Consider the following 138,343-nt stretch of genomic DNA (forward strand, 5'->3'; position numbering starts at 1 on the left):
GGCCTAGGGGAAGGAAGGAATGGGGAATGACTGCCGTTGGGTATGGATCTCTGCAATTAGTGGTGATGGTTGCATAATTTTGTGATTTTACTTAAAAACCACTGAACTGTACATTTATTTATTTATTTACTTACTTATTTATTTAATAATCTCTACACTCAACATGGGGCTCAAAGCCATGACCCTGAGATCAAGAGTTGCAGGCTCTTCCAACTGAGCCAGCCAAGTGCCCTTGAGTTGTACATTTTAAAGGATGAGTTTCGTGGCATATGAATTTTATATATATATATATGATGGGTGGAAGAGTGACCACTGAGGGTACTGCAACCCCACACCCCTGGAGGTTCATGAAGACTTTCCAGGGGGTACAGAGCATGAACAATTTCTACATCCCCAACTTTTATATGTGCACTGTTTCCTAAAATTAATCTGCCCGATAATCTGCCTTTTATTTCTTCTCTTTGACAATAATGTTTCTCTCACCTTTAAAGGAAAGATATACATCTCACCTGTCCTGAATATTACTGCAAGAATATTGCCCTGGGAACAAAAATGTCTGGAGTGCCAACTTATGATCCCCTATGAGATAAAATTGGTGGGATTTGGATGATTTCTTGCCTGTAAGGGATGAGGGAAAGGAAGGTGTCAAAGATGACTCCTGGGTGACCCTTAAAAACTCATCTGTGGGCATCTGCTTCTGAGCTGGGAGCACCAGAAGGGGGAGAACATGTTTGGGGGAGAGATAAGGAGTTACATTTTGGATCTCATTTCTCAGAGTCCTGTGGCCTGTATTAAATATCAGCTACTCTCCGTCCACCTTGGAAGCATAGGCACATACAGAAATCAAGATTCTAGCTAGACTAGAATGTTAGAACTGACAGAGACCTTGAACCTTATGCATCCTGACCACTCATCCCCTTAGGGCATTTTACAGATGATCAAATTGCTGCCAAGGGAGAATAAAGATTTGCCCAAGGCCTCAGCATCTCAGGGTTCCAAGGGGTCTTTTTTTTTTTATTATTTTAAATTCAATTTTCCAACATACAGTATAACACCCAGTGCTCATCCCATCGGTTGCCCTCCTCATTGCCCGTCTCCCAGTCACCCCAACCCCCTGCCTACCTCCCCTTCCACAACCCTTTGTTTCCCAGAGTTAAAAGTGTCTTATAGTTTGTCTCCCTCTCTAATTAAAAAAAAAAAAAAAAAAACTTTTTAAATTTTATTTATTTATTTGACAGAGAGGGAGAGAGTGAATATGAGAGAGAGAGAGAGGGAGAGAGAATCTGAAGCAGTCTCCACACTAAGCACAGAGCCCACAACTTCGAGATCATGACCTGAGCCAAAACCAAGAGTTGACACTTAACTGACACAGCCATCCAGGTGTCCCATCCAAATGGTTTTAAAGGTATTAAATCCCGCCTCCCCAATGTCACAGCCAGAAGTTAGCGTTCAACCCTTCTAACTCTTGGCACAGTGCTCCTCAGTCTCATTCTGAGGTAGCACACTTGTCTCTCAGCAGCAGGCAAGAGAGGTATAAAACCCTTCTGTTTCCTGCTCAAATCATCCTCATTTGCCTTCTGGCATCTGACAGAAGACAGTAGAGAGGAAAAATAGAGTAAGAGTGGCTCTCTCCGGCAGCCCCTGTGGCGCAGCGGTTTGGCGCCGCCTGCAGCCGGGGGTTTGATCCTGGGGACCGTGGATGGAGTCCCACGTCGGGCTCCCTGCGTGGAGCCTGCTTCTCCCTCTGCCTGTGTCTCTGCCCCCCCACCCCCTCTCTCTGTGTCTCTATGAATGGATCAATAAAATCTTAAAAAAAAAAAAAAAGAGTGGTTCTCTCAGTGTCTTCCCAGACCAGCATCATCAGCATCTCCTGGGAATGTGCTAGAAATGCAAAATCTTGAGCCTCAACCCAGGCATTTTGGATCAAAAACTCTGGGGGAGCGTCCTAGCAAACTGCTTTAACAAGTGCTCTAGATGATTATGATAGAAACTAAAGTTCAAGAAACATTCAATTCAATTAACAATTCAAGTAACAAATTAATTCCTCATTAGAAAGACCTTCAGGGGGATCCCTGGGTGGCGCAGCGGTTTGGCGCCTGCCTTTGGCCCAGGGCGCGATCCTGGAGACACGGGATCGAATCCCACATCAGGCTCCCGGTGCATGGAGCCTGCTTCTCCCTCTGCCTGTGTCTCTACCTCTCTCTCTTTCTCTCTGTATGACTATCATAAATAAATAAAATTTAAAAAAAAAAAAAAAAAAAAAAAAAAGAAAGACCTTCAGGGAGGATCCCTGGATGGCTCAGCAGTTTAGTGTCTGCCTTCAGCCCAGGGTGTGGTCCTGGAGCCCAGGGATCTGAGTCCCACGTCGGGCTCCCCACATGGAGCCTGCTTCTCTGCTTCTCCCTATGCCTCTCTCTCTCTCTCTCTCTCTCTCTCTCATGAATAAATAAATAAAATCTTAAAAAAAAAAAAAAAAAGACCCTCGGTTCCCATTTTTATCCCTTTTTATCCTCAGGAGAAATTCTAGTCCTCTCCAAGGCTGTGAGGCGGTGGAATGAGCTCTGGGCTCAGATTTAGCTCTTTCATGGCTGACTTGTGGGGTTTCCTATCTCTGAGCCTGTGTTCTCCCATCTATGAAATGAGATAGTAACCCCTTCTATCAGCTCCAGGTTATTGTTATGAGGATTAAATGTGAGGCCGGCTGATAAACTGCTTTTTAAAAAAACTGTCTGCTCTGACTTTGCGAGGAGGATTGCTAGAGTACGTATCTGGATTGCAACTTTGAGCTCTGAAAACATCCCTTTGATGGTGCTTAGCTCTACACAGAGAGTAGCCAGCCACCAACCAGGGTGGACTTTTCCTAATAGATGATGCTTACTGGGAACTTCTGCCCCGAATCTTGGGTTCTGAGTGGTTGGAATGTACCTCATACTCAGGAGTAGCCAGTTGAAATTTCCATCATACTCAGCGTTTGTTTTCCCCTTAATTAAATTTTTTAAAAAGATTTTATTTATTTATTCATTAAGAGACACAGAAAGAGAGGCAGAGACACAGACAGAGGGAGAAGCAGGCTCCCTGCAGGGAGCCTGATGTGAGACTGGATCCCAGGACCCTGGGATCATGACCTAAACCAAAGGCAGATGCTCAACCACTGAGCCACCCAGGTACCCCATCCCCTTTATTAAACTGTTTTTTTTAAATATATTTTCAAATTTTTAAATTGGAGTTCAATTTGCCAACATAGAGCATAACACCCAGCGCTCATCCCATCAAGTGCCCCCCTTAGTGCCCATCACCCAGTCGCCCCCACCCCCTGCCCACCTCCCTTTCCACCACCCCTTGTTTGTTTCCCAGAGTTAGGAGTCTCTCATGTTCTGTCTCCCTCTCTTATAGTTCCCACTCATTTTTTTGTTGTGCCCAAGATTGCGAATCTGAGAAACCACCAAGGAGCTGACACCGATGCAAGCGCAGGAGGGTTTATTAGCAAGCTGAGCTTGGGTCCAAGTATACCCGACACAGCGGAGCAGGGACTTGGACCCTGAAGTGGGTTACAGCTGGGTTTTTTATAGGCTGGTCTAGGGGATTTTCAGAAGGAATGGAAGAATTTCTCAAGTTCTGTTTACATTTTGATATGGTGCTTTCAAGAGCATTGAGCTCTGTTCTCATTCTAATATGGGACTTTCTACCACGGGGGTGGACTCTGTTGTCTTTCTGATATGGGATTCCCTGCGAGGACATTGAGGACATTCTGCAGTTTTTCCTATAAAGTTCAGCTCTTATTCACAGGGGCCTAAGATGGCTGTACTTGTGCTAATGCTAAACTTGAGATGGAATGGCCTTGATTTTTCTCAGCCTCCACATTTTTCTCCATTCCCTTTTGTTCCCTTTCACTATTTTTTAAATTCCCCAAATGAATGAGACCATATAATGACTGTCCTTCTCTGATTGACTTATTTCACTCAGCATAATACCCTCCTGTTCCATCCACATTGAAGCAAATGGTGGGTATTTGTCGTTTCTAATGGCTGAGTAATCCTTTATTAAATTGTTTTTTTTTTTAAATTTTTATTTATTAATGATAGTCACACACACAGAGAGAGAGAGAGGCAGAGATACAAGCAGAGGGAGAAGCAGGCTCCATGCACCGGGAGCCCGACGTGGGATTCGATCTCGGGTCTCCAGGATCGCGCCCTGGGCCAAAGGCAGGCGCTAAACCGCTGCGCCACCCAGGGATCCCTTTTATTAAATTGTTAAGGAGAAATTTGTTTATTTTTAAATGGAAGTCTTTTTCATTATCCAATAAAGTTATACAAAAGATGAAGACCTTTAGAATGGTCCCCTCTCTTAAAGATTGAGGGCACTGAAAATTAAAAATAAGAGGAAATCCTGCCTCTGAAATCAGTGAGTTGTCCTGAAATTCCAAATCCTTTGCTTTTGTTTTTTCCCATTTAACTTTCTCAAGCCACTTTTATTTTATTTTATTTTATTTTTTCAAACCACTTCTAAAATTAGAAGGAATCTGAGCAATCAAGTCCATTTTTATTTTTATTTATTTATTTTTAATAATAAATTTTTTTTTATTGGTGTTCAATTTGCCAACATACAGAATAACACCCAGTGCTCATCCCATCAAGTGCCTCCCTCAGTGGCCGTCACCCATTCACCCCCACCCCCCGCCCTCCTCCCCTTCCACCATCCCTAGTTCGTTTCCCAGAGTTAGGAGTCTTCCATGTTCTGTCTCCCTTTCTGATATTTCCTACCCATTTCTTCTCCCTTCCCTTCTATTCCCTTTCACTATTATTTATATTCCCCAAATGAATGAGACCATATAATGTCTGTCCTTCTCCGATTGTCAAGTCCATTTTTAAGCTAATCATGGAACTCCTGTTTATCCATCCCCAACATCGTGTCAATTGGCCTCTTTTTTTCACATCCCTTTGCCTCTGGCTCTAATTTCTAAAGCAAAATGGAATACATTGATATTCTCAAATATCAATAATAATAATAGCAGCTATCATTCAAGAACATGAAGAAATCTTCCCTATTTGGTAAACAATGGACTTTCTGGATAAATAAATAGATACTCACAAGCCTTGATTGTACTTAGATTAAGACAAAAGGCCACAAACTCAAAGCAGGAATTTTGAAGGGTACAAGTGTTTTTGAGAGGGCAAAACACTGTATTAACCATTAACTTCTGTTTACACAGAGAAAAAAATAGCACACAACTATATACCATTTGTCTTTGAATCTAAGTTAAAGCTATACTTAATCTTTCCTCAAAAAGTTGAGTTTCTATGTTTATCAAAAGGAGCAGAGCTTCCCAATAATATCAAAAGGTTTATTTTAATAGTTTCAAGGAATCTCTATTTGTGACCTTGAGATGATGAGTTGACATCAGAAACTATATTAGTTAGAATGTTTGTTATAGAAAATGATATTTATTCACTTAAAGTTATAAACTATTTGCCAAAGAAGGCCAATTTACCAAACTCAAGATAATCATCAAACTGATGGTACGTAACTAATGATCTAGTTCTCATTAACTCAACAAGAATAAAAGACTGTAGGAATTTTTTTTTTAAATTAGGAACATCAGTTAAAGTCATTCCTCATTGTAAAAAATGATTTTACTTGTAAAATAAATAAGTGCCTCCAAATGATTATCTTTCAAATCTTATTTACTTTTATAATAGATAATACAGCCTCATGGTTAAAAAATCAAAAGACACAGGGGGTACCTGGCCGGGTCAGTTGGAAGAGTGTTGCTACTCTTGATTTCAGGATTGTGAGTTCAAGCCCTATGTTGGATCTATAGATTATTTAAATAAATAAATAAATAAATTTTAAAAAGCCTGAAAAAATCAAAAGTCACAAAATTTTCTATTATGAATAGGCTTTTTCCTCCTACCTGTCTCTTGCCATCCAGTTGTCCTTTCCAGCAGCAATAGGACAATTGATAGTATCACTTTCTTTTAAATTCTTCCAGGGATATTCTCTGCGTATATAAGTAATGATGTATATATCTTACTACCATCACTTCTTACCGGAATGATAGTATGCAATATACATTAAGACTACACTTTCACTTAGCTATAGAGCTTGAAAGCAATTTTATATCATTACATAAAGAACTTGTTCTTTGTGGTAACAGAGTATGTGCTGTAGGAATACATTGTTATTTAACAGTTTATCAATAAACAATTAAGTTTTTTTTCAATCTTTTGTTATAAACAGAGCTTGTTAGAAGTGGAATTTCTGAGTCAAAGGGAATGGCCATTTAAAAATTTGATAGGGGCACCTGGGTGGCTCAGTCAGTTGAGCATCAGACTCTTGGTTTTTGGCTCAGACCTGTACCTCAGGGTCCTGGGATGGAGTACCTGGTAGGGCTCAGCAGGGAGTCTGCTTGAAGATTCTCTCTGTCTGCCTCTCTGCCCATTCCATCACATACTCTCTTGCTATTTCTCAAATAAATAAATCTTAAACAAATAAAAAATAAAGTTTGATAAATACCTCCCTCAAATTGTCTTCCATAGAAGTTGTTCCAATTTACACTCCCACAAACAAAATAGAAGAGTATGTATCAAGCTGCCCTTGCCACTACCGTCTTATCAGTTTTGTATATCTTTGCCAATCTGATAGATGAAAAACAGCATTTCAAACAAATTCTAATTTGCATTTCTCAAAAAATTTGCATTTATTTTATTACAAGTAAGAGTGAACATTTAAGAGCCCTTTCTATTTCTTTTTCTTTTCTTTAATTTATTTTTATTTTTATTTATTTATGATAGGCACACAGTGAGAGAGAGAGAGAGGCAGAGACATAGGCAGAGGGAGAAGCAGGCTCTATGCACCGGGAGCCTGATGTGGGATTCGATCCCGAGTCTCCAGGATCGCGCCCTGGGCCAAAGGCCCACTCCACTACCACCGGCTCTCCTGGTAAGGTGACTCCTAGATCAGACATAGAGACTAAATCATGACTGGTCAAAGCGAATATTAGTAGTCTTATTCCCTTTGCTATTTCTTGGCTTACTTATGGCCTATAGGACTTGAGGGGAAGTCTATTGGGTGACTACTATGTATATTAGAAATCTATTAGACTTGTAAGGGTGGATGTGTGGTTGGTTGTTGGATATCTAAGTCTGAAATTCAGAACAGAGGTCTGGCTGGAATGGACGTGTAATTTTGGGGATTAGCCCTACATAGATCATATTTAAAGTAATATGATGGTATAAAATAATCAAGGAGTGAGGGCAGCCCGGGTGGCTCAGCGGTTTAGCACCGCCTTCAGCCCAGGGCCTGATCCTGGAGACCTGGGATCGAGTCCCACATGGGGCTCCCTGCATGGAGTCTGCTTCTCCCTCTGCCTGTGTCTCTATCTCTCTCTCTCTGTGTCTATGAATAAATAAATAAAATCTTTAAAAAAAATAATCAAGGAGTGAGTATAAATGAAAAGATAAAATATCAAAGTATTGACTGGGCCGGGATCCCTGGGTGGCTCAGCGGTTTGGCGCCTGCCTTTGGCCCAGGGCGCGATCCTGGAGACTCGGGATCGAATCCCACGTGGGGTTCCCGGTGCATGGAGCCTGCTTCTCCCTCTGCCTGTGTCTCTGCCTCTCTCTCTCTCTCTCTCTCTCTCTGTGACTATCATAAATAAATAAAAATTAAAAAACAAAAACAAAAAAACCCCAAAGTATTGACTGGGGCAGTGTTTAGGAGGTCAGAGAAATGTGGAGAAGCCAGGAACAGCCAGTGAGATAGAAGATCCAGGGCAGTGGAGTGCCATGATAGCCAAGGAGGAAGAAAACTGTTTCTAGTGCTCATGGTAGGTTAAGTAAGAGTGAAAATTGATGTTAAAAATTATGTCACTGGTGGCCTTGATAAGAACGTTTCAGTGGAGTGGTAGAGGATAGGCCCATAGAATATAGGAGAAAGGAAATCAAGACATTGAGCAGCACAGCACAGGCTACCTTTATGAGATTTTGGTGTAAAGAAGGGCAGAGAAATGAGGCAGGCTGGAGAATCAGAACTGGGTCAAGAGAGGTTTTTTTGTTTTTATTTTTTTGATATGGAAGAAATGAGTCTGTGTTGGTATGTCAATGGGAAAGAAAAACAAAATTATGATGTAGAAGATAGGATGAATTCCTGGATAGATGTCTTTAAAGAAATGAAACCATGTGGGACTCGGCATTATGCTACTGAATGTATGATCTATGGACTAGAGATGGTCTGTGGACAGCTTGTTACCAATTCACAGTAGAAACAGAATAAATATTTATAAGGTTTTAGAGCAATTTAACAGAAAAATTTTGTCTATGGAATTTAATAACAAAAAGTCTGACATAGAGTTATCAAATTCATAGATACAGAAAGTAGAATGGTGGCTGTCAGGGGCTGGATGAGGAGAGAATAAGGGGTTATTGTTTAATGGGTACAGAGTTTCAGTTTTGCAAGATGAAAATAGTTCTGGAGCTGGATGGTGTTTGGTGGTGGCTTAACAATGTGAATGTACTTAATTAATGCCATTGAACTGTACAGTTAAAAATGGTGAATATGGTAAAAAAAAATCTGGGCTTGCATTCTGTATGTCTCTTTTCATTTTTTATTTTATTTTATTTTTATTTATTTTTAAAAGATTTTTATTTATTTATTCATGAGAACATAGAGGGATAGGCAGAGACTCAGGCAGAGGTGTGGAGGCCGAGAAAAATCAAGGCCATTCCATCTCAAGTTTAGCATAAGTACAGCCATCTTAGGCCCCTGTGAATAAGAGCTGAACTTTATAGGAAAAACTGCAGAATGTCCTCAATGTCCTTGCAGGGAATCCCATATCAGAAAGACAACAGAGTCCACCCCCGTGGTAGAAAGTCCCATATTAGAATGAGAACAGAGCTCAAAGCCCTTGAAAGCCCCATATCAGAATGTAAACAGAACTTGAGAAATTCCTCCATTCTTTCTGAAAATCCCCTAGACCAGCCTATAAAAAACCCAGCTGTAACCCACTTCGGGGTCCAAGTCCCTGCTCCGCTGTGTCGGGTATACTTGGACCCAAGCTCAGCTTGCTAATAAACCCTCCTGCGCTTGCATCGGTGTCAGCTCCTTGGTAGTTTCTCGGATTCGCAATCTTGGGCACAACAGAGGGAGAAGCAGGCTCCACGCACGGAGCCCGATGTGGGACTCGTCCAGGGTCTCCAGGATCCCGCCCTGGGCCGAAGGCGGCGCTAAACCGCTGAACCACCAGGGCTGCCCTGTATGTCTCTTTTTAAATTTAAGTTGCTTTAGTCATTAATTTTTATTGCATTTTATAAAAATGAGGTTTGAGATCAGAGAAAAAAAGTCTTTTAGTACAGGTAATTTGAGAAGAACTAAGAGTTTGACCTCAATTAAAAGCGAAATGGCTCATGCCTACTAAGGAAAGGAAGGCAGAACCCAGGAGTAGAACTACAGGCAGAGCAGGAGAGGTAGGCTGGAAGTCCTGGTGGCTGGCTGGTGGGGAACTTGTGGATGTTCTCTCTTTTTTTGTGGGCGGCTTCGTTTTCTCAGTGAATTAGTAACAAAATTACCAGTTAAGTGAGGATGAGGGAGGAAGGTTTGAAAAGAGATATGAGATAGTCATCTAGTAGGGTGGGACGGTGTGTAGAACTGGAGAAATGTAGCTAAGCATCGGAGGACTATTTGAGGATAACAGATTATCAGATTTAAAGAGAGCCGAGTCAGTATGATTCTGGATTCCCCCCCCCACCGTCCTTGGGTTTTGCTGCACGTTTAGGCTTAGTTTCACCAGGTGAGCACAAGGAAAGGAGAGCAGGATTGGAGGAAGAAAGGCTAATACCTAGGAATTATTTTCCTGATGGACGACAGAAATTTTTTTTTTTAAGGTTTTATTTATATACTCGTGAGAGACATAGACCGGCAGAAGCAGGCTCCCGACGCGGGACTCGATCCCGGGTCTCCAGGACCACGCCCTGGGCTGCAGGCGGCGCTACCCCGCTGCGCCACCTGGGCTGCCCTGGACGAGCATCTAAACCCAAGGACCTTCAAGGACGGACGTGAGAGCTTTAGAACCGCGAGGAGTAGTGAAACGGTAGTAGGATCGGTGGGTTTTGAGTCTTGGAGGAGTCGAGGGAGGTTTGGATTGGGGTATTAAAGAGGAAAGCTAGGAACGAAGGGGGCTGTGATGGGAGGGGCGAAGGACTAACGCTGAGGTTACGCAGGGGCCGCAGCCGTAGGTGACGAGCGCCAGGCTGAGAGCAGGGCACCGAGAGGCTGAGGACGGGTGGTCCCTGGTGGCGAGGAACCTGAAGTGTGAAGGCGCTTCAAGGATTATCTGAGAACGGAAATCTCCAAAAGTCCTGACAATGGTAACGAAAGACAATGAACCGGAAACGCAAGGGGCTATAGGTTACTTAAACGAGTGAGTGCTCCAATCTCCTGTTATGACGTAATGTCTAAGGCTATAATTTTTAGAGGGAAGCTAGGATTCGAGGGGCTGCGGCTCCTTTAAGGGCCTGGCAAGGGGCAGAACCCAGAGGTCAGGCGCGCGGTCGGGACTCCGCGGAGTGTGCGCAGTGAGGGCGGAGGCGGGGCCAAGCGCCGGCTGGCCAGTGGGGGCGGGGCCTCGCGGGGGCGGAGTCTGCGCTCGGGCTCGGGCTGCGGCTGCGGCTGCTGCACTTCCAGCTTCTGAGGGAAGGAGGCCGAGGCCTGGGCCGAGCCCGGAGCCGCCGCCGCCGCCCGGAGCCTCCTGGAGCCCCCGCGCCGGCTCAGCCTGGGGGCGGGCTCGGGTCCGGCCCGCCGCCGCGCCCAGGACGGAGGCTGCGTGCCCGAGGACCAGGCCGGCGCAGCCATGGTGAGGGAGCGCGGCCTGCCGAGCCGCCGCCGCCCCCGCCCCGCGGCCTGCGGCCTGCGCGTCGCTGCCCGGGGGCCGCCTCGGCCGGCGCTTACCTCAGCCCTGCCCCCCGCGGCGCCCCGCTGGTCCTCCCGCGCTCGGGCCTGCCGGGGTGCGTGCGCGCCCCCGCCCAGCGCTCCCCGGTGACAGCCGCGCTCGTGTCCCGGTGCCGCCCCTCCTCGTCCTTTAACCTGACCTTCCGTTTCTCCCCTACCGTCTTGCGGCTTCGCCTGTTTTGGGCTCTGTCCCTGCGGTCCTCCCTCCCGCCTTCGCTGGTGCTCCCTGCCCGGCTCCCGTCCCTCGGTGTTCGCCCCGCGGCCTCCCGCGGCCCCGGGGTCCGGGCGGGAGCTACTCGAGCGCGGCTGCCTCCCAGGAACTGAGGGGCGGGCACGTAGACAGTCGTCGGCTTTCTTGTTCCTCTGCGGTTTTGTCGAGGGGCAGGGGCAGGGGCACCGGCACCGGCACCGGCACCGGCACCGGCAGGGCCTGGACGCTTACCGCCCAGGGTCGTGGCTGAGGAGCGAGGCGGGGTGGCGGCCGCGTCCGTCCCGTGACCTTTTGAGATAGCTGCTAGCCTTTGAGGAATAATCAAACATGTTTTGAAATGTTTTAATGTAGAGGTACAGGTCGGGAAATTCAAAAATGTTTTATTTTCAGGCTTAATTATTACTCAGAACAAACGGTTTGTTTTTGTTGGGAGGCCGACCAGGGTATCTGAAGACTGAAAAGCAGGCTGGCGGCCCGATTGTGACAGTGTCTGCGATACCTTCCGACACCTGGTTTGTCTTGCTCTCTCTGCCTTTAGTTGACAGACACTTCGAATATTTGCAAATGTTTTCCTCCCAGTTTCAAAGTAAGTGGAGGCTTCGGTTGGTTTTTTTATGGAGTTGGGTTGCACATGATTTGCTGTACATGTGATAAATACATCGCTCTGTCAGAGTCAGCAATCTAAATTTTGGTCTCTGGCCCAGTACGATTATTCTAATCAAAACCAAGCCCTGGTAATTGTGTTCTAGGAGGTTAGTCAATTTTTGTTTTTACCTCATTAATTTTTAGGAAAGTGGCTTATTATAAAATCATTTAATCTGTGAGCTTTCCCTGACTGACTGCGTTCTTAGGTTCTTCTGTGCCTGTCTCCCCGACAGCCCTTCACTAACAATCCAGCACACTGTCCCTGTGGTAACCTGCTTCTCCCTCTGAAATGTGGGTTTCTCCAGGCAGCCGTTGTGCCTTTTTATTCCTGATACACCCAGTGCCAGGCCATACACGTGCTTGAATGATTCGTGATCTGTTTTCCTATCTGACAAGTATGGTCTTAAACTGAAATTTGAGACAACTAGGGGACTACATAGAAAGACTGAATTGGAGAATTTTATTTTTGGTGCAAAAAATAAGTTTAGTAAGATGTGATCATCTCTTTAGAATAAAGTAAATTGTCCTGCCTCAGATACCAAATTTCTAGGTTTTTGGAAGCATTGGCCTTTCCACTGAGAATGAATGTATGAGTACTGAGGGAGAAGATTTAAACTGTTTTTGAGTATTTAGGATCCAAAAGTGTCATTTGACCTGGGCCTGAAATAGAAATGATTTGTATAGATCATTCTGGGAAGGCAAAGAATGCTTTGTTGTGAATGTGAGTAGAAAGTAATTATGATGTATTATAGGTAGCAGATTACCTTTATTTAGCATGGAGAGATGAGGAAATGAGGATGTATAGTAGAAAATTTGACCAAAAAGATACATTAGGCATGACTATAATTTCAACTTTGCCTGCAACTAACTTGATTTTCTTTACTTGTTAAAACATACACATGCAGAATAAGAGTATATGTCTGGGAGAAGTGAAGAGAATGCATAATATTAGCTTATTATGAACTGAGAATTAGCGGTAGAGGCTACTCTTTTTTATTTCCTTGTGCAATATATGTAATAAGTGCTCAGTAAATAGAGGTAAACATTATTATAAAGCTTTGTATTTTATATTTTTCAAAATTTTCATTATTGTGTTTTGAGTAGGTAAGATAGGTAAGATATCTAAAACAAGGGTTCTCAGACTTTAACATAAATCAGAACCAGCTGGAGGGCTTGTACTACCACTTCCTGAGTTTGATTTATTAGGTTGGAATAGGGCCTGATAGTTTGCATTTCTAATGTTATGCTGATGTTCCTGTTCCGTGACCAACACTTTGAGGAACACAGGCTTAAGATGTAGTTCACACTTTTTATTCTTATTTATTAAAAATTGAAAAATTAAAAAAAATTAACAATCCCAGTATAACTTTCACCTCCCCAAAAACTTTACTAATATAGCCTACTGTTGACTAGAAACCTTACTAATAACATAGTCAATTAATACATATGTTGTATGTATTATAAACTGTATCCTTGTAAGATAGAGAAAAAATGTTACTAAGGAAATCATAAGGAAGAGCAAATACATTTACAGGACCATATTGTTAAAAACTCTGTGTATAAGCGGACATAGTTCGGACCCGTGCTGTTTAAGGGTCAAAGGTATGAGAGTGGCAACTCTTTTAGGTAGTATGATTAGGCTAATATTTATTGAACAAGATTGTATATATATAGGCCCTGTTTTAAGTGCTTTATTTTCTGTCATTTAACCCTCATAGGAACCCAGTGAGAAAAATACTACCTCTGTGAAGATAGAGACCATGTTTGTTTGGCTCACCATTGTATCTTTAATACTTCTGGGCACCTGGGTGGCTCAGTGGTTGAGCATCTGCTTTCGGCTCCGGTCATGGTCTCGGGGTCCTGGGATCGGGTCCCACATTGTGCTCCTTGTGGGGAGCCTGCTTCTCCCTCTGCCTGTGTCTCTGCTTCTCTCTGTGTCTCTCATGAATAAATAAATAAAATCTTAAAAGAAAAACACATAGTGCCTGGTACATTATATGTGCTCAATAAATATTTGCTAAGTGAATGAATGACTTTGGGGATGATCAGAAAGTCATGGAGGCATTGTTGAGAAAGGAACATTTGAATTGGGGGTTTTAACAAGCGGGGTTTAAGTTTGGCTAAGAGTTTGGGAAGGAAGGTTATTCTTGGCAAAGAGACCAGCTTAAGCATAAAAACTGGGACCAGAACAGGCATGATGTATTCTGGGAAATGGATGGCTCTAGTATTGAGGGGACGGGAGAAGATGAGACTAGCTGAGCTTTGGCTAGGGTCAGATCATGGAGGACCTTAAGTCATAGGTTTAGGAGTTTTGGCCTCACTGTAAAGACTCAAAGTATCTTGGAAGGTTTTCTTGTCTGAAGGAATATAATAAGAGATTTTGAAGGTTATTACTCTAAATCAATATGAAACATGGTTTGGGGTGGGAAGAGCTTTACACTACTCCAGGTGAAAATAAGTGTGTGAACTTTCACCCTAGGCTTGTTATGGTGGTGATTTGTTTCTCAATTTTTATTTATTTATTTATTTATTTATTTATTTATTATTTATTTATTTTATTCATGAGAGATGCAGAGAGAGAGGCAGAGACATAGGCAGAGGGAGAAGCAGGCTTCCTACGGGGACCCTGATGCTGGACTCGACCCCGGGATCATGCCCTGAGCCAAAGGTAGACGCTCAACCATTGAGCCACCCAGGTGTCCCTGGTGGTGGTGATTTAAATGGAGGAAGGAGAATATAAGGAAAAAAAAATATGAAGTTAGAGTGGTGCTAAAGTACACCACTTTTTGGCTAAGTGAATCTTCCATAGAGGTATTATTACGGAGTTGTAGAAGAAGCACAGAATCACTAATAGCTTTTGCAGTTTTGCTCACTGGGCCTCAGTTTTCTTTTCTTTTTATTTTTTTTAAAAAGATATTTATTTATTTACTTATGAGAGACACACAGAGAGGGCAGAGACACAGAGGGAGAAGCAGGCTCCATTCAGGGAGCCCGATGTGGACTCGATTCCAGATCCTGGGATCATGCCCTGAGCGGAAAGCAGATGCCTCCGGATCCTGAGATCACACCCTGAGCGAAAAGCAGATGTACCTAACCGCTGAGTCATCCAGGCATTCCCTCAGTTTTCATATATGTTGCTATTAGGGATTTATGCGAATACTAAAGAAAATTTACTATACAAAGTCTTTTATTTACAAACAGGTCTCCCAAAGGTCATATATTAGGTCATGTAAAAAGAATCAGCACTTCAAAAACTTACTTGTTTTTTTAAAATATATTTTCTCTGGTATAAGGAGTAATTTTAAGTAAAATATACTTTACTTTTAAATTACTTATGTAGTTCACTTAATAGTGTATTGAACAAAATATAAAACAAATTTCAGCCTTTTTCTATTTAACAAGACACATTAATGTAAGATAAAGCATTATTTGTCATAGTTTAAAATGAGTATATATTACCATGTAGATTGAATTTAGCTATGTTTATGGCATTAAAATAGATAACTGACTTTAACAAATGTGAATTTCTCGCATTTTTATACTTAAAACATCAAAAGTTTTTTTTTAAAATTATTCTGTTTTATTTCTGTATGACAAAAGGAGTAGTTTTAGGCTGCTACTTGTAGGCCTGTCTCCACAAATAAAATATTGGAAGAATAGACCGTTCATTTTCAATAAATGAAAGGTCAAATTGGGGACTCCTGGGTGGCTCAGCGGTTGAGCAGATGCCTTTGGCTCAGGGTGTGATCCTGGAGTCCCAGGACTGAGTCTCACAGCAGGTTCCCTGCATTGAGCCTGTTTTTCCCTCTGCCTATGTCCCTGCCTCTCTCTGTGTGTCTCATGAATAAATAAATAAAATCTCTCTCTCTCTTTTTTTTTTTTAATTTTTATTTATTTATGATAGTCACAGAGAGAGAGAGAGAGGCAGAGACACAGGCAGAGGGAGAAGCAGGCTCCATGCACCGGGAGCCCGACGTGGGATTCGATCCCGGGTCTCCAGGATCGCGCCCCGGGCCAAAGGCAGGCGCCAAACCGCTGCGCCACCCAGGGATCCCCTCTCTCTTTTTTTAAAGTCAAATTGGATGTAACTATCACTGCATTTCTTAGTTTTGTTTTTTTTTTTTATTTCATTTTTAAGTCTTTGTTTTAATCCAGTTAATTAACAGTTTTAGGTGTACAATATAGTAATGGCAACAGTTTCTGTACATCACCTGGTACTCATCATAAGTGCACTCCTTAATTTCCATCACCTATTTAATCTGTACGCCGATCCTCTCCCCTCTGGTAACTATCAGATTGTTCTCTATAATTAAAAGTCTGTTTTTTGTTTTGACTGTCTCTTTGTTTTGTTTTGTTTCTAAAATTTTACATGAGTGAAATCATTTGGTGTTTGTCTTTGACTTATTTCATTTAGCATTATACTTTGTAGCTCTATCCATGGCATTGCAAATGGCAAGATTATCTTTTTTTTTAATGACTGAATAGTATTCCATTATGTATGTATGTGTGTATATATACACAATGCATATATCACATCTTTTTTTTTTTTTTAAGATTTTATTCATGAGAAATACAGAGAGAGAGAGGCAGAGACACAGGCAGAGGGAGAAGCAGGCTCCCCAAAGGGAGCCTGTTGTGGGACTCAATCCCAGGACCCCGGGATCATGCTTGAGCCAGAGGCAGATGCTCAATCACTGAGCCACACAGGCATCCCTATGACATCTTTATCCATTCACCAATTGATGGACACTTGGGCTGCTTCCATGTCTTGGCTATTGTAAATAATGCTGCTGTAAACATAGGGGTGCATGTATCCATTTGAAGTAATGTTTTTGTGTTCTTTGGGTAAATACCCAGTAGTGTGATAGCTAGATAACATGATAGTTCTGTTTTTAACTTTTAAAATGATACTGCACTCTTAATTTTAACAACATTGAAAGTTGTGTATATTTCAAAATTTTATTGTGTAGAGAGCATACTTGGTATGTGTGTGGTATTGTGCACTCTACCATACTAAGGAGCCTGCAGTTTGAGTCCTAGTTTATAGAGGCCTTATAGGATTGCTAGGGCCACACAGGTTGTACTGCACAACTCAGGTGGCAACCATATATGTGGACAACAGTGGGTCTACAAAGATCTGTATCCTGTGTTCTTGGCAGTGTCTAGCACATGGTAGGGGCTCAGCAAATAGTTGTAAAATGATTGTTTTGCATAGTATACTAGGACTCTTATCTAATCTTTTAATCTAATGACCTAATCATTTTATGAAAAAAGTCTTTGCATTTTCTGCTCTGTAACACTGAGCACACATTATGAGTTTTTTGTGCCCTTAAATTTAGCTTACACTGTTCCCCCCACACACACACTGTTTCTTTTGTCAAGAATGCTGTCTCCCTTTTTTGACTCTTTGACTATTAAACCTTCAGAATCCCTTTAAGGCCTATCTTCTTTGCAAAGCCTTTGGTTACCTCCAAGCAGCCGTGGGTTGCTCCTTTTTATATGCTTCTCCTGTACTTCCTATTGTTTGTTAAGGAAAGTGGCTATCTCTTCAGATTGTGAGCTCTTTGAGGACAAGGACAGTACTGTGTTTTTTTTAACTTCATGTTTTAAGCACTTAGCATAATGCCTGAGAAGTAGATAAATATTTGTTTAGTAAAAGAGTGTGTGCACTTTGTAGAGAATAGCATAAGGTAATGTTAACTGAGATGTGAATTATGAAAGAGAGAGAAAAAGGTGAATACTCTTGTGCAGATCCCCTTAGGGAATAAAGAGGTTTGGTGGGCAAGAAATTTTGGATCAGATAGTTTCTCTTACTAGTCCAAGTGGTACTTTCGATCTGGGATATATGTATGTTTCTGTCTAGAAGAGTTAAGGAGGAAGAGTTGGGGAGGAAGCCAAATGATTTTGAGATGAATTGCTAAGCAATGTTTTTGTATAAACACTTTCAAATTATTATTATTATTATTATTTTTTTTTTTTTAAAGATTTTGTTTATTTATTCATGAGAGACAGAGAGAGGCAGAGACACAGGCAGAGGGAGAAGCAGGCTCCACGCAGGGAGCCCGATGCGGGACTCCAGGATCACGCCCTGGGCTGAAGGCGGCACTAAACCGCTGAGCCCCGGGCTGCCCACTTTCTAATTATTTGTCTAATTTGTGGAGATGTCCTTCCAGAGAATAGAATATTTAAACACAGATAGTAAAGAATCAGTTACTCGTAAATCTAGAGGGGTAGTTAATTATTTAGACATTTTGTTAGCTCTGTATAAAGATCTTCTGTTTTTTAACTCTCTAGTTCTCCCTTGTACAGACATTTTTCTTAGCTCTCTAGGATCTTAATACCTGTGCAATGTAGGATTCTCCTTTGCTAGGGACATTTTTAAAGTCTGAATATTCTTGGTTATATAATATCAGTTTTTCTTTTTGCATAGAACTTCTAACCTTTGGCAAGTCATTTCACTCTCTATGCTTCCATATAAAAATCTCTAAAATGAAAAAATTGTACTAAATTTCTTCTCTATAATCTCTTACACCTCTTCAAAAAATATGGCAAGATTCTAGCAAGATAAAGGTAAGTTATTATAGTAGATACATTCTATTATCTATGATACTGTGGGAGCAGGGTACTTGAGCTCTGATCTCCATGCATATATATTACCTAACTTTTTACACCAAAAAATTTTTATGTTAATATTTGCATAGTACTTTAGCATTTTAAAGGCATTTTCATATGCATATCCCACTTATTCTTCATTACCATTTTGTGAAGTAATCAAGATAGAAGTTTAGCACCAGTTTTACAGATAAGAAAACTGAGAAGTTAATTTATTTTCTTAAGATCACACAGCTAGTAAGTAGCAGAGCCAGAATTGACTGCAAGCCCAGTTCTTTCCATTATTAACCTGGCTTCTCTGTTTACCGTATTGTATTTCAAAACTCATGCTAGCAGTTAAGAGAAAAATAATGCTGAAGTATCTCTGAGTTTACCATTCCTGTGATCTGCTCATATACTTAGTGATTACTGACCTGAATTTTTATTTTGTTTCTTAGATTGTTTTATTACATGAGTTAAGGTGGAAGGGAAGGGAATTTATTTACCTTTCCAGGCCTTGATCTAAAAAGATAGAACTGTAGCTCCTTGCCCTTTAGCACATAGCTGCTTGTCACACTGGCCAGACCTTGAAGTGATACATGTAAGAAGCTTGCCTTACGTGCATTTTTATCAGCATCTAGGGATCTTTTATGAGTAGTTAATGGTTTTTAAAAAAGAAAAATAAGTCCCCACAGTCCATGCCAAATAGTTTGATATATCTGTACCTTTGAACACAATATATCTGTGCCTTTGGTATTACTTTCTTGAACTTCTTCCTTATTTGTATACTGGTTGTGTTTGGGGAAGGAGAAGATAAAGGATTTAGATCGTATCTAAGGTTATCTTAGATGTTCATTGCTAGAAGTCTGAGGTGGTTGAATCATTAGTAGAAAATACAAAAACAAAACAAAACAAAACGCCTCCTCTCCCCCGGCCCCCAGCCCCAAACCAATAAACTAACAAGAGATTTCCCATGGACTACTACTAAAATGAGGAGTTAAAGATTGTCCAATACCTGAAGTTTCTTATACCCATGAACTCATGACACTTGTCTGTCTTTCATTCCCACGCTTTAATTTCAGGGCTAGACTTAGGACTTAATATTTCTCGATGGACACACAATCTTTTTTTATCTAGGGGAAAAAGTATTTTAAATATACTTATCAATAAATTTGTGCTTGACTGTTCATTTGTTCATTCAATAAACATTGAGTGCCCACTATGTTGTAGGCATTATTTTAGGCTCTGGGAATACATCAGTGAACAAAACACAGCTTTGTTCTATAGACTTTATATTCTATAATAATAGGTAGTATTTACTGAGTAGTTAATTTATCCCTGTTCTCAGTGTCTTGCACTTAGAATTTATTTAATTCTGACAATAATCCTATGATGTAAATACTGTTAATGTCTGCATTTTACAGATCGTAAAACTGAGGTGCAGGGAGATTAGGTACTTTCCCTGAGATTATATCATTTTGTAAGTAATAGAATTGGCACTTTAAACTAGGAAGGCTGATTCCCATACCATCACTTTTCAGAACAATATTACACAATCCTCCAGATAAATGTCGATAAACTGTTTTTAATCATAAAAGTATCAAGTTTGTAATCTTTGTATTCACTGGTTTCTGGCTCAGTCTTAAGAAAAAAAATCATCCAGGTATACAAAAAAAAAACAAAACAAAACACTATTGGAGCTTTGTCTTCTCTTGGAGGATTTGTCAGGTTTAAGAACATTTCAAGTAGGAGATGAGATTTTGAGCCTGTTTCACATGAATTAGAACTGAGACAACTACAAAAAGCCAGGATCCCAAAAGGTAAACTAAAAAATGTCTGTTTGTTGGTATAGGGAGACAAAATAGCTTATTTGTCTTGATATGGACTCTGGATGCGAAAACTCTCTTGAGAATTTATAACCATGAACCTGCTGTCCTATGTGTCTGAAATTTAAATTTATATTACTTATGTGAGATGGTTGCTAATAGGAAAGGAGTGCTTACTGGGTACTCTGTCAGGCATTGTGTTACAGGTTTTTTTTAAAAATATTTTTTTTAATTTTTATTTATTTATGATAGTCACACAGAGAGAGAGAGAGAGGCAGAGACATAGGCAGAGGGAGAAGCAGGCTCCATGCACTGGGAGCCCGACGTGGGATTCGATCCCGGGTCTCCAGGATCGCGCCCTGGGCCAAAGGCAGGTGCCAAACCGCTGCACCACCCAGGGATCCCCGTGTTACAGGTTTTAAACACACTTTCTCACCTCATCCTGATAATAGCGTCATGAGATAAGTACCAATATTATCCCTATTCTACCAAGGACAGAACTGAGGATCAGGAAACCTAGATAATTTGTAGTGTAACACCACCTAGAATTCAAATCTAGGTCTATTCTTCCTACTAACTACAATGCCTCTGGAAAAGGGACTTCAGAAAGTCCCAAAGTGCCTCAGCTTCCTTATCTGTAAAGTGAAATTTGTAATATTTCTCCTTTCATTTCATAAGATTATTGTATCATATGAAATAAAGGATGTGAGCTTGCTCTGTTTACTGTAAGACATTGTTACCAGTATCATCCATAAGCTATTTTTTTCTTATTATTAACCAAAAGAGAGACCTCAATATTCAGGGATCCTGAATCCCACAAGGTTTGTCCTGAGGAGACCATTTTAATACTTTTAATACCAGATATTTCCTGAAGTAGTGTCAATAGGAGAAATAAAATGAGTTTGAAACATGTTACAATCTAGTAATTTACTAATTCATTCAAGAAATAATTTATTGGATGCATTTTATTGGGCTTCAGTTCCAAGGATAGAAGATGCCTGATCTCTTTCATTTTTTTGTAATACTAGCAGCAGTGGAAGCCCCAGTCCCTTCCAACAGACTGTGGAATAGTCTGTTGTGATATATGGACAATTCCCAGTGTCCTCCCCCTCCCGCTTGGTAGAAATAGATGAGCCATTGCTTAGAGTATTGAAATGCTGCTTTACCATGACCCTGGCAATATAGTAATTGATAAAACTTTAAAAATTATGAAACAACCTACAAAATAGATAACTAAGTCATGGGGAAATGACTAAAAATGTCTTTAGCTGAGTGTTGTATAGATGACTAAATACTTCAAAGAAAGAGAATATAAAAAAGAAAAAAATTAAGAATGATTAAAAGAAAGCCACGAGGAGCACCTGGGTGGCTCAGCCAGTTACGCATCTCCCTTCAGCTCAGATCCTGATCCCAGGGTCTTGGGATGGAGCCCCACCTTGGGCTCTCTGTTGAGTGGGGAGTCTGCTTCTCTCTTTCCTTCTCTGGCTCCCCCTGCTTGTGCTCTCTTTTTCCTCTCAAATAAATAAATAAGATATATATTTTTAATTAATAATAAAAAAAAGAAAGCCATGAGAAGGTTTAAGAAGAGCTAATGAGGGTCAATATGAGATTCTTCAAAGACAGACCAGACCCTGTGGCCTCCAGAATCTCTCAGTAATGAGGTTTCTCTTTTGATTAATTACAAACAAAAGACACTTTATGGATGTCCCTGGTAAGAATGTCTTAGAGTAAACAAAGCATATTCAAATCCTTCATTTTATTTGATAAAATAACTTAGGAAGTGAAGGGGAAAATATTACAAATGTCATTTTACAGAAAAAGGAAGCTGAGGCACAAAATGAAATGACTTTTACAGAGGCATTGTAGTTAGTAGAAGGAATACGGGACCTAGGATTTTAATGAATAATAGATAAGGAAGAGATCCTTTTAGTTGGGGAGGTATGGAGCTGGGTTCTGAAGAAATGGAAAGCCATCCAAAAAGATATACTGCTATAAGTGCATGCATGTCATTACTGAAGAGACGGAGAGAGAGAGAGTTGATATCTCAGTAAGACATTTCCTTGCTGTTAGAAAGTAGTCAAGTAGAAAAGCTGGTTTGAGGAGCTATTCTTTTTTTGCCCTGTCTTCATTATCCCATACCCCTAACTGTACCCTGTTCTTATAATCAGTGTTTCAAAAGCAGGGAATCTGCTTATCAGGTACTTCATTTATTCACATACTCACTAGACACTGATCTTTTGCTCTGTGCCAGAGTAGGGGATGCAAAAATGGATAAGGTACGAGTCTTAATCCCAGTCCTTTTTAGTATATAGAGCATTAAACTCCTTCTGATAGATGATGAACTGTTCTAAAAATCCTTTCTACCTTCTAGGGGCTGGTAAATGATGTAGTCCCTCAAACATTAATTTTTATATACTAAGGGTTCCATACTAGAGAACTACTTAGTAAGTTACTAAGAATTACTACAATTTAGTAATCATAAAGCTAAAGTTAGCAGATTAAGAGTTTATTGAAGACTCCAGTCTTTTTTTTAAATATTTTATTTATTTATTCATGAGAGACACAGAGAGAGAGAGAGGCAGAGACACAGGCAGAGGGAGAAGCAGGCCCTATGCAGGGAGCCCGATGTGGGATTCGATCCTCAGTCTCCAGGATCATGCCCTCGGCTGAAGGTGGCGCCAAACCGCTGAGCCACCGGGGCTGCCCAAGACTCCAGTCTTTTATGAAGAAGTTTGACACTTGCAACTGTTGCAAAGGTCCTACTGTAGATGTATGAATGTAGCTTATTGGAATTCCTGTAGTTTCTTAGAGCTTTGTAGTAAGTACATCAAGTACTTACTACTTACATGTAGTAAGTACTACATGTACTTACATGTAGTAAGTACATCTTCAGTTGGTAGTTTTTTTTTATGGTTGCTAGTTTTGTATCTTAATTATGAATATTAATTTAAGTTTATTATTGGTATCACTTGTGTTTTGTTTGGTTAATCTAGTGTGTGGTAATGTATATTTGCATTAATAATATTTTTGAGGGCAGCCTGGGTGGCTCAGTGGTTTAGCACCGCCTTCAGCCCAGGGCCTGATCCTGGAGACCCTGGGATTGAGTCCCACGTCAGGCTCCCTGTGTGGAGCTTGCTTCTCCCTCTGCCTGTGTCTCTGCCTCTCTCTCTCTCTCTGTGTCTCTCATGAGTAAATAAATAAAATTTTTATATATTCAAAAAGCCATATGAAACATTTATGTAAGTCATGAAACATAGAATATAACAAATATTTAAAAACCTGCCATCCCATCTCAAGAAGTAAAACATGACCTCTGCTATCTCCTCTATGCCACATGCCCTTACCCTCAAGGTACCTTTTTTTTTTTTTTTTTACTTTATTATTCTTTATTTATTTTTGGGTTCTTAAGTCATACTTTTTTTTTTATTGGAGTTCAGTTTGCCAACATATAGCATAACACCCAGCGCTCATCCCACCAAGTGCCCCGCTGAGTGCCCGTCACCCAGTCACCCCAACCCTCTGCCCACCTCCCTTTCTATGACCTCAAGGTATTTTCTATCCTTTTTTATTTCATATCTTTCCCTTGCTCTTCTTTATAGATATACCACAACATATTTAGTTCAGAGGTAGCTTTCTAATCTTCTGAAATGATTTTCAGACAATATAATTTCCTATACTTGTGTAGATGTTTAATTGAAATCCTGCTACATATAATTTTTATTTGGCTTAATAATATTTTACTCTTAGCATTTTGCTGTGTCATTGAAAATTATCAGAAACATACATATTGCTGTGTAGTATTATATAGAATTGATATACCATGATTTGCTTACCATTTCCTCCTATTTAGGTATTTGTATGTATGGATTTTTTTGTCAGAAAAAGTGATCTATCCCTTTGTGTAAATACTGTTGTTAATATCTCATTTGTTTTTAGGTAAATTCTTAGATGAAGAAGTATTGGAGTATGGGTGTTTTTAATATTATTATTAATATATTCATATCCAGAAAAATTGTGCCAGTTTACACTCTGAACAGTAGTGTTTGAGAGGGCCATTCTGGGCTAATTCATTATGTCAAGGTTATATCCTGTTCCAGATAACACCACATTAACTAAAAAAAAAAAAAATTAAAGGGATGCCTGGGTGGCTCAGCAGTTTGAGCATCCGCCTTTGGCTCAGGGCATGACCTGCAGTCCTGGGATCGAGTCCCACATCGGGCTCCCTGCATGGAGCCTGCTTCTCCCTCTGCCTGTGCCTCTGCCTTTCTGTGTCTCTTGTGAATAGATAAATAAACTCTTTTAAAAAATTTTAAGAAGAGCTGTGCTGTTTCATACTGGAATTGTTGTTTTTCCTATTTGCCGTAGGGTATTTTTTTTTTAGCCATTGTTCAGGAACCATGTCATTCTGCCTGCTGTACTTGGGATAGTTAATTACAGGGCTTAGTTACCTCAAGAGATCACTCTTCCTGAGAATTTATCTATTCTTACCATTCAGCTGTCACCACTAGGGGATGCTATTTAAATCTGCACATTCAGCTTAGTTCTTTCACCAGAGCATTAGTTCCTTTTCTGTATTTGCCTGAGCAGACAGGACTCTCTCCATGACTACAACAAATTTCCTTTGAAGAAATAATCCTTTGCTTCGTCTTTTTACCAGTTTTGTCAGTGAGATTATAGGAGTATTAATCACCATTTCTTTAAATTTTTATTTTCTAACTTTTCATTTTGACAATTTCAGACATAAAAAATGGCAAAAATAATGCAAAGAATTCTCACGTAGCAATCACCAAAATTGCTTAAAATGTGTAGTATTTTATCCCATTTGCTTTATCTTGCTCGTCTGCTACACACACACTTTTTTCTCCCTGGTTAACTTCTACTTTAAATCTTGGAGTTGTTGTTATTATTATTATTATTTATTATTTTATCTGTGCTTCCCCTCTTCCACCTCCCTTGCTCCCTCACTAGAGCGTGCTGTATGAGATGAGAAGAAGAGTGTAATGTTTGGGATTAAATAACTTGATTCAAGGCTTAATTCTTTCACGTTCTGACTTGATGAGTTTGGGTCTGTTACTCTTTCTGAGCTCTGGTGTCCTCCTGTACAAAATGATGTCCACTACACCATGTTGTGAGGGCTGAGACAATATGTGTCAAAAGTATGCTGTATGAGTGTTGGTCAGTCCTTCAAAGAACATTCGCCTGTTGAGCTAGGCATTGTGCTAGGTACGGGGGTTCAGAAATGCTCACCTCGTGTTAATTCTTCCCGCAAATTATTTTTCACCGTTGATTTATTTTTCCATTTTCATTGCATCGACCCTAATCCACAGCATCATCACCTCATGTCTGAGCCATTGTTAACAACCAATGGGTCCCAATTGTTTTTTGGAATTTATATCAGTGCCGAACTAATAATTGCTCTGAGAGATGGTATGGTATAGTGGAAAACGTATGGACTTCATTATCAACAGATCTGGGTTGTGTCTTGGCCCGCTTTTTTTCTTTTTTTCTAAAGATTTTATTTATTTGAGAAAGCACAAGTGAGAGGGGTGTGGGTGGGGGAAGGCAGAAGGAGTAGAAGCAGACTCCTTGCTGAGCAGGAAGCCTGATATGGGGCTGGATCCCAGGACCCCTAGATCATGGCCTGAGCCCAAGGCAGACGCTTAAATGACTGAGCCACCCAGGCTGCCCTAGGTTCCTTGAACTTGAAGAACATCATGGTCTAGTGGGGGAGACATGCAGTCATAAAAAACAGTGGTTAACATGGGATTGTAAAAGAAACCTAAATTTGGAGTCAGATATAAATGGAAGCTTATGTAGTGATTTATTAAAGCACAAATAACTCTACAATCAGATTGCCTGGTGTCATCCTGGCTCTGGCATTTCTTAGCTGTATCAATGTAGGTAAATTAACCCCTCAAAACCTCAGTGTCCTCATCTTTGTAGAATGGGGATACTGATAGAATTTAACTTAGAATTTTTATGAAAAGTAAATGAAATTATGAAAAAAATTACGTAAAGCAGTTAACATAGTTTATAGCATATAGCATATATTAAAAGGTAATATGAGCTCAATAATTATGATTATGATATGATAGCATAGAGGTTAAAAGCTTAAAAATATAGACTGTTGTCTCATTCTTGATTGGGAGTCCCAGTTTAGCAATCTCTTGGCCATGTGAATAAAAGGAAGATATTTAACCTAAACCTCAGTTTCCTCATTTTTAAAATGCTTCTTGTAATGGTGCTTGGTTCATAGCATGTAGAAATGGAAAGAACTGAGGTATCTAACAAACTCTGAACCAGAACCTAAGGCTTAGTATTTTATGAAAAATAGCTATTCTCATTTTTATCCTTGCTCTGCTATCTGCTGGCTGTTTTATCTTTGACATGTACATTAATTTTTCTGAGCCTACCTTGTTCCACACAAATTTCTTTTGAAGATTGCAAACATATATAAAGCTAGATTAGTGCCTAGTACCACACAGCTTTCATTCAGTACCTAATAGCTATTATGTGAAATTTGAAATTTGTCAGGTGCTGAAAGTAAAATTCTGCCTTGGAAACCAACAGAACTAGTAATGTTTGACTGAATTTTGAAGGTCATGTGAGATTTTGTCACATAAAAGTACTAATCTAAAAAAAGGCTTAGTGGTGTCAAAGTGCCTGTTACATTGCTTAAGGAACCATGTTAAGTAGTGGGTTGCATTAAGTAACAGTTTAGTGTACCAATAAGAGCTGTGTGTTAAAGACCTGGGTTAGGCTGGATTGAGTAAAATGCATTATTACAGTTAATTAAAAAGAACTTTTACTTAATGATCCAAATGAAGTCAGACTTGACCTCCTTCCTCTGTCTTTTGCTATTTTACTAGGAGCAGTATTTGTATTCTGGCTGGAGTGTACCTAGTTGGTAAAGAGGAAAATCTCCCTGAGCAGAAATTTCTGAGAGATGAATTATTTAGACACTGAATTCCAGCTTCTGTTTTGTCCTTTCTTTTTTAGTCTTCCTATGCTGCTATTTGTTTAAAAATAAAGTAGGAGGGGATCCCTGGGTGGCTAAGCGGTTTAGCGCCTGCCTTCGGCCCAGGGCGTGATCCTGGAGTCCTGGGATCGAATCCCGCGTCGGGCTCCCGGCATGAAGCCTGCTTCTCCTTCTGCCTGTGTCTCTACCTCTCTCTCTGTCTATTGTGAATGAATGAATGAATGAATGAATGAATAAATAAATAAATCTTTAAAAAATAAAAATAAAGTAGGAGTGCACTGATCTCTCAATACTCTGTGTTAGCTTAAATTACTAGGATTTGGGGAATCATGGCAGTTTAGGTTTTTGGAGTAGGTCTCAGATAAGTACAGTTCTGGTTCTGTCACTGGCTTGATACATAACCTCTCTGTTCTTCATCTTTAAATGGAAGTGATTATCCTTGTTTATATCACAGGCCTGCTTTGAGTATCAAGTGAGATACTATATTCAAAACTGGTGTATAAAGTTGAATAGGTAGTATAGTGTGGTAGATAAGGGCATAGGCTCTGGAGCCACATTTCCTGGGTCTCAGTTCTGGCTCTGCAAGCTGTGTATTTCCAGACACACTGCCATTATTCTAAGTTCTCTGGTTCCTGCTTTATCTCATTTAATCCTTACAAAAACTTCATGAGATAGGTATTATGCTTATCAGTCTCCTAAGTGAGAAAACTGAGGAATGAAAGGTTGGGTAATGTGTATAGTGCCACAGTTAGCAAGTGGAAACTTAGGATGTGCACTCTAGCTCCAAAACCCAGGTTATTAACTCTTAGGCAGATGCACTTCCCAACAGAAGAGTAGCTAAATAGAAAATTCTTTGGCTGGGGATCCCTGGGTGGCTGCGGTTTGGCGCCTGCCTTTGGCCCAGGGCGCGATTCTGGAGTCCTGGGATTGAGTCCCTCGTCAGGCTCCTGGCATGGAGCCTGCTTCTCATTCTTCCTGTGTCTCTGCCTCTCTCTCTCTCTCTCTCTCTCTCTCTCATGAATAAATAAATCTTAAAAAAAAAAAGAAAGAAAATTCTTTGGCTTATCAATAGGAATTAAGGTAAAGTGGAGTTTCCTTGGAAACGGAAAATTTGTGGGGTCCAAAATCTCCTTGTTGAACACATTTTACTAATTGGTAAAGAATGATTACTTAAATATTTTAAGTGTTCATATATTACTTCCTGGGTTTATTTTGCTAAGTGTCTTGCAAAAAAATATGTTCTCAAAAGGTTTATATATCTTCCCTCTGATGGTTTCACAACTTGCATTTATTTTCTCTTCTGCAAACTAAATAGATTATTTTGGAATTTATGAACTGAGGTGAAAGTGTAGCTTGCTTCATCTGGCTGATGAATTTTAAATATTTAGGAAGATGGTACATGAAAATAGAAAAAAGCAGGAAGAACTCATAGTTAAAACTCAGGAAAAAAGAAATTCCGTATGAATTTTAGGATCAGCTTGTTAACTTCTGTGAAAAAAAAAAAAGCTGGGTTTTGATAGGTATTGTGTTGAAACTGTAGACCAATTAACAATAGTCTTCTAATCTATGAATATGTCTTTCTATTTATTTAGGTCTTTATTTTTAAAATTCTATACTTCTTTTGTTAAAATTATTTCTAAATATTTTATTTTTTGATGCTATTGTAATGGAATTTTTTTTAAAAAGGTTTTATTTATTTGAGAGAAAGAGGGTGAGATAGCATGACGTGTGGGAGAGGCAGAGGGAGAGGGAGAAGCAGACTCCCCACTGAGCAGGGATCTAGTTGCAGGGCTCAATTTCAGGACTCTGGGATCATGACCTGAGCTGAAGGCAGACCCTTAACTGACTGAGTGACCCAGGCGTCCCTGGAATTGTTTTCATAATTTCACTTTCAGATTGTTCAGTATAAGTGTATAGACATAATTGATATTATATATTGTAAATAAAATAGATCTTGGGGATCCTGGGTGGCGCAGCGGTTTGGCGCCTGCCTTTGGCCCAGGGCGCGATCCTGGAGACCCGGGATCGAATCCCACATCGGGCTCCCGGTGCATGGAGCCTGCTTCTCCCTCTGCCTGTGTCTCTGCCTCTCTCTCTCTGTGACTATCATAAGTAAATAAAAATAAAAAATAAAAAAAAAAATAGATCTTATATCCTACAACCTTGCTGAACCTTTTTTTTTAAGTTCTGATAGTTTTTGTTGTCAATTCCTTGGGATTTTCTTAATACTTTTCAATGATATTATTTATTTATTTATTTGAGAGAGAGAGACTGCAGGAGTGGAGGGAGAGAGGGAGAGGGAAGAGCAGGGAGCTTGATATGGGGCTCCATCCCAGGACCCTGGGATCATGATCTGAGCTAAAGGGAGACACTTAACCAACTGAGTCACCCAGACACCCCTCCTTAGGATTTTCTTTCTTTGTATTTTTTAATTCTTTAAAAATACTTTATTTGGTAGAGAGAGGGAGAGAAAGCACAAAGAGAGAGAGTGGCAGAGGGAGAGGGAGAAGCCAACTCCCCACTGAGCAGGGAGCCCATTGCAGGGCTCCATCCCAGGACCCTGAGATCACGACCTTGACCCCAAAGCAGATGAATCACCCAAGTGCTCATGGGATTTTCTTTTTATTTTAAAATTTTTTGGGGGGATTTTCTTTATACGAAATTATATCACCTACAAATAGAAATGGTTTTACTTCTTCTTTCTAATCTCTATGCTTTTTATTTCTTTTTCTTGCTTAATTCTAGGACCTTCAGTACAGTGTTGAATAGAAGTGGTGAAAGCCCCTATCTTTGTCTTATTCTTGATTTTAATGGGGAAATATTCAGACATTTAAAATTAAGTATGATAGTAACTGGGTTTTCCATTGATGATCTTTTTTTTTATAATAAATTTATTTCTTATTGGTGTTCAATTTGCCAACATACAGAATAACACCCAGTTCTCATCCCGTCAAGTGCCCTCCTCAGTGCCCGTCACCCATTCACCCCACCTCCCACCCTCCTCCCCTTCCACCACCCCTAGTTCGTTTCCCAGAGTTAGGAGTCTCTGTCTCCCTTTCTGATATTTCCCACACATTTCTTCTCCCTTCCCTTCTGTTCCCTTTCACTATTATTTATATTCCCCAAATGAATGAGAACATGTAATGTTTGTCCTTCTCCGATTGACTTATTTCACTCAGCATAATACCCTCCAGTTCCATCCACATCGAAGCAAATGGTGGGGATTTGTCATTTCTAATGGCTGAGTAATATTCCATTGTATACATAAACCACATCTTTATCCATTCATCTTTCGATGGACACCGAGGCTCCTTCCACAGTTTGGCTATTGTGGCCATTGCTGCTATAAACATCGGGGTGCAGGTGTCCTGGCGTTTCATTGCATCTGTATCTTTGGGGTAAATCCCCAACAGTGCAATTGCTGGGTCGTAGGGCAGGTCTATTTTGAACTCTTTGAGGAACCTCCACACAGTTTTCCAGAGTGGCTGTACCAGTTCACATTCCACCAACAGTGTAGGAGGGTTCCCTTTTCTCCACATCCTCTCCAACATTTGTTGTTTCCTGCCTTGTTAATTTTCCCCATTCTCACTGGTGTGCGGTGGTATCTCATTGTGGTTTTGATTTATATTTCCCTGATGGCAAGTGATGCAGAGCATTTTCTCATGTGCGTGTTGGCCATGTCTATGTCTTCCTGTGTGAGATTTCTGTTCATGTCTTTTGCCCTTTTCATGTTAGGATTGTTTGTTTCTTTGGTGTTGAGTTTAATAAGTTCTTTATAGATCTTGGATACTAGCCCTTTATCTGATATGTCATTTGCAAATATCTTCTCCCATTCTGTAGGTTGTCTTTTAGTATTGATTATCTTTATCAGGTTAAGGAAGTTCTTTTTTTCATGTTGAGGAAGTTCTGTAAACTATTTTTTATACCTTCCTGTTATGAATACTTTTCTGTGTGATTAGTATATCTTTGAACTATAATTTTTAATGACTTCCATTAAAATATCACATGTATAATTAATGTGATTAAGATGCCTGGGTGGCTCAGTGGTTGAGCGTCTGCCTTTGGCTCAGGTCGTGATCCTGGGGTCCTGGGATCGAGTCCCATATCAGGCTCCTCACAGGGAGTCTGCTTTTCCCTCTGCTTATGTCTCTGCCTCTCTCTCTGTGTCTCATGAATGAATGAATGAATGAATGAATAATATATATATATATATATGTATATATATTAGAAGAGTTGTGCTCCTGAGTCAGCTTTTAATTTGAAGCTATATACTTTTATCAGTAGGTACAGAATGCTGAGAAAGATGTTACTTTTCTCAGCCAGTTTTTAAAAAAATTTTTTTTATTGGAGTTCAATTTGCCAACATATAGCATAACACCCAGTGCTCATCCTGCCAAGTGCCCCCCCCCCCCAGTGCCCATCACCCCCCATCCACGTCCCCTTTCAAAACCCCGTGTTCATTTCCCAGATTTAGGTGTCTCTCATGTTTTGTCACCCTCACTGATATTTTCACTCATTTTCTCTCCTTTCCCTTTATTCCCTTTCACTAGTTTTTAGATTTCCCAAATGAATGAGACCATATAATGTTTGTCCTTGTCTGATCGACTTATTTCACTCAGCATAGTACCCTCCAGGTCCCTCCATGTTGAAGCAAATGGTGGGTATTTGTCGTTTCTAATGTCAGCCAGGTTTCAATTAAAACTTTAAAAATGAAGATAATACTTGACTACTTTTTAAGATAGGGTTGAAAGAATAAATATTCGAAAATTCATGTAAGATACTCAGTACAATCATATGGAAAGCATCTAATGAGTGATAGCTACTATAATTATATTATTATTATTATTATTATTATTAACATATAGAGTATTTATTTCTGTAGTTAAAACCCTTACTCTTAAATCTTTGTGCTTGTTTGATTAGCTCTTTATTCTTCAAACTGGAATAACTGGGTTAACCTTTCTCTATTTTGAGGATGTTAACACCTATAGCAAATTCTTTTACCCAATAAATTCATTCAGTTTGGGATGGTGATTTTGTGGGAGATCAAGTTTCAAAGTAAATTTGGTCTAGATTTTGGAAGGACTCAGGCATCGTCTAACAGTCTAAGAATGTTATCTTTTGTCTTCAGGCCCATGGAAGTCTGTGGAAGGTTTGAGCAGGGGAGGGTAGTAATTTGGGAAGATTAATCTGCTATACCTCTGAGGTCTTCCCTGACCATCCTTGACTGATTAGGGCACCCTGCTTGTACTTACATACTACCTATTACTTTCTCTAATATAGTATGTAATATAATACTTATAAATGTTATGTAAATACTTGTTTAAATGTTTCTTTTCTTTTTGAGGACATGGGTCACCTGTTATATTCTCACTGCCTAACATAGTATCTAACATATGGTAGACACTGAGTAAGAATATTTGTTGAATAAGTAAATGAATGTTTTATTCTCTACTTTTCTGGAAACTAACTTGTTGGCTTTTGTGTTCCCTTTATGTTTTTTCCTGGGCTCCAAGGAGGAGGCATCTCCCTATTCCTTACTTGATATCTGCTTGAATTTCCTGACTACTCACCTTGAGAAGTTCTGTTCAGCAAGACAGGATGGAACATTGTGTCTGCAGGAACCTGGAGTATTCCCACAGGAAGTGGCTGATCGACTGCTTCAGACCATGGCTTTTCATGGTAACAAATAAAATAAGCAGAGTAAACCAGAATTATGTGCTGTTAATTGGCATTGGATTTTGAAGTGCTGCTGTGGCCATTTAATTATTTTCTTAGAAAAGGACAGATGAGCCTAATTCCAGGAAAAGGAATGCATTTGTTGTTGTGTGTCCTGCTACTTACTATGTAATTTGAAATAAGCATTTTTCTTTTCTAATCTAGGAACATTTCTTTCTTTCCTTTTCTTTTCTTTTCTTTTTTTCTTTTCTTTTCTTTCTTTTCTTTTCTTTTCTTTTCTTTTCTTTCTTTTTTCTTTTCTTTCTTTCTTTCTTTCTTTCTTTCTTTCTTTCTTTCTTTCTTTCTTTCTTTCTTTCTTTCTTTCTTTCTTTCTTGACTTTTCTCATGGCAAAAATAACTTCTCTTTCAAAATATCCGTTTAGAAGTTTGCTAGTATAAAATACTTTACATCCTCATCTGGCAGTGGGAAATATAAGTAAATACTATTATGGGAAAACTAATTTCTGCTTTTGACCTTTTAATTGGGAAAGCATAGTTTTAATTCAGTACTTCTGTTTTCAAAAACAAAGGATGCCTGGGTGGCTCAGTGGTTGAGCATCTGCCTTTGGCTCAGGTGGTGATCCTGGGGTCCTAGGATTGAGTCCCACATCCGACTCCCTGTGAGGAGCCTGCTTCTCTCCCTATCTCTGTCTCTCTCTCCATGTGTCTCATGAATAAATAAATAAATAAATCTTTTAAAGATTTATTAAACAAAACAAAACAAAAACAAATTTGGAAAATAAATTGGAAAACTCTTACTGTGAAATTCTGTTTATGTATATTGAGGATTTTTATTATTTCTGATTAAGTTTTAAGTTAAAAGAGATAATGCCATTTTTTAAAAGATTTTATTTATTTATTCATGGGAGACACACAGAGAGAGTCAGACACAGGCAGAGGGAGAAGCAGGCTCTGCGGGGAGCCTGATGCAGGACTTGATCCCAGGACCCCAGGATCACGACCTGAGCCAAAGGCAGACATTCAACCACTGAGCCACCGAGGCATCCTGAGATAATGTCTTTTTTATTTCTGGTTTATAAACTCTATACTCTCTTAACTAATAAAATTAGTTCACAGCTATAAAATGGAATGAAAATGTGGCAATAATAATAACTGTCATTTACTGATTGCCTGTTACATGCCAGGCATTTTATGTTTTCCTTGAATTTTCTCAAAAATCCTATAAAATAGCATTTTTATCCTACTTATATACAGATGAGGAAACTAATTCAGAAAGTAACTGAAAGGTCATAATGCTAATAAATGTTAGAGGCCTAGTTCAAATAAGTTAAAGTATGTGTGATTCCAAATCTTTGCTGTTTTCACTGCCACACAATTTTCGTACATGCCCATTAGAGCTATCCCTGTTTCTAGATGCCAGATAATGCTGTATACTTTCACTTTTGCTGTGACTATATATACATATAAAGTATGAATCCAAGGAAAGGTGGGAGAAGTAAGGCTGTAGAGACATTTTGGAATAATTTTGGAAAGAAGACATTTGTACTCCGTGATTTTAACTAAATTGCTCAAGTCTGTAGTCTTTAAATTCTTTCAGCCTGCCAAAGAAACTGGGTTAATTTCAATAGGTGCTATATATGGTAAGATTAAAAGTCCCTTACAAAGCTGCACAACAATTTTAAGAGATTATGCCACTGCTTTAATTTCTTTCTGGTCTCAATTTAATGACTGTGCTTAACATAATAATTTTAAATATATATACATGTAGAGATGTTAATCTTATAAGTAAAAAAAATAAGTGTTAACTAAAGTCTAACTTTACCGGATTCTTTTTGAAATATAATTATTGAGAGCTAATAATAGTAGCCAACATTTATTGAATACTTATTATTTACTAGCACTGTGGCAAATGGTTTATATGAGTAAAATAATGGAAGTAGTTTTTAACTAAGTGTAACTAAATAATTATCCTCCAGGGTGGTGTCCTGGAGGGACTATATGCATAATTATAATGTGTTTTCTACCTCTTTCAAGCTGCCTTCAGATAAGGAAACTGAAGGTCAGAAATACCTCTTTCAAGCTGCCTTCAGATAAGGAAACTGAGAGTCAGAAATAAGTGGCTGCCCCCAGTTGTATCATACCAATGTGATTTCCTGCCTTATTCACCAAAAAGTGTTCTGAGTTATTTAATCTCTTTGCAAAAGAAGCAAGAGTAGGTACTTCTCACCTGAAACTTACATAATATTGTATGCCAACTATACTTCAGTAGTAAAAATAAAAATTAAAAAAGCAATTTGTGAAAAAATAAAGCCTTATGGTAACTCTTACATAACAAGTTTGAAATTCAATTTAGGAATTTGTCAGATGTAGATTAAGATAGGTAATAATTGGGATCCCTGGGTGGCCCAGGACGTGATCTTGGGGAGCCGGGATCGAATCCCACGTCAGGCTCCCGGTGCATGGAGCCTGCCTCTCCCTCTGCCTGTGTCTCTGCCTCTCTCACTCTCCCTCTCTCTCTGTGACTATCATAAATAAATAAAAATTATAAAAAAAAAAATTAAGATAGGTAATAATTAAAATATAAAAAATTGAAAAAAGTAGAGATACTACTGACATATGCAAAAGAACATATTGCCAATTCTTGTCACAATTTTAAAAGTTGTTTCACCAGTTTTTTTTTGTATTTGAAAATTTTCATAATAAAATGGAAAAAAGGTCTATGATTACTTTTAAAATTTATAATATATTTTTTCTAATAATTTTAGAAAATCTTAACTTATTTACATTCAAGATTTTTTTCTTATTTGCCCAATTCAAAGGAGTAATGATATTGGTAGCAGTTTTTTTTTTTTTTTTTTTTTTTAATTTTTTTTTATTTATTTTTGATAGTCACAGAGAGAGAGAGAGGCAGAGACATAGGCAGAGGGAGAAGCAGGCTCCATGCACCGGGAGCCCGACGTGGGATTCGATCCCGGGTCTCCAGGATCGCGCCCTGGGCCAAAGGCAGGCGCTAAACCGCTGCGCCACCCAGGGATCCCTTGGTAGCAGTTTTTATTAAAATAAGCCCAATGCTAAAGAGTTTTACTTATAAGATCTTTGATTCTCATGTCACAATCATTGCTTATTCTGTGTCACGGTGCTAAAAGTTCTCCAGGAAATGTGTAAGAGCTAGGAATCAGAATAAGATTTTTGCCATCTAATGATAATGCCTCTGTGTTATATTGTATACCTAACCTAAATTGATACACCTTGATGTGTTTAGCCTTCTGTTTTGGGATTAAATTGAAAAGAGTAATACTTTTTGGAGGAAAAAAAGAGTAATATCTTTTGAAATATTATGGATTGCCTCCTTGAATAGTCAACTAGATTTTCTAGGTAACTGAGGGCTTATACTCCCGAAGTAGTACCCTACTTCTCTGGAGGTCACATTGCTGGTCATCTCTGCTGTTTATAGCCTAAACCAGAAACAAATAAAAAATACTTTGGGGCAAAATCCTTATATATAGGCTTCTGTACTTCACTCCTTGAAAGAAGCTCTTGAGGGGCCCTCATTTAGAGCATATTATTAAATGAGAGTGCTGAGAAAGATGGCAGAATAGGAGGATCCTAAAGCTCACCTCATCCTACAGATAATCTAGTAACACCCATATCAGTGTAGATAACCTAGAGCATATTCTTAGGTGTACATGGTTCTAATTACCTTGGTTTTTTAACCATAACAAATTAAGAAACAATAATCTAAAGGGCACAGGCTGCTGACTAACAGCCCAACTAGATAATATGACAGTAATGGAAGATTTAGCTTAAATACATTGTAGCAAGTACAATTATTGGACTTGGAAAAAAGATAAGTGATTCTTCAGTATGTTTATTTTTGAAAGAAGGGAAAGATAATCTAGAAAGATTTCCTTGAGATATAATAATGACATTTGTGTAGTGTTTTCACTTTGCAAGATGATTTTTATATGTATTGTCTTATTTAATCTTCACAGCAGTCCCTGTGAGAGAAATTCGAAACCTAGCATAGGTGCATGGCACACAGTAAAGAATCTTATCTTTTACAGATAAGGAGTCTTAGCCTTGTGGAATAATTTATCTACTGAGAAATAGGAAATAAATGTTGGAACCAGGGCTTAACATTGGACTGATTCTATATCTCATGCTCTTTTAAAAGATTTTTGCTCTTTTAATCCTAGTACTCTTAAATGTAGAAACTTAAACTTAGTTACTAGAAAAATTTACTTAATGTAGATTGACCCTGAGAAGCCAGGAGTAACCTATTATTTTACTACATGTATGTGTATGATATCAGACTTGAGAACAAAGTTTGTAAGATTCTGTGATAGTCACTATAAGATTAAAATCAGTCTTAATTAACTGAGGAATCTATAAAGTTTCATCCTTAAAAGACAAAACTAACATTAAAAATATGTGTAAATATATTTTGTGGTGTAAACAGGAAAACGTTGATCCTTACTCAGGGTCTGTTTCCATTTTTGGTTTGTACAAGGCTTCTTCAAAATCCTTAATGTATGTGTGGAAGGAGTTACTAGTGAGTTCAGAAGAGGCCCAATAGAAATAAAATGTATGGGAAGGAAGTTCCAGAGAAGAAAATTATTAAACACCTGTTGTGTGCTAGGCACTATGTTAGGTATTGAGTGTATAATACTGAACACAGGAATCTTGCTCTTGTGGATCATACATAGTTCAGTGGGACTTCTTTCTTAACTATAGCTAAGGAGCAAATAAATATTAATGGAATTACAACTTGTGATGAGTTCTCTGAGAGAAAAGAACATAGTTCTCTCATGGAGAATAAAGAGAAGGTGTCTACTTTAGATTGCATGGTCAGAGCAGCTTCTCCAGGGAGGTGATAACTAGGCTGAGACCTGTGTGGTGAAGAGGCAGGTTAATAATAAAAGATAGGGCCTCACAGCACTGCCCAGGAGGTTTTGATTTTTCCCTGATCAGCTAGCAACTCAGTATTTCTAACAGTTGTTTCATATGTTCTTTGCTCTTCATAGACTTTCTGTCATTTACTCTAAGCAAGAAAATTTAAGCCATCAGATGGAATTGCCTTAACTCCATGTCAGCATGCCTTCAGATTTTCCTCAGAGTGATTATTTATTTATTTATTTATTTATTTTTATTTTTTATTTTTTTAAATAAATTTTTATTTATTTATGATAGTCACACACACACACAGAGAGAGAGAGAGAGAGAGAGAGAGAGAGAGAGGCAGAGACACAGGCAGAGGGAGAAGCAGGCTCCATGCAGGGAGCCCGATGTGGGATTCGATCCCGGGTCTCCAGGATCGCGCCCTGGGCCAAAGGCAGGCGCCAAACCGCTGCGCCACCCAGGGATCCCCAGAGTGATTTTTTAAATTCAACTTTGTATTATGTATTTGTTTCTAAGGCTTTATTTATTTATATTTTTGTTTTTAATTTTTTTGTATATTTTTTATTGGAGTTTGATTCGCCAACATAAAATACCCATTGCTCGTCCCGTCAAGTGCCCTCCTCAGTGCCTGTCACCCAGTCACCCCATCCCCCCCCATTTCCCCTTCCACTACCCCTTGTTTCCCAGATTCCCCATATAAATGAAAACATATAATGTTTGTCCTTCTCCTATTGACTTACTTCACTCAGCATAATACCCTCCAGTTCTATCCATATTGAAACAAATGGTGGGTATTCATCTCTTCTAATGGCTGAGTAATATTGCATTGTATACATAGACCACATCTTCTTTATCCATTCATCTGTTGATGGACACCGAGTGGATACCGAGGATCCTTCCACAGTTTGGCTGTTGTGGACATTGCTACTATAAAATTGGGGTGCAGGTGTCCTACCCCAAAGATACAGATATTACATCTGTATCTTTGGGGTAAATCCCCAGCAGTGCAATTGCTGGGTTGTAGGGTAGTTCTATTTTTAACTCTGAGGAACCTCCACACAGTTTTCCAAAGGGGCTGCACCAGTTCACATTCCCACCAACAGTGCAAGAGGGTTCCCCTTTTCCACATCCTCTCCAACATTTGTGGTTTCCTGCCTTGTTAATTTTCCCCATTCTCACTAGTGTGAGGTGGTATCTCATTGTGGTTTTGATTTGTATTTCCCTGATGACCAGTGATGCAGAGCATTTTCTCATGTGCTTGTTGGCCATGCCTATGTCTTCCTCTGTGAGATTTCTGTTCATGTCTTTTGCCCTTTTCATGATTGGATTGTTTGTTTCTTGGGTGTTAAGTTTAATACATTCTTTATAGATCTTGGAAACTAGCCCTTTATCTGATATGTCATTTGCAAATATCTTCTCCCATTCTGTAGGTTGTCTTTTAGTTTTGTTGACTGTTTTTTTTGCTGTGCCAAAGCTTCTTATCTTGATGAAGTCCCAATAATTCATTTTTGCCTTTGTTTCTCTTGCCTTCATGGATGTATCTTGCAAGAAGTTGCTGTGGCCAAGTTCAAACAGGATGTTGTTGCCTGTGTTCTCCCAGGAATTTGATGGATTCTTGTCTCACATTTAGCTCTTTCATCCGTTTTGAGTTTATCTTTGTGTCTTGTATAAGAGAATGGTCTAGGGATCCCTGGGTGGCGCAGCGGTTTAGCGCCTGCCTTTGGCCCAGGGCACGATCCTGGAGACCCGGGATCGAATCCCACGTCCGGCTCCCGGTGCATGGAGCCTGCTTCTCCCTCTGCCTGTGTCTCTGCCTCTCTCTCTGTGACTATCATAAATAAATAAATAAAAAAAATAAATCTTTAAGAGAATGGTCTAGTTTCATTCTTCTGCATGTGGCTGTCCAATTTTCCCAGCACCATTTATTGAAGAGACTGTCCTTTTTCCAGTGGATACTCTTTCCTGCTTTGTCGAATATTAGTTGACCGTAGAGTAGAGTTGAGGGCCCATTCTGGGTTCTCTATTCTGTTCCATTGATCTATGTGTCTGTTTTTGTGCCAATACCACACTGTCTTGATGACTACAGCTTTGTAGTACAACCTGAAATCTGGCATTGTGATGCCCTTAGCTCTGGTTTTCTTTTGCAATGTTCCCCTGACTATTCGGGGTCTTTTCTGATTCCACACAAATCTTAAGATGATTTGTTCCAACTCTCTAAAGAAAGTCCATGGTATTTTCATAAAGATCGTATTGAACGTGTAACTTGCCCTGGGTAGCACTGACATTTTCACATTATTAATTCTTCCAATCCATGAGCATGGAATATTTTTCCATCTCTTTGTGTCTTCCTCAATTTCTTTCAGAAGTGTTGTGTAGATTTAGGGTATAGATCCTTTACCTCTTTGGTTAGGTTTATTCCTAGGTATCTTATGCCTTGGGTGCAGTTGTAAATGGGATTGACTCCTTAATTTCTTTTTCTTCAGTCTCAGTGTATAGAAATGCCACTGATTTCTGTGCATTGATTTTGTATCCTGCCACACTGCCGAATTGCTGTATGAGTTCTAATAATCTTGCTATGGAGTCTTTGGGTTGTCTATGTACAATATCATGCCATCTGTGAAGAGGGAGAGTTTGACTTCTTTGCCAATTTGAATGCCTTTTATTTCTTTTTGTTGTCTGCTGAGGCTAGGACTTCTACTACTGTGTTGTATAGCAGTGGTGAGAGTGGACATCCCTGTCTTGTTCCTGATCTTAGGGGAAAGGCTCTCAGTGTTTCCCCCTTGAGAATGACATTTGCTGTGGGCTTTTTGTAGATGGCTTTTAAGATGCTGAGTAATGTTCCCTCTATCTCTGCACTCTGAAGAGTTTTGATCAGGAATGGATGCTGTATTTTGTCAACTGCTTTCTCAGCATCTATTGAGAGGATCATATCGTTCTTGTTTTTCCTCTTGCTGATATAATCTCTCATGCTCATTGCTTTACGAGTGTTGAACTAGCCTTGCATCCCGAGGATAAATCCCACTTGGTCATGGTGAATAATCCTCTTAATGTCCTGTTGGATCCTATTGGCTGGTATCTTGTTGAGAATTTTTGCATCCATGTTCATCAGAGATATTGGTCTATAATTCTCCTTTTTGGGGGTCTTTGTCTGGTTTTGGAATTAAGGTGATGCTGTCCTCATAAAACGAGTTTGGAAGTATTCTGTCCCTTTCTATCATTTGGAACATCTTTAATAGAATAGGTATGGTTTCTTCTTTAAACTTTTGATAGCATTCCTCTGGGAAGCCATCTGGCCCTGGCCTTTTGTGTCTTGGGTGGTTTTTGATGACTGCTTCAATTTTTTCCCTGGTTATTGGCCTGTTCAGGTTTTCTATTTCTTCCTGTTCCAGTTTTGGTAATTTGTGGTTTTCCAGAAATGTGTCCATTTCTTCTAGATTGCCTAATTTATTGGTGTATAGCTGCTCATAATGTGTTTTTAAAATCATTTGTATTTCCTTGGTATTGGTTGAGATCTCTCCTTTTGTATTCATGATTTTATTCATTTGAGTCTTTTCTCTTTGTTTTTAATAAGGCTGGCTAATGGGTTATCTTATTAATTCTTTCAAAGAACCAACTCCTGGTTTTGTTGAGCAGAATTTCTTTAACTCCACATGTTTGAGGTTCTTCCAAATTTCTTCTTGTGATTGAGTTCTAGTTTCAAAGCATTATGGTCTGAAAATATGCAGGGGACAGTCCCAATATTTTGGTATCCATTGAGACGTGATATGTGACCCAGTATGTCATCTATTGTGGAGAAAGTCCATGTGCACTTGAGAAGAATGTGTATTCAATTGTGTTTGGATGTAAAGTTCTGTAAATATATGTGAAATCCACCTGGTCCAGTGTATCATTTAAAGCTCTTGTTTCTTTGGTGATGTTGTGCTTAGAAGATCTGTCCTATGCAGAAGTGCCATATTGAAGTCTCCTACTATTAGTTGTTATTATCTAAGTATGTCTTTCCTTTGGTTATTAATTGATTGATATATAATGTGGCAGCTCCCCCATTAGGGGCATAAATAGTCATGATTGTTAGGTCCTCTTGTTGGATAGATCCTTTAAGTATGATATAGTGTCCCTCTTCATCTCTTACTACAGTCTTTGGGATAAACTTTAATTTATCTGATATGCGATGGCTACCCCAGCATTCTTTTGAGTATCATTTGAATGGTTAATTGTTTTCCAACCTTTCACTTTCGGGCTATAGGTGTCCTTTCCTCTAAAAGGAGTCTCTTGGGCATCCTCGGTGGCGTAGCGGTTTAGCGCCGCCTGCAGCCTGGGGTGTGATCCTGGAGACCCAGGATCGAGTCCCACATTGGGCTTTCTGCATGGAGCCTGCTTTTCCCTCTGCCTGTGTCTCTGCCTCTCTCTCGCTCTCTCTGAATGAATAAATAAATAAATCTTATAAAAAAATAAAATATAAAAGGAGTCTCTTGTAGACAGCAAATAGATGAGTCTTGCTTTTTTATCCAGTCTGAAACGGTGGTGTGTCTTTTGATGGGATCATTTAACCCATTCACATTTAGAGTTACTATTGAAAGATATGAATGTGGTGTCATCATAATACCTATTCAGTTCCTCTTTGTGGATTATTTCTTTGGGCTTCCTCTTTCTTTTACAGGGTCCCCCTTAATATTTCTTGCAGAGCTGGTTTGGTGGTCACATATTCTTTCAGTTTCTGCCTATCTTGGAAGCTCTTTATCTCTCCTTCTATTCTGAATGAGAACCTTGCTGCATAAAGTATTCTTGGCTGCAGGTTCTTCTCCTGCCCCCCCCCCCCCCCTTTCTTTTTTTTTTTAAAGTAGGTTTCTTGCCCTGCATAGAATCCAACTCAGGGCTTGGACTCACGGTCCTGAGATCAAGACCTGAGCTGAGATATAGAGTCAGACACTTAAGCAATGAGCCACCTAGGCACCTCCTAAAGATTTTTTTCTTTTTAAAGATTTTATCAATTTGAGAGACAGAGAGATACTGAGAGAGAGCAGGAGTGGGGCGGGGGGCGAAGCAGGCTCCCCGCTGAGCGGGGATTCTGATCTGGGGCTTGATCCTAGGATCCTGGGGTTATGACCTGAGCTGAAGGCAGACACTTAACCAACTGAGCCACCTGGGATCTCCAAGATTTTTTTTTTTTTTTTAAGTTTATTTATTTAAGCAATCTCCAAACCCAACATGGGTCCCTGAACTCATGACCCAGAGATCAAGAGCTGCATGCCCCACATCTGAGCCAGCCAGGCAACCCAAGATTTTGTTTTTAAGTAATCTCTACACCCAATGTGGGGCTCAAATTTATAACTCAAAGGTCAAGAATTGCATGCTCTACCAATTGAGCAAGGCAGGCATCCCATTAAACTTTGTATTTTTAGATAATTGTTAATTCACATGGAGTTGTAATAAATAATATAGTTTATCAGTCCATTCTTTTTTATTGCAGAGTAGTAGTCCATGTTTTGGAATACATTGATTTGTATTGACATTCATCTGCTGAAGGACATCTGGGTTTCCAATTTTTAGCTATTATGAATGTAATATCTCATTATGAATATTATAATGTTAAAATAATCCATTTGCAGGTCTTGTGTTAATGTAGAAGGGTAAATTCCCAGGAATACTATTGCCAGATTGTATGGTAGTTGGATGTTAAGTTTTAAGAAATTGTCAAGCTGTTTTCCAGAGTCCCAGTTCCATTTTATATTTCTACCAGCTATATATAACTGATCCAGTTTCTCCACAGATTTGCCAGCATTTGCTATTATTACTGTTTCTTGAATCATTCTGATAGGTAGCCATTATTTCTTCAAGTATTTTTTAAGCCCTGCCCTCTTTCTCTTCTTCTGGGACTTCAGTGACACAAGTAGCTCTGTTCAATTTGTTCTTCAGTCTATTTTTCTCTGCTGTTATTTAGATTTGGGTAATTTCTATTGTTTTATCTTTTAGTTCACTGATTCTATTATTCCTTCCATTCTGTTGTTGAACCCAACCATTATTTTCAGCTTTAAGATTTGCCTTTGGTGGTTCTTCTTTTTCTTCTTTGTAAGGTTTTATTTATTTATTTGAGAGAGGGAGCACGAGCAGGAGTGGAGGTGTAAGAGCAGCAGAGGAAAAGGAACAGTCAGACTCCCCACTGAGCAGGGAGCTCAACACAGGGCTCAATCCGAGGACCTCAAGATCGTGACCTGAGCCCAAGGTAGACGCTTAACCGACTGAGCCACCCAGGTGCCCCATTTGGTTCTTTGTATTTTTTATTTATTTGCTGAGGCTTTCTATTTTTCATTTCTTTTGGGCATGTTTGTAATTGCTCACATGCATTTTGATAAGGGCTTCTTTACAATGTCAAATAATTGTAACATTTCTCTTATCTCAGTGTTGACCTCTATAATCTTTTTTTCATTTTGAGATCTTACTGGTCCTTGGTATGATGAGTGATTTTTTTTTTTTTTTTAATCTGGACATTTAGGGTATTTTGAGACCTTTCTGTTTTAGTTTGTGTCTCTGACACCACTCTAGCAGTGGAGGGTAGCGGCATTGCCTTGTTATTTCCAAATTGGGGTAAACGTTCTGGTTTCCACTTGTCTTCTGTTGACATCCAAGACATGGGGCTTTTCCTTACTGTGATGCAGAGGATGGCATTTTGGTTCCCCACTAGGATTTTACAGAATTACTACCTAGGTGTGAGTACTTTATTTCTCTCCCCAGTTGGCCTCCACTGACACCATACTGGGGTGAGGTGGCCTCATTACTTTGCACAGTAGTAAAAGTCTTGACTTTATCAGGCTTTCTATGAAACTCAGCAGGGAGGAGGAGCACCTCATTACTGCCAAATGAATGTGAAAGTCCAGGTCCCCCACATTGTATCTGTTGACAGTACAGGGGAGAGTGGTTCTTACCACCCACCAGAGATGAAAGTCCTGGCTCCCTACTCAGTCTTCTCTAACACCTCCCTAAGGGAAGATTGGAGCAACTAGTTACAACTAGCAAGGGTAAATGTCTGGGCTCCCCTCTTGGCATTTGCTGGTGTGGGGGAAGATGAGACCACAATCTTTTCTGTGGTGTTTGCTGAAGTAAAGTAGTTCTTGTCTAGATGTTTTCTGTTTTGCTAAACTGCTTCCTTCTTGATTCTTTAGCTAGAATGAGGAGGTTTTTTTGGAGGTATTTTTTTGTTTGTTCGTTTTTTGTGGGGTTTTTTGGTCTATGCCAGCATTTCTGGGTTACCAGCTTTTTCAACTTTAAGTCTGAGTTATATGGAGCAAGAAAAACTCAGAAACTTCACCACATCATTTTTTGGGTCCTAATGCCCCTAGCTGATCTGCTTTTCTTCTCTCTTTTTAAAAATTAATTAATTAATTTTTAATAAATTTATTTTTTATTGGTGTTCAATTTGCCAACATACAGAATAACACCCAACGCTCATCCCATCAAGTGCCCACCTCATTGCCCGTCACCCAGTCACCCCCACCCCCCGCCCACCTCCCCTTCCACCACCCCTAGTTCATTTCCCAGAGTTAGGAGTCTTTCATGTTCTGTCTCCCTTTCTGATATTTCCCACTCATTCTTTTCTCCTTTCCCCTTTATTCTCTTTCACTATTTTTTATATTCCCCAAATGAATGAGACCATAAAATGTTTGTCCTTCTCCGATTGACTTATTTCACTCAGCATAATACTCTCCAGTTCCATCCACGTCGAAGCAAATGGTGGGTATTTGTCGTTTCTAATGGCTGAGTAATATTCCATTGTATACATAGACCACATCTTCTTTATCCATTCATCTTTCGATGGACACCGAGGCTCCTTCCACAGTTTGGCTGTTACGGACATTGGTGCTATAAATATCGGGGTGCAGGTGTCCTGGCGTTTCATTGCATCTGTATCTTTGGGGTAAATCCCCAACAGTGCAATTGCTGGGTCGTAGGGCAGGTCTAGTTTTAACTCTTTGAGGAACCTCCACACAGTTTTCCAGAGTGTAATCCCCAGATTCAATAGTTTAACACAAAGTATGTTTATACCTAGCTCATGGTACATAAATGCTGCAAGTCCATGGAGGGTTCTGCTCCAGTCACTCTTGGATCCAAGCTGATGGAGGCTCTACTCTCAGAAATCTGTACTGTCTAGAACTCTTTATTTGTCATAGCAGGAAAAGATAGCATAGGAAGTCATGCACTGACTCTCAGGTGCCTTAATCTATAGGCCGTTGGTCAGAACTAGGCATATGGCCCCATCTAACTCCAAGGGTAGGCTGGGAAATGTAGTTGTCTGCATGTCCAGGAAGGCAGGTGGAACTAGATGTTAGTGAATATCTGTACTGTCTACTACAGTCACTTGCGAGCTCTGTGATCTTGGAAAGCCACTTTTCTGAGTCCCAGTTTATTTATCTATAATTTGTAGATAATATTCTAATCTCATGGAATCGTTATTTATATTAAATGAAGTATTGTTATATGGATTTGCTGAAAATGTAAAGTATGCTGGAAATTTTAGCTATTCTTTAATCATTTTTTGAAATTAAAGTGCTGCTTGTATTTTTTTCCAGGTCTACTGAATGATGGAACTGTAGGTATTTTCAGGGGCAACCAGATGCGCTTAAAGCGTGCTTGTATTCGCAAAGCCAAGATCTCTGCTGTTGCTTTCCGGAAAGCCTTCTGCCATCACAAGTTAGTGGAACTTGATGCTACAGGTGTGAATGCAGACATCACGATTACAGACATCATTAGTGGGCTTGGCAGTAACAAATGGATCCAGCAAAATCTCCAGTGCCTAGTGCTGAACTCATTAACTCTCTCCCTCGAAGATCCTTATGAGCGGTGCTTCAGCCGGCTTTCTGGCCTTCGAGCATTAAGCATCACCAATGTTCTCTTTTATAATGAAGACCTGGCTGAAGTTGCCTCATTGCCAAGATTAGAGAGCCTGGATATTTCTAACACCTCGATCACCGACATCACAGCTTTGCTGGCCTGCAAAGACCGACTCAAGTCTCTAACCATGCACCACTTGAAATGTTTAAAAATGACAACTACCCAAATACTGGATGTTGTTCGGGAACTAAAACATCTGAATCATCTTGATATTTCAGATGATAAACAGTTTACATCAGACATAGCTCTTCGCTTACTAGAACAAAAGGACATCCTACCCAACCTCGTCTCCTTAGATGTTTCTGGGAGAAAGCATGTGACAGATAAAGCTGTTGAAGCCTTTATACAACAACGGCCCAGCATGCAGTTTGTAGGTTTGCTGGCCACTGATGCAGGTTACTCTGAAATCCTCACCGGCGAAGGACATTTGAAGGTTAGACTTTAAAAATGTATTATTATATCAGGCTGACCAACGTCTTAGGTGCATAAAGCTACATTAAGCTGCATGTCTAACAACATATGGCACATGTCTGTGAAAGATGGCATTGTATTGTGGAAAAAAACCTTCTTTAGAGTCAGAGAGTCCCAATTAAAATCCTAGCTTACCTGCTTCATGACCCAGACCAAGATATGATGTCACTTTTTGGATTTTCATTTCTTTATTTATAAAACATATTCTATTGCATAGAATTCTTTTAAAGATTAATAATTGTATGTGTAAAGTACAGGTGGTTTAGTAGGCCCTGGATAAATGATAGTTCTCATGATGGTAATATTTCGATATTTTGAACAACTGAAACATGCCATTTCTAATGGATCAGATACACCTTGTTGAATTGATATATATTGAGAAGTCAAGTTCTCCAAGGAGATCTTTTCTGTAAAAATGATGTAATTTTGCTTTTCTTAAGGTTTTCCATGCTTAATGGTTTAAATTCATCTGCTTGGTACTTGGGATTCAAAGATGAAAAAGATACAGGATCTGCCTCCAAGCAGCTTAGTCTGATAGGAGTGATGATGATACAGTCATAAATAAGTATAAAGCCAAAGATCAGTGTAATTGCTGCAAGAGAGTAGGAGAAATTTCTTCTAGCTAGAGAATTTGGGGCTTGATGGAAAAGGTGGTACCTGAGTCAGATCTTAAAGGATAGAATTACGACAAGTTTAAGGAAAAACTAGTATTTTCCTAATATACACTGTATACTCTAAATGCTTTTACATTGATAGGTATTAGCCCCTATTTTATTTTTTATTTTTATTTTTTTATTTTTTGTAAATTTATTTTTTATTGGTGTTCAATTTGCCAACATATAGAATAACACCCAGTGCTCATCCCATCAAGTGCCCCCCTCAGTACCCGTCATCCATTCACCCCCCACCCCCCGCCTGCCCTCCTCCCCTTCCACCACCCCTAGTTTGTTTCCCAGAGTTAGGAGTCTCTCGTGTTCTGTCTCCCTTTCTGATATTTCCCACTCATTTTTTCTCCTTTCCCCTTTATTCCCTTTTACTATTTTTTATATTCCCCAAATGAATGAGACCATAAAATGTTTGTCTTTCTCCAACTGACTTATTTCACTCATCATAATACCCTCCAGTTCCATCCACATCAAAGCAAATGGTGGGTATTTGTCGTTTCTTTTTTTTTTTAATAATAAATTTATTTTTTATTGGTGTTCAATTTGCCAACATACAGAATAATGCCCAGTGCTCATCCTGTCAAGTGCCCCCCTCAGTGCCCATCACCCATTCACCCCCACCCCCCACCCTCCTCCCCTTCCATCACCCCTAGTTCGTTTCCCAGAGTTAGGAGTCTTTATGTTCTGTCTCTCTTTCTGATATTTCATACCCATTTCTCCTTTCCCTTCTATTCCCTTTCACTATTATTTATATTCCCCAAATGAATGAGACCATAAAATGTTTGTCCTTCTCCGATTGACTTATTTCACTCAGCATAATACCCTCCAGTTCCATCCACGTTGAAGCAAATGGTGGGGATTTGTCATTTCTAATGGCTGAGTAATATTCCATTGTATACATAAACCACATCTTCTTTATCCATTCATCTTTTGATGGACACCGAGGCTCCTTCCACAGTTTGGCTATTGTGGACATTGGTGCTATAAACATTGGGGTGCAGGTGTTCAGGAGTTTCACTGCATCTGTATCTTTGGGGTAAATCCCCAGCAGTGCAATTGCTGGATCGTAGTAGCCCCCATTTTATAGATGAAAAACATAGACTCAGAAATTTGATGATCTACGGGACGCCTGGGTGACTCAGTGGTTGAGCATCTGCTTTTGGCTCAGGGTGTGATCCCAGGGTCCTGGGATTGAGTCCCACATCAGGCTCCCTGTGAGGAGCCTGCTTCTCCCTCCACCTGTGTCTCTGCATCTCTCTCTCTGTCTCTCTCTCTCTCTCTGTCTCTCATGAATAAATAAATGAAATCTTTAAAAAGAAATTTGACAATTTACGGTTAATTAGAGCGAACATTTGGGTTTACATCTAATTCCAGAGCCCCATTTTCCCCCCTACTACCTACACTGCTTGAGCAGACGCATCCTTTGATCCTGCCCTGAGCAGAGTCAGGGATGGCCTAGAAGTAGATATTGTGACCCACATGGTATCTTTTTTTGAGTAATCATAACTGACTCAAAAAAGAAGAAAAGGTTAGTTGTAAATATAAACATCTCAGTTCTTAGGTTATTTGTAACCTTAGAAATAGAATGTAGAAAAAATAGAATGTAGAAAATGATTTTGAGTTACTCTTTTTTATTCATTCAATATTTTATCAAGTGAGTGTGCAGTGGGCACTGTGCTGGGCACAGGGATTTGATAGTGAGGCTAAACAGGCATGATTTTGTCCTCATGGAGCCTGTAATTTAGAGAGAGTCAATCAATCAAATGCCATGTGCCAATAGTGTATGTGCTTTAAATATGTACACACATATAATACATTTAAATATACATTACATACACATATATTTATGAATATTATAGATACATACCTGTATATATATGCTTTAAACTGTATTGTGCTAACAATCTAGAAGATACACAATATTGTATTTGAGAATGTTTAATAGACTTAATTTAAGGCTTCTCTGAAGAATTGATGAATGAGTGGAGATCTTAAGGGTGAGTAGCTTGGTAGAGAACATTCCAGGCAGAGAGGATAATATATACAAAAATATGTGTGGTAGGAAGGAACATGGCATATCCAAGGAACTGAAAGAAAGGGCACTGTAGCTAGAGCTCAACCGTAGGAAGTCAAAGAGCAATGAGATGGGGCTGGAAAAGTAGATACCAGGGCCAGGCTTGAAGGTTGCATAAGCCAGGTGCAGGGCAAAAAGAAGTGTCAGGACCTTACTTAACAACTTGTTATTGAACAAGACAGTTTTTTTTAGCATAGGGCTTGTTGATGAAAGTATAAAAATGTAAATTGTAATGTTACTTAACTGCCTAACAAATTGGTCTAGTAGTAAAGAATTATAAATATTTTTTTTTTTTAATTTTTATTTATGATAGAGAGAGAGAGAGAGGCAGAGACACAGGCAGAGGGAGAAGCAGGCTCCATGCACCGGGAGCCTGATGTGGGACTCGATCCCGGGTCTCCAGGATCGCGCCCTGGGCCAAAGGCAGGCGCCAAACCGCTGCGCCACCCAGGGATCCCCAAGAATTATAAATATTAAAAGGGGAAGAAATCCTTGTGTGCTGGGAGTTGAGGGAGAATTTCCCAGAAGCGGTGATCTTGACCTTCATCCTGAAAGATAAAAGGAATGTGTCCCTGGTATGTTACGCTAAATAATGGTTTCAAGGTAAAGATCCTGTAATAGGTATGATCCCAGAAGCAATACAGTTTTTGCTGATTTCTTCTTACAGCCAACAAACCCTCCACTGAATTAGCCTAAGTTACAAAATTGAGGCTAGTAAGACATCTGTATTCCACAATGCCTCTGTGAAACAAGTTTGATTTCACAAATGGAACTGTTACTGGTTTGAAGTCTTGGCAATATGAAACACCGACTTTATTTGCTATCATTATCTAGTTTATACCTCTGTAAACATTGAAGTAGTGATTCTCAACCTAGACTACAATTAAAATCACCTAGGGTGTAATTATGTGAGATGACAGATATGTTAACCAACCTTATCATGGTAGTCATTTTGCAACATATACATGTATCAAATCATCATGTTGTACATCTTAAGCTTACATAATGTCATATGTCAATTATATCTTGATTAAGCAAGGGGAAATATCTGTCTATCTATTTATTTATTTACTTTTAAGATTTTATTTTTAGGTTAACTCTACCCCCACTGTGAAGCTCAAACTCACAATGCCAGGATCAAGAGTCACATGCTCTAGGGGCACCTGGGTGGCTCAGAAGGTTAAGCCTCCGACTTTTGATTTCATCTGAGGTCATGGTCTCCAGGTTGTAGGATGGAGCCTCATATGGGGTTTCACTGGATGTAGGATTCTTTCTCTGCCCCCTCCCTCCTCTCCCATTCTCTCTCCTCCCCACCTCCCACCAAAAAAAGAGTTACATGCTCTACCAACTGAGGCAGCCACACACCCTTGGGAATATTTTTTAGTTAAATCACATGTGGAGCTTGAACAATTAAATCAGAACCACGGGGAGGTGGGACTTAGTCATCAGTATTTTTTAAATCTCCTTAGGTGATTACAATATTCAGCCAATGTTGAGAATCATTGTTTAAAAAAACAAGTTTTTTTTGTTTTTTTTTTTTAAAGAAGATCGTTCGGGGCACCTGACTGACTCAGTTGGAAGAACATGTAACTCTTGATCTTAGGGTTGTGAGTTTGAGCTCCACATTGGGTGTAGAGATTACTAAAAAAACAAAACCTAAACTTAAAAAGAGATCATTGGAACTTTCCCTGTTCAACCTATATACAAAAATCGATGTTCCTTTTAAATCATTTAACAACTGATTTGAGAATGAAAAATAGTCATGTTAAGGGAGGAGAGCTGAGATTTCCACATCTCCTTTTTAAAAATCATCCAGTTTAGCAAAATTGTTGAAATTGTCTGAAATGATTGTCTTAGTATTGTAATGCTTTTAATTAGTTGAGGAGGCACTTGAGTGGCAGTTAAGTGTCAGAGTCTTGGTTTTGGCTCAGGTTGTGATCTCAGGGTCATGAAATCAATCCCCTTCCGCCCCCAGCCTCCAAATCTGGCTGTGCGGTCAGTGCAGAGTCCACTTGGGTTTCTTTCCATCTCTCTCTGCATCACCCCCTCCTCAATAAATAAATAAGTAAATCTAAAAAAAAAAAAAGGTACTTGAGGATGGGTTTTTGGTTTTATATGCCTTGGTATTTTAGGCCACACTAAGGAATTCAGAAAGAGAGACACTGTGACTTCCCAGTATTTCAGTTTTCCTCAGTATATTAAATATTAACAAGGCTTAATTTAAAGAAGAGGGAAAGAATCTTAAGCAGAATCTGTGCTGAGCATGGAGCTCAACACAGGACTCGATTTCATGACCCCAAGATCATGACCTAAATCAAAACCATGAATTGGATATTTAACTGACTGGGCCACACAGGTGCCCCATCTCTGTTTTAAATTGTTTGCAGTAAGTAGTACATGCAGGTACTTGTTTTTTTTTTTTTAACATCTAGCATATGAAATTGGTTGAAGATACTTGTAATTTGAGGAGCCAGACTACTTTTTTTTTTAAGATTGTATTTATTTATTCATGAGAGACAGCGAGATACAGAGACACAGGCAGAGGGAGAATACTGGGGGGTCACAGTGTCTCTCTTTCCTGAGTTCCTTAGTGTGGCCTAAAACTCGATCCCGGGACTCCAGGATCACGCCCTGGGCTGAAGGCAGATGCTCGACCGCTGAGCCACCCAGGTGTCCTGTGGAGCCAGACTACTTGATGTGAGGGTTTATAACTGGCTAGAGAAGTATTGATCACTGAATAAAACATATATGCAATGAAATTTGTTTAGAGTAATTAACATTCCAGTAACAAAACTTCTTTAATTTTATATTCAAAGATAACTTGAGACTGTATTTTATATAGATATTATAAAGCAGTTGAATCAACCAAATATGGGTAAATGAAGGCTTACAGAGATCATTGTTAAACATTTTCCCTCTTACAATCTTTTTTATTTCACATAATCTTTCAGTGTCTTTACAAATATAAGAAAATCTAAGAAAAAGTTCAGGATAATTCAAAAAGAACTGAACACTTGGGAAATTTTTATTATTCAATAATAATAATATGCTTACAATGTGAATACATAATCAAGACCAATATGTATGTATGTATATTTCACATAGGTTTTTGTTTTAAAATATTTATTTATTTATTTATATTAGAGCATGAGCAGGTGGAGGAGCAGAGGGGGAATGAGGAGGAAAGAATCTTTAGCAGACTCTGTGCTGAGCAAGGAGTCCCACTTAGGGCTCCATCCCATGACCCTGAGATCATGACCTGAGCCAAAACCAAGAGTCAGATGCTTAACTGATTGAGCCACCTAGGTGCCCCTATTTCACATAATTTAAAAGGCATTTGTCAAGAAGCATCCATTGTTCTGCCCTCAGGGAGAGAAGATGCTTTGCAGTTCAAGTGACCGCTAGTTATTTTTCTCACAGCCAGGCAGCACCCAGTTAGTAGTTGGTGTGTGAACATAAGAATGATTATTGTCTAGGCTAGGATGTGGGTGTCTGCCTGAGGGCATAGCATTTCAGGGCTGACTTCGCTGGGCACTGAGTTTTCGTAGTACATTGACCTGGTCCTTGAACAGCCGTACACCCAGTACCAGCTTAATTTACCCCACTCAGTCAGCTTCTGCAGTTGTTACAAGGGTGACATGTGTTAGCTATTTGAGTGAGGAGAAACAGAAGAATGGTCACAGATTGTTTCAAAATATATATTTCTTTTTAAAAAAAGAAACTTCCATTGTTATTTCTACAATCTTACATATGCTTTTTAATATGTGCTCTTGTGTCAGTTGGCACACATCTGTACTGTAGTCTGAGTCTTCCAATTTAGAGATTATATCTCTGAATGACAGGTTTCTTTTTGTTGTTGTTTTTGCATTTTTAACCTTCTTATAAATAAGACAATTGCTAAGATCATAAACAACAAATGTGTAGCTTAAGAAGTACAAATAAAGATACACTTAGGTGGTATAGTCAATTAAGCATCTGACTTGATTTTTTCTGCTCAGGTCATGATCTCAGGGTTTGAGATTGAGCCCCCATGGCGTGGGGCCCACATTCAGCATGAAGCCTGCTTAAGATTTTCCTTCTCCCTCTGTCCCTTACCTCCCGCCTCAAAAAAAGAATTGGCAAATAAGATGAACACATTTGAGGCTGTTACTCAGGTTAATAAATAGAACGTTCAGCTGCCCTAAAGTTCCTCCACATGCCCCATCTTGATCACAGCTCTCTCTTCCAAAAAAGTACTTCTGTCCTGATATTAATAATAATCATGTCTTGCTTTTTAAATAGATTTATGACCCATCTGTTTATCTCTAGGCATTTATTTAGTTAATCTTGCTTATTTTTCAAAATTGTATGTCTTTTGAATATCCTTTAATTTACAGATTCCCTTTCCATTCCTTCTTTTCCTTATAATTTGTCTATTAAAGAATCCAGCCCGGGACTCCTGGATGGCTCAGCAGTTGAGCACCTGCCTTTGGCTCAGGGTGTGATCTTGGGGTCCCGGAATCGAGTCCCACATCAGGCTCACTGCAGGGAGCCTGCTTCTCCCTCTGCCTGTGTCTCTGCCTTTCTCTCTCTCTCTCTGTCTCTCATGAATAAATAAATAAATCTTAAAAAAAAATCCAGCATTTTGACTTGTAGACTTTGTCTCAGTCTGGATATTCTTTATTATTATTATTATTATTATCATTATTATTATTATTATTATTTAAAATAATCTCTACACGCAGTGAGGAGTTTGAACTTAGAACCCTGAGATCAAGAGTCGCATGCTTTCCCAACGGAGCCAGCCCCTGGATATTCCTTTTTTTTTTTTTTTTTTTTTTTTAGAGATTTTATTTATTTATTCATGAGAGACACAGAGGGAGAGACAGAGACACAGGCAGAGGGAGAAGCAGGCTCCATGCAGGGAGCTGATAGAGGATTTGATCCCGGGACTCCAGGATCATGCCCTGGGCTGAAGGCAGGCGCTAAACCGCTGAGCCACCCAAGGATCCCCACCCCCTGGATATTCCTGATTGTATACTCATGATTCATGTTTCTGTGTCTTTGTATTTTCTTCAAATTAGTAGCTAGATTTGGAGGCTTAATTAAGACTCATATTTGATCACTTTGGCAGCTCTCTTAGGTATTGTGCTCTTTCAGTAAGGAAGTACATAATGTATGGTTGTTTTTTTTATTCTGTGATGTTAGTGGTTGTTGACACTAGTTCCATTAATTCATTAGAGATCAGTGGTGAGGGATCCCTGGGTGGCGCAGTGGTTTAGCGCCTGCCTTTGGCCCAGGGCGCGATCCTGGAGACCCGGGATCGAATCCCACGTCGGGCTCTTGGTGCATGGAGCCTGCTTCTCCCTCTGCCTGTGTCTCTGCCTCTCTCTCTCTCTGTGTGACTATCATAAATAAATAAAAATTAAAAACAAACAAAAAGAGATCAGTGGTGATATTCTAATAATTTATTTTTTCACTTTCTAGTTGGATTACATTTACGGAAAGTCACTCTCCATTATGTACATTTGGTTACTCAGTACTATGTGAACCACAATTTTAAGATAAATGTATGAATCTGTGAAATGGGACATTCCTTAGATAGACCTAATTTTTTTTAAAATATTTTATTTGTTTATTCATGAGAGACACATACACAGAGAGAGAGAGAGAGAGGCAGAGACACAGGCAGAGGGAGAAGCAGGCTCCACGCACGAGCCCGATGTGGGACTCCGTCCTGGGCTGAAGTCGGCACTAAACCACTGAGCCACCCGGCTGCCCGATAGACCTAATTTTGAACAGAATTTCTTCTTTTTTCTTCTTTCTTTCTTTCTTTCTTTCTTTCTTTCTTTCTTTCTTTCTTTCTTTCTTCCTTCCTTCCTTCCTTCCTTCCTTCCTTTCTTTCTTTCTTTCTTTCTTTCTTCTCTTTCTCTTTTTTTCTTTCTTCTCTTTCTCTCTTTCTTTTTTTCTTTTCTTTTTTCTTTTTTTCTTTTTTTCTTTTCTTTCTTGTAAACACTACAGCCAATGTGGGGCTTAAAACTCAAAACTGAGATCAAGAGTCATGCTCTACCTGAACAGCCTGGGGTCCCTGAACAGAATCTTGATGCTGGATGGGAGCTAGATAAATCTGGGGGAATTAATTAACAGTTATTTGATGAATATTTAATGAGTGATTATTCTGAACCACAGATATTGCTAATTGTTCTGGTACAGTGGTGAGTGGGTCAGTTGAGTGGGGGGGGGATTATGATAATGGTTATGAAGGAGATGTTTCAGGGGACCTGATTTAGATTGGTGGGTCAGAGAGAGAAGGCTTCTCTAAAGAAGTGTCATTTCATTTGAATTGGGAAGAATGAGTAGATTAGTCAGAGAGAGGAAGGTTTCAGTCAGAGAGGGTTGTTACATATAATGGCCTTTAAAAACAAACATACAATGGCCTTTTGCTGGGAAAGAGCTTGGTTTATTGAAAGATCAGGGAAAAAAGGCCAGTGTAGCTTTAATATGAGTTAAGGGGAATTAAGGAGTTACCTTGAGACAGATGAGAGCCTAATCATGTGGTAAGGCTGTGAAATATCTTAAGATTTTCTTTAGGTAAAAAAAAAAAAAAAAAAAGAATTTCTTTAGGTGCAGTATAGAAAATGTTACTTACAAGCTTATAGCCGTGTCTAAGCCTATCTAACATACATCTCTTTAGCATATGTATACCTTGATAGGATGACTATTCTGGGTGGGTTGAAAAAGTAATCATTCCCATTTGTTTCAAGCCTTACATAGCTATTCTGGATGCCATCTATACACATAGAGAAAGAGAAAGTTAGAAGGCAGAAGAAATCCTAAAAGCTAATCTTCTGGCTGTGTTCAAAGGTGTCTGGAGAAGCCAATGAAACTCAAATTGCAGAAGCATTGAAGCGGTACAGTGAACGGGCATTCTTCGTCCGGGAAGCTCTATTTCACCTTTTTAGCCTGACTCATGTGATGGAAAAAACAAAGCCAGAAATTTTAAAGGTAAGAATAAGAAACTGGATATGAAAATTTTGAAATTATTTCCCTAGATACACATGATGGCTTTGTGAAGAAAATCAGTGAAAATTTGAATTTAGTCTTCTGCTTTTTTTTGATAATGAGATTGATGATGTATGATTTCAGTTGTTAACCATAAACGAGAGAGAAGATAGTTGTATAGTGTTATTAACGTTTTATAGTAGTCTCAGTAAGCAATATAAATGCGTTCCACTTCATATTTACCTAAAACCAGTGACCACTGTGATTTTTTTTTTTTTTCACCATTTACAGTAGAAAATGGAGGTATTAGGACTGGAATCATGGTGCTGCATTCTATTGCTTCCATATAGACTTTTAAAAGAAGTATAATATTGGAATTCCATAAGGTACCTTCCCATGCTGCTTATGACCCACCTGTGCTTTCATAATTAATTCATGATATTTCCCAATTAAAATCTTTTAACCAAGATAGCTTTTAAAGGGCAGGAAAGGAAGATTCTTAATTTTTGTTGATTGCTTAGGGCCGTGTTTATCAGAATGTGGTCCTGGAATATTATTTATTTTTAAAAGCATATTTGTGAATCCCACTCTGAGAAATTTAGATTCAGTAGGACTGGATGAGGTACAGGAATTTGCATGTTTAATAATCCCCCAAGATAATCCTAATACACATTTGAAACCAGTGAATGTAGTAGGACTGTATTATATTTGATGCCTCATTTAGTGTGCACAATACTCCCAAGAAATAGTTTTATTTTTTATTTTACAAATTGTGTACCTAAAGATCTTTGAGGTTAAATAACAGTAAGTTAGTGGCAGAGCCAGAAGTGACTTAACCACCCTGTTATCTTGTATTAATAGTGTGAATAAAGAGAACTAATTTTTTTTCCAGCTTGTGGTTACTGGGATGAGAAACCACCCCATGAATTTGCCAGTACAACTTGCTGCAAGTGCCTGTGTGTTTAACTTAACTAAGCAGGATCTTGCTGCAGGAATGCCTGTCCGACTCCTGGCTGATGTGACCCATTTGCTGCTCAAAGCCATGGAACATTTTCCCAATCACCAGCAGGTAAGCATGTGGGGATTCCTATTCACATAGTCCTTTTAGTGTCCCCTACCCATCCTGTCCCATCCTCCATTATAGTTGAATTTAGTAGACCAAGGCTGGAAATTCAAATGCCTTTGCAGGGTTGTAAAGTAATAATTTTATGGTATGACTGAGTATAGGAAAACAGATAAGTAGAAAAGTAAAGAATATACTTCCTGCCTAAAAGTATTTAAATCCAAATGTTGGTGGGAAATAGTGCAAACCATAAAAAAAGCTCATCTTCCACCTCAATCTTGAGGTTGTGGTACTTTCAGCAAATAGCCATAGCACATCTTTTCTGGGTCAGGCACTATCGAGTACTGGGATACAGAAATGAGCAAGACGTGAATTTTCTACTTCTAGCTGTATGGTACTACATAACCTGTTCTATCCTCAGGATGAAAACTAAAAATGCTGCTTGAATTATATTTTTATTTTTAAAAATATTTTATTTATTTATTCATGAGAGGCAGAGAAGAGAGAGAGAGAGAGAGAGAGAGAAAGGCAGAGACACAGGGAGAGGGAGAAGCAGGCCCCAAGCAGGGAAGCCTGATGCGGGACTCGATTCCAGGACCTCAGGATTACGCCCTGGGCTGAAGGCAGGCGCTAAACTGCTGAGCCGCCCAGGGATCCCCCAAATTATATTTTTAATTCTAAACTTAGCATCCAATTGGCAAATTAATAAAAAATAGAGGCCAAAAACCAACTGAAAATGGCAATCTAGATTGATGAGTGGATCATTAAAGCCAGCTTCCCTCTTGAGGGTAGTTTGCCAAACTGGATGAACTTTAAGCTTTTATTTTTTTTTGGTTGGTTTTTAAAAAGATATTTTTTTAATTTTAATTTCAATTTTTATTTTTATTTTAAATCTTTTATTTATTTATTCATGAGAGACACACACAGAGAGGCAGAGATATAGGCAGATGAAGAAACAGGCTCCTCGATCCCTGGACCTGGGATCACGCCCTGAGCTGAAGGCAGATGCTCAACTACTGAGCCATCCAGGTGTCCCTAAAGATTTATTTATTTGAGAGAGAGTGAGCATGTGCATGTACAAGTGGGGGAAGGGGCAGAGGGAGAGAGAGAGAGAGAACCTCAAGTAGACTCCCAGCTGAGAGTGCAGTCGACAGGGGGCTTGATCCCAGGACCCTGAGACAAGTGGATAGAGGACAAAGCAGGACCCACTCAAAGACCACCAGAAGGGAAGGAGATAAGCTGATATTTTATTTATTATCCTGTCTCATCAAATAGAAAAGACAAAGAATATGTGCAAGTAAACTTATATGGGTCCAGTAGAAGTCAATCTTTCAATAGTAGGTAGGCAGAACAAAATATGTAAGAAATTATTGGTGTTTCATCACTGATCTTCTTTTTTTTATAAAAGGCTACCCCCTAGTTAAAAAATACCAAAACAGGGTAGCCTTTAAACAGCGGTTTAGAGCCTGCCTTTCGTCCGGGACATGATCCTGGAGTCCTAGGATCAAGTCCCACATCAGGCTCCCTGTGTGGAGCCTGCTTCTCCCTCTACCTGTGTCTCTGCGCACCTCCCCCCACCCCGTGTGTGTCTCTCATGAATAAGTAAATAAAATCTTAAAAAAAACAAAAACAATAAAACCCACAAAACAGTATTTTATTCAGGATTTTTTTTCTCCTTTTGGTTCTTTAGTTGCAGAAGAATTGCCTCCTTTCACTTTGCAGTGACCGGATCCTTCAAGATGTTCCATTCAACAGGCAAGTGATAGCCCTAGAACTTAAAATGGGGCAAAACAGAACTATGTCTTGGGCCATTTCTTACCAGTTGGCATATTTTTGGTGTCTCAGGTCCACAATTAATCAAGTGGGTGGGATTCTGCATTACCTTAGAGAATACTGACTATTTTCTTTAATTTAGTGCTTTGACATTCCTGATAGCAGATTGACCCCTGTTTTCATAGCCCTTTGCCTAAAAATTTATATTACAGTTTTTAGAATATCCACACACTATTGTAGGCTAAAGAAACTGAGGCATATAGAGTCAATGTCAGTGCCCACAGTTTTGTGTCTAGTAACTACAAGGCTAGAAAGACTCAAGTCTTCTAGTTCTAGGTCCAGTGTCATTTCTCTGTATCATACCTCTTATTATTACTGTTATTTGATACTGAATTATAGAAGAAAAATTTTAAATGGAGGTTAAGGGAGGCTATGTAGCTGGATTCACGTAAGTATAAAGTGTTCTTCCCTTGTCTAAGATGTGATTTGAGAGCTAAAAGGGATTTTTGTCATCTTACTAGTTTAAATGTAATTTTTAATGATGGTATTAAAAAATATGACTTACCGAAAAGTGTATTTCTCAAGCAGCAATTTTACTGTGATTTATTTGGGTAACAATACACTGTTAGCTGACACAGCTGAGGAATGAAGTATTTTGTTTACTATTTACTATTTGAAATAAATAGTTTGGATAAAAATATAACTACATATATCTCATGCAGGTTACGAATTTTATTTTATAAATACTGAGCATCTGTACTGGTTACATGAAATTATATGTAGGAAAGACATAGTCACTCTCCTAAAGAAACTTGTCAACTAATCTAGGGGTTGACAAACTTTTTAAAGGGTTAACTAATAATATTTTGGGCTTATTAGCCATAGAGTCTCTGTTGCAACTACTTAACTCTGCCATTGTACCTCCAAAACAGTAGATGAAGTTTATATAAACAAATGGTTTTACTATGTTCCAATAAAACTTTAGAAGAGAGGCAGCTGGCCCCACAGCTATAAAATCACTATATGTAGGCTGTGGTTTACTTACCTCTGATATAGCCAATACACTCTGCTAGATTTGAGCTTTTTTGTGGTCAGAGACTGTGATTGGTTAATCTCTTTGTCTCTAGTGCTTAAGTGGATGTTTGATGGATGAATGAATGAAAAATGAGTATGACAGAAGACAGAATTTTTCATAGAAGAGGATGACACAATGCATTGGGCCCCCAAACGAGGAGGGAAAGATTTCATCTGATTGGTGATCATTAAAGATTTCATGTTAGTGACGGCATTTGAGATAATAAAGATTACAACTAACCTGTATAAAGCACTTCCTATTGCCAAGCACTGTGCTAAGTGTTTTATATATGCTTATTCAGTCCATACAACAGTCCTGTGAAATTGTTACTCTTGTAGTCTTCATTTTATAGATGAAGAAACAGAGACACAGAGAGGTTTAGTAATTCTCCAGGTGATAAAATAGGAAGTACCGAGTTTAGATTTAAATCAAGAATGACTTTAGAACCTCTACTTTTTACATCCCTGCTGTGTTGCTCTGAAGATGAGGGCTGGTTGAATTGTTTAATGTTATAGGAACTGCACCATTATAGGCACAGAGGAAGTTAATAATAATACTAGAAAAAAAAACCTTCATCAAAATCTTGGTATGTGCTAAGTTCTGTATTAAGTTTTATGTGTAATATTACTTAATCCTCACAACAATCCTATTGAATAGATCTTACTATTTTACAGATGAGAAAATTGAAGTTCAGAGAGATTAAGGAAATTGCCCCAGGTTCCTAAAGTTAGTAAGTGGTAGAAGTGATATTTAAAACTGGACTGTCTCCAGAGTGTGTGATGTTCTTAAGGACTTTCCTGCATTGCTTCTTGTGATAAAATAATGTATTTTATTATTATCAACAACATTAGGTAGAACTAGAATTCAAACCCCAAAATACAAGAAGCTTCAGAATCTGTGCTCTTAACAGTCAGACTATCTTAATCATAATTGTGGGCAATCCATTTTGCAGTAAGTACAGGGTAGGCAGGCAGGAAAAAAGTTTGAAAGTACCGGCCCATTGTTAGAGTCCAAAAATACTGTGATTTCAGGAATGACATCCTACCTAAATTCTCTGACAGATTTATATATTACTACTGTGTGGGCACAGATTGAAGGGAAAACAGTAGAGGCAGAATGGCTCCTTAGGAATCTAATGTAAAAGAATCTGAGGTGGCTTTGAGACTAGAAAGGAGGTAATAGTAAATTTGAGGAAATTTGCAGAGGAGTAATTTATATTTCTCTAATTCAGCCAACATATATTAATACCATCCATGTATAAAGCTCTCTATTGGGTTCTTGGTACGAGTGCTGAATAAGATATGGTCCTTTACCTCAAGGAACTCATGGGCCAGTGGGGGATTCAGGTGGGGCTACAGATAATTACAGCTCTCTGACAGAGTTACATAAAAATGCTAAGGAGCAGTGAGAAAGCAGTGATAAACTTGTCAAGGAAAGCTTCTCAGAGGAAGTGATATTTGAGCCAAGTCTTGAAAGATGAAATTATGGATAAGACAATTAGATACATTCCTTGGTGTCATCCTGATTTCTCTCCTTATCTCATACACTGCATTCAGTCCTTTGACAAATCCAGCTGTCTTCAAAATATATCATGAATTTCAACCATTTCTCTTCATTTCTGTTTCCACCACTTGGACTAGACTAAAAGTGATTTCTCTCCTAAATTATTGTGGTAGCCTCTGAACTGCTCTCTTTGCTTCTTTCTTTGCCCTCTTCAAGTTTATTTTAAACACAGCTAATAGAATAATCCTATTAAAAACATAAGTCAGTTCATGCCATATATCTGCTCAGAATCTTTCTATGGCTTTCTGTCTCCCAAGTAAAAGCTAATTCTTTACAAAGACTCTATGACCTGGCTTCACTTTTACCTCTGACCTCATCTCTTAGTACTACTCTTGTTCCCTCTGCTCTGGTTCTCACTGGCTTCCATGCTATTTCTCAGAACCTTCAGACATACTCCCATTCAGGGTCTCTTATGTCTCTGTCTGCTTAGAATGCTTTCCCCTAGATAGCCACATGGCCAGCTCTCTTACTTCTCAGAAGTTTCGGTGAGGCATTGCCTAGTCACGTTACCTAAAACTCAACATTTCTTTTTTTTTTTTTTAACTCAACACTTCATATCCTCTCTTTACCTGCTTAATTTTTTTTCTCTATAGCATATACCACATATATTACTTACTTGTTAGATTTATTATCTGTCTTCCATACTAAGCTGTATGAGAGTAGAGAGGTTTTCTTTTTTTTTTTTTTAATTTTTTTTATTTTTTATTATTATTATTATTTATGATAGTCATACAGAGAGAGAGAGAGAGGCAGAGACACAGGCAGAGGGAGAAGCAGGCTCCATGCACCGGGAGCCTGACGTGGGACTCGATCCCGGGTCTCCAGGATCGCGCCCTGGGCCAAAGGCAGGCACCAAACCGCTGCGCCACCCAGGGATCCCAGTAGAGAGGTTTTTGTGTTTTGTTCACTACTCTGTCTCTAGTGTCAGGAACACTATCTGGCACAAAGCAGGGACTCGATAAATCTGAATGAATAAATGAATATTTCTATTGTGATAGGTACTATAAGGACCCAGAAAATAATACAATATAGAAATTACTATAGAATAGAAATATGTTAAAATTCTAGAAGATAAATGCCAGATAGTTTTAATCATATTTCCCAAAATCTTGTTGCTTTACAAAATGTCAGAATTAACAGTGAGGCACCATCTCCAAAACACTCAAGTATAATTGTTATTCTTTATTGGTTAAGAGGAAATTCCACTTTCTTTTTACCTACTTAAATTGTAGCATCAGTTCCCAGCTAGAGCTATGAAACTGCCTGTACCTCCAGGATCCATTCATGAAACCCTTTGTGTATTTTCAGGTTTGAAGCAGCCAAGCTTGTCATGCAGTGGCTCTGCAACCATGAAGATCAAAACATGCAAAGGATGGCAGTTGCTATCATTTCCATCTTGGCTGCCAAGGTACCTGAACTCCTATTATTGAACAATTTTCTATAGGCAACGATTTCCTGTTAACAATTACTATTTTCCTCAAAATCTATGTGCAGGAAAAGTTAGTAAGCGTTTTTGCCAGCCTGTTTATTCAAGCTCCATTCAATATTGCAGAATTCCATGTTGATCAGAGATTTTAGTTTGACCTTTGGAGTCTGTTACAGTGAATGGTATTAAAGTCACGCTAGTGAGTTCTTGGACATTTACTTTGTCTTTTGCTTGCTTTCAGCTTTCTACAGAACAAACTGCACAGCTTGGTGCTGAGCTCTTCATTGTCAGGGTAAGTCTATTATCTCCTGTGCAGACCACTAGACAGTTTTCATTTTCATTGTTTTCAGGTAGTATTGTGTATCTTCTGACATTTTATATTTCAAAACATTATCTTCGTTTATTTTTGTAGAGGCAACTTTATTCCTTAACTGAGATGGAAAGAGCTCTGAAGTAGGAGTCAGATGACCTAGGATCTAACTGTAACCTCAGTTTGTGTACTTATTCAAATTATGTGAACCACTGAGCCTAAATAAGCCTTAAGATCCTATCTAGACCTAAAATTCTGTTATTTTGTTATTTGTGAAGAAAATGTAGAGACTGTTGTAGGCATAAAATCGCTCTAGATGCTTTTGGGGAGAAAGATGATTTAAATAACTGACAAATTATTTTATTTGCTTACAGTTAAGGAGATGATACAATGAACAGTGAAAAGTTAAAAAGCTTTAAAGAGAATAAATCTAAACAAGGGAGGACTGGAGGAAAAAAAAAAATCCACTTCAGAGTTTCTTGCTAAATCCTGGCATGAAGTGTTTGAACAATAATGATAGATGGAAAAGTCAAATGAAAGACTCTCTCTTTTTTCTTTATAAATGTTATTTTTAAGTAATCTCTACACCCACCATGGGGCTTGAGCCCACAACCCTGAGATCAAAAAGTCACATGCTCCACCAACTGAGCCAGACAGGTGCCCTAAAAGGCTCCCTTTTTCTATGATTTATATATTATGTCTGTAATGAGAAGATCATTTCTTTGATAATTATGTGTAGAGTATTTATCAGGTACCCATCACCTTATTAGATGTTAGGGATTCACATTGAATTATATCTATAATTTCTGTCCATAAGAAGTACTAGAGAGAATAACTATGTAGACGGTTGTAATACGGTCTAATAAGTATAATAATAGCAATACGAATGAATAGAGTAATGTAAAGAGAGGAGAAGGATATGGTGGTATAATGGAAAGAGTAGGAATTGTGGAGCCAGTGTGTCTGGATTTATTCCCAATTCTATCACTTACTAGCTTGGGCAGTCACATAAATTTACTTAGGGGTGATAAACTACCTTATACAGTCCTTATAGAAGATTAAATGAAAAGGAAAAGAAAATTAACTGAAGGGGAGGCACCTGGCTAGCTCAGTCAGTAGAGTATGTGACTCTTGATCTCCTGGTCGTGAGTTCAAGCCCTACACTGGGCATAGAGCTTATTTAAAAAAAAAAAAAAAAAATTAATTGAAGTAATATATGCTAAGTGCTTAGCACAAAATATGTTAGATAAGTAGAAAAGGGATACTGATTTTATTTATTTTTTTCTATCTTCAGGGATGACATTTTAATCTTAAATAGAGCTTTTTATTGCTCTATATGTTGTTTTAGTAATTTTGGTTGGAGATATATTCAAAGATTTTAAGGAAGTAGTCCACTTAAATGGTTTTGGGGAAAATTTAGCTTAAGCAGGAATTAGTAGCAGCTGTAGTAGTAGTGATTATGATGATCACTAGCTTTTTTAATCTCTTAATTTTCACCCACAATTTACAGATGAGGAAACAAAGGATTAAATTGGCAAACAAGGTTGCGCAGATGTAGATTCTAGTGCCACACTCCTAGCCACTGTGCTATTGAGTTAAATAATTGCACCTAAATGTTTTCATTTCTTAAAATTTTTTTCCTGAATTGTGTGTAACTTTAAGTAATAGTGATCATTGATGTTTTCTTGTATCTGTTTGAGCAGAACTTCCTTTTACCCCCCAAATTATAATCTAAAAATGGAATTATGGTTGCCTTATCTAGGTCTCAAAACATTTATCTTTGAAACTTAAATTTCTCAGGTTAAGGCTATGATAGAAATAATTTACAAATGGAATTTCAAAGCTATTGTCTTTTCAAATTCAATATAGACTTTAATTCTCTTACTATTTGTATGTAACTTGTCCATTCCTTATTTTCTTAAGGAAATCTTGGAATTAGAAGTAGTTCTTCCAATTATTATTTTCTCTTACTAAGTTGACTAGGATCAAATTACTTAATATTTCTCACACTCAGTTTCCTCTCCCCAAAAATGGACATAACAATAATATAGGATATATTTTACTGATACTTAATAAATGTTAGTTTCCTTTCCTCTTCTGCCCCTCTAATTTTTTTTTTATCCCAGGATCTGAACTGAATATATGTTTTGACTGATGGGGTAAGATAGTTTTCCTAAGATTTAATCATTTTGCTTTTTATTTTTTTTACATGGTATTAGATTATAGGTATCATCAGAGTGATAAAATATTTCTGAAGATCCCTTACTTTTTTCTTGTTGAAGGAAAAATCTGATCTAAGAAGCTGTTTCTTGTACTTAAAATAACCTTTATAGGAAATGTTTTAAGCCATAAGACCAATCCTCATGACATCATTATCCCTACTAATTATAATAAGAGTTTCATGATGAGAAATTCATTTTATTTTCCTTCTTTCAGCAACTTCTTCAAATAGTGAAGCAAAAAACCAATCAAAATTCAGTGGACACCACTTTGAAGTTTACTTTGAGTGCACTTTGGAACCTCACAGATGAATCTCCAACCACTTGCAGACATTTTATTGAAAACCAAGGGTTAGAACTCTTCATGCGGGTTCTAGAGGTTAGAATGGGAATTTAGCCTATAGTTTTGCCATTGCTTGATTGATTTAAGTATTCACTTACCATATTTGATTCTTTAGGTAGTTATAGGTTTCTCTTTCTTTTTATAGTCTTTCCCAACTGAGTCATCCATTCAACAGAAAGTCCTAGGACTTTTGGTAAGATATAAACATTTCCTGCTAAATTCCAAGCTGTAATTAATTCTTCTTCTTCTGAGGCAATACACTGAAAGTTGTTTTTTGGGACATTTGGGTGATGTAGTTGGTTAAGTGACTAAAGCTTGGTTTCAGCTAAGGTTGATCCTCAGGATTGTGAGATTGAACCTCATGTGGGGTTCCATGCTCAACGCAGAGTCCACTTAGGTTTCTCTCTCCCTTTGCCCTTCAACCACCCCCACACCCCGATACACACTCTCTCTCAAATAAATCTGAAAAAGGAAAAAAAGTTGCTTCTCTATTTGTAAACACCTAATGACATTAGAAAATATACACAATATAATAAAATAAGAAAAGTAGACTCTAAGCAATGTGTACACTTAAGATTCTCAACACATGAAAAGGAAAAATATGTTATGTACTTTATTATATATATTTTTTGGTATAATACAAAGCTTCACTGTGAACAAATTTTACTTTTATAAACAGAATAAAAAATCTCATGAAAAAAATGTCTCTAACTGAGGTGCCTGGGTGGCTCAGTCAATTAGGCATCAGACTCTTGATTTCAGTTCATAACACGATCTCAGGGTCATGGAATTGAGCCCTGTGCCTGGCTCCATGCTTGGCAAGGAGTCTGCATGGGATTCTCTCTCTCCCTCTCCCTTTGCCCCTCACCCACCCCCATGCTTATAAATAAACAAACAAATAAATAAACAAATAAATGATTAATATTTTTAAAAATGTCACCAACCTATGCATATTCTTACATGCTGTGTCTGGTAATTAATAATCACTACTTAAAAGACTGCTTAACAAATTAGACATTTCATAAATATATTGGATATAGATTAAAGGGAGCCCTGTAGGATTTTGAGGCAAAAGTGAAGAATCAAATATTTCATTAATTTTAATCACTACAATAGGAAAAGTGCCTGTGTGGTAAAAGCTGTTTTAGAGTAGACCTCTCTGCTCTTGAGGAATTAGATAATAGAAGGCATAGATGAATGAGTAAAAAATGATATAGATTTAATGTTTGTTTTACAGATGTAAGAGTATGAAATATTGAACAATGAGTGGATTTTTGGGAAAGCTAAGGGCTGGCATTTAAAGAATTATAGTGAATTATCTATTCACTATAACTTGTTATTTAAGTAGAAAATATAAAAAGACCTAAATGCCCAGAAATAGGGAAGTATTAAATAGATCATAGTATTTGATCATTTTATTCAGGATTCACAGGATTATTAGATACAAAAATTGGTTCATGTCACTCAAGAGGAGAAGTGGAGTTTAAGTATTTAGAGAGTTTTCATAGGGCTTTAAAAATGCTTTTTTTTAAAAAAAAAATTCCAAAAAGAATACATGCTTTTTATAACTAACAAAATAGTACAGAAGTGTATTTAAAAAGCTTAAGGCTCTATCCCCAGCCTCCAATCACTACTTTGATTAGAATCTTTTGGAATTAAAAAAAAAAAAAAAAAAAAAAAGAATCCTTTGGAATTTACTGAGACTTGTTTATGGCCCAGAATATGTTCTATCTCAGTAAATGTTCCATGTGCACTTGAGAAGAATGTGTATGTTCTTAGTATAATGTCCTATAAATGTCAGTCAGTCTAGTTGGTTGTTATTGTTCAAGAATCCTTACTGATTTTCTGCCTGCTTGTTCTAGCAGTTAATTGATAGGAATTTTGAGATCTTCAACTATAATTGTTGATTTATCTTTTTCTTCTACAGTTCTATCAATTTTTGCTTTGTGTATTTTGAGCTCTGTTACTAGGTTCTTAAGCTGTTAGAATTGTATGCCCTCTTGATTAAGTAATGAAATGACCTTCTTTATCCCTGGCGATATTCTTTACTTTGAAATCTCCTGTCTCCTTTAATATAGTCCTCCCAGCTTTCTTTTGACTAATATTAATTAATACTAATATTTCCATTCTTTTACTGTTAACATGTATATGCCTTTAATTTAAAGTGTGTTTCTTGGGGGCCACCTGGGTGGCTCAGTCAGTTCAGTGTCCAACTTTTGCTTTCAGGTCAAGTCATGACCTCAGGATTATGAGATCGAGCCCCACATTGTTGGGCTCTGTGCTGGGCATGGAGCTTACTGAAGATTCTCTCCCCCCTGCCCCTCCTTCCAGTTGTGTCACACACACACATACATATACACACCTACACGCACACGATCTTTCTCTCTCTCTCAAAAAAAAAATGTGTTTCTTGTAGACAGCTATGTACTTTGCATCTTACTATTTTATCTAGTGTAAAAATCTGCTTTTTATTTGGGCTATTTGGATCATTTACATTTATTTTATTTTATTACTTTTTAAAAGATTTTATTTATTTATACATGAGAGACACACAGAGAGAAGCAGAGACATAGGCAGAGGGAGAAGCAGGCTCCCTGCAAGGAGTCCAGTTTGGGACCCGATCCTGGACTCCAGGATCATGCCCTGAGCCAAGGCAGATGCTCAACCATGGAGCTACCCAGGTGTCCCTACAAATAATCTTTTTTAACCTTCATCTTTGAAAGGCGTCTTTGCCAGATATAGAATTCTAAGTTGACTGTAAAGATATTGATTACCTTTTTTCTTACTTTCATTTTCAATGAAAATTTTAATGTCATTATTATTTTTATTCTTCTCTATGTACATGATTTTTCCTCTGGCTATGTTTAAGATATAGATTAGCAATGATTTTGAGTAATGTGATTATGATGTGTCTCGATGTAATTTTACATCGTGGTTCCTGTATTTGGGATTCATTGAGCTTCTTGATCTATAGGTTTATAGTTTTCATCAGGTTTGAAAAGTTTTTGGCCATTATTTCTTCAAAAAGATTTTTTTTGTACTGCTCTTCTTGCCCCCAACTCACTGGAGACTTTGGAGACTACAGTTTCTCATATATTAAATTGCCTGAAATTATCTCATAATTCATTGGTGCTCTTAATTTTCTTTGTTAATTTTTCTGCAGAAATGCAGAAAGCTGCAAAAAAGAATGATAAATAACCCATGTTCAGTCCTTGAGCACAAAGGCTGCCAAATTTAATTCTTGCTTTTCCAAAGAACTGCTATAAATATTCTAGGAAGTAATAAAGCAAAATTTTGGAAAAAAAAAAAAAAAGAGGGGACTGAGAGTAGGGGGGACAAAGTGCCGGTCCCCCAGGAGACGCCTGCATCAGAAGACGTGGAGGCCGAGGTGGAGGCAGAGACGGCAGCCCTGCAAGAGAAGGAGCAGGATGACACGGCTGCCATGCTGGCTGACTTCATCGATTGTCCCTCTGATGACGACAAGCCACCACCGGCCACAGAGCCTGATTCCTAGTCCTCTCCGGCGCCCCCCCTCCCGGTTTCCAGTAAAGTTATGTCCTGGGATAACAAAAAAAAAAAAGTTCCAATTTGGATAGTTTCCATTGCTGTGCCTTCTAATTCAGTAATCATTTCTTCTGCAATGTCTAATTTGCTATTAATACCATCCAGTGGATTTTTAAAAAATCTTAGACATTGTCATTTTCTTCTCTAGAGGTTCAGTTTGGGTCTTTATTATATCTTTCATGTTTCTGCTTAACTTTTGAACGGAAGAAATACAATAACTGTTTCACCGTTCTACTCTGCTAATTATAGCACCTGTGTCACGGGTAAATTTTTTATCATTTTCTGCTCTCAGATGGTTTCAGTGGTGTTCTCTGTGACTCTTGGATTCTGTCTCTGTGTAGTTCTCATCTACCTGGCATTCTGTCCTATGAATTGCCTTGGTCTCCCTGAACTCTCAGCTCCATCTCTTGAATTCCATGGGTTCTGCTTCAGTTCTACGTCCATATGCCACAGCCTAGAAACTCAAAGCAGATCTCACCTTGTTTTCCATATCTAAAGGTCAATATACCTTATTACCTAATGTCCAGTGTCTTGAAAACTTGTTTGATGTTTGTTTTTCCAGTTGTTTCAGATAGAAAAGTAACTCTGGCCCCCTTTACTTCATTTTGGCCAGAAGTAGGTATCCTCATTAGTCTTCCATCAAATAGAATTAAAAACGAGAAATGTGTCTTTTCTATTTACCTACATATTTCTTTTAGTGTAGGTATGATGGCAATGAATTTTCCACTCAGGTTTTGTTTGTATAAAAAAGAACCTTGCTTTATTTTCAAAAGATACATGTCTTAAAAAAAAAAAAAAAGGACATGGGATATCTGCTGGCTATTGAGATATAAATGGACATTGTTTTTTTCTTTTGGATTTTTGGCTTATGATTTCCATCAAATTTGGAAAAATTTTGGCCCTTATTTCTTGGGTTGTTTTGTTTTGCTTTGTTTTGTTTTGCTTTGGTACCCCGTCTCATCTCCTCTTTCTGGGACTCCAATAAAAAGTATGTGAGATTGCTTATTATTGTCTCATTGGTTGCGAAATAACCTACTGGCCTTTCTCCCAATTTTTTTTTCTTTCTGTGCTTTGGCTTGGATGTTTCCTATTGCTATGATTTTTAGTTCACTAGGGTTTTTTTTTTCCTGAAGCATCTCATCTGTTGCTAATTTCATCTGGCATATTTTTCATTTCAGATTATATGTATCTTTTTTATTTCTAGAAGCTACATTTAAATCTTTTTTTATAGCTTCATTTTCTCTCTTCACATTTATCTTTTCCTTTCATCCTGAATCATATTTATAACATTTGTAGTAGCTGATTTAAGTCTTTGTATGCTAAGTCTATTATCCCTGTCATTTCTGAGTCCATTTTTAGTGATTAATTTTTCTCTTGGTTTTGGATCTTTTTTTTTTTTTGGATCATATTTTCCTGACTCTTTGTATGCCTGATACTTTTTTTGGCTGGATGCCATTGTGGAATTTACATTGATTATCACTGGATTTTATTGTTTCTCTTTAAAGAGTCTTGGACTATTTTCTGGCATGCAGTTAAGCTCCTCACAGATCAAGTTTTTCTTTTCAAAGCTTATTTATTTGCTTTGTTATAGGGCTCCATATTAGACTTTATCCTGGAACTGATATATAATTTAGCTCCATTCCTATGCAATGCTTTGTTTACTATGTGATGTCTTCTCTCTGGCTCATGGGAATGTGAACTGTTCTAACCCTGTGTGATTGGGGATGTGTTCATGTATTGCTTTCTGATAGTTCTTTCTCTAGCCTCATGGAGCTTCACTGCCTCATTACTCAGCAAGATTTGAGGGAATCCCTCTATAGGTGTCTTTCTCTCTCTCTGGAGCTTTTTCCTTTCTAGTACTCTATTCTACATATTTTTGCTGCCTTGGCCACCTTGATCACAGATCTTTGTCTCTTCAACTCAGCAACTTGGCAATATGGCAGTAACTGCCATATTCTCTTTCGGTTCTTTTTACTTGCACAGCAATCCTGGAAAGTGCCCCATATGAGTACCTTCTCCCAGATATATACATGCTTATTTATATACCTGTTGTTCACTGTCAGAAAATAGTTCTCCATATATTTTTGTCTGGTTTTCTAATAACTTGTTTATGGCAGGAAAGAATGGCCATAATTTATTTATTTTTTTAAGAACCTTATTTTTCTTTTAACTTATCTCTACCCCGCAAATGGAGTTCCAACTTAGAATCCCAAGATCAAGTATTGCATGCCCAGGGTGCGTGGGTGGCTCAGTCGGTTAATGTCTGCCTTCGGCTCAGGTCATGATCCCAGGGTCCTGGGAGGGAGCCCTGCATTGGGCTCCCTGCTCAATGGGGAGTCTGCTTCTTCCTCTCACTCTGCCACTTCTGCTTGTGCTCACTCATGAGTAAATAAATAAAATCTTAAAAAAAAAAAAAGAGTTGCAGCCATATGAGGTTTGGGGAGGGGATTCTACTATTGTGTTTGATGATTCTTACTTATTATGGATTGTTTTCATTGCAAATTGTAACTTAGAACTGTGACGCATCATCTTCTGTGGGGCTTTAAGTTCAAAGTGTGTCCTTCTCATATGGTCTTTGTTTCTTTACTTTTTTTTTTTTTTTTTTGGTCACTATAAGAATACTATGGGGGCACCTGGGTGGTTCAGTGGTGAGCCTTTGGCTCAAGGAGTGATCCCCAGGTCCTGGGATCGAGTCACACATCAGTCTCCCCACAGGGAGCCTGCTTCTCCCTCTGCCTATGTCTCTGCCTCTCTCTCTCTCTCTCTCTCTCTCTCTCTCTCTCTCTCTCTCTGTGTGTGTGTCTCTCATGAATAAATAAATAAAATCTTTTTAAAAAATCCTATGTGAAACATATGAATAGGGAAGAATATGAAAAATGAATGTGAAATCCCTTTTTAAAAGATTTTAGTTGTTTATTTGAGAGGGCATGAGCAGAGGGAGAGGGAGAAACAGATTCCCTGCTGAGCAGGGAGTCTGACATGGGGCTCGATCTCAGGATCCTGGAATCAAGTCCCAAGCCAAAAGCAGATGCTTAACTGACTGAGCTATCCAGGCATCTCTTTTCTTTTTTAAAGATTTTATTCATTAGAGAGAGAGAGTATAAGCAGTGGGGAGGGACAGAGAAGAAAGAAGAAGCAGACTGCCTGCTGAGCAGGGAGCCCATCTCAGGGCCGGTTCCCATGACCTGAGTTAAAGGCAGATGTTTAACCCACTGAGCCACCCAGGTGCCCCTGAAATGCCTTTTCTTATTTGAATATGTGAGATTAGAGAGGGCAATGATTAACTGTTGATGCTGGTAGAAAATAGATTATACACATTTAAATAGATTATACACATTCAAAAGCGCTTAGAGTTAAACTTGTCTCTTCTACCCTCACTCTTTTTCATATTGAAGAAGAAAACTTGTTAGTTCTTACAAAGTATATACTTGAAAGATGCCTTTCACTTTGATTTATTCTAGAATGACTTAAGTGAGGGAGTGACTAGTCTCTTAACAATCAAAGGTTCAGGGTCTTGGTTCTTAAGAAATGGAATCAACATGTTAGGAGGAAAATTACTATTTCATAGTAGATCAGATGAAGTTTTAAGAATGAGGATTAATCTCCAGAGTAGTAAGTTAGATGTTACATCCTTTGGGAGATCCACAGTCTAAATTGGAAGCCGCCTCAGTTGTTTCCCATGTGAATAGAGGTGTTGTTATGTACTTCCAAGAGAAGCCATTCTAAGAAGGAACAGAGATTGCAATGATTTAAACATGTATTGGCATATGCACAAAAGGTGAAGTTATTTTAGTAGAGCAGGATTTTTCTTAGAATGCACAGGATCATATTCATATGACTTTAATTTTTATATCTTCTTTTTTTTTCCAGAATAATATAGCTGAAGTACAAGAATTGCATTCTGAATTAATGTGGAAAGATTTTATAGACCACATCAGTAGCCTCCTACATAGTGTTGAAGTGGAAGTTAGTTACTTCGCAGCTGGAATTATTGCCCATTTAATATCTAGAGGGGAACAAGCTTGGACATTGAGCCGTAGCCAGAGGAATTCTCTTCTGGATGATCTGGTAGGGTCATTTGGTATTTTCTAGAAGCATACAAACAGCATTAATAATAGTTAAACTATCAGAGTCTCATAATGCAATAATGCAGTGCCAAATAAATATTGTATTCTTTTTTTGTGTGTCTTATGTCTTGCAGCATTCAGCTATTTTGAAATGGCCAACTCCAGAGTGTGAGATGGTAGCATACAGGTAATTAGCAAGAAAACTAATATAAAGCTAGTAACTGTCATTCTGCTTGCTTAGAGATCATTCCTACTAGATGCATAATGCATTTTCCCTCAGGCATCTATCCTTTTACTGGCTTTTAAAAAGATCAAAGTATTTTTACTTTTTTTCTGCTACCTATTATTCATTAATTCTTCCTTCATTCCACATTTATTGAAGCCAAGTGCCAAGGACTTGTTCTGTGTTCTTGAAATTCAAAGATGAGTAAGATATGTTGCCTACACAGTAGAACCTTACAGCTGGGATGCCTGGGTAGCATAGTTGGTTGCGTGTCCAACTCTTGGTTTCAGCTCAGGTTGTGATCTCAGGGTTGTGAGTTTGAGCTGTGAGGAGCCATGGTGGGGTCTGCTTGAGATTTTCTCTCCCCCTCTGTCCTTCCCATTCATGCTTTCTCTCTCAAATAAGTCTTTTTTAAGAAAATAAAAGAACCTTACAGTCTAGTGAGGGACAACAAAATGTGAATCAGATATAATTCACTGTTAAGCTAGTTATATGAATAGAATTCTATGAAAGTAAAGATGACAGAACTTAAATGCACTGGAAAGTGGTAAAAAGCTTCCAGAAGAAGTAGATTATGAGCTGAGTTTTGAGAGATAACTAAGGGGCAGGAGATTTTAGGAAGAAGAAATAATGTGTTAATGAAAAGAGGTCCAGGACAAGATGACACATTGAAAGGCCTAGAAGTAGCACCAGGTTAGTTTGGGGAAACAGTTTATAATAATTTCTTAAGGTGCATATAGGATGTCTAACTCTTTATGACAATTAGGTGACTTGATAGCTAAGTTACAGATTACCTGAAGTACTCCATATTGCTGCATAAATAATATTATTCTATCTTATTTTTGTTCTCTACTTCATAAATGCTGATACTGCCAACATTTTTGATTCCCCCAACTTGTGTTCTACCTATTTGGACCAGAAGACCAGTAAAAATAGGCTAATTGTAGACCGTCATGGTGTTCTCTGTCAGTTTGTTATCAACTGACTTCTCCTTTTCTAAGTTTCCAAATCAAGGTCTGCTACTCTTCAAATGTTTATCTTCAAACCAAAGAAAAAAGTCCTTTAAAAAAAAAAAAAAATTTATTTATTTATTTATTTATTTATTTATTTATTTATTTATTTATGAGAGAGAGCATGAGCAGAGGGAGGGATGGAGTGAAAAGCAGACTCTCCCTGAGCAGGGGAGTCTGGTTGGGGGGCTCGATCCCTGAAACCTGGGATCATGACCTCAACCAAAGGCAGACGTTTAACTGAGCCACCCAGGTGCCCCCAAAAGAGTAATTTTGAAAAAAAAAAAACTTTTGTTAGTACCTTGTTCTGATCACTTTCCATCTTTTGCACCAAGACTTTTATCCAAATATACTTCTTTCTCAAATGGCTAAGACAAAGAAAATATGTTCTGTGGTTCACTTATATTAGTATAATGGTAGGATGAAATTTCTAGAATGAAAAGCTTAGGAATTATTGCTTTAGAAAATGACACTAAGTATAGGATATAACTTTTCTCTTATCTTTTGAAATTTTAGGTCCTTTAATCCATTTTTCCCATTACTTGGCTGTTTTACAACACCAGGAGTCCAGCTATGGGCAGTTTGGGCCATGCAACATGTCTGCAGCAAGAATCGTATGTACCAAAAAGAACTATGTTTTTCTTTTTCCGGTGAACTTCTCTTTAGACAGGAAAGCCATTTTTAAATAGTATATTGAAGTGATTTTTTTAAGGACACAGATTTTAAAAGATGTATGAGAATCTTTAGGGGTGCCTGGCTGGCTCAGTCAATAGAGCATGTGACTCTTGATCTCAGAGTCATGAGTTCAAGCCCCACATTGGGCAGCGAGATTACTTAAAAAAAGAGAGAATGTTAGAGTATAAACTAAATTTATTCTTTCAGAATTAGCTTAGTAATACTAGGTACTGAATGACACTGAATGAGGCACTGTTCTGACCTCATGGGATATGAAGATTAGGAGCCTACCGTGGACCCATAGGCTAAGCAAAAATTTTATGGTGATCCAATGTTTATGGTTCATTCCAGTGCCCAACCCTCATCTATGTAAAATTCCATTGTTTAAGACATTGCTCTCAGCACCCATGGTCTCTAGAGTAGCAAGAATTTAAACTTTTTTTTTTTTAAAGATTTTATTTATTTATTCATGAGAGAGAGAGAGAGAGGCAGAGACACAGGCAGAGAGAGAAGCAGGCTCCATACAGGGAGCCCGTTGTGGGACTCAATCCGGGGACTCCAGGATCATGCCCTGAGCCAAAGGCAAACTGCTTAACCGCTGAGCCACCCAGGCGTCCCTAGAGTAGCAAGAATTTAGATCAGATTCTGTATCACTCTTTTGAAGGTTGTGCTACAACTCTTTGGTTATTAGTAAAAACTTATTCCATAAATGATTTGAAACATTATACAAGAAACACTTTTTTTTTTAAATTTTTTTTCAATTTTTATTTATTTATGATAGTCACAGAGAGAGAGAGAGGCAGAGACACAGGCAGAGGGAGAAGCAGGCTCCATGCACCGGGAGCCCGACGTGGGATTCGATCCCGGGTCTCCAGGATCGCGCCCTGGGCCAAAGGCAGGCGCCAAACCGCTGCGCCACCCAGGGATCCCCACAAGAAACACTTTAATAGTAGAAACACTTTAATTGAGTATTAATTACAATATTTGAAATTAGAAATCAAGATCAAGGAAAAATAATTTGAAAAGGAATTTAAAGTCTATAAGGAAAATAGTAGAATGTAAATATGTAGACCATACATGGTGATTCATGTTCTTTTTGTGATGGGCTGCAAATAATCAGCTACATGATTCTCTTTCTGTATAAGGAGGAAAAACCATTCCGTATCCTCATAGGGAGATAAATTTCTTTTATAGGACCTCAATAGGGATGATATTAAAAACGGCCTCAAAATGAGCATTATTTTTAACAATAGTATTGTAAGAAATAGCAGTAACATTTTATTAGATACTTTCTTACTCTTTGCTGAAAATTCGGTGCATACTTCAAAAAGACAACTCAGTAAAAGCTCTTTTATGCCCAGTTGGTAGGGGAGGAGGGTTTAGGGAATGGGATGTGACATATAAAACTGCTTTGTACTCAACTAAACTTCTACCTAGAAGCTTTTCTGACCCTTTCTACTAATTTCCCAGTTCATTTATAAACATAAGCTGCCTGTGATAGAAAAATTTCCTTTTTTTTATCCCTACAGGTTCTGAGAACTCTCTAGTTTTTTTAATGGCCTGTCCCATGGTATACTCAGCCTCTAATCTCTAGGCTTTTTTCCTCGTTACTCAAGGAATGGACTTTTCACAGTTTTATAAGAGAAAATAAAACATAACAAAGAATAGTGTATTTTCATAGAGGTGTTTATTATTCTGACTACTTTTTAGGTATAGGTGTTCTTTTAAGTTTACTCTGTGGATTGGCTACTCTGAAAAATTTATTCTAAAATGCACTGTAGGGCACTTGGTGGCTCAGTTGATTGAGCATTTGCCTTCAGTTCAGGTTGTGATCCTGGAGTCCTGGGATCAAGTCCCACATTGGGCTCCCTGCTCCATGGGGAGCCTGCTTCTCCCTCTGCCTCTGCCTTTCTCTGTCTCTCTGTCTCTCATGAATAAATAAATAAAATCTTAAAAAAAACACCCGGGTGGCTCAGTGGTTGAACATCTACCTTCGGCCAAGGGCATGGTCCCTGGTCCCTGGGTCCTGGGTCCTGGGATTGAGCCCTGCATCGGGCTCCTTGCATGGAACCTGCTTCTCCCTCTGTCTGTGTCTCTGCCTCTCTGTCTCTCATGCATTAAAAAATATATATATTTGAAAAAAAATTAAAAATTAAAAAAACAAAATGCACTGTAGATGGGGGTGCCTGGCTGTCTCAGTTGGTGGAGCATGTAACTCTTGATCTTAAGGTTGTAAGTTCAAGCCCCACATTAGGTGTGGAGATTACTTAAAAAAAAAACTAATATAAACTAATTAAATTAAAATAAAATGCACTGTAGGGGCACCTAGCTGGCTCAGTAAGTACAGCATGAGGCTCTTGATCATAGGTTGAAGCCCTCCAATGGGAATACGGATTACTTAAAAAAAAAAAAAAAAAAAAAGACAATGAGTAAAATGCACTGTATTTGGCGAATGTTAGAGTATTTTATCTCCAGCTTAGTTCAGGTTTCTGCATTCTTGCTTCCCAGGCTTATTTTGTTTATATTTAAATAGAACTGACTTCTCAGTTTGCATTGAGAGTTCTAATGCTGTTTATAACTTTTAATAATTAAGACATAGTATGGCATAGAAGTTAAGTGCACATAGGGGTCTACCTGGATTCAAATCATGTTGCAGCCAACCTAGGCAAATTTTTAAGCCTAGGACCTCATTTTTCACATTTGTTAAATGGGAATAATAATAGTACCTGTTTCAGACATTGTGATGTACATTTTCCCATATTTTAGAAAGTTTTTTAACATGATTTTTAATAATCACATAATCTTTATTGTATGACATATTAGTTTCCTAGTACTCATAACAGAGTTCCACTGTTATGAGTATGACTCATATGTTATGAGTATGTTCCGGTGACTTAAAACAACAGGAATGTTTGTCTCTCAGTTCTGGAGGCTAGAAGTCTAAAATCACGGTGTTATTAGGGCCATGTTTTCTCTGACAGCTGTAGGTGAGGGTTCTTCCTTGCTTCTAGCTTCTGGTATGTGCTGCCAACCCTTGGCATCCCTTTGCTTGTAAATGCATCACTCCTGTCAGATAACCATCTTCTCCTTGTGTGTCTTTACACTGTTTTCTATATCTGTGTTCAAATCTCCCCTTTTCATCAAAGAACACCAGTCCTATTATATTAAGGTCCACCTAATAACTTCATCTTAACTACAGTAGGAACAATTCTATTTCCAGATAAGGTTGCATTCTGAAGTACTGGAGATTAGTAGGACTTTAACCTCTCTTTTTAGGAGACAGTTCAACCCTTAACGTATGCCTCTATACTTAATAATAAATGAATGTAGAAGTAATTTAAATAGCAACTTCCCTATTGATAAACATTTAAGTAGTCTACCTTTTTAATTTTAAAATTATATCCAAACATTTGTTTGAGTAAGAGATCTTCATCACACTATTATTTACAATAGCAAATAACACTAACCAAGAGATCCAGCAATAGAGAAATGTTAAATAATGTTGAAATAACCAGACAGTAGTATATTTGCATGTTATTATTATAAGTGAAAAAGACATGATAGAAAATTATATAAGTAGAAACTTACACTCTTGGAGCCATGACATAGTCACTTATACGAGACTAGCCCTCTAGCCATTTGTAATAGAAAATGTGGGGTAGGAAAGATTCAAAAGTTTTTCTAGGCATTATGCAGAAGGAAGCAAAGATTCCCATCCCTGAAAGAGAACCAAGTATACAGTACAGCAATTTCATTGAACTGAGGAGATAGAAATCAAGAGTTTGGTATGATTGTGGTATGGGACAAAATTTATGGAATTTATGAGGCAAAGTAATGCAGAGATGACAGCTACATCTAGAAAGGCCTCCAGAAATCTTCCTAAGTGTTTCTTGAGTCTTTGGCTGATTAGTGAGCAGTGAATGCCTAGGGTAAGACTCCTTGAGGTTTAAGAAAGAACAAATACCAAGGAGATGCTAACCAAATAACTTGGAGGTCACACAGGGTTTAGAAATACTAGAGTTCCAATACTGTTTGAAACTCTAGTATTAGAGTACTTAATAGCCCAGGCATTCAATACAGGTGGTAGAAAAGATTAAATGAGTCCTGAAATAAAGGCTTCTCTAGGACAGTCCTAACAAAACTTAAAAACAAGTCTTGAAATAGCTAATGGTTAAGTTGCTCTGAAAATAAATTAACTTTTTTCCCCCAAATTTTAATTTAAATTCTAGTTAGTTAACACATAGTGTAATACTGGTTTTAGGAGTAGAATTTAATGATTCATCACTTACATACAGCTCCCAGGATTCATCACAAGTACCCTCCTTAATACCCATTACCCATGTAGCTCAACCCCCTTCTACCTCCCTGCATCAACCGGTTTCCTCTGCTCTTTTTTTTCCCCCTTCCATACGTTCATCTGTTTTGTTTCTTAAATTTCACATATGAGTGAAATCCTATAGTATTTGTCTTTCTCTGACTTACTTTGTCTAATATAATACAGTCTAGCTCCATCCATGTCATGGCAAATGGCAAGATTTCATTCCTTTTGATGGCTGAGTAATATTCCAGTGTGTGTGTGTGTGTGTGTGTGTGTGTGTGTGTGTATGTGTGTGTATTGCATCTTCTTTATGCATTCATTAGTTGATGGGCCCTTACGCTCTTTTCATAGTTTGGCTATTGTTAATAAGGCTGCTATAAATATCAGGGTGTATGCACCCCTGGAATGTATTTTTGTATACTTCTGGTAAATACCTAGTAGTGCAATTGCTGGATCATAGGGTAGTTCTATTTTTGACTTTTTGAGGAACCTCTGTACTGTTTTCCAGAGTGGTTGCACCAGTTTGCATTCCCACCAACAATGTAAGAGGGCTCTTCTTTCTCTGTATTCTTGCCAACGTCTGTTGCTTCCTGTGGTGTTAATTGTAGCCATTCTGATAGGTGTGAGGTGCTCTCATTGTGGTTTTGATTTGTATTTCCTTTAGGATGAGTGATGTTGAGCATGCTCTCATGTGTATGTTAGCCATCTGAATATCTTCTTTGGCAAAGTGTCTCTTCATGTCTTCTGCCCATTTCTTAACTGGATTATTTGTTTTTTGGGTGTTGAGTTTGATAAGTTCTTTTTAGATTTTGGATACTAACCCTTTATCAGATACGTCATTTGCAAATGTCTTCTCCCATTCCATAGGCTTTTAGTTTTGTTGTTTTCTGCACTATGCAGAAGCTTTTTATCTTGATGAAGTCCCAGTAGTTTATTTTTGCTTTTATTTCCTTTGCCCCCAGTGACATGTCTAGTAACAAGTTGCTTGAGCTGAGGTCAAAGAGGTTGCTGCCTGTGTTCTCCTCCAGGATTCTGATAGTTTCCTGTCTCACATTTAGGTCCCTCATCTATTTTGAATTTATTTTTGTGTGTAGTGTAAGAAAGTAGTCTAGTTTTCTCAATACGATTTGTTTTTGTGTGTGTATTTTTTTAATTTTTTTTTTTATTGGTGTTCAATTTGCCAACATATAGCATTAACACCCAGTTCTCATCCCGCCAAGTGGCCCGCTCATTGCCCATCACCCGGTCACCCCAACCGCCTGCCCACCTCCCTTTCCACTACCTCTTGTTAGTTTCCCAGACTCAGCACCATTTGTTGAAGAGACTTTTCCATTGCATATTTTTTTTCTTCTGTGTTGAAGATTAGTTGACCATATAATTGTGGGCAGGTAACTATTGTCAGAGAAAATCTAAGCACTCCTTTACAAAAAAAGACAACAAAATCTAGAAACTTAACATGTTTGATATCTGATAAAAGTTGCCACCTGGGTGGCTCAGTCTCTTCAGCATCTGGTCTTGGATTTCAGCTCATTTTATGATCTCAGGTTGTAATATTGAGTCCCATGTTGGGCTCTGTGCTCAGTGGGGCATCTTCTTGAGATTCTCTCCCTCTTCCTCTGCCCCTTCCCCTGCTTATACGCATGCATTTTCTCTCTCTCTCTCTCTCAAATAAATAAATAAATAAAATCTTTAAAAAAAATTGCTAGATGAAAGAAGAATCAGAAAAGTGTGACCTATAAACCAGGAGAAAAATCAGACGATTGAAGTAGACCCCAAGTGATGGTAATAATAGAAAAGTAACTTAAGTGCTCACTTTGGCAGCTCATATACTAATATTAGAAAGATAAAGAGAAGATTAGCATGGCCTATACACAAGAATGACACTTAAATTTGTCAAGTGTTCTATAGTTTTCATGCCTAGAACCATGATAATGTACCAGGAATAATCTTTTTTTTTTATAAATTTATTTTTTATTGGTGTTCAATTTGCCAACTTACAGAATAACACCCAGCGCTCATCCTGTCAAGTGCCCACCTCAGTGCCCACCACCCAGGCACCCGCACCCGCCGCCCAACTACCCTTCCACCATGCCTAGTTCATTTCCCAGAGTTAGGAGTCTTTCATGTTCTGTCTCCCTTTCTGATATTTCCCACTCATTTTTTCTCCTTTTCCCTTTATTTCCTTTTTGTTTTGTTTTTTTTTTTTAATTTATTTTAATTTAATTTATTTTATTTTTTTAATAAATTTATTTTTATTTTTATTTTTTAATAAATTAATTTTTTTTCTTTCTTTCTTTATTTTTTTTTTTGTGTGTGTGTTGGATTTTTTTTTTTAAATTAACTTTTATTGGTGTTCAATTTACCAACATACAGAAAAACACCCAGTGCTCATCCCATCAAGTGTCCACCTCAGTGCCCGTCACCCATTCCCCTCCAACACCCGCCCTCCTCCCCTTCCACCACCCCTAGTTCATTTCCCCGAGTTAGGAGTCTTTATGTTCTGTCTCCCTTCCTGATATTTCCCAACATTTCTTTTCCCTTCCTTTATATTCCCTTTCACTATTATTCATATTCCCCAAATGAATGAGAACATACACTGTTTGTCCTTCTCCGATTGACTTATTTCACTCAGCATAATACCCTCCAGTTCCATCCACGTTGAAGCAAATGGTGGGTATTTGTCGTTTCTAATTGCTGAGTAATATTCCATTGTATACATAAACCACATCTTCTTTATCCATTCATCTTTCGATGGACACCGAGGCTCCTTCCACAGTTTGGCTATTGTGGCCATTGCTGATAGAAACATCGGGGTGCAGGTGTCTCGACGTTTCACTGCATCTGAATCTTTGGGGTAAATCCCCAACAGTGCAATTGCTGGGTCGTAGGGCAGGTCTATTTTTAACTCTTTGAGGAACCTCCACACAGTTTTCCAGAGTGGCTGCACCAGTTCACAGTCCCACCAACAGTGTAAGAGGGTTCCCTTTTCTCCGCATCCTCTCCAACATTTGTTGTTTCCTGCCTTGTTAATTTTCCCCATTCTCACTGGTGTGAGGTGGTATCTCATTGTGGTTTTGATTTGTATTTCCCTGATGGCAAGTGATGCAGAGCATTTTCTCATGTGCTTGTTGGCCATGTCCATGTCTTCCTCTGTGAGATTTCTCTTCATGTCTTTTGCCCATTTCATGATTGGATTGTTTGTTTCTTTGGTGTTGAGTTTAATAAGTTCTTTATAGATTTTGGAAACTAGCCCTTTATCTGATATGTCATTTGCAAATATCTTCTCCCATTCTGTAGGTTGTCTTTTAGTTTTGTTGACTGTATCCTTTGCTGTGCAAAAGCTTCTTATCTTGATGAAGTCCCAATAGTTCATTTTTGCTTTTGTTTCTTTTGCCTTTGCGGATGTATCTTGCAAGAAGTTACTGTGGCCAAGTTCAAAAAGGGTGTTGCCTGTGTTCTCCTCTAGGATTTTGATGGAATCTTGTCTCACATTTAGATCTCTCATCCATTTTGAGTTTATCTTTGTGTATGGTGAAAGAGAGTGGTCCAGTTTCATTCTTCTGCATGTGGATGTCCAATTTTCCCAGCACCATTTATTGAAGAGACTTTCTTCCAGGAGATAGTCTTTCCTCCTTTATAGAATATTAGTTGACCATAAAGTTCAGGGTCCACTTCTGGGTTCTCTATTCTGTTCCATTGATCTATGTGTCTGTTTTTGTGCCAGTACCACACTGTCTTGATGACCACAGCTTTGTAGTACAACCTGAAATCTGGCATCGTGATGCCCCCAGATATGGTTTTCGTTTGTAAAATTCCCCTGGCTATTCGGGGTCTTTTCTGATTCCACACAAATCTTAAAATAATTTGTTCTAACTCTCTGAAGAAAGTCCATGGTATTTTGATAGGGATTGCATTAAACGTGTAAATTGCCCTGGGTAACGTTGACATTTTTACAATATTAATTCTGCCAATCCATGAGCATGGAATATTTTTCCATCTCTTTGTGTCTTCCTCAATTTCTTTCAGTTCTATAGTTTTTAGGGTATAGATCTTTTACCTCTTTGGTTAGGTTTATTCCTAGGTATCTTATGCTTTTGGGTGCAATTGTAAATGGGATTGACTCCTTAATTTCTCTTTCTTCAGTCTCATTGTTAGTGTATAGAAATGCCATTGATTTCTGGGCATTGATTTTGTATCCTGCCACGCTACCAAATTGCTGTATGAGTTCTAGCAATCTTGGGGTGGAGGCTTTTGGGTTTTCTATGTAGAGTATCATGTCATCGGCGAAGAGGGAGAGTTTGACTTCTTCTTTGCCAATTCGAATGCCTTCAATGTCCTTTTGTTGTCTGATTGCTGAGGCTAGGACTTCCAGTACTATGTTGAATAGCAGTGGTGAGAGTGGACATACCTGTCTTGTTCCTGATCTTAGGGGAAAGGCTCCCAGTGCTTCCCCATGGAGAATGATATTTCCTGTGGGCTTTTTGTAGATGGCTTTTAAGATGCTGAGGAATGTTCCCTCTATCCCTGCGCTCTGAAGAGTTTTGATCACGAATGGATGCTGTATTTTGTCAAATGCTTTCTCTGCATCTAATGAGAGGATCATATGGTTCTTGGTTTTCTCTTGCTGATATGATGAATCACACTGATTGTTTTACGAGTGTTGAACCAGCATTGTGTCCCGGGGATAAATCCTACTTGGTCATGGTGAATAATCTTAATGTACTGTTGGATCCTATTGGCTAGTGTCTTGTTGAGAATTTTTGCATCCATGTTCATCAGGGATATTGGTCTATATTCTCCTTTTTGGTGGGGTCTTTGGTTTTGGAATTAAGGTGATGCTGGCCTAATAGAACGAATCTGGAAGTACTCCATCTCTTTCTATCTTTCCAAACAGCTTTAGTAGAATAGGTATGGTTTCTTCTTTAAACGTTTGATAGAATTCCCCTGGGAAGCCATCAGGCCCTGGACTTTTTTTTTTTTTTTTTTTAATTTTTTTTTTTAAATTTTTTTTTATTTATTTATGATAGTCACAGAGAGATAGAGAGAGAGGCAGAGACACAGGCAGAGGGAGAAGCAGGCTCCATGCACCGGGAGCCCGACGTGGGATTCGATCCTGGGTCTCCAGGATCGCGCCCTGGGCCAAAGGCAGGCGCCAAACCGCTGCGCCACCCAGGGATCCCAGGCCCTGGACTTTTTGTGTCTTGGGAGGTTTTGGATGACTGCTTTAATTTCCTCCCTGGTTATTGGCCTGTTCAGGTTTTCTATTTCTTCCTGTTCCACTTTTGGTAGTTTGTGGCTTTCCAGGAATGCGTCCATTTCTTCTAGATTGCCTAATTTATTGGCGTATAGCTGTTCATTATACGTTTTTAAAATCGTTTGTATCGATGTTTTTAAAATCGTTGGTAGTGATCTCTCCTCTCTCATTCATGATTTTATTAATTTGAGTCTTCTCTCTCTTCTTTTTAATAAGGCTGGCTAATGGTTTATCTATCTTATTAATTCTTTCAAAGAACCAACTCCTGGTTTTGTTGATCTGTTCCACAGTTCTTCTGGTCTCAACTTCGTTGAGTTCTGCTTGGATCTTTATTAATTCTCTTCTTCCGCTGGGTGTAGGATCTATTTGCTGATTTTTTTCTCTAGCTCCTTTATGTGTAAGGTTAGCTTTTGTATTTGAGTTCTTTCCAGTTTTTGAATGGATGCTTGTATTGCGATGTATTCCCCCCTTAGGACTGCTTTTGCTGCATCCCAAAGATTGAACGGTTGTACCTTCATTCTCATTAGTTTCCATGAATCTTTTTAATTCTTCCTTGATTTCCTGGTTGACCCTTTCATCTTTTAGCAGGATGGTCCTTAACCTCCACGTGTTTGAGGTCCTTCCAAACTTCTTGTTGTGATTTAGTTCTAATTTCAAAACATTATGGTCTGAGAATATGCAGGGGACGATCCCAATCTTTTGGTATCGGTTCAGACCCGATTTGTGACCCAGTATGCGGTCTATTCTGGAGAAAGTTCCATGTGCACTTGAGAAGAATGTGTATTCAGTTGAGTTTGGATGTAAAGTTCCTAGATATCTGTGAAATCCATCTGGTCCAGTGTATCATTTAAAGCTCTCATTTCTTTGGAGATGTTGTGCTTAGAAGACCTATCGAGGGTAGAAAGCGCTAGGTTGAAGTCACCAAGTAAAAGTGTATTATTATCTAAGTATTTCTTCACTTTGGTTATTAACTTATTTAAATATTTGGCAGCTCCCACATTCGGGGCATATTTATTGAGGATTGTTAAGTCCTCTTGTTGGATAGATCCTTTGAGTATGATATAGTGTCCCTCTTCATCTCTCACTACAGTCTTCGGGGTAAATTTTAGTTGATCTGATATGAGGATGGCAACCCCTGCTTTCTTTTGAGGACCATTTGAATGGTAAATGGTTCTCCAACCTTTTATTTTTAGGCTGTAGGTGTCCTTCTGTCTAAAATGAGTCTCTTGTAGACAGCAAATAGATCAGTGTTGCTTTTTTATCCAGTCTGACACCCTGCGCCTTTTGATGGGGTCATTAAGCCCGTTCACGTTCAGAGTTACTATTGACAGGTATGAGTTTAGTGTCATCATGATATCTATTCAGTCCTTGTTTTTGTGGATTGTTACACTGGACTTCTTCTTAAAGGGGAATTTTAAGAGTCCCCCTTAAAATTTCTTGCAGAGCTGGTTTGGAGGTCACATATTCTCTCAGTTCCTGCCTGTCTTGGAAGCTCTTTATCTCTCCTTCCATTCTGAATGAGAGCCTTGCTGGACAAAGTAATCTTGGTTGCATGTTTTTCTCATTTAGGACCCTGAATATATCATGCCAGCCCTATCTGGCCTGCCAGGTCTCTGTGGAGAGGTCTCCTGTTACCCTAATACTCCTCCCCATAAAAGTCAGGGATTTCTTGTCTCTTGCTGCTTTAAGGATCTTCTCTTTATCTTTGGAATTTGCAAGCTTAACTATTAAATGTCGAGGTGTTGAACGGTTTTTATTGATTTTAGGGGGGGATCTATTTCCTGGATCTGAATGCCTGTTTCCCTTCCCAGATTAGGAAAGTTTTCAGCTAGGATTTGTTCAAATACATATTCTGACCCTCTGTCCCTTTGTCGCCCTGGGGAACCCCAATTAAACGTAGGTTTTTCTTCCTCAGGCTGTCGTTTATCTCCCTTAATCTATCTTCATGATCTTTTAATTGTTTGCCTCTTTTTTCCTCAGTTTCCCTCTTTGCCATCAACTTGTCTTCTATGTCACTCACTCCTTCTTCCACCTCGTTAACCCACGTTGTTAGTACTTCTAGTTTGGATTGCATCTCATTCAATTGATTTTTAATTTCTGCCTGATTAGATCTAAATTTTGCAGTCATGAAGTCTCTTGAGTCCTTTATGCTTTTCTCTAGAGCCACCAGTAGCTGTATAATAGTGCTTTTGAATTGGCTTTCTGACATTGAATTGTGATCCAGATTTTGTAGCTCTGTGGGAGAGAGGACTGTTTCTGATTCTTTCTTTTGAGGTAAGGTTTTCCTTCTAGTCATTTTGCTCATTGCAAGTGGCCAAAAACAAGTTGTATTGGGAAAAGGGGAAAAAGAGAGGAGAGAAAGAAGGAAAGAAAAGAGAAAAAGAAAAAAGGAAGAAAAAAGAAAAAAAGAGAAGAAAAAGAGAAAGAAAAAGAAAGGAAAACAATGGTTGGGGAAACAAATCAAAAAGCAAAACAAACAAACAAACAAAGAAAACCATGGGGGAGTATCTTTTGATTCTGTATACTTTAAGTTCCTTGACTTCCCCTGGAACTTGTCCGTCTAGTTGGTCTTCTGGGGGAGGGGCCTGTCGTGCTTATTTTCAGATGTTAGCACTTCGGGGAGCTCCTCTGCCCCCTGCCTGGTGCAGGGCTCAGTGGGGTTTGTTTACCCCGTGAGGCCCCAGGAGGAACAATCACAGTGGCAGGGGTCATCTTTGGAGCCCTGGTTTCAGCTCCTGCAGTAACAATGGAGCTCTCACTCTGCAGGGGCCTGGAGGCTCCGGGGCGGGGCCGCTGATCTGCTCAGCTGGGGGCAGGAACGTCCTTGCCGTCCTGGGCCCTCCCGGCCTCTGCCTGTCCCGGGGGAGGCCGGATCATGGGGTGTTTCCCGGGCGCCCAGTGCTCCTGGGCCTGTACTGTTGGATTCGCGCTCCTGGCCCTGCAGCTCTCTCCGCAGGGAGCCACTTCCTCTGCTGGAGCCGCCTCTGAGCTTGGCCCGGGGCACGCAGCGCCCCCTCTCCGCCCGCCTCTGCCGGAGCCCCTCCGAGCTGCTCCCGGGTCAGAGCTGCTCCCCGGTCAGGTCAATGCGGTCAGGTCAATGCGTGTGGAGTGCTGCCGCACTTTAGGGAGCTGGGCGCACTCTCCCTGGTGCGCAGTTGCTCTGTTAGTGTCGCAGGGAGCCTGAGGGCATCCCCGTCCTTCTTGGGGTTCTGCTCTAACTCCCTGCAAGCGCCTTTTCGCCCGGGAAGATTGGGGAAACTCCTGCTTCTCTGGTACGGAGTTATCCTGTCCTGGGGGGCACTCCTCAGGCCTTAGCCCGGCTCCTTGCGGGGGCCCCTCCCCCCTGGATGCCTTTTGTATCTTTATCCCCCCCCCCCTTCCTACCCTTTTTTTTTTTTTTAAAGGTATGTGTTTATTATTTATTTATTTTAAAGATTTTATTTATTTATTCATGAGAGACACAGAGAGAGGCAGAGACACAGGCAGAGAGAGAAGCAGACTCCATGTAGGGAGCCCGATGTGGGACTCAATCCCAGGACTCCAGGATCACGCCCTGGGCCGAAGGCAGGCACTAAACTGCTGCGCCACCCAGGGATCCCCCTCCCTTCCTACCTTGATAGAAGCCGGAACTCTTCTCACTGTAGCATTCCAGCTGTTCTGTCTTTAAATCTCAGGCCGAATTCTCAGATTTTCAGGATGATTTGAAGGTTATCTAGGTAATTTGGTGGGGACAGGTGATTTGGGGACCCTACTCTTCAGCCATCTTGCCCCTCCTCCCTTATACAGCCATTTTAGAAAACAGTTTGGTGATTTCCTATAAAGTTAAGCATATGTTTAGCATTTGCCCTGCATTCTAAGTATTTCCTCAAGATCATTGAAAAGCCTGCAAAAAATTTGTGCAAGGATAATTATAATTAATATTCACTCATGGAACAAAACACTGGGGGATAAGAATGCAACAAATATTCATTTGTACAATAACATAAAAAGCACGTAGCATATTTAATGCATTGGAATACTTAAAATACTTGTACTTAATACTTAAATTTTTAAAAATACTTTTTAAAAAAACCCTGAAAGTATTACATATATATGTAACAATATGGATGCATCTCAGAAACATCATGCTGAGCAAAATAGACTCAAAAGAATGTTTACTGTATGATTTTATTTACCAGGCAAAAAATAGTCTATATCATAGAAATTAGAAATGTCATTGCCCGGGTAAGGCTGCAGAAGAGATTGACCTCAAAGGTACACAAGGAAACTTTTTTTTTTTTTTTAATATCCTATATTCTGATTGTGGTGGTGGTTACACAAATGTATACATTTGCCAAAAGTCATCAAGTTATATATTAAATTGGGTATATTGTGTATAAATTATGCTTTAATAAATATGACTAAATCTAAAAAAAATCTTTTTTAAGATTTTATTTGAGAGAAAGAGATCATGAGCAGGGGGGGAGGCAGACGCTGCCTCCCTGCTGAGCAGGGAGCCTGAGAAGAGACAGGAGCTCAATCCCAGGACCCTAGGATTATGACCTGAGCTGAAGGTGGATGGTTCACTGCCTAGATGAGCCACCTAGGCACCCCAAAATTAAAAAACTTCAAAAAGTCATGTATGGAAGAAGAAGAAATACTTGAAAACAAGGCAAAGAAAATATTTAAAAATAAAGAGTACTGCATGTGTAATATGAATACCATTAAATTAAAAAAAAACATATAGGAAATGCATAAAAGTGTAACAGTACCTATCTTACCTGTGATTTGAGATCAAAGAAATCTTCTTTTCCGGATTGTCTGCACTTTAAGGTTATGATTTTTATTTTTATTTTTTTTTGATAAAAAATGGTTTATCAATTCCATTTTTGTGTAAAATACATGGTAGAAATCTATCCAACCTAACCAATCAACATGCTACCTGCCCCATGGAAAGGTACTTTTATCAAACTGATTTTAAGAACCTACAAATACTTCTTTTACCATGTCTAAAGTAATTGCCTATGCTTTTCCATATAACTGCTTTAAATTTGCACATACCTCCATTATTTCCTCCATCCCAGTTGTATTCCTCATCCCAGGATACGGAGGAGGAAATTTGGTTAAAACAGCTCTCTAAGCAGTTTTCTGCTCTCCTTTCTTACCAAATAGAGACTTGTGGATGTGAGGGACCAACTGCCCCTGCCCCCAGTTATGGTAGCCTTGATAAGAGAACCATATATATATGAATATGAGAATCACACACACATATATATAGGAATGAGAAAATATTATTTGTGGAGCCTCGCAGTATAGACATAACACCATTACAAAGGTATTTATCAAGCTGTAGCATATGTTAGTAGTAAATAACAAAATATCTAAAATTTAAATGAAAAAAACTTTTTTGCATGTGGGATAATTTTTAAGTGTCTCTCCTCTTTTTCAGCCTCAAGGTATTGCAGCATGCTGATTGAGGAAGGAGGATTGCAGCATTTATACAACATCAAAGAACATGAACAGACTGATCCCCATGTCCAACAGATTGCTGTGGCCATTCTGGACAGCTTAGAAAAACACATTGTGCGACATGGGAGGCCTCCTCCCTGTAAAAAGCAGCCCCAGGCTAGACTAAATTGATAGCCATAGGTAATTGGATAATTGAATCACAGGAATCCTTTTTGTGATAGGTTCATTTGCAATATCTTATCCTCTGTGATGTTTTAGGGGTTTCTATGACAAGAGTCATAAGATCATTTTGGGATTGATGGTGTACAGTACTGCCCATGTGAACAGTCTCTAATTTGTCTTGTGATTTTTAACTTCTGGGGCAAGAAGGATCTCTTCCTTCATCATTGCCTTTTAGGAAATTTTCCACATCTCTCTGTGTTTCAACTTACCTGTGCTTGGAATTCTTCAGTTTTATGATAAAGTTTGCATGAACCCTTAGGCCAGACTTTTCTGATCTTAAGGTCCCTTCCAGTCAATTTGCAGCTTCAGATAAGCTGTTAACCTGATTTCTGGCACTGCTTCAGTTGTAAGTTTTATACTGCTTCTGTATAAAATGCCTTTATTCTGTGTCTGTGTACCTTTTATAAGATGTCCTTCTTAGTATGAAAGAACAGAAATCTGAGTCCTCTTTGAAAGCTACTCACTGACTGGAGCCTGGGTAGCTGGCAGGAAAAATATATTAGAAAGAAAACTAGTAAGGGGAGATTAGGAACTGGAGAAAGGTCTGCTCTTATAGTATAGTTTTTAAACTGGGACAAGCTATCCTTCCAGAGCCTGCCTCTCCTGAGGTAGTGAGCAGTAGCTTGTTCTTCACATCTACTCCTGGGAGCATGGGCTGCTGCTTCCTACACAGACTGCTGGCTACTCTAGAAATATTTCCCCAGGCATCACAGTGTAAAATATTACAGCATTCTGTGTTAAAGATTAACTGTCTGAATCTCTATACATCATACTGTTGTGAAAATGTGAATTTTTATAAAATTGTCTCTTGTTAAAACTGACCTTTCTTTTCCCTCTATTTCAAAGTCATTTTGTTCAGTGAAATAGAGATTACACATGGTATTACTTGCTCAGTTAAAATACAGTTAACAACAGTAAATTCTGTCACAAGAAGTTAAATTTTTCTTTTGTTTCAAAATACATGTATCTTAACGTTCTCATGTTAGAGAAAGATGTCCATATCTCACTGCCAAAATTGAATGAGAAGCACTAGGCTTTTGTTAAATGTAATGATTCTAGTAGTGGTGCATAAGAGGAAATATTTTTTAATGGGTTATTTTTTAGACAGTTGCCTTTCCTTTATGATACTTGTTACGGCATAGTAAAGAATCAGTTCTCATTATATTAATAATGACAGCTGGGAGGCAGCAAGTCACCAAGAAACTTAATTTCCATTTAAAATTTTAGTTTGTGAATAAGGTTAGTGACAATTTCAGATGACTGTTTTCTTCATAGATGGCCAAAATGTTTTCAATAGAGATTTAAATGGTATGTTTAAATTATGGTGATTATTCAGAAGCATTTTTATTTAGAGAGGAGCTGGCTTATTAGTACGCTGATAACATTTTCGATATATGTATTTCAAACCACTGTCACAGAAATCATACTTGAATTATTTCATACTCCTTCACAGGGATGAAAACTTAAACTAAAAGAAAACAGGTATTTAGAACCATTAAAAACCATATTATATTCTGGATTACTTCTGACTTAATTGGTTTAAGGAATTTTTATAGGCACGAGAAATTTTCACAGATTGTCTATTTCAGAGGAAGTGGAAAATTCTTCTAACTTTCCCCCTTTTTTCCAGATTTTAATGTCTAAGGCAAAATTTAGAAAATAGGATGGCCTACACTAGCTTGGAATTGCTAGCTATGTTAACTATCTCCAGGTCTCTTAGCTTGTATAGTTAAGGGAAAACCTGTTTGAGAAGTTTGGCTTGAAGTTTCTCTTATATCCTGTTCAAGACAAAAATGCATGTTCCCTATAGGCTAATCTTAGGTTTTTATCTTTACAAATTGTTTTCAGAAATAGCTAAAAAGATACAGAAAATAATAACTCCATTATTCAGAATAACTTGATAGATGAAGACTCAAAAATACTTAAAATTAATTTTAAATTTACTACTTTGAGCATTGGTAATGGTGGAATATTTCTTAAAAGCAAAATAATTGATCACATCCCAAATAGAAAAATTGTAGTGCCTTTGTGGTTGGGATAGTTCTTAAAATTATGTATCTAACTTAAGGCACAGAATCATCTGTAAGGTCTTGAATCTGGCTAAAATATAGTAGATGTGTATATTAAAATTATGAGGCATAATTGACCTGTGTCCACAGTTAGAATCTATTAGGCCTCCCTTTTACATGTGTATACTGGAATGTAACAGTACTTGGTGCCTTCAAGGTTACCTCTTCAGTGGTTTAGAGGTGCTGTTTCAAGCACAATTTAAGAGTAGGGTTGAACCACTCATTGCTCAAATCATTGGTACATTCAGATATGGTAAAATGTTACTCCAGTCCACAAGCAGCAGCAAGGTTTAGATCTACCAAAGGAAATGGAATTACATTTTTTTTAGAGTATAATGATGCATGTTGGTATCATTGAGTAAAACAAGAATGGTCTGAAATTAAAGCAAAAATAAAGTATCTCGAAGGTGCAATGGAAATGAGCTGTACTTAACTCTGTGAAACAATCTTTTCTTGAGTGAAGCTTTCACCTAGCCTCTCATATAAGGGAGTTAGATCGTTTTCAACAGTAGCTGCGGAGGCACAATGGAAATGCAATGTACTTAACTCTGAGAAACAAGCATTCCTAGAATGCAGCTTTCATTATCCTCTCACTTAAAGGAGATAAAACCTATTTCAACAGTAGATGTGGAGGCGCAGTGGATATCGGATATACTTAACTCTGAGCTTTCCTTGAATGCAGCTTTCAAGTAGCCTAGCCTCTCACATACGGGAGTTAGGATATCTCTCAAAAGTAGGTATGGAGGGACTTTGGAAATGCACTGTACTTAAATGTGAGAAACAAGCTTTTATTTATTAACTATTTTTCTTTTTACACTTTTTAATTTAAATTAAATTTGCCAACATAGTATATAACAGCAGGTGCTCAAACCATCAAGTACCCTCCTAATTGCCCATCACCCAGTTACCCCATCCCCCCACGAAACACCACTTGCACAACCCTTTGCTTGTTTCCCAAAGTTAGGAGTGTCTCATGTTTTGTCACCCTCTCTAATTTTTCCCACTCAGTTACCCTCCTTTTCCTTATAATCCCTTTCACATTTGTTATATTCCACATATGAGTGAAACCATATGATGATTGTCCTTCTAAGATTGACTTGTTCAGCATAATACCCTCCAGGTCCAGCCACATTGAAGCAAATGGTAGGTTTTCGTCTATTTTGATGGCTGAGTAATATTCCACTGTATACATAGACCACATCTTCTTTATCCATTCATCTTTCGATGGCCACCGAGGCTCCTTCCACAGTTTGGCTATTGTGGACATTGCTGCTATAAACATTGGGGTGCAGGCGTTCAGGCGTTTCACTCCGTCTGTATCCTTGTGGTAAATACCCTTGTGGTAAAATAGTGCAATTGCTGGGTCATACGGTAGTTCTGTCCTTAATGTCTTGAGGAACCTCCACACAGTTTTCCAGAGTGGCTTACCAGTTCACATTCCCACCAACAGTGCAAGAGGGTTCCCCTTGCTCCACATCGTCTAGTTTCTTGTTAATTTTCGCCATTCTCACTGGTGTGAGGTGGTATCTCATTATGTTTCTTTTTTTTTCAGATTTTATTTATTTATTCGTGAGAGGCACAGAGAGAAAGAGGCAGACACAGGCAGAGGGAGAAGCAGGCTCCATGTAGGGAGCCTCATGTGGGACTCGATCCCGGGACTGCAGGATCAGGCCCTGGGCTGAAGGCAGGCCCTAAACCATGCAGGGCTCCCCTCTTGTCTCACATTTAGATCTTTCATTCATTTTGAGTGTATCTTTGTGTCTGGTGTAAGAGAATGCTCTACTTCCATTCTTCTGCATGTGGCTGTCCAATTTTTCCAGTACCATTTATTGAAGAGACTGTCCATTTTCCAGTAGATAGTCTTTCCTGCTTTGTTGCATATTAGTTGACCATAGATTTGAGGACCAATTTCTGAGTTCTATATTCTGTTCCATTGATCTGTGTGTCTGTTTCTGTGCCAGTACACACTGTCTTCATGATCCCAGCTTTGTCATACAGCTTGAAATCTGGCATTGTGATGCCCCCAGGCATGGGTTTTATCTTTCAAAATTCCTCTGGCTATTTGGGGTCTTTTCTGATTCCACACAAATCTTAAGATTATTTGTTCCAACTCTCTGAAGATAGTCCATGGTATCTTGATAGGGATTTGTATTGAACGGGTAACTTGCCCTGGGGTAGCATTGACATTTTCACAATATTAATTCTTCCACTCCATGAGCATGGAGTATTTTTCCATCTCTTTGTGTCTTCCTCAATTTCTTTCATAAGTGTTCTATAGTTTTTAGGGTATAGATCCTTTACCTCTTTGGTTAGGTTTATTCCTAGGTATCTTATGCTTTGGGTGCAGTTGTAAAGGATTGACTCCTTAATTTCTCTTTCTTCAGTCTCAGTGTATAGAAATGCCATTGATTTCTGTGCATTGATTTTGTATCCTGCCACGCTGCCGAATTGTCCATAAAGTGGGAGCCACCAGTATGTCAATCAATTAATAACAAAGTAAAGAGATACCTAGATAATAATACACTAATAGTAGGAGTCTTCAACACGGCAATCTCAGCCAATGACAGGCCTTCTAAGCAGAATATCACCAAAGAAACCAGGGCCTTGAATCATACACTGGACCAAATAGATTTCACAGATATACACAGAACTTTCCATCCAAACATAACTGAATATACAACTTCTCAAATTCACATGGAACTTGTGATACTGGGTCACAAATCCAGGTCTCAACGGATACCAAAAGACTGGGATTGTCCTCGGCATAGTTTCAGGGGACCACAACACTTTGAAACACTTTGAAACTAGAACTCAAACACAAAAAGAAATTTGTTTTCTTTTTGGTATTTTTTTTTATTGGAGTTTGATTTACCATCATTTAGCATAACACCCCATGCTCATGCCATCAAGTGCCCCCCTCAGTGCCCGTCACCCAGTCACCCCAACCCTCTGCCCACCTCCCTTTCCACTACCCCTTGTTTGTTTCCCAGAGTTAGGAGTCTCTCATGTTCTGTCTCACTCTCATATTTTCCACTCATTTTCTCTCCATTCCCCTTATTCCCTTTCAGTATTTTTTATATTCTCCATATGAATGAAACCATATAATGTTTGTCCTTCTCCGATTGACTTATTTCACTCAGCATAATACACTCCAGTTCCATTCACATCGAAGCAAATGGTGGGCATTTGTCGTTTCTTTTTTGTTTGTTTTAAAGATTTATTTTTATTTATTAATGATAGAGGCAGAGACACAGGCAGAGGGAGAAGCAGGCTCCATGCTGGGAGTCCGACACGAGCCTCGATCCCGGTACCCCAGGATCTCGCCCTGGGCCAAAGGGAGGCGCGAAACCGCTGAGCCATCCAGGGATCCCCTGCATTTGTCATTTCTAACGGCTGAGTAATATTTCATTGTATACATAAACCACATCTTCTTTATCCATTCATCTTTCGATGGATACCGAGGCTCCTTCCACAGTTTGGCTATTGTGGACATTGCTGCTAGAAACATTGGGGTGCAGGTGTCCCGGCGTTTCATTGCATCTGTATCTTTGGGGTAAATCCCCAGCAGTCCAATCGCTGGGTCATAGGGCAGATCTATTTTTAACCCTTTGAGGAACCTCCACACAGTTTTCCAGAGGGGCTGCACCAGTTCACATTCCCACCAACAGTGCAGGAGGGTTCCCCTTTCTCCACATCATCTCCAACACTTGTGGTTTCCTGCTTTGTTAATTTTCCCCATTCTCACTGGTGTGAGGTGGTATCTCATTGTGGTTTTGATTTGTATTTCCCTGATGGCCAGTGATGCAGAGCATTTTCTCATGTGCTTGTTGGCCATGTCTATGTCTTCCTCTGTGAGATTTCTCTTGATGTCTTTTGCCCATTTCACGATTGGATTGTTTGTTTCTTTGGTGTTGAGTTTAGTAAGTTCTTTATAGATCTTGGAAACTATCCCTTTATCTGATACGTCATTTGCAAATATCTTCTCCCATTCTGTAGGTTGTCTTTTAGTTTTGTTGACTGTATCCTTTGCTGTGCAAAAGCTTCTTATCTTGATGAAGTCCCAATAGTTCATTTTTGCTTTTGTTTCTTTTGCCTTTGTGGATGTATCTTGCAAGAAGTTACTGTGGCCAAGTTCAAAAAGGGTGTTGCTTGTGTTCTCCTCTAGGATTTTGATGCAGTCTTGTCTCACATTTAGATCTTTCATCCATTTTGAGTGTATCTTTTTGTTTTGTAAAAGAGAATGGTCCAGTTTCATTCTTCTGTACGTGGCTGTCCAATATTCCCAGCACCATTTATTGAAGAGTGTCCTTTTTCCAGTGCATAGTCTTTCCTGCTTTGTTAAATATTAGTTGACCATAGAATTGAATGCCCATTTCTGGGTTCTCTGTTCTGTTCCTTTGATCTATGTGACTGTTTTTGTGCCAGTACCACACTGTCTTGATGACCGCAGCTTTGTAGTACAACCTGAAATCTGGCATTTTGTTGCCCCCAGCTCTGGTTTTATTTTGCAATATTCCCCTGGCTATTTGGGGTCTTTTCTGATTCCACAGTATCTTTTTTTTTTTTTTTAATTTTTATTTATTTATGATAGTCACAGAGAGAGAGAGAGAGAGGCAGAGAAACAGGCAGAGGGAGAAGCAGGCTCCATGCACCGGGAGCCCGATGTGGGATTCGATCCCGGGTCTCCAGGATCGCGCCCTGGGCCAAAGGCAGGCGCCAAACCGCTGCGCCACCCAGGGATCCCATGATTCCACAGTATCTTAAGATGACTTGTTCCAACTCTCTGAAGGTAGCCCATGGTATTTTGATAGGGATTGTATTGAACGTGTAACTTGCCCTGGGTAGCATTAACATTTTCACAATATTAATTCTTCCATTCCATGAGCATGGAATATTTTTCCATCTCTGTGTCTTCCTCAGTTTCTTTTTTTGTTGTTGTTGTTGTTGTTTTTTGTTTTGTTTTGTTTTGTTTTGTTTTTTCTTCCTCAGTTTCTTTCATAAGTGTTCTATAGTTTTTAGGGTATAGATCCTTTACCTCTTTGGTTAGGTTTATTCTTAGGTATCTTATGCTTTTGGGTGCAATTGTAAATGGGATTGACTCCCTAATTAACTTCTTTCTTCAGTCTCATTGTTAGTGTATAGATGTGCCACTGACTTATGTGCATTGATTTTGTATCCTGTCACACTGCCAAATTGCTGTATGAGTTCTAGTAATCTTGGGGTGGAGTCTTTTGGGTTTTCTACGTACAGTATCATGTCATCTGCGAAGAGGGAGATTTTAACTTCTTCTACACCCATTTGAATGCCTTTTCTTTCTTTTTGTTGCCTGATTGCTGAGGCTAGGACTTCCAGTACTATGTTGAATAGCAGTGGTGAGAGTGGACATCCCTGTGGTGTTCCTGATCTTAGGGGAAAAGCTCCCAGTGTTTCCCCATTGAGAATATTTGCTGTGGACTTTTCATAGATGGCTTTTAAGATGCTGAGGAATGTTCTCTCTATCCCTGCACTCTGAAGAGTTTTGATAAGGAATGGATGCTGTATTTTGTCAAATGCTTTCTCTGCACCTGTTGAGAAGATCATATGTTTTTTTTTTTTTTTTCCTATCTTGTTAATGTGATCCTTCACCTTGATTGTTTTATGGGTATGGAGCCAGCCTTGCATCCCAGGGATAAATCCCACTTGGTCGTGGTGAATAATCTTCTTTACATAAGGTTGGATCCTATTGGCTAGCATCTTGTTGAGAATTTTTGCATCAGAGACCAGAAAATAAAAGTAAAAAAAAGAACAGAACAAAATAAAACAAAAGGACCACTAAAGTGGAAAACAAATTTTAAAACAAATTAGTAAAAATAAAGAGGCAAATACCACAAATAAAGAAGAATAAAGAAAAAGAAAGTGAAGAAAAGGGGAAAAAGAGAAAAATTGGGGGATAGGTGGTGGTGAAGAAGTTGTAGTGGAGAGAACATTATCTACCTGAGGGGTCCTAGAGGGTGATCTTTTTGGTTTTGATTGTATTAAGTTCTGTATGTTGGAAGCTGCTCAGTACCAAATTTATATAAACCAGCAATACTTGTAGAAGGCCCTACCATTGACCACCAAAACATAAGGTAAAAGAGAGGCAGAGTGGGAAGGAAGAAAGAATATAATCTCACAGAATGAACCAGCACTGTGTACCACTTGGTTCTAGATGCATGATGGTCATGTTTTAGAAGGCATTAATTTCCACCATTGTAGAACAAAATGAGGTAGAGAAAAAAAACACAAAACAAAAAGAAAAACCCCTATCTCGACTATCTCCCAAAATTAAATTGAATACTTTGAAAATGAATCCAGAAGGGAAAACTATATCTAAGACATGTAATTGTAGAAATACGAAATTCAAAAAGGAAGAAACTTGACAATGAAGAGGTGGTAAAATCTTGTAGTTAAGATGGTAAAAGAAAAAAAATATTGGAACTTTTTAGTCTGATATAAAAACGAGTTGTAATGGAAAAAGAAAAAAAAAAAAAAAAAGACCAAAAGAAAAAAAAAAGGGCGGGGGGCAGCCCCAGTGGCGCAGCGGTTTAGCGCCGCCTGCAGCCCGGGGTGTGATCTTGGAGACCCGGGATCGAGTCCCACATCAGGCTTCCTGCATGGAGCCTGCTTCTCCCTCTGCATCTCTCTCTCTCTGAATAAATAAATAAACAAATCTTAAAAAAGAGGGGAGGGGCAAGATGGCAGAAAAGTAGGGTCCCCAAATCACCTGTCCCCACCAAATTACCTAGATAACCTTCAAATCATCCTGAAAATCTACGATCGGCCTGAGATTTAAAGAGAGACCAGCTGGATGCTACAGTGAGAAGAGTTCGCGCTTCTATCAGGTAGGAAGACCGGGAAAAAGAAATTAAGAAACAAAAGGCCTCCAAGGGGGAGGGGCCCCGCGAGGAGCCCGGCTGAGGCCGGGGCGAGTGTCCCCAGGACAGGAGAGCCCCGTCCCGGAGAAGCAGGAGCTGCACCGACCTTCCCGGGCGGAAAGGCGCCCGCAGGGAGTTAGAGCAGGACCCAGGAGGGGGGGGATGGCCTCAGGCTCCCGGGGACACTAACAGGCACCTGCGCCCCTGGAGAGTGCGCCGAGCTCCCTAAGGGCTGCAGCGCGCACGGCGGGGCCGGAGCAGCTCGGAGGGGCTCGGGCGGCGGCTCCGCGGAGGGGGCTGCGCGGCTCCGGGAGCAGTTCGGAGGGGCTCGGGCAGGGGCTCCGGCAGGGGCTCCGCGGAGGAGGCTGCACGGCCGGGAGCGCGAATCCAACAGCGCAGGCTCCGGAGCACAGGGCGCCGGGACACAGCCCAGGATCCGGCCTCCTCCCGGGACAGGCAGAGGCCGGGAGGGCCCAGGACGGCAAGGACACTCCTGCCCCGAGCTGAGCAGATCAGCGGCCCCGCCCCGGAGCCTCCAGGTCCTGCAGACAGAGAGCCCCGGAGTTACTGCGGGGCTGAATCCAGGGCTCCAGAGCTGGCCCCGCCACTGGAGTTGTTCCTCCTGGGGCTTCACAGGGTAAACAACCCCCACTGAGCCCTGCACCAGGCAGGGGGCAGAGCAGCTCCCCCAAGTGCTAACACCTGAAAATAAGCACGACAGGCCCCTCCCCCAGAAGACCAACTAGACGGACAAGTTCCAGGGGAAGTCAAGGAACTTAAAGTATACAGATCAGAAGATACATCCCCGTGATTTTTTTTGTTTTTGTTTTGTTTGTTTGTTTTGTTTTGCTTTTTGATTTGTTTGCTCCCCACCCTTTTTCTCCTTTCTTTTTCTTTCTTTTTCTTCTCTTTTTTCTTTTTTCTTCCTTTTTTCTTTTTCTCTTTTCTTTCCTTCTTTCTCTCCTCTCTTTTTCCCCTTTTCCCAATACAACTTGTTTTTGGCCACTTGCAATGAGCAAAATGACTAGAAGGAAAACCTTACCTCAAAAGAAAGAATCAGAAACAGTCCTCTCTCCCACAGAGCTACAAAATCTGGATCACAATTCAATGTCAGAAAGCCAATTCAAAAGCACTATTATACAGCTACTGGTGGCTCTAGAGAAAAGCATAAAGGACTCAAGAGACTTCATGACTGCAGAATTTAGATCTAATCAGGCAGAAATTAAAAATCAATTGAATGAGATGCAATCCAAACTAGAAGTACTAACAACGTGGGTTAACGAGGTGGAAGAAGGAGTGAGTGACATAGAAGACAAGTTGATGGCAAAGAGGGAAACTGAGGAAAAAAGAGGCAAACAATTAAAAGATCATGAAGATAGATTAAGGGAGATAAACGACAGCCTGAGGAAGAAAAACCTACGTTTAATTGGGGTTCCCCAGGGCGACAAAGGGACAGAGGGTCAGAATATGTATTTGAACAAATCCTAGCTGAAAACTTTCCTAATCTGGGAAGGGAAACAGGCATTCAGATCCAGGAAATAGATCCCCCCCTAAAATCAATAAAAACCGTTCAACACCTCGACATTTAATAGTTAAGCTTGCAAATTCCAAAGATAAAGAGAAGATCCTTAAAGCAGCAAGAGACAAGAAATCCCTGACTTTTATGGGGAGGAGTATTAGGGTAACAGGAGACCTCTCCACAGAGACCTGGCAGGCCAGATAGGGCTGGCATGATATATTCAGGGTCCTAAATGAGAAAAACATGCAACCAAGATTACTTTGTCCAGCAAGGCTCTCATTCAGAATGGAAGGAGAGATAAAGAGCTTCCAAGACAGGCAGGAACTGAGAGAATATGTGACCTCCAAACCAGCTCTGCAAGAAATTTTAAGGGGGACTCTTAAAATTCCCCTTTAAGAAGAAGTCCAGTGTAACAATCCACAAAAACAAGGACTGAATAGATATCATGATGACACTAAACTCATACCTGTCAATAGTAACTCTGAACGTGAACGGGCTTAATGACCCCATCAAAAGGCGCAGGGTGTCAGACTGGATAAAAAAGCAACACTGATCTATTTGCTGTCTACAAGAGACTCATTTTAGACAGAAGGACACCTACAGCCTAAAAATAAAAGGTTGGAGAACCATTTACCATTCAAATGGTCCTCAAAAGAAAGCAGGGGTTGCCATCCTCATATCAGATCAACTAAAATTTACCCCGAAGACTGTAGTGAGAGATGAAGAGGGACACTATATCATACTCAAAGGATCTATCCAACAAGAGGACTTAACAATCCTCAATAAATATGCCCCGAATGTGGGAGCTGCCAAATATTTAAATAAGTTAATAACCAAAGTGAAGAAATACTTAGATAATAATACACTTTTACTTGGTGACTTCAACCTAGCGCTTTCTACCCTCGATAGGTCTTCTAAGCACAACATCTCCAAAGAAATGAGAGCTTTAAATGATACACTGGACCAGATGGATTTCACAGATATCTAGGAACTTTACATCCAAACTCAACTGAATACACATTCTTCTCAAGTGCACATGGAACTTTCTCCAGAATAGACCGCATACTGGGTCACAAATCGGGTCTGAACCGATACCAAAAGATTGGGATCGTCCCCTGCATATTCTCAGACCATAATGTTTTGAAATTAGAACTAAATCACAACAAGAAGTTTGGAAGGACCTCAAACACGTGGAGGTTAAGGACCATCCTGCTAAAAGATGAAAGGGTCAACCAGGAAATCAAGGAAGAATTAAAAAGATTCATGGAAACTAATGAGAATGAAGGTACAACCGTTCAATCTTTGGGATGCAGCAAAAGCAGTCCTAAGGGGGGAATACATCGCAATACAAGCATCCATTCAAAAACTGGAAAGAACTCAAATACAAAAGCTAACCTTACACATAAAGGAGCTAGAGAAAAAAATCAGCAAATAGATCCTACACCCAGCGGAAGAAGAGAATTAATAAAGATCCAAGCAGAACTCAACGAAGTTGAGACCAGAAGAACTGTGGAACAGATCAACAAAACCAGGAGTTGGTTCTTTGAAAGAATTAATAAGATAGATAAACCATTAGCCAGCCTTATTAAAAAGAAGAGAGAGAAGACTCAAATTAATAAAATCATGAATGAGAGAGGAGAGATCACTACCAACGATTTTAAAAACATCGATACAAACGATTTTAAAAACGTATAATGAACAGCTATACGCCAATAAATTAGGCAATCTAGAAGAAATGGACGCATTCCTGGAAAGCCACAAACTACCAAAAGTGGAACAGGAAGAAATAGAAAACCTGAACAGGCCAATAACCAGGGAGGAAATTAAAGCAGTCATCCAAAACCTCCCAAGACACAAAAAGTCCAGGGCCTGATGGCTTCCCAGGGGAATTCTATCAAACGTTTAAAGAAGAAACCATACCAATTCTACTAAAGCTGTTTGGAAAGATAGAGAGAGATGGAGTACTTCCAGATTCGTTCTATTAGGCCAGCATCACCTTAATTCCAAAACCAGACAAAGACCCCACCAAAAGGAGAATTACAGACCAATATCCCTGATGAACATGGATGCAAAAATCTCAGCAAGATACTAGCCATTAGGATCCAGTAGTACATTTAGAAGATTATTCACCATGACCAAGTAGGATTTATCCCTGGGACACAAGGCTGGTTCAACACTCGTAAAACAATCAATGTGATTCATCATATCACAAAGAGAAAAACCAAGAACCATATGATCCTCTCATTAGATGCAGAGAAAGCATTTGACAAAATACAGCATCCATTCCTGATCAAAACCCTTCAGAGTGTAGGGATAGAGGGAACTTTCCTCGACATCTTAAAAGCCATCTATGAAAAGCCCACAGCAAATATCATTCTCCCTGGGGAAGCACTGGGAGCCTTTCCCCTAAGATCAAGAACAAGACAGGGATGTTCACTCTCACCACTGCTATTTAACATAGTACTGGAAGTCCTAGCCTCAGCAATCAGACAACAAAAAGACATTAAAGGCATTCAAATTGGCAAAGAAGAAGTCAAACTCTCCCTCTTCGCCTATGACATAATACTCTACATAGAAAACCCAAAAGCCTCCACCCCAAGATTGCTAGAACTTATACAGCAATTTGGTAGCGTGGCAGGATACAAAATCAATGCCCAGAAATCAATGGCATTTCTATACACTAACAATGAGACTGAAGAAAGAGAAATTAAGGAGTCAATCCCATTTACAATTGCACCCAAAAGCATAAGATACCTAGGAATAAACCTAACCAAAGAGGTAAAGGATCTATACCCTAAAAACTATAGAACACTTATGAAAGAAATTGAGGAAGACACAAAGAGATGGAAAAATATTCCATGCTCATGGATTGGCAGAATTAATGTTGTGAAAATGTCAATGTTACCCAGGGCAATTTACACGTTTAATGCAATCCCTATCAAAATACCATGGACTTTCTTCAGAGAGTTAGAACAAATTATTTTAAGATTTGTGTGGAATCAGAAAAGACCCCGAATAGCCAGGGGAATTTTACAAACGAAAACCATATCTGGGGGCATCACGATGCCAGATTTCAGGTTGTACTACAAAGCTGTGGTCATCAAGACAGTGTGGTACTGGCACAAAAACAGACACATAGATCAATGGAACAGAATAGAGAACCCAGAAGTGGACCCTGAACTTTATGGTCAACTAATATTCTATAAAGGAGGAAAGACTATCTCCTGGAAGAAAGTCTCTTCAATAAATGGTGCTGGGAAAATTGGACATCCACATGCAGAAGAATGAAACTGGACCACTCTCTTTCACCACACACAAAGATAAACTCAAAATGGATGAAAGATCTAAATGTGAGACAAGATTCCATCAAAATCCTAGAGGAGAACACAGGCAATACCCTTTTTGAACTCGGCCACAGTAACTTCTTGCAAGATACATCCGCAAAGGCAAAAGAAACAAAAGCAAAAATGAACTATTGGGACTTCATCAAGATAAGAAGCTTTTGCACAGCAAAGGATACAGTCAACAAAACTAAAAGACAACCTACAGAATGGGAGAAGATATTTGCAAACGACATATCAGATAAAGTGCTAGTTTCCAAGATCTATAAAGAACGTATTAAACTTAACAGCAAAGAAACAAGCAATCCAATCATGAAATGGACAAAAGAGATGAACAGAAGTCTCATAGAGGAAGAAATAGACATGGCCAAGAAGCACATGTGATGTGGAGAAAATGCTCCGCATCAGTTGCCATCAGGGAAATACAAATCAAAACCACAATGAGATCCCACCTCACACCAGTGAGAATGGGGAAAATTAACAAAGCAGGAAACAACCAATGTTGGAGAGGATGCGGAGAAAAGGGAACCCTCTTGCACTCTTGGTGGGAATGTGAACTGGTGCAGCCACTCTGGAAAACTGTGGAGGTTCCTCAAAGAGTTAAAAATAGACCTGCCCTACGACCCAGCAATTGCACTGCTGGGGATTTACCTCATAGATACAGATGGAATGAAACGCCGGGACACCTGCACCCCAATGTTTATAGCAGCAATGTCCACAATAGCCAAACTGTGGAAGGAGCCTCGGTGTCCATCGAAAGATGAATGGATAAAGAAGATGTGGTCTATGTATACAATGGAATATTCCTCAGCCATTAGAAACGACAAATACCCACCATTTGCTTCGCTGTGGATGGAACTGGAGGGTATTATGCTGAGTAAAATGAGTCAATCGGAGAAAGACAAACATTATATGGTCTCATTCTTTTGGGGAATATGAAAAATAGTGAAAGGGAATAAAGGGGAATGGAGAAAAATAAGTGGGAAATATCATAAAAGGAGACAGAACATGGAAGACTCCGAACTCTGAGAAATGAATAGGGGTGTTGGAAGGGGAGGAGGGCGGGGAGTGGGGGTGAATGGGTGACGGGCACTGAGGGGGGCACTTGATGGGATGAGCACTGGGTGTTATTCTGTACGTTGGCAAATTGAAGACCAATAAAAAATAAATTTGTTAAAAATAATAATAATAGTAGTTATAAAAAATAAAAGTGAATTAATAACCCAGCAAAGAAAATAAATAAATATAATAAATTTTAGCTATTATGATTGAGGAAAATGGTGTTTTATATTCAGAAATTTTTCCTAGTGAGATTAAATAAATTTAGAGTTTTTTTTTTTATGAAAATGTCTTCCACGCTTGCCACTTGCCTCCCAGGAGCTTCTGACAAACGTCTCTAGTGAGGATTTTCGAAACTCCATTGGCAGGCTGTGTGGAGCTGTGAGGGACCGTGGGTGAGCTCAACTTGCAGAAAGAGGCACCTGCGGGGTCAGAGGCGGGATCGGTGTCATCGCCTCCGGCCTCCACCAGGTGGCGCTGTGCTGCTCCCCGAAGACTTGGCGCTGATGGGCAGGTTGCGGGTGGGGGCGCTGGGTTCTCTGGCTCTGGGGCTGAGCATCCCGCCCCCCTGTCTGCAGGGGCCCCCACAGGAGAGCCACTAAGCCCTTGTGTCTTCGCCATTTATGTCAGAACCCTGCGTTCACCCTGCCTGCGTCCGAGCTTTTTCTTTCGTTCTTTTTCAAATCTCAGACAAGTGACTGAGTTTCAAAATTTCAATTTTGAGGGACTCCCACGGGGGAGACCTGTGCTCCTCCTGCCCGGGAGGGTCTCCTCCCACTTCTGGCCTTTGCTGGCCTGGCCCAGGGACGCGGCCCCGTGACTGGACCGGGGTTGGCAGCTTATGGCCACACAGGGCAGATAGCTGGCCCTAGACCTGCGGCTCTCAGCCAGGTTCCCTGCTCCTGAGCCTGGGAACAGTTGGCGCCACCGTCCTTGGGACCCCTGGGATCCTGAGTCCACCCTGTCGCTCCAGGGACTGCCCCCCACTTCTCCACCTGAGCACCCTCAAGGGTGGTGTGTCCCCCACTCTAGCAGATTTCTGAATGTTCAGATTTTGTGCTCTGCTGCCTATAATATTGTGCATAGACCCGTCAGCTGGCTCCCTGTCCCTGTGGGATCCGGAGCTGTGTCTCCCCCAGATCAACTGATGATTTTTTTTAAGATTTTATTTTTCTGTAATCTCTACACCCAACATGGGGCTTGAACTCACTACCCCAGGAACAAGAGTCGCATGTTCTTATGAACCACACTGAGCGGTCAGGCTCCCTTTGATTGATTCACATGTATTAATTGAACCAGACGTGCTGCAAGTATCAGGGCAGAAAGTGAGCCCACGATCTGAGGTGTGGTGGAGTCATTGGGACCTTGATCAATGTTAAAGAAAGCATAGCTTCCCTGGGAGCCCAGGGAGTGGGGCCCACACACGTGAAAAGTTGATAATTTCCTTTACCAGGAGTCATTTCACTGACGATTTATTTAAAATGCTATTCAATGGCAAATGTGAATCTAGGATTGGGATATAGTGAGAATGCTCTAGGATTTGGAGGTAACTAAAGCTCCCTGTCAAGGACTCAATGTTCCAGTTGGATGCAGAGATAGGCAAGCAAGCAAAGAGATATGAAACATGGTACTGGGGTGTCTGGCTGCCCTGGTCAGGGGATCTTGATCTCAGGATTGTGAGTTTGAACTCCATGTTGCATATAGAGATGACATAAAAATAAAATATTTAACAAATAATAAATGGATGAACAAATAAAGAATGACATTGAAGGTAAGTGCTTGCTTCAGGAAAAACCTCCACCAGACTATGTCTAACCTGCAACCTGTTCTTGATCGTCCCCGCTTGCACTACTTGGCCCAGATGACGTTCTCCACAAGTGACGGTCCCGCCTGAGTGGGAGTGGGCTTCCTTCATTTTAAGACCTGTGTTTCCCCTCATTGTGCAGGGAGAGAAGAGCTGTGAAGGCACGAGTTCGGTGGATCAGCATAAACCTAGGCAATGATCATTCCCGAACCCGGTAGCCAGAGCTCGGCCTCCTTTTAGGATCCGATGTCATAACGAAGCCTGTATGGTCATTGGCTTGGATGCAGGGTGGAGGCTGAACTAGAATTATGAAGAACAAAATAGGGGGAAAACCAGAGGCTGAAAGAGAGGAGGACAGATTTCACCATCTGTAGCCTTCGCAGGGATCTGGTGTCCTTTCCTAGGAGGGGCCCCCCCTCCGTAGGATGCTTCCTACCCCTCTGCGCTCCTTGTTGGAACCTGGCAGGCACATCTCCGTGCCTCCAGCACCTCTGCAGTCGTGGTTTGTAGCATCTTCCATGTACTCTATCATGTGACCACAGCGACATGTATGTAACCATCTTGCTGCTGTTTGACAACTTTCGGGGGATTCCGACTTTTGTTGGTTTTGGGGTGTGTGTGTCTGTCACTGTGCAGCTATCTGATCCTCCAGCTGCATCACCCTAACACCGAAATGGTTGACACAACATTATTTCTGGTGCTGGTGCTGGGCGGCTAGCTGGGTTCTCCTGGCTGACTCGGGGCTCACTTGTGCAGTGCCGTCCCGCCGGAGGGTCAGCTGAGCTGGAAGGTCCGGCTCGGCCACATTCCCGTGTCCAGCAGTGGGTCCCCGCCGAGCGCCAGCTGCTTCTCTTCTCCCCGATGCCTCTCCAGTGGGGAGCCAGACCTCGGGGCCTCCCTGGGGGAAGCTCCTGAGGAGCCGGCTGCCCATGCGGGGAGCCCTGGGGCTGCCCATGTTGGGAGTTGGGGTGGGTAGGGGGCTGGGGTTCCTTGGTCCCCTGCGCTGCCTGGCCTTCAGGCCGAGCCTCACGCTCACCCAGCCCCTACTCACGAGATCGTGGAGGGTGCCCTCCACACGCTGGTGCAAGAGATCCAGCAGCACAAGGTGTGTAGGCTGAGCCCGCCTGGTAAGAGTGGCCCAGGTGCATGAGCTGCAAGTGCCTACTCTCCTGACGTCCCCTCCAGGGCCACACTGACCGCCCTGCTGGCCCTCTGTGCCCCACGCACACAGGCACGGGGCGTGGAAGGGAGGAAGTGCCCCTGGAACCTGGCCAGCCCAGGCTCCCAGGACAGAGGGAGCACAGACCTCCCAGGGTGCTTTGCACAGACCCTGGTGACATGAGGCTCCCCAGCTGTCATTCTGTCCCAGCCCCTCCTGGCCCACAGGGCACAGGCTGAGTTGCAGTAGAGTTTGTGGGGTCCTGACCCTGGCATCTGGCCGCCCCTGGAAGGCACATGGGAACTTCAGCTGTGTGTGCCTGGTGGCCCCCTGCAGGAGCTGATCAGGGGCCTGGGCGGTGCTCCCTCTTCCTCTCTGGGGGTCTCTCCGCACACCGTGCACAGAGCTCTGGGAGATGCAGAATGGGCCGTCCGTGCTTTTCACACAACAACACTTTATTGAACTTTCAACAGCAAACAGGGGCTCAGAGCTGAGGGTGCGTGCCTTCCCCTGGGGAGGGAGACCTTCCTGTCCTTTAGGGGAAAATGGGAAACACACGGGGGTGCATGCTCTGGAGTCCTCCACCTGGGAGCCTGTGCAGACTCTCTGTGGGGGTGCATGTCTTGAGGTTGGGGCCTGAGAGGCGGTTCTGAGGACAGCAGAGCTGACCTGGACTTGCAGCTTATGGGCTCCTGTGCTGCGTCCCAGCATGGCAGCTGGGCCCCGGCCTCTGGCCCCCTGGTGCCAGGTGACTGATTGCTGGAGCCCCAGCATGTGGAGGAGCCTGCCTCCTGGTGTGGGTGTGGGTGGGGCCCACGGGCCTGCCCCTGCTGCCCCCCCCCCCAGGGTGTCCTAGGTCACCCTGCCTGCCCTAGGTCAGCGACCTGGATCTGTCGGGCACGCCTAGGGCCCAGGAGGCCACATCTGGCTGTGAGAAGGCTCGTGAGACGAGGCAGGGCACGGTGACTGCGGGCCAGAGCCTCCAGGCCCCCGCACTCACTGTCACGCTCTGCCCCCTAGGCCTGCGAGCATCTAGCTGTCCCGTGGATGTAAAGGGCAGTGGCCGCAGGGCAGGAAGGGTGTCCTGGGCCCAACAGCATCATCCTTAGTGGGCTGGGAGGACACTGTGATGGGAGTCCCGGGGGGGCTCCAGGGCCTGGTCTGTTCTGTGGCCTCTGGGGTGGCCCTGGCAGGCACCGAAGGGAAGGGGACCCCGTGTTCTGGCTTCAAGCCCATGTCTGGGGGCCGCCTGCCTGCACTGTCTTGTTGCACTGGGAGCATGAGGAGGGAGTTCCATCACTGGGGGGCAGCTGGGCCAACGAGGGGTCCTGGGCTGGGGGCAGCTGGGCCAGAAGCGGAGCCCCCAGTGTTCCCGGACACAGGTGTGCAGCCGTGGGCTCTGAAGATCTTTCCTCCTGCAGCGGCTCCTCAGCCTTGAGGATGGCCTGGCCCGGAGCGGGTCCCGGCGGCTCAGTCTGGGTGGCTGGGCCCGGGGAGGCCTGCTCATCCACTCTGGGCGGTGGCTCAGCAGCCGGAGAAGGGAGGAGAGGCCCAGGCACCGGGGACACTTGCTCTAGGCCCAGGGCCCTCATGGGGAACTCGTCAGGTCCCGCTGGAAAGAGGCAGGCTGGGTTAGTGTCTCCAGCAGGCTGTGTCCCCAGTGGGGGCCCAAGGGTCCTCACAGCTCCCAGGTGGCCCCCGGGCTGACACTGTCCACAGCCCCCCACACTGCTGGTGCCTAAGTCCTGCAGTGGGTGTCCGCAGGCCCAGGCCTGGCCTGGGTTCCCTGAGGCTGGAACAGAAGAGAGCCCCAAGATGAGGATGACAGCCCCGGGGCTCTGTCCCCTGTGGGTGGCCCCAGCACGTTGAATAGGGAGGGGATGGGGCCCTGAGTCCACCTGGGGCGGGGGGAGTCACACTTCATCCTTCGGAGCTGGGTCATGGAGGCCCAAAGGTGTCTTAGCACCTCCTAATCCTCCAACCCCCAGGGCTGGGCCAGTGAGTCCTGCAGGAACTCCTGGAGCCCTTCCAGGGGCAGCTTCAGGAACCCTTCTGGGCGGTGGGTGTAAGTCAGACCCAGAGGGCCCCACCCTGTGGCCCCCGGTGCCCCCAGGGGCAGCGTCTGGGGTCCCGCTGTGCCCAGGAGCACCATGGGCAGTGCGCTGGCTGGGGTGGCCCCTGCCTGCTGCTCCTCTCAGGGAGTCCCGCTGCACCCGCCTGCCCCGCCGTCCCCCCGCCCCAGGTCTGGGTGCTGCTCAGAGCACAGGGTCACCACCCCTGTCCCCCTCCTTTGGGCACACCTGGGCTCCCAGGGGCTCACTTCTGTGCACCTTGAGGATGGTGTAAGCCATAAGTGTGAGCACCTGCTCCCCGTCCAGGATGTAGGCATCCCAGAGCTTCAGGGTGAGCAAGAAAGGGGTCTAGGGGAAAACGGGGTGGGAGGAGCTGCCTGAGCAAGGACCCCTGGGGGTCTCAGCTGGGGCTAGGCTAGGACTCCCATGTGCCCACAGCCCTTGCCGCCCCCTGGCTTCCTCCTCGAGGCCCCACTGCACCCCCTGTGTGTGCCATTCTCCCAGGGAGATCAGGGCTCCCAGCCACTCTGGGTTCCGATCCTGCCCAGCACCCCATGCACACCTGGGGGCACAGACTTTGCCTCCTCTTGATGACATGTCTCAAGAGGACCCCAGGCTGGCCGCAGCATGGGCCGAGGGCTCATCCACACTCCAGCTGAACCAGCCTTCCCTGGGGTAGCTGAGGCAAAGAAGGCCCGCCCCCCGGAACCTCCTCCAGGGACCCTCTGGGCTTCTTCAGGATGGGTCTGGGCTGCGAGCCTCAGCCTCAGGGCCCCAGGGTCGGGCCTGGCTCGTCTGGAGAGTGGGGTTGAGCTGGGCCCTCCCCGGGGTCAGGGAGCAGGTCAGGGAGCCGGGGCCCTGGGGTGGCCTTACCCAGTCAATGAAGCACTGAAGGAACCACTTGGGGGTGTAAATGCCAGTGCACATCTGTTCCTCATCCTGGCGGAAGGGCAGGAGGTGCTCAGGCCCCACACTGCGGCCCCTGGCACCAGGTGGACATGTTCCCTATTGCCTGCCCAGCCCCGAGGATGCACCCAGGCCCCAGATGAGGAACGTGACCCCAATCTCTGGGCAGCTCAGAAGGGCTGTGCCCCCCAACCCCCGCCTCAGGCCACAGGGACAGAGCCTCTAGGAGCTTCCACTCGCCATGTGCTTCTTCAGCTTGGGGAGGGCTCTGCCTAGAATGTGCTCGTGATGGGCCTGGAACCTCGGCAGTTTGTGGAACCCTGGGATGAAGAAGCCTAAGAAGGCCCCAGGCCCCCACGATCAGGGCCTCCTCCTGTACCAGGTGGGGTGGGGGTGGTGTCCTGACAGGTGCCTCCTCCCCCATGCCCTGACCCCCGTGTGCCCACAGCCCTCTGAACCCTGACTGGGCCCGCTCTTCCCAGAGGGCAGGACTGCCTTCCAGGTCGGGGTGCAGGGCCTGGGGACCCTCATCCTCACAAAGACCCCCTGGGGTGTGGTCTGGGGGCTGAGGACCAGGGCCAGCTGACCCAGCACCCTCTTTCCTGCAGTGGCCGCCGCAGGGACAGGAGGGTCCCCAACCCCGAGGGTCAGCGGGTGCAGGCCATGGGGAGGGTGATGGGTGTGCACACCCCTCTGTGGGGCTTGGAGGTCAGGCTGGGGGCACCTGGGAAGGGGGAGATGCTGGGCCTTGCAGTGGGACCTGGTGGGCAAGCAGGCAGCAGACAGGGGCCGAGGGAGCAGCAGGAGTGCAAGACTAGTCTGCAGATGGTGGGGCAGGTAGCATGGCTCCAGGACCCCAAGCCACCTGGGGAGACAGTACTCTTGTCCGTGGAAAGGCGGACTGAGGGGATCGCCGCCTGCCCCCCGGTGCAGCAGCCTGCAGGGAGGCCCTCCTGAGCTCCCCTCCCGCCCGGTGGCCCGGCGGGCCCCTACCGTGCATGGCGTGCCTGTCGTTGGTCATCAGCTGGGCCAGCGCCCAGAAGGCGTCCTCCTCGGGCAGGAACATGAGGAGGATGGCTGCGATCTCACTCGTGCCCTGGCAGTAGCCCTCCTCCTGCAAAAGCCAGAGCCCCATGGAGCGTGTCCACCTTGAGGCCCCCTCTGAGCCCTCCCCACGCAGGCATCAGGCTCCCATGGCTCCCTCACAGCCCGAGCTCCTGGAGGGGGCTCCCAGAGGGCAGGAGGGCAGGAGCAGGGCCACCTGGACCAGCTCGGGCACCAGCACCATGGGCCCAGCTACCGAACCCTGTGGCCACCGTGCCAGGGCCCCCATCCTCAGACCAGGAGGAGGGGCCTCCGTGAGCTGTGCTGCAGGGGACCCGCCAGGTCTGGAAACCCCCCCCCCCTTGAGGGCAGGTCAGGGGCCTGACTGTGGCCCCTGGGATGTCCCACAAGGGAGGCTGGGCCAGGACACCCCACAGGGCCATGGAGTGTGTTGGCTGGTGTTCCTCGGGGACCCTTCTGGAATGCGCCATGGAAGAGGGCGGCCTCCTGGTCGGCCATGCCCTTGTGCCCTTCAGGGGAGTGGGAGCCTTCCCCGCCTGGGTTCTCATCAATAGTTCCGTCTATCAGGGTCCAGACCCGAGTTCTAGGATGGCCGCGGTGCACGCGGGGCCCCCGGGCAGCCCCGGCCCTCGGGCATGCAGGCCCTGCTTCCCCTGGGAGGTCTGCACCCCACCCCCTGCCCGGGTCCTGCAGAGACCCTCCCTGGCATCTCGGGGCCGTGGAACTGGGGCCCTAACTGTGAGTCCCGCTGGTCACTAGCACTCAGGACAAGGCTACCCACGGGGCAGGAGGCGGGGGCAGGGACACTCATGGTGTCGTACATGGAGTAGGCCGACAGCACGTGGAACAGGGCTCGCTGCCTAGGAGGGGGGACAGCGGGGTGCTCTGCTCAGTCAGCCCCTGGCCAGCAAGACCGCCGAGGTGTGGACACCTGCCCCGCAGGCCCTGCGGTTCTCAGGGCCCGTCCGTGGGTACCGATCTCTGGGGTCAGGTCTGTGCACAGGGACAGGCGGCGACCTCACACATGCAGCATGCCAGGGGTTATGTGCATCCTGGGTTTTCCGTGTGCCTCCGTGTGGCTCCTGCCATGGGGTGTGCAGCTCCCGGCTCCCCCAGTGCCGCCAGAGCCCTCTCCAGCCCTGGAGCGGCCCCCACCCTGGGAGCCAGCGCTCCCCCTGCCCTGCTCCTGGCAGGTCCTGACACCTCTCCTCCCCTGTCCTGGCCTGTCCCCCTGTCCCCGGAACACCACCAGTCCCATGTGGCCGCCTGCCCTGAGGACATGCAGTCGGGACGTCTGTGGCCCTGAGCGCATCCCCAGGCCTTTGCAGGTGTTCCTGGGCTGGACTCTGTGGGGGGACCGCGTGCCTGCCCATCCTAGAGCATCTCGGGGCTCCAGCATCTTGGCAGTCAGCATGTTGGAGGTACAGGCCATAAGCTAAACTCTCAGGAGTGTGTATGTTTGGGAGACAGCTGTCCGCTAGGAGTCTATGGAAGTTAGTATGTAGCTCCAAACTAAGGGAGGAGTTCCTCGTAAGTCGTTGGATTGATCCTGGAGACACTTGCCTCTCACAAAACTTCTGTCCCGCAGGATCGAAATCCTGTGAAAGCGAAGCATACAGGCAATCAGCATGTGGGAGGTACAGGCCATAAGCTCAACTCTCAGGAGTCTGAATGCCTTGGAGGCAGGTGTCCGCTAGATGCTGGATTGACCTGGGAGACACTTGCTTCTCACTCCTCTTCTATCCCGCACCTAACGAAATCCTGTGGAAGCGAAGCCGACAGGCAGTCAGCATGTGGGAGGTACAGGCCATAAGCTCAGTTCTCAGGAGTGTGTATGCCTTGGAGTCAGCTGTCCACTAGGCACTCATTTATGGGAATTAGAACCTAGCTCCACTCTATTTGAAGACGGTGTTTGGATGTCGCTGTATTGAACTCAGGACACATGACTACGGGCCTGCCACTTCCACACACTTTTCACCTAACCTCTGGCAGCATCGAAACTAAGTATGTTAGGAGGTAAGTCCACAGGCAGTCAGGATGCGGGCGGGTCCTTCCCTGAGCTCAGCTCTCACAAGCAAGCATGCCTAGAAGCCAGCTTTCAACTAGGTGAGTTCCCATGGAGTGAGAACGCAGCAGCATCCTGAGGAACTTCCATAAATCCTGCTCTCCTGGACTCGGAGTCACAATCCTTCCAAGACGGCAGCTTGCCACTTGCCTCCCACCAGCTTCTAACCAACACCTCTATTGAGGGTGTTTCCGAAACTCCATCTGCAGGCGGTGTGGAACTGGGAAGGACTGCCTGTCAGCTCAATTCGCAGAAGGAAGTTCCCCATGGAGACAGCTTTCAACTAGCTTCTCAGGTATGGAAGTTAGTATGTAGCTCCAATCTAGGGGAGGAATTCCTCAGAAGTTGCTGGATTGAGCTAAGACACACTTGCCTCTCACAAAACTTCTTTCCCTCACGAACGAAATCCTGTGAAAGTGAAGCATACAGGCAGTCAGCATGTGGGAGTTATAGACCATGAGCTCAACTCTCAGGAGTGTGTATGCCTTGGAGGCAGCTGTCTGCTCGGTGCTCATTTATGGGAATAAGAACCTAGCGCCAGTCTAATTGAAGACGGTGTTTGCAGGTCGCTGTATTGAACTCGGATACACATGACTACAAAACCGATGAGAAATTAAATAATGAACTGTAATATGCAAGGGATTGGGGCAACACAGTAACCGAGGAACAGTAGATAACTAAGAGTCTACCAGGCCTCAGCATCCATGCACTCTTCCCTCTCCTCACATCTCGTCCTCCTTTCCTTGCAGCCACGCTGGCTGTCCTTTTAACCTCTTCTTGCCAAACCAGCATCTGTTTTGAGTATCTGCATTGGGGTCCTTTCTTCCCAACACAGTGTCTCCAGACACATGCAGATCTAACTCCCTTTTGTTATTCTGTTCTCAGGAATGTCACCCTCACTGAGACCTTTCATACTTTTCTCTCCAATAATTCCCCAACTTTCCTTCTCGGAATACAGTTTTGTGTATCATATAGCATTTGCTCTTTTCTTTCATGTGTCTTTGTTTTTGTGCTTTTGTCCACCTCCAGTTCCTTTAGGCAGGAGCTCATGGTGTTTTTAGCTCCATCCATGGGCCCACCAAGGTACCTGGCATAGGGTGAGTACTTAGTGCCTAGTTATGGAATGAATCAATGAGAAGTTCTTTGAACCCACTTCCCCTTTTAACCAGCTAGACTGTAGGGAGAAATGCCACAAAGAGTTTCAAGTTGTCTCTGGGTAGGGGGATGACCACAATGAGTTTTCCTCTGCAATTCCTCCAGCAGAAGTCCCTGGGTACCATTGCAGAGGAGGTTTCCTGCCTCATGTTCTCCAACTCTAGCAATACAGCCCCAGGCAGGTCACCACCAAAGAAAAGGACAGCTTTATTTGGGTGTCCTCAAGGCATTGGCTTTCCAGATCACAGGGGCAAAGGAGCAGGACCTATGGGCTCCAAAGGCAAAGAAAAGGACCTCAGAAGCCTCCCTTTTGTTCCTTTCCTGTCCTCTCCATTGGTGTCTACTTTACAAATAAGGAACCTCACCTCAGTCAGAAGAGTGACCCTGCTCCCACCCATGCCTATCTAAATGAGGATCCTGAAGGCCCTGTGGAGACTGGTCTTGTCCCTGGAACCCAGATGCAGTGTACAGTGCTCTGGCATTTTCCTAGAGAAAATAAACAAATGATAAACAGGTAGACAACCTGATTAACCATCAGAAAAATGCAAGCCAAGAATACAATGTGATATCACTTCACATCCATTGGAAGAGCTAGCATAAAAAAGACAAGAGACAAGAAATGCTGCTGAGAATGTGGAGAAAAGGGAACCCTTGGGCTCTATTGTTGGGATCGCACATTGGTACATTCACTATGCAAAACTATGTTCCTTAAAATTCAAAGATAGAACTACCATTATGATTCAGCAGTTCCACTTCTGGGACTATATCCATAGAAAATAGAAGAATATGTCCAGGAAATATTTGCACCTCCATTATCAGGAAGCACTATTTTCTTTTTTTTTTTTAATAATAAATTTATTTTTTATTGGTGTTCAATTGACCAACATACAGAATAACACCCAGTGCTCATCCCGTCAAGTGCCCCCCTCAGTGCCCATCACCCACTCACCCCCACCCCCTGCCCTCCTCCCCTTCTGCCACCCCTAGTTCGTTTCCCCGAGTTAGGAGTCTTTATGTTCTGTCTCCATTTATGATATTTCCTACCCATTTCTTCTCCCTTCCCTTATATTCCCTTTCACTATTATTTATATTCCCCAAATGAATGAGAACATACAATGTTTGTCCTTCTCTGATTGACTTACTTCACTCAGCATAATACCTTCCAGTTCCATCCACGTTGAAGCAAATGGTGGGTATTTGTCGTTTCTAATGGCTGAGTAATATTCCATTGTATACATAGACCACATCTTCTTTATCCATTCATCTTTCCATGGACACCAAGGCTCCTTCCACAGTTTGGCTATTGTGGACATTGCTGCTAGAAACATCGGGGTGCAGGTGTCCCGGCGTTTCATTGCATCTGAATCTCTGGGGTAAATCCCCAACAGAGGAAGCACTATTTTCAACAACCAAGACAAGAAAACATCTGTGCCCATCAGTTGTGAATGTATAAAGAAGTGTTAGCTATAGAATGAAATAGGAATCGGCCATAGGAAAGGAAATCCTGTTACGTGTAATAACCATATTAGACTTTGAAGGCATTATGTCAAGTGAAATAAGTGAGACAGAGAGAGGCAAATTATGATTTCATACACACGCATGTAATTATATATATATATATTCCCTTATTTGTGGAATCTAAACAACAACAAAAAACCAAAAAGCCTAATTCAGAAAAAGAGATCAGATTGAGGTAACCAGAATGGTGGTTGAGGGAATGGTGAAAAGATACAAACTTTCAGTTTTAAGATAAAGAAGTAATAGCAATTTACAGTACATCATAATGACTAGAGTTATTACTGCTTTATGGTGTATCTGAGAGGCGTCAAGAAAGTAAATCTTGAGAGTTCTCATCACAAGGAAAGTCGTTTGCTTTTTTATTTACTTTAATTTTGTATCTATAAGAGATGGTGGTGTTTAACCAAACTTATTCTGGTAATCGTGTCACAATACAGGAATGTAAAATCATTATGCTGTTTACCTTGAACATACATAGGGCTCTATGTCAATTATATCAATAAAACTGGGGCAAACATTATTTTAATATTCATAAGATCAGAAAAGTTGACTTGGCAAAAATAAACACACCTAAACAAAACTTATAACAGCAGACACTGTCTGTAGTCAGTAGATAATGATATGGATAAAAAAATCCAACCATTTGCCTAAATAGAATTGATTCTGGTTTTAAAACTCATCGAATTAAAATTGAAGTCAATGCAAAAGAATTTTTAATTTGCCTGAGATTTAAAAAATTGATGAATAAATTAACCCTGAAAACAACCTTTTTTTTTTTTAATTTTATTTATTTTTTTCATGATAGTCACAGAGAGATAGAGAGAGGCAGAGACATAGGCAGAGGGAGAAGCAGGCTCCATATAGGGAGCCTGATGTGGGATTCGATCCCGGGTCTCCAGGATCGCGCCCTGGGCCAAAGGCAGGCGCTAAACCGCTGCGCCACCCAGGGATCCCAAAACAACCTTTTCTAAAGCTCTTCCATGTTTTGGAAAATTTGATTTTAAGCCTTAAAGTATCTGGGCATGTGATGAGAATATTTTGTTTGAGCAAAGTTGTCTCAAGGAAAATGGCTGAGATAAAATAGCAGCAGCAAAATGAGAGGGTATAATTGAAGACTACATTGTCCTGTGCTCATTTCTCTGTATTTGCAGCTTTTAAATAAAATATACTTTATTGATGTACAATACACATGATCAAAAACCTACCTTCTGGGGATCCCTGGGTGGCGCAGCGGTTTGGCGCCTGCCTTTGGCCCAGGGTGCGATCCTGGAGACCCGGGATCGAATCCCACGTCGGGCTCCCTGCGTGGAGCCTGCTTCTCCCTCTGCCTATGTCTCTGCCTCTCTCTCTCTCTCTCTCTCTCTCTATCATAAATTAAAAGAAAAAAAAAAAAACGTACCTTACAAATCAACCATTTCTATATTTCATTAACTACATTAAGTTCATGGAGTACATTTTAAGTATATTAATAGCATTAATAGCTTTGTACAACCTTCCTGTAACCCATCTTCAGAACACATTTCATCTTGTAAAACTAAAACTCTCTACTGTGAGTCAGAACCTTCCCATTGGGTGACCCAGGTGGCTCAGCAGTTTAGCGCCACCTTCAGCCCAAGGCGAGATCCTGGGGGCCCGGGGTCGAGTCCCATGTTGGGCTCCCTGCATGGAGCCTGCTTCTCCCTCTGCCTGTGTCTCTGCCTCTCTCTCTCTCTCATGAATAAACAAAATCTTAAAAAAAAGAAACTTTCCATTACTGCCTCCTTTCAGCTCTTGGCAAACAGCATCCTAAGCATCCTACTTTCTGTCTTTATGACTCTACTTAACATTTTGAATAGGAATGGGATGAATCTGGAAAAGACATGTCTAAATTTGTTTCTCTTGCCCAGAAATGAGGTCAGCACCCTACTAAAACCTATTGCCCAGCCTACACACTGCCATACCCTGCTGGGCACCTTCAAATGCCCTAGGTCTCCTGACATCTACAGGCTTCTGGGACCAAACTTTGAGGGGCCCAGTGTCCGCACCTTTCCCACAATCCCAAGGATTCCGCTAGGCCCCCTAGTTTAGAGCCGATGAATTTGCTCTGAGACACTGGCTCATCCTTTCTCCAAAGGTGAATCTAGTTTTTAAAATGAGAGACAAACAATGGAAATGGATACACAAAAAGCCAAAGGTCTTCAGGAGAGGTGAAAATAGTGTAATGTGGAGAATGGAGTAACTAGCACAATCTCATAACAACTTGGCTTCTGGGTGGATCAGTGGGGAAGCATCTGCCTTCAGCTCAGGTCATGATCCCAGGGTCCTGGATTGAGCCCTGCATCAGGCTCCCTACTTGGCAGAGAGCCTGCTTCTCCCTCTGCCCCTGGCCCTGCTCATGCTCTCTCTCTCATTCAGTCTCTTTTGCAAATAAAATATTAAAAAAGGAAATTTCTCATAATCTTATGGATTTACTTTATTTTTAAAGCTTTTTCAAATTTTTAATCCATCACCAGCCTTATCTACCTTGCCTTTCAAGAAATTGCCCAGGTGTATGTTAAACTTCTAGGCTGCAGAAGCATGATATATTTTATCCCCTTGGGAGGACTACTTTTACACTCAGGCTTAGGCATTTTGTATCAGTGAGTCCAGGGCAGGGGAAAGGAAATAGGTACATCATGCAGATGTGGCCTCTTCCATCCAGGTGGGTCGTGAATGTGCCACAGCCTGTTGGCTCTCAGGATGTGCTCCAGTTGCACCATGGAGATAATCTGGGAATGCCTCCCCAGTTCCTTGGGACAGAGTGTCAGTGCCCACAGAGAGTGGTACTAGCCACTTCTGGCCATCAGGTGGCCTTCCCTGTGCTCTAGCTCTCCCTTGTACATACACACACACACACACACACACAATGATGGCTCACACAAAACTTATGTATACCTACCCCATTTCATATGATAGTCAGGCAATGGAGGCCCAAGAGCATCCCCTGGTCAGCTGACTTACCCTCAACTGGGCAAAGAATTCAATTTCGAAAGCGAGAAACTAGAGATAGGCACCCACTATCTACTTCCTTGTCTTGTTTCTTTTTTTTAATTTTTTTTTTTTTTTTTTTTTTTTTTATGATAGTCACAGAGAGAGAGAGAGAGAGAGGCAGAGACACAGGCGGAGGGAGAAGCAGGCTCCATGCACCGGGAGCCTGATGTGGGATTCGATCCCGGGTCTCCAAGATCGCGCCCTGGGCCAAAGGCAGGCGCCAAACCGCTGCGCCACCCAGGGATCCCAACCCACTGTGCTTTTTATGCTATATTCTATCAAATGCTTTTTCTGCAACTCTTGAGGGGATCGTATGCGTTTTGTCCTTTCTCTTGGTTTTTTTTTTTTTTTTTAAGATTTTATTTATATATCCTTGAGAGACACAGAGAGACACAGAGAGAGAGGCAGAGACACAGGCAGAGGAAGAAGGATCCATGTAGGGAGCCTGATGTGGGACTCAATCTTGGGACTCCAGGATCACACTCTGGGCCGAAGGCAGGCGCTAAAGCACTGAGCCCCCTGGGCTGCCCCATGTCCTTTCTCTGGTTAATGGGATGGATCGTGCTGAGTGATGGTCAGAGGGGCCACGGGGGGCAGGTGGGCAACATGGATGAACAGTAGGAAAAGCTACAAGCGTCTGGTTCTAAATAAAGAAATCCCAGAAATTTAGAAAGTACAGCCTGGCAATAGAGTTAGTACTGTTGGGACAACTTTGTACGGGGACAGACGATGACGCCGCTTCTCGTGGGGAGAGCTGAGTGAGGCACAGAATTGTCAAGTCACTGGTTGTAGCCCTGAAACTACTGTCACATTGTGTGTCGACTGTACTTCAATAAATACCAAGGAAAAGGGGTTTCCGGTAGGACTCCCGGTGGGTCCGTGAAGGCATTTACACGGTCGTTACGCACACGAAGGCACCTCTGCAGAGGGGATCAAGATGCTCACGTGTCTTCATGTTAATTTTTAGAAGATTTACTTGAGAGAGGGTGCAGTGGGGGGGGGGCGGAGGGAGAGGGGGAACCTGGAGCGGACTCCTCACCCAACGGAGCCCGAGCCCCACGCGAGGCTCCACGACACAACCTCGAGATCCTGACTTGAGCCAAACTCAAGAGTCGACGTGGAACCGACGGAACCACCCAGGAGCCCCTCAAATGTTCCTAACTGCAACCCCATGCTGTGAACCCTGGGGGGCGGGAGGATGTCTGTGACCCCCAGTCTGCCTTGAAGGGCGGGAGGCCTGCAGGGCCCGAGGATGGGAACTGAGGATGTGGGAGGCTGCCTGCATCCCCTTCCCGCCCGGCGTGGGGACAGGACCCTCCCCTGGGACCCTCGGCCTTCAGGGTGAAGGGCTAAGTGCTGATTGGACCCCGCCTGCCCACAGTGATGATGCGGGACTCCACTCTGGGTGGAACTGTGGTGCCCCCGGGTTCCACCACTGCCTGTGGCCACTCTGTGTCCGCAGACCTTCGGAGGCACCGGTGCTCCGGATCTGGCTCGCAGTGACCCGACTCTCTTGCTCTCCCCAGTAACCCAGTACTCCCACTCTCCCCAGTACCCCAACCCTCCCACTCTCCCCAGTGCCTCCACTCTCCCACTCTCCCCAGTACCCCAACCCTCCCACTCTCCCCAGTACCCCAATTTTCCCACTCTCCCCAGTATCCCAGTACTCCCACTCTCCCCAGTACCCCAGTACTCCCACTCTCCCCAGTACCCCAACCCTCCCACTCTTCCCAGTACCCCAGTGCATAAAGAGGAGGCACTCACACAGCGACAGGTCACAGGTGAGTGGTAGCTGATCCCTGCTCCTCGCGGGCCACAGTGGGGCCTGTGGGGCCTGTGGGGCCTGTTGGTCCAGGTGGGGGCACAGGCCTCCCGGGCTGGGGTCCACAACACCCCGGCCCCCCATGCGATGACCGTGAGCAGCTCCTACAGCCCTTCCACAGCCCCACGGGGTGAGAGCGGCCACCCTGCTGCCCCCGTCCAGGGAAGGAGGCTGCAGTCAGAACTCAGGCAGCTCCCCCCGGAACTCAGTGGCTGGGAAGGTGGACCCCCGCTCCCCTGTAAGCCCTGTGCTGTGCAGGCACCCAAGCCATGACCCTTCCAGCCTGTCCTAGATGCATGGACCCTGACAGGGGTGACTGACACCCCCCCATCCTGCCCTGTGCCCGCTGGGTCCCCCTGGCCCGTGAGCAGGCTTGCTCTTCACGCTCGAACGTGGAGTCCCTCGTGCTCCCCCAGGCCCCCCTCAGGCAATTCACACATCGCTGCCCTCAGGGTGGGGAGTTTGGTCGCACTCTTGCTGGCATCAGGTTTTAATTTTGATGAAGTCCAGTCCATCGCTTTCTCCTCTTGGTCATTGTGCTTGTGCTTTTTCTAAGAGAAACCTTCGATCCCTGCCCCCACCCCCACCCCGCAGGGACACTCGCTGGCTGGCCCACCCACCACCATCTCTGCGCCGGCCCCAGGCTGGGAGACGTCACCCCCAAGCATCAGGTGGGCAGTTCCCCGGAGCCCCTGGGTCCCCCGCCCGTGTGCTCCTGATACCGGGGTGGGAGCACTCTGTGACCCCAGCGTGACTGCGTGTCCTGGGACAGTGGCTGGGAAGGTGGACTGTAGGTGGGCGGGGGACAGGCAGCGAAGGCCCGTGTGTGATGCTCCAGCCCAGCCTGTGCCCCTCAGGGCTATGGGGTTGTCTCCGGCTCCAGTCAGACAGAGGGGCACCTGCCCACGGGGAGCACCCGGACGCATGTGTCCTCGGAAGGTTCTCATGCGCCGTCATTCTTGGATGTGTTTGGATTGCAGCACGATGCAGGAGGACCCAGAGACCCTGCTGGCCTTGCAAAGGGCCAATATCGTGGCCCAGTACCATCAGGTGAGGCCCAGAAGGGACCATAGACACTACACACCCACGACAGGGGGGACCATACCTGCAAGAGCAGGTGAGGCTCAAGAGGGGATCAGAGCCAAGGATGAGCCAGGTCAGCCCAGACAAGGACCATAGTCACCAGGAACAAGTGAGACCCTGGGGATGGTCCCGGTGTCAGTAGCAAGTAAGGGTCCATCCTGGATCCTAGTCATTGGTAGCTGAGGAGCCCAGTCACCAGGTACAGGTGAGGCCCAGGTGGGGACCAGAGTCACCAGGTCCAGATGAAGACCACAGCTACCAGGTCCAGGGGAGCCCAGGTGCGGACTAGAGTCACCAGGTTCAGGTGAGGCCAAGGTGGGGACCACAGTCGCAGATCCACATGAGGCTCAGGTGGAGACCAGAGTCACCTAGGTGAAGCCCAGTTGGGGACTAGAGTCACCAGGTCTGGGTGAGGCCCAATTGGGACCAGAGTCACCAGGTCCGGGTGAGGGCCAGGTAGGGATCAGAGTCACCAGGTCAAGTGAGGCCCAGGTGGGGACCACAGTCACCAGGTCAGGTGAGGCCCAGGTAGGAACTACAGTCACCAGATCCAAGTGAAGCCCAGTGGGGGACCACAGTCACTGGGTCCAGGTGAGCCCCAGGTGGGGACCACAGTCACCAGGTCAGGTGAGGTCCAGGTGGGGATCGTCACTGATAGATAGAAGCAGGTGAGGCTGTCAGGCTGCACCCACCGGGCAGACAGGCCCTTCCTCTGGTGCCCGGCCAATCTCAGAGGGTCGGAGCTCCCTCAGGATTCAGGGGAGGGAGGAGCCCTTCTGCTCCCTCCTGTCCCCATTTCCCTGCTCTGATCGGTCTCCACCACGGAGCCCCCTCTGTTGCAGGTGCACCAAGCAGGGTCTCCGCAGGACCTGTCACTGTGGAAGGTCGCCAACCACCAGGGTTTTCTGCAGTGAGTCCCCTGGACACCCCTCATCCATCTCAGGGTGGGTGGCATTTGCAGGAACACCTCTTTGGAGGCTGACCCTCCCCTCCCAGGTCGGGACCTCGTCCCCTGGAGCCCTCTTGAGGGCCATGTCTGCGCTGGGCTGCAGCTAAGACACCCCGGAGGCCGACCCAGGACGTGGGCAGGAAGGGAGCTGGGCCCGGGGGAGGCCCCTGGACACTCAGGAGAGGGGCCCCCACGCCTGCTTCGGGCAGGCCCAGGTGTCTGCCTCCTGCATCCAGGGGGCGGGGTGTCCAGTCCCTTCAGCAGGGGCTCCTGCGGGTGAGGGGCTCTGGGGCCGGGGTGTGCTCTCTGTAGGGGGACGGCCTGGTCTGGGGCGAGTCCGCAGGGGTGCTCTCACCCACACCCCCCAGCCAGGGCCCCCGCAGTCCCGAAGGCTTCTGCAGGGCTGCAGGTAGATGCCGGGGACCAGGCCAGGGCAGGGAGGGGGGGAGGCCGCAGAGGGAGGGCCCAACCAGGCAGGAGGAGGGAAGAGGAGGGGGCTGCCCTGGGCGGGAACGAGGGAGGGGACAGCCCAGTGGCCTAGGTTGCAGGGGACGAGGCTGATGGGTCAACAGCCCCACGAGAACCTGATGGATGCTGGAGACCCCAGGTGGGGCCCCCTTAGCCCTGCTCACAGCCCAGTGGCTGCTGGGATGGCTCAGGGGTGAGTCGTGCTCAGGGACTCCGACAGAACAGGAGGTGAAATGGGCCAGAGGCAGAGGTGACAGCAGAGAGGGGAGTCAGGGGACAGCAGGGGGACGGCCAGGGGGCAGGGCGAGGCCGGCTGGACGCTGGGCAGTCAGGCCCTGGGGAGGTGGGGGGACCTCAGCTGGATGGTCACGGGGCACCCGGGCCACGCTGACAGCTCTCCGGCTGGTCCATCGAGGAGGGGGGCTCTGAGGGGTCCCTGCCCAGTCCCCAGGGGGTGACCTGCCCCCCCTCCTCAATGGACCAGCCGGAGAGCTGTCAGCGTGGCCCGGGTGCCCCGTGACCGTCCCGCTCACCCCCGGCAAACACCCTTCTCAGACACACCAGACACCACCCCGCCAGCCCTCAGGCCGCTGGCAGCCCTTGCCCTCCCTGGAGGAGCCCTGCCCTCCCCAGGCCCCTGGGTGCAGATGGGGGAGGGGTGGCTGTGGGGCCGGGGCCCCAGGGACAAGGACGGGGTGCAGACAGCTGGCCCCAGCCCCTGCGAGGCCAAGGTGAGAGCCCGTCCTGGGCCCTGGGCAGGACGCGGGGGGGGGCTGGGGCCAGCTGTCTGCACCCTGTCCCCCAGGACATCCCCGGGTGTCTCCCCAGTATCCCGTCCCAGCGCTGCACTGGCTGCCAGGAACGCACCCCAGACCCGGAGCCGCAGTCCGTGGGGGGCCCTGCGCCTTCCTGGCTCCTCCGGGTCCCGCGGGGGACTGGACGCACCTGAGCGCCCACCTCCTGCGGCTGGAGCCTCATCTGCGGCCCCCGCTTGTCCTCTTCCAGAACCTCCACCAGGAGACCCAGCGCATGGACAAATGGATAAAAATGCTCAAGCGATGGGACCACTACCTCCCCAGCGAGAAGGTGAGGCGCTGGGTGCCCCCGAGGGCTCTCTGTCCTGACGGGGCTGGGGGGCCGCCCTCAGTGTCCTCCTGCCCCGTCCTCGGGGGAGCCCCCTGCCTGGGGAGAGTCTGCTGGGAGCCCGAGCCTCCCAGGCCCCAGGACAGCAGTGGGGGAGCGTCAGGTCGGGGCCATGGTCCCTGCTCCTCGTGGGGGACGGGGCCCAGCTCCAGGGAGACCCAGCCTCTCCACAGACACCGTGGAGCCGAAGCCGGAATCTTCTAGATGCCTCTCGCTCCCTGGGCTCCAAGGGGCCGCCTTGGGCCCCTCTCACCAGCACTGCCTTCCTCCCCGCAGCTGCGGCGCTGGGTCTACAAGAGGGTCCCGCCCCAGGTGCGGGGACAGGTGTGGCTGCGATCCCTGAACATCGACCAGGTTAAGGCCAGGAATGCCGGGAAATACCAGGTGGGGCCCGTCCACTCCCCATGGACCCTCAGTCCCCTCCCCACCCGGGCTGAACCCCCTTGTCCCCTCCAACCCGGGCTGACCCTCCCATGTCTCCTCCCCACCCAGTTGATCCTCCATGTCCCCTCCCTGTCCAGGGCTGACCCTCAGTCCCCTCCCCACCCAGGCTGACCCTCAGTCCCCTCCCCGCCCACGACAGCTGGGCACAGGCCCTCACGCAGGCCCCGCGGGCACGGTGGGCACTCCCGCCGTCCCCGGCCTCCCAGGGGAAGGAAGGAGGTTCCTGCAGGACACACTCCCATGGTGGCCCCAGGGCTCCCTGCCCAGGATGGCAGCCGCTGACAGGTCTGAGTCTGTGTCCCTGACGCCAGCTCCTCCTCCCGGAGTCTCCCCGCAGGAAATGAAGGAGGCGGCCCTGGTCTCCTCCCGGGACATCATGCAGATCGACCTGGACGTCAACTGGACGTTCCGCAGTCACACCATGTTCTGGGACCGCTACAGGGTCGGGTGAGGCTGCTGGGCCAGCGGGGTTCAGGGGCTCGGGAGAGGCCCGGGGGCTTCTGTGCAAGGGACACGGGGTCTCTGAGGCCAGGGGGAGAGATGGCAGCAAACAACACACTGCCACATGGTAGGGTGCTGGGGATGACCCCCGTGCCCCCAACCCCCGGGTCTCGGGGATGGGGAGGCCCCAGGAGGGGGCCTCCAGGGGTCACCGTCTGAGCTGAACCCCAAGGGGGTGAGGGGCGGCCCCGTGAAGAGCAGGGGGCCGGGGTGGGGGCGTGGGGATCTGGGGGCCATGCGGCCCGGCCGCGGCTGGACCGGGACACATGGACCCGACGAGGGTCAGACAGGTCAGGGTGACACCCACCCTCGGTGCTTTATGTACTTCTGAATTCTGGGCATTTTATTTTAGACAATTTGCAGTTGGTGAGCACACATAGCATGACGACCCCCAGATACCGCCCCCGGTCCAGGCAGGCCCTGCGGTGAGCACACGGGGCCCCAGGGACAGGGGTCACAGCAAACCACAGACTGGGGTTGCCTTTATCTGTAGACGTCTCCGTGTGCACCTTAGCGAAGGGGGTGCCCTGTGTCCACAGCCCCCCACCCCATCCCCCTCAACCACCGCCCCCACGCCATCCCCACACCCCCAGACCCCCCACCCCTACACTATTGGTCCCGCCCCCCCCCCCCACAAGGACGCGGTGCAGCTGCCCCCTGTGGGACATGCTCAGCCTCCCCGGCCACCTTGGGGTTCTCTGGACGGCCTGCTCCCGTCAGAAGTCCGGGTGTCCCGTAGAGTCCCCAGGGGCCGTGGGGAGGGGGGAAGGCAGGGAGCCCCCGACAGGGGGGTGCAAGTGGGTGGAGCAGAAGGTGCAGCCCCCTCTGTGTGCAGCGGGTGGGGTGTGTGGGAGCCCGGGACCCCAGGGGTGACCTGCAGGGGTGCCAGGGGCGGGGCTGGGGAGCCGCCAGGCAAGGGTGGCTGGGCTTCCTGGGGGGCCGCTCGGACCATCTCCCCATGAGAGCTCGGTGCTCCTCCCTGCAGGGAACCTGCTGCCCCCTGGGGCCCCCGCGGCCCTCAGAGCGCGGCCGGGTCTGGCTGACCTGTGACCCCCGGCCCAGGGGGAGCTGGCCTCCAGCAGCCTGGGCCCCAGGGGCCACAGAGCCGGGGTGCAGACTCAGGCCGCCGGGCGGGGGGCATCAGGCAGCTCCTGGCAGCACTGAGGGGGCCGCACCCCATACCCCCCCACGGGCTCAGATAGTGACCACAGGGGTTCGCAGCCTGTATCGGGGTCACACCTGCACGATGTTCCCTGCTTTCCTCACGGCGGCTCAGACTTGGAGCCCCGAGATGCTCTGGGATGGGCGGGCCCAGGGTGCCCCCAGAGTCCAGTCCAGGGACACCTGGGAAGGCCTGGGGGTGCGCTCAGGGCCACGGACGCTCCAGCTGTGTGGGCTCGGGGCTGGTGGTGTTCCCGGGACATGGGGCCAGGCCAGGACAGGGGAGGAGAGGCATCAGGGGCTGGGGGGACCGGGGCAGGGGGAGCGCTGGCTCCCAGGGGGCGTGTAGGGGGCGCCGCTCCAGGGCTGGAGGGGGCGCTGGCGGCACTGGGGGAGCCCGGAGCTGCACACCCCACGGTGGGAGCCACTCGGAGGCGTCGGACACCCCAGGGTGCACATAACCCCCGGCACGCTGCACCTGGGAGGTCGCTGCCTGTCCCCGTGCATAGACCTGACCCTAAAGATTGGCCCCCGCGGAGGGGCCCTGAGGGCCGCGGGGCCTGCGGGGTGGGTGTCGGCAACTTGGTGGCCTCGCTGGGCAGGGGCTGACTGAGCAGAGCCCCCCGCTGTCCCCCCTCCTAGGCAGCGAGCCCTGTTCCACGTGCTGGCGGCCTACTCGGTGTACGACACCGTGAGTGTCCCTGCCCCGCCCCCTGCCCCACAGGTGGCCTTGTCCTGAGTGCTGGTGACCAGCGGGACTCACAGTTAGGGCCCCAGCTCCACGGCCCCGAGATGCCGGGGAGGGTCTCTCTCCTCCGGGACGGGCAGGGGGCGGGGTGCAGACCTCCCGGGGGAGGCAGGGCCTGCGTGCCCGAGGGCCGGGGCTGCCCGGGCCCCCCGCATGCACTGCATCCTAGAGCTCGGGTCTGGACCCTGATAGACGGAACTACTGATGAGAACCCGGGCGGGGAAGGCTCCCACTCCCCTGAAGGGCACGAGGCCGAGGTGCCCAGGAGGCCGCGGCGCCCAGGAGGCCACCCCCTTCCACGGTGCATTCCAGAAGGGTCCCCGAGGACCCCAGCTCACACACTCCCCGGCCCCGCGGGGTGTCCTGGCCCAGGTCCTCTCGTGGGACCTCCCAGGGGCCAGTCAGGCCCCCGACCTGCCCTCTGGGGGCTCTCCAGACCTGGCAGGTCCCCTGCAGCCTGGCACAGCTCATGGAGGCCCCTCCTGCTGGTCTGAGGACGGGGGCCCTGGCACGGCGGCCGCAGGGCTCGGTAGCGGGGCCCGGGGTGCTGGCGCCTGAGCTGGTCCGGGTGGCCCTCACCTGCCCCCCGCCCTCTGGGAGCCCCCTCCGGGACCCCGGGCTGTGAGGGAGCCGGGGGAGCCTGATGCCCGCGGGGAGGGCTCAGAGGGGGCCTCGGGGCGCACGCCCTCCAGGGGGCTCTGGCTCTTGCAGGAGGTGGGTTACTGCCAGGGCATGAGCGAGATCGCGGCCATCCTCCTCATGTTCCTGCCCGAGGAGGACGCCTTCTGGGCGCTGGCCCAGCTGATGACCAACGACAGGCACGCCATGCACAGTAGGGGCCCGCCGGGCTGCTGGGCGGGAGGGGAGCTCAGGAGGGCCTCCCTGCAGGCTGCTGCACTGGGGGCAGGCGGGGACCCCCCAGCCCGCCCCCCCACGGGCAAGGGCCCCGCCTCCCCGGTGGCCTCGAGGTCCCGGAGCCACGGCCACCCGCCCCACCGTCTGCAGGCCGGGCTCGCAGTCCTGCTGCTCCCCCAGCCTCCCTTCCTGCTGCCTGCTTGCCCCCCAGGCCCTCCTGCCAGGCCATGGCCACACGGGGCACAGGGGGTAGCGTCTCCCCCTCCCGGGGGCCCTCAGCCTCACTCCCAAGCCTCACAGAGGGCCGTGCACGCCCATCACCCTCCCCGTGGCCTGCACCCGCTGCCCCTCGGGGCTGGAGACCCGCCTGTCCCTGCGGCAGCCCTTGCAGGAGAGAGGGTGCTGGGTCAGCTGGGCCTGGTCCTCAGCCCCCAGCCGATGCCCCGCGGGATCTCTCTGAGGACGAGGGTTCCCGGGCCCTGCACCCCCGGCCTGGGAGGCAGCCCTGCCCTCTGGGAAGAGCGGGTCCAGTCAGGGCTCCGAGGGCGGTGGGCACACGGGGGTCAGGGTGTAGGGGGAGGCCCCTGCCCCGACACCCCCACCCCGCCTGGTGCAGGGGGAGGCCCTGATCGTGGGGGCCTGGGGCCTACTCAGGCTTCTTCGTCCCAGGCTTCCAGAAGCTCCTCAGGTTCCAGGCTCATCATGAGCGCGTCCTCGAAAGAGCTCTCCCTGACCTGAGGAAGCACATGGCGAGTGGGAGCTCCGGAGGCTCCGTCCCTGGGGCCCGGGGCAGGGGGTGGGGGGCACGGCCCTTCGAGCTGCCCAGAGTTGGGGTCACATTCCTTCCCCTGGGCCCGGGGGCGCCCTCAGGGCTGGGCTGGGCCGTGGGGAGCGCGTCCACCCGGCTCCAGGGGCCGCAGCGTGGGGTCTGAGCATCTCCTGCCCTCCCGCCAGGACGAGGAGCAGATGTCCACCGGCATCTATACCCCAAAGTGGCTCCTGCAGTGCTTCCTCGGCCAGGTAGACCCCCCCCCTCCCGGACCTGCCCCCTGCCCCCGGGGAGGGCCCAGCTCAACCCCACTCTCCAGACGAGCCAGGCCCGACCCCGGGGCCCTGAGGCTGAGGCTCACAGCCCAGCCCGTCCTGGAGAAGCCCAGAGGGTCCCTGGAGGAGGTTGCAGGGGGCGGGCCGTCTCTGCCTCAACTCCCCGGGGGAGGCCGGGTCAGTTGGGGTGTGGACGGGCCCTTGGCCCATCGGGCGGCCAGCCTGGGGTCCTCTCGAGGCATGATGTTGTCAAGTGGGGGCAGAGTCTGTGCCCCCAGGGGTGCGGGCGGTGCTGGCCGGGGTCGGAACCCAGAGCGGCCGGGAGACCTGATCTCCCTGGGAGGAGGGCATGCACGGGGGTGCTGTGGGGCCTCGTCGGAGGCAGCGGGGGGGGCGGCAGGGGCTGTGGGCTGATGGCAGGCCTAGCCTAGCCCCAGCCGAGCCCCCCAGGGGCCCTGCTCAGGCTGCTCCTCCCACCCCGCTGTCCCCTAGACCCCCTTCTTGCTCACCCTGAAGCTGTGGGATGCATTTATACTGGATGGGGCGCGGGTGCTCACGGCCATGGCCTACACCATCCTCAAGGTGCACAGGAGTAAGTGAGCCCCTGGGAGCCCAGGGGTGCCGTGGGGGGGAGGGCAGGGGCGGTGACCCTGTGCTCTGAGCAGCACCCAGACCTGGGGCGGGGGGGCGGCGGGGCAGGCGGGTGCAGCGGGACTCCCTGAGAGGAGCAGCGGGCAGGGACCACCCCAGCCAGCGTACTGCCCACGGCGCTCCTGGGCACAGTGGGACCCCAGCCGCTGGCCTGGGGGCACCGGGGGCCCCAGGGCGGGGCCCTCTGGGTCTGACTCTCGCCCACGGCCCAGAGCGCCTCCTGAAGCTGCCCTGGAAGGGCTCCCGGAGTTCCTCCAGGACTCTCTTGCCCAGCCCTGGGCCCTGGAGGACGAGGCGGTGCTCAGACGCCTTCGGGCCTCCATGACCCAGCTCTGGAGGATGCGGTGCGACCTGCCCCCCCCAGGGGGGCTCAGGGCCCAGTCCCCTCCCGACTCAGCCTGCTGGGGCCGCCCACAGGGGACAGAGCCCCCGGGGCCCGTGTCCTCATCTCTGGGGCTCTCCTCTTCTGCTCCAGCCAGGGAACCCCAGGCCAAGGCTGGGCGGGCGGGAACCCACTGTAGGGCCCGGGCACCAGTGTGGGGGGCTGAGCACAGGGTCAGGCTGGGGGGCCACATGGGAGCCGTGAGGACCCCCCCCAGTGGGGGACACACAGCCTGCTGGAGACGCTGACCCCGTCGGCCTCTTTCCAGCAGGACCTGAGGAGTTCCCCACGAGGCCCCTGGGCCTGGAATGAGTGTCCCTGGCGCCCGGGCCTCTCCTCCCTTCTCCGGCCTCTGAGACACCACCCAGGGTGGAGGAGCCGGCCTCCCCGGGCCCAGCCACCCAGCCTGAGCCGCCCGGACCCCCTCCTGGCCAGGCCATCATCCAACTTCCCCCCCAGCGATGGAACTCCCTCCCCATCCTCCCAGTGCAACAAGACAGTGCAGGCAGGTGGCCCCCAGACATGGTGGGCTTGAAGACAAAAAACGGGGTCCCCTTCCCTTCGGCACCTGCTTGGGCCACCCCAGAGGCCCCACGACGGACCAGGCCCTGGAGCACCCCTGGGACTCCCATCACGGGGTCCCCCCAGCCCCCGAGGGACGATGCTGTCGGGCCCAGGACATCCTTCCTGCCCCGCGGCCACTGCAGCTCGTGTCCCTCGCTGGGCAGTGATGGGCACAGCCAGGGCAGAGCCAGGGCGGCGCTGAGCCCGCTGCCCCGAGGCCCCGCACAGGCCCGGGACCCTCTGCCCTCCGCGTCCACGGGGCAGCTCGATGCTCGCGGGCCTCGGGGGCAGAGCGTGGTGGTGAGTGCGGGGGCCCGGAGGCTCTGGCCTGCCGTCACCCTGCCCTGCCTCGTCTTGCTGTCCCTCCCGGAGGGCGGCACCCCCCCCCCCCCCCCCCCCCCAGCACAGGACACCAGCCCCTGACCCAGAGGAACCTGGGTCGGCCTGGCCCCGGGCTCTGTGGGGGCAGGGGCGACTCGAGCCCCGCCCCAGGCCCAGCACAAAGAGTAATGGGATCCAGCGCCCTAGGGCCCTGGCCAGGCCTGCATTCTGGCCCTAGGCTGAGCGAGCCCTCTCACAGCCGGATGTGGCCTCCTGGGCCCTGGGCGTGCCCCACAGATCCAGGTCGCTGACCTAGGGCAGCCCTGGGGATCCCGGGACACCCCAGGGCAGGGCAGCAGGGGCAGGCCCGTGGGCCCCACCCGCACCCACACCAGGAGGCAGGCTCCTCCATGTGCTGGGGCTCCAGCAGTCAGTCACCCGGCCCCAGGGGGCCTGAGGCTGGGGTCCAGTTGCCCTGCGGGGACCCAGCGCAGGAGCCCATGGGCCGCAGGTCCAGGTCAGCCCTGCTGTCCCCAGAACCGCCTCTCAATGCCCCAACCTCAGGACACGCGCCCCCACCCGGAGTCCGCACAGGCTCCCAGGTGGGGGACTCCAGCACCCACACCCCTGTGGGATTCCGGCTTTCCTCTAAGGACAGGAAGGTCTCCCAGGGGAAGGCGCGCACCCTCGGCTCTGAGCCCCTGTTTGCTGTTCTAAGTTCAATGAAGTGTTGTGTGAAAATGCATGGCCGGCTCATTTCTGCGTCTCCCGGAGCTCTGTGCACGGGGTGCGGAGACACCCCAGAAAGGAGGAGGGGCACCGCCCAGGCCCCGACCAGCCCCTGCAGGGGCGCCACCAGGCACACACAGCTAACGTCTCCACGTGCCTTCCAGGGGCGGCCAGACGCCAGGGTCAGGACCCGACAGACTCTACTGCGACTCAGCCTGTGCCCGTGGCCAGGACGGGCCTGGGACAGAGTGACAGCCGGGGAGCCTCAGGTCACCAGGGTCTGTGCTAAGCACCCTGGGAGGTCTGTGCCCCCTCTGTTCAGGGGGCCTGGGCTGCCCGGGCTCCGGGGCGTTTCCCTCCCCTCCCCGCCCCGTGCCTGTGCACCTGGGGCACAGAGGGCCCACAGGTCGGTCAGTGTGGCCCTGGAGGGGACGTCAGGACAGCAGGCCCTTGCAGCTCTCACACCTGGGCCACCCTCACCGGGCAGGCTCAGCATGCACATCTGGTGCTGCTGGATCTCTTGCACCAGAGTGTGGAGGGCACCCTGCACGCCCTAGAGAGTAGGGGCTGGGTGAGCGTGGGGCTTGGCCTGGGGGCAGGCAGTGCAGGGGACTGAAGGACCCCAGCCCCATCCCCACCCCGACTCCCACACACAGGCAGCCCCAGGGCTCCCCCCATGGGCAGTCAGCTCCTCAGGAGCTCCCCCCAGGGTGGCCCCGAGGTCTGGCTCCCCACTGGAGAGGCATCGGGGAGAAGAGAAACAGCTGGCGCTCGGTGGGGACCCACTGCCACCCACAGGAATGTGGCTGAGCCGGACCTTCCAGCTCAGCGGACCCTCCGGCGGGACGGCATGGCACGAGGGAGCCGGGATCGGCTAGGAGAACCCAGCTAGCCGCCCAGCACCAGCACCAGAAATGATGGTGTTTCAACCATTTCAGCGTCAGGATGATGCAGCCCGAGGATCAGATCACGGCACGGCGACAGACACACACACACCCCAAACCCAACAAACGTCGGAATCCCCCGATTATTGTCAGCAGCCAGATGGTTACAGACACGACGCTGGGGTCCCCGGTAGGACACACGGAGGACGCTCCAGACCACGGCTGCAGAGGCGCTGGAGGCCGGGGGATGTGCCTGCGGGTGCCGACAGGGAGCGCAGGGTGGCGGGAAGCACCCTACAGAGGGGGGCCCGTCCTGGGAAAGGACGCCGGGTCCCCGCGAAGGCTCCTGATGCTGACATCTGTCCTCCTCTCCTTCAGCTTCTGGTTTCCCCCCTATTTTGTTCTTCCTGCTTCTCCTTCAGCCTCCACCCTGCATCCGAGCCACTGACCACACGGGCTTCGTTACGACATTGGGTCCCAAAAGGAGGCCGAGCTCTGGCTCCCGGGATCGGGAAGGATCATCGCGGAGGTTTATGCTGATCCCCCGAGCTCGTGCCTTCCCGGCTCTTCTCTCCTGCAGAACGAGGGGAGGCACGGGCCTTACAGGGAAGGAAGCCCACTCCCACTCGGGCGGGACCGTCCCTCGTGGAGGCCGTCATCTGGGCCAAGGAGTGCAAGCGGGGCGATCAAGAACAGGTCGCAGGTTAGACATAGTCCGCTTTGAGGTTTGTCCTGAAGCGAGCCCTCACCTTCGATGTCATGCTTTATTACTTCATCCATTTATTATTTGTTAAATATTTTATTTTTATGTCCTCTCTACACCCAACATGGAGTTCAAACCCACAGTCCTGAAATCAAGGTCCCCCGACCAGGCCAGCTAGGCACCCCAGGGCCATGTTTCTCATCTCTTTGCTGGCTCGCCTATCTCTGCACCCAACTGGGACATCGAGTCCATGACGGAGGAGCTTTAGCTACCTCCAAACCTAGAATGTTCTCGCTGTATCCCCATCATAGAATGACCTTCGCCATTGAATAGCAATTTAAATAAATCGGTAGTCAAATGACTGCTGGTCAAGGAAATGGCCAACCTGTCTCGTGTGTGGGCCCCGCTCCCTGGGCTCCCTGGCAAGCTCTGCTTTCTTTCTTTCTTTCTTTCTTTCTTCTTTCTTTCTGTCTTTCTTTCTTTCTTTCTTCTTTCTTTCTTTCTTTCTTTCTTTCTTTCTTCTTTCTTTCTCTTTCTTTCTTTCTTTCTTTCTTTCTTTTTCTTTCTTTCTTTCTTTCTTTCTTTCTTTCTTTCTTTCTTTCTCTTTCTTTCTTTCTTTCTTTCTCTTTCTTTCTTTCTTTCTTTCTTTCTTTCTTTCTTTCTTTCTCTTTCTTTCTTTCTCTTTCTTTCTTTCTTTCAGATTTTATTTATTTACTCATGATAGTCACACACACACACACACACACACAGAGGCAGAGACACAGGCAGAGGGAGAAGCAGGCTCCATGCAGGGAGCCTGACGTGGGACTCGATCCAGGGTCTCCAGGATCACACCCTGGGCTGCAGGCGGTGCTAAACCGCTGCGCCACCCAGGCTGCCCAAGAAACACACTCTTAACCATAGAGAATAAGCTAATAAATACCAGAGGAATGTGTGTGTGTGTGGGGGGGGGGGGATAGGGAAATGGGGGATGGGGATGATGGAGGGCACTCGGCATTGTATCCAAGGGTTGAATCACTATGGTGTACATTTGAAACTATATTATACTGTGTTGACAAACAGGAATTCAAGTAAAACTTTAAAATAATAATTGTTAGTATTGATGAAATGGGTGCGCATAAGAGATAAAAACAGAAAGGAAGCTGAAAATCCAAATAAAGAGTATTTAGAGCCACAAATCCCCTCCTTATCTCAGCTCAGGAGATGCCTGCCATGGCTATTCTCACCCCAAGAGAAGCCTGGAGTTTGATTCTCTGGAGAGACCTCTGAATGGATCAATGCCAGGCACATACCCTAACCCAAAACCTAAACAAAACACTTAAAACTACCCATGAAGATACTGGGAGTCCCAGTGCCAGGCACATGAACAGATCCAATCTCTACCTGTATACAGACAATAACCCTAACCCTAATCTTAATCCTAACCTTCACCTAGCCTAACTCTAGACCTATCACTACTGAAATCCAAACACGAACCACTAGCCCCTAATCCATACACCTAACCCCGGTTCCAACCATAACCCTACCCCTACCCCTACCTCTAAACCCTAACCCTTATCCCTAACCTCTAACCCCTAACGCTAACCATGACTCAAACCTTAATCCTATCCCTACTCTAACCCAAACTTTATTTATTATTTTTTTTAACCCAAACTTTAAACCCTAACCCCAACCCTCACCCAGACCCCTAACCCTAAACCCTAAACCCTAAACCAAACCCTCTAACCCCCAACCCAAACTGGAACCCCACCCTAACTCTATCCCTATCCCTTGCCCCTAACCCAAACCCTAATCCTAACCCTAACCTATAGCCACTTGGAAAATAATTTGGGATATTCTGACAAAGTAAAATGTGTAGGTACTATATAGCCTAGCAATCCCACTCATAGGTGTTTACCTCCATAAAAATGAAAACGAAAAAAAGAAAAAGAAAAAAAAATATGAAAACGTACGTTCAAAGACTTTCACTCAAATAGTCTCATCAAAAAAAAAAAACAAAAAAAAAACAAAAAACAAAAAAACAAATAGTCTCATCAATTTATCTATAAATAACCCAACACTCCAAACACCCAATGTCACCTAACAACTGATGAATGAATAGACAATACTCTATATTCACACAATAGAAAACCACTCAACAGTAAATAAGAAACAAACTAGTGACACATGAAAGAATATCTATTTTAAGCATATATGCTAAGCTTAAGGAGACAGACACAAAATATTACATACTGACTCATTCTTTTTGTTATGTAACTCCAGAAAAGGCAATATATATAGACAGAAAGCAGATCAATAATCTCTAGGGTCGAAGTGTTGGGGGAGGAGATTGACTGCAAAGGAAAGTGAGGGAAATTTTAGAAATGATAGAAACATTCAACGTTGTAGATGGTTACACAACTACATACGTTTGCCAAGACCCAGAGAATTGTATACTTAAACTTGAGATGTTTTGGTATCCAGTAAACCAATAGGAGCAAAAAACAAACAAACAAACAAGCAAAAAAAAACAAAAAACAAAACAACAACAACAACAACAACAACAAAACTCAATAGCCAAGGTTTTGAAAAATAAGAACACAGTGTGGGAGGGAATGAGAGTACATTTCCCCCAAGTCACCTTACTAGGAAACATCTTGCTATATGGAGGGTAGCCAGGAAACAGTTTTTCCAGTCACATTTGATTGAGTGCTAGTGATTTGGATCCTGGTAACAGAATATACATTTAGGTGGAGATTATTAGCCAGTAGTACTTAAGCCAGAGAGTCAGAAGTAGACAAACAGGGGAACTTAGTATGATTCCAGGTAAGAGGGGAAAGAATCAATAGATGTATGGAGAGAACTCAGTAACCAACTAGT

General features: G+C 43.6%; 1 protein-coding gene and 1 non-coding gene across 5 annotated transcripts; both read left to right on the top strand.

Annotated features, from left to right (window-relative positions):
• Positions 1-10,203: 10,203 nt before the first annotated feature.
• ZYG11B (zyg-11 family member B, cell cycle regulator) lies at positions 10,204-93,886 on the top strand. Of its 4 annotated transcripts, XM_041738443.1 has the most exons (15): positions 10,621-10,846; positions 11,543-11,738; positions 32,710-32,875; positions 46,333-47,087; positions 56,708-56,848; positions 57,738-57,914; positions 59,599-59,663; positions 63,628-63,727; positions 63,987-64,037; positions 66,492-66,653; positions 66,763-66,810; positions 74,052-74,249; positions 74,383-74,435; positions 75,998-76,095; positions 91,157-93,886. In XM_041738443.1, exons 3-15 carry the CDS (start codon positions 32,863-32,865, stop codon positions 91,345-91,347), a joined length of 2,052 nt encoding a protein of 683 aa, XP_041594377.1. In that variant the 5' UTR covers positions 10,621-10,846; positions 11,543-11,738; positions 32,710-32,862; the 3' UTR covers positions 91,348-93,886. The 4 variants fall into 4 exon arrangements, with proteins under 4 accessions (XP_041594376.1, XP_041594378.1, XP_041594377.1 ...); XM_041738442.1 differs by lacking the exons at positions 10,621-10,846; positions 11,543-11,738 and adding an exon at positions 10,204-10,361; XM_041738444.1 differs by lacking the exons at positions 10,621-10,846; positions 11,543-11,738 and adding an exon at positions 10,209-10,414.
• Positions 82,280-82,386, top strand: LOC121481738. Its single transcript, XR_005985396.1, has one exon. It is a non-coding gene; the product is annotated as a U6 spliceosomal RNA (small nuclear RNA).
• Positions 93,887-138,343: the final 44,457 nt, after the last annotated feature.

Source organism: Vulpes lagopus, chromosome 23 (assembly GCF_018345385.1).
Source record: "Vulpes lagopus strain Blue_001 chromosome 23, ASM1834538v1, whole genome shotgun sequence".
NCBI lineage: Eukaryota > Metazoa > Chordata > Mammalia > Carnivora > Canidae > Vulpes > Vulpes lagopus.

Coding starts and splice junctions, on each gene's coding strand:
- ZYG11B (XM_041738442.1), top strand. Junction 32,876..46,332: donor TCAGACCATGGCTTTTCATG/GTAACAAATAAA, acceptor ATTTTTTTCCAG/GTCTACTGAATGATGGAACT. Junction 47,088..56,707: donor CCGGCGAAGGACATTTGAAG/GTTAGACTTTAA, acceptor CTGTGTTCAAAG/GTGTCTGGAGAAGCCAATGA.